We start from the raw sequence: 144,179 nt of genomic DNA, 5'->3' as shown, positions 1-144,179 counted from the left end.
CATTGCATGCTTTTAGCCCAAAAGGGGCACTTTAGTCAGATATGCTATCATCTTTCTGAAATCTGTCAAAATTCACATACACACACACACACACACACACACACACACACACACACACACACACACAAATCTAATTTACCTGAAATAAACATGAAAGTTAGAGGTATTCAGTTTGGCATGAATCATCAGACCTGTAGAAGTTAAGGGCAATCTATTACTCATCAAACTTGACTTTAAAATTATGTGATGGAAAATGTTATTTATGGGGGGAAAAAACCCTTCATTTTAGAAATTAGTGCAAGCTGCTGTGTATGAAGCAGTGGTTATCCAGCTGTAATAACCTGGGAGCTGGAGGGGAGTTGAAGTCAACATCTGTTTGCTCCACCCCCTGATACAGAAAAGGAAAAAAAAAACCCAAGGAGATTAGATGGCTGGCTTAATGTGATAAGGAAATGAAGCCACATCAACACTTGCAGTCGCCAATCTGCAGGAGCCGATGTTATTGAGCATTTCAATAGGGAGTGAGAAGCACTTTGCCAAGCGTTTTACCTGCCTCATAAGATCTTCACAATGAGATAGTGAGGTAGGTGGGGTTATCATCCTGGTTTTTTCAAATGAGGGAACAGCCAGCTCCAAGGACAGAGCCCAGCCATCCTGTTGAACCCATGCCCTTTCCGAACCCTAAGCCTGTGTATGTGAAATTGCTTCTATTCTGTGGGTCCTCTTGGCCCCATTCTTACCCTCCAGGCAGAATCCCATGACTCTCCTACCCACTCTAGCCTTCCCCAGGTCCCAGCCTCCCCTTTTCTCTTCTATCCACACAGCTGTTGGCTCCTTGAAGACTGTCTTAGTCCTTCCTGTTTTCCTTACATTTTTTGAACCTAACACATATATAGGACATAGAAGATGTCTAGCAAATGTTAGTTGGATGGTCACAAGGACACTTCCAGTCAACTATGTGTTTTAGAGACCTGTAGCTGCTTTATTCAAATTTTAAGTATTGTTTGGATCCTAAGTATTGTTTGGATTTAGTGTATTTGAAAATCCAGATATAAATATTCTTACAGACTCCATTAAATCAAGGGCCTTCCCATAGTTACGTATCCCTGAAGTGACTCACAAATGTGAATGATAGATGTAATTAGATCATTTTTCATAATCTGACAATAAATTGGGGAAATAGCATTCTGGTAACCAGTTTGAGATCTTTTCTCTTAAAATACTTATTTTGGAGAATTGCTCAGAATAGTTTTAGAAACTGAATTCTATACAGAATAGTGTATGTAGATAATATTCAAATGCTGTTATACCACAGATTCAGTCATTAAGTGGGTCACTCTCCCTGAAGTAAATACACTTGGTATTTGATTTCAAAATCTTTCTTTTAATTGCATTGTTTTTCCAGAAACCAAAGCAGACATAATTAAAATTGTGAACATAGCAACACTATTTCAGAAATGTCTCTTGTGCTTTATGTTTTATGCTGTACTCTTTTTGCTATTTCTGTTTTTCTTTTTTTTTAATCTATTATGGGATGGCCAAAATATTTCTTTTAATGTACTGTCTTCAAAATAAAAGAATTTGTCTTGATGAAACATTGTGGTGCTCCCTCTTACTCAGTGTGTCTAAATCACTTGCCAAGAATTAGAGAAAACTAGATTTCGTCAATATTATCTACCCATAGAGTATTACACTTAAATTTCATTTTCTTCAAATTATTTTAATTATTTTTTAAAAAAAATACAACTAACTCAGACATTCCCATAAATACATACCAAACAAATATTAAATTCTTAATGAATTTAATACATCTGAGATTTTGCATTATTATTAATGTTGTTATTTCAGAGACAAATACCTTGTTTCCTTTATTTGTGAAGATTATGTCAACTCCCAAGTTATATTAATATTTGAATGTGATAATTATAAAGAAGTAATTAGAGATATAAAAAACATTAAGAAGATAGTTCAAAAGCTTTTGTTGATAACAAAACTGGGGAGAACATTTTCAAATAAGACACTAGATATGCAGTATTTTAGAAAATTTAAAAAAATTTAAAAAATGCTTCAGGGATGTAGTACTTGGTTATAAGACTAATTAGTGTTGATGATAATATTTCCTAAGTAACATCTTCATATTTTTTGGTGTCTTCAGTTATCTGTAGCCATTGTCAGGACTCTCTCTTTGTTACCAGGAGAATGGAAATTTAGTACTCTGAGGTTCCCATAACATTGAGAGTAGAGCAGTCCACCCTCCACCCACTATTACTGGTTTTCGAATGAAAGCAAAGCATGAAGGGAAATTGAAACTACAACTATTCTGTAACATTGTGCTTCTCAGGAGGGACCTGGACTAAAAGGAATGCCCAACTACAAAACTCACTTAAGGTACAAGTAATATGAGTCTGACAGACAGTGTTTGTATGATTCCAAAACATTTATAAGCTAAATTGAACTGGGATGATTTGTAAGTAATGTTCTGACTTCTTGCATGTCCACATTTCACTTAGAGGTCTTTTTAAGTGGATGGTGCCACTTTCATTTTGTGATATCCCAAGCCCCTTCTGTACCAAACTGTGAGTAATTACACATCTTTATTCAAAAGGCAGAATGAATAAAGAGAGGTTAGAGGTAGATGAAGACGAAAGATGATAAAACACCCAGGTTAACAGGGAGTTACTTGAATACTAACACTCAAACACTCATTTCCTAGAGAGACAATAATAGAACAGGTATTGATAAAAGTTACAGTGTCAAAAGCCACACAGCAAACTCTTTTGACTGTCCTCAGGAAGGGCTACCCAAGTCTTTAACAACTGCCATGAAAATCATAAAGTTAAAATGGTGCCTTAGCATCTAAATGTATAAATGCGATGTAATCTATTTGCACAAGGAGATACGCAGAGCAAACAGTCATACACTTTGCAAAGTTGTGACTTATCTAGCTGGATTTAAAGAAGCTGCATGATGTCCATATTTTTTAAAAGAAAAAGCAAAAAAGTTAAATAACTTTTTGAAAACTTTTTAATGATTGGTTTAAATTAAAATTTTCACATAGTAAATATCAGTCTTGGGATTTCCAACTGAATCTGGATATCATATTTCTACCAGCATTCCCAAAGGCGAGAAATTTTTCTTTTTCAGTAAAAAAAGCTTAGCCTTTATTTAAAGATGTATGTGGTCAAATACCAATTTAAAACAGATATTAGTGTTAAAAAAATTTCTCCGAATTTCCAGAATACAGTTTAATGGAGATAGCATTTTGAAAATTAGGCAATTGTATTAGAATCTTTATATGTAAATTATGGATCTTAAGCATCATATCTCTGAATAATATGTTGCTATGGGACTATTAGCTTGATCACCATTAATGAAGATGTCTTCTTACAAATATTTCAGTGTTCACACTTGACAAAATCACAAGACATTTCTCCAAGTTAACTATTATTTCGCATCCAATAGTGTTATATTTCACATTCAGTATTATTACAATATCTCAGCATACGAGTGGAATACATTTTAGGATCACTTGTGTTTTTATGATGTATTCCTAGGAATACAGTGTACAAGTATCATTTTATAGTAAGAGTAATTATTACCATGAGATTAATTAGTAGGAATCTATGCCAGATTCATGCTAGTTGTAAAACCAAACTCATATTTTTTTTCTTAACTTTCTGGACTATAGAATTAGAAAATTTCTAATATTAAAACTTTCTTTAAATTCTATATAACTGTTTATTGAATACTTTCATGCTTGGCTAAATCATTGCTTTATTATTTTTCATTTTGTTGCTGCACAATGGTCTTATTTTGTTGAATGATGTTACTAAAGACATGAGCTACCAGGGAGTAAAATTTGTATAACCCTCTGTGTCAATCTTAGAGTAATTTTTTTTTTTTGTATTTTAAATATCACTTTCTTATACACAGATTAAAGTACTGCACCTCATTAATGTGTTGATGGCAGAGGCAACATTCACTAAATGACTAGGCCACTTTCTGAGTGTTCATTTCTACTTCTTAATCCCCAGTGTCACAATTCTCCTAGACCCATATATTCAGTTTTATCAAAAATTGACTTATTCTATTTCTAGACAAAGTCTTACTTAGAATTCTGATTTCAAGAATATTACTAATTGAATTCAACTGGCAAAATAATTGCATATGTGTCCTTACCCATCCTCAAATCACTTAATAAAAAATAAACATATAGACATACATGTATACACACATGCATACATGTACATGTATAAGACATAAATATGCATTTTATGATGCATGCTTAACAATAATGAAAGAAGGATGGGAGGACCATTGTCAGATCAGAGACTTTGAAACATTCCTAAAAGAAATAAGATGAATGGAAACCATAGTCCAAACACGGAGGACATTATTTTATAGGTGGGAGCAATTCTTGAGATTCTACAAACTCATGATTACAAGAAACAGAAGATAGGATATGTTTCTGGGACAATCTTTTGGTGAGATATAAGAACCATGTTTTTGAACAGCTGAGTTGTAAATACATTCCGTTTTCCTTTATAATAATAGTCTGTGGGAAGCTGCCATGCCAAAGTACTGGATATGGCTAGGAAGACACGGTATGAGCTTAAAGTCTAAAGTATAAACAGGTAAGCCGCAAACACCTAAAATTAGCTACCTGTACATGTTACTCCCAGTGTGCCACACTCTGCACCCCACAGTCACCCATCTGCAGATGGGGAAACAAAGATTCTCTGAATTCAGGTGAGTAGACAACCAATCTCATGAAGAGCCAACACTTGAGGAAACAAGACAGAAAACTTCAAAATAAGATGATGATTCCCTCAGAGTTTATATAAGGTATAAAATATCCCACTCATAAAATAAGAAAGACTTATGAAAGGTAATAATTAAACAGTAGAAATAAAAAATATATATTTTAAGGAAAATATAGCTTATTTATTTGTTGTTCAGGCACTTGTAAATTTATAAATAATGTCAGGTTTCAATGCACATGAAATCATTAATCAAGGCAATAAAAGAAGGGATCATTTCTATATCAAACTCAACATCTATATTGATTTTTTTTTTGTACCAGAGATTGAACACAGTGGTGTTTAGCCACTGACCACATCTCCAGCTTTTTCTATTTTTTATTTTGAGACAGGGTTTTGGTAAGTTACTTTGGGCCTCATGAAGTTGCTGAGGCTGGCTTTGAACTTGCAATCCTCATGCTTCAGACTCCTAAGCCACTGGGATTACAGGTGTGTGAATTCATGCCTGGCTGATTGTTTATTTTTACATAAGTAAAAATATAGCGGTGAACACAGCAGAATTTCTCTCAAAATCTATCTGAGTGCTTGTGGCTTTGAGTGTCTCAAAGGCTGTGGTTCAGTTATTTGTTGAAAGAAGCTGTCATCTCAAGACTCAGCTGGAGGCAAATCCACCTCTAAACGGATCACATGGACATGGCCAACAGATCTCTGAAACGCCCTGGTTGTTGGCTGGAGACATCATTTCCTTATCACATGGGCTCCGGCAAAAAATGGCATAGTGAGGAATGAGAGAGAGACCAGACAGAAGCTACAGTCTCTTACGACCTGATCTCAGAAATAACATTTTGTTGTTTTTTGCCAAGTTAGTTGGTAAATCCTATCTCTACTCAGGATATGTACTCTGTGTGAGTACCCAGAGGCAGGGATCATTGGGCCAACTCAAAGTGCCCAGAAGACTCCTTCCTTTAATCAGTTCAAAGCCTAGAATTTTCTCAGATTTATTTACAATAACATAAAAATTGTACATATTAATGGGGTATGTGTGATGTTCTCACGTGTGCATATTGAGTAGTGTTAGATTGAACATGACTGTCTCCTCATTTATCATTTCTCCATTTTTCCAGGTGTTTGAGATGCACAGAACATTATTCTTATTTAGAGTCCTCCTGTATACAACCACACACCAGAACTTCTTGTTCTGCCTAACTGTAACTCCCATATCTCTTGATCAACCTTCTACCTCCATACATTTCCCAGCCTGTAGTAAACACTATTTTACTCTCTATTTTATGAAACCCACATTATTTTTGGATTCCACCCATGAGTGAGATGAGGCAGAAATTGTGTTTTATAAAACGCACATAATGACTGTCATATTGTCTCCAATCATAGAAGTTCATCTTCTGTGCCTGAGCAGTGTTCGGCTGTGTATATATACCACATTTTTAAAATTCCTCAGTTGATGGACACTTGGATTGTTTCCATTTCTTGGCTGTTAGGACTAATACTGCAGAGAACATGCAGTGCAGATGCCTCCTTGACAGACTGACTTCATCTCTTGTGGTAACGCACTTAGTAGGGAAATTGCTGGATCACATGGTAATTCTGTTTTTATTTTTTTAAGGAACCTCAGTGCTGTTTCCCACAATAGCTCTACTAATTACATTTCCACCAAGGGTGTGCGAGGATTCCCCTTTCTCCACACCCTGCCAACACACAGTATATTCAGCCTTTGTGATACTAGCCATTTTTACTGGGGTGAGGGGGTAGCTCATTGCAGTTTTGATGTGCACTGCGCTGATGATTTGTGATGTTGAGCAGTGATTCTTGTGTGTATGTGCACACATTTGTATGCATTCTTTTGAGAATGATTTATTTAAGACTGTTGCCTATTATTTGATGAAGTTATTTTTGTTTTGCCATTTAGTTTTTAGAGTTCTCAATATATTCTAATTATCAGCCCCTTGTCATATGTTCGTAGGTATTTTCTCCCATTCTGTAGGTTATCTCTTTCCTCTGTTGACTGTCCCATTTGCTATGCAGAAGCTTGTTAGGTTTGAATAATAATTCCTGTTATCTACTTTTGGTTTTGTTTCCCTGTGCCTTGGGGGTCTTGTCCTGAAAATCCTTGCCTACTCTAAAGTACTGGAGCTTTCGCCCTATGTTTTCTTCTAATAGTTTCAGGTTTTACAGTTAAGTTTTTAATCCATTTTGAGTTGACTTATTTTTATTTTTATTTTTTGTAACTGATGAGAGAGAGAGAGAGAGAGAGAGCCCCAGTTTCATTCTTTAGAAAGTGGATATAAAGCCTAGAATATTGTTCTTTAAATCAGATGGGGAAGAGGCTTCTTGGGTTTTGTTCTTTAATTTGATTTATAGAGTACTTTCTATCTTCATCTGTAGACTGAAGAGACAAGTTAACTGCCTGCTACATATTGACCATAAAGTGAGCATTTCTTATCAAGAATGGAAAAGTTAAAAAAAAAATCACTGGTCAGTAGAAATTCTGGATGTAACTGAGCAAATGCTGGAAGTTCTTGGTGGGGTCTCTAGGTCCGGGAATGATTCTCTGAGTGCTTCAGTTTGGCCTGTCACCATTCCTTCCTTTTGAAAGGTACCCTGTGTTTCAGCTGACTGGTATGTGGGCTTGTGCTTCTAAGCAATCAGAAGGGCCCTGCATGGTGCCTTTAACCCCTGCTATTCAGGAGACTAAGGAGGGAGGATCACAAGTTTAAGGTCAGCCTGGGCAACTTGGTGAGACCCTGTTTCAAAAATTAAAAAGGGTTAGGATGTAGTTCAGTGGTAGAGCTCCTCAGAGTGCAATCTCCAGTATTGCAAAAGAAAAGAAAGACTTAGAGGAGATACAGATGTGTAGCTAGAGCTCACATGTGAAAGTTAAGCATTATTCCTAAATTATGGAGTGTTTTCCATCATTGTCTGTTTTCTAAATTTTCTCAAGTAAACATTTTTAGTTTTTGTAACACATAGTCCCCCCACATACAAAACTTTTTTTAAGAATGGAGCGAAATGCATTTAATCCAAATCCCAGATGGTGAAGTAGTGAATTTATACTTCCAGATCATAGGACAGAAAATAGTGCAAATCACACTGCCAATTTACTAATACATATTAAGAAATATTACTGCTAGCATGCCTTCCCTGTATGAATAATTATGGGAACATTAAGTCATCATGGGAATATTGCTGGGTGAACACTGATTTAAAGTGAGAGATTAAAAAAATACTAGTGTTCTCCTACTCTAACTTGAAAAATGTTTCCATTGTGGAAAGATGAGTGCTGAGACACCTTGACAAGCCAGACATTCACTTGAGCTGGGCTGGTCTTGCATTCCAAATCTATTCTTTATGTGTAAAAAGGCCATCTCTCTTCAGCTATCACACTTTTCCTCACAAGATACAATTTAATAGTTTAGATTTCAGTGTTTATTTTTTTTAATACAATTGCATTAAGAACCAAAAGATGATAACGTATTCTGGAAGGCAGTTGAGGCTTCCTTCGGGGTGGCCCTGAGTATGTTATCCACCACAGGGACTATGGCATCATTTCTTCCTCCAGAAATTTTTACAGATAGGAAAACAGGGCACATAATTTCTCTTGAGCATAACAAGTGTGCAGGCTAGTTTATAAGGTGAGAAATGAAATCAGCGACTGCTGGTTTTCTGTTTTCCCCAAGTGACACAATAGTAATTTTGCTCATGCTTGAAATTAACTTTCAGATAGCCTGTGAGCTATAGAATATATTTTTAAAACCATTGTATCCAAATTTATCATTAGTTCTCAAAATCAGTTCACATTGAATACAGCAAATCATGGCATTGTGTCATCTTTTATGTTTATTATTTCTTTTCCTCCTCCTTTTCTCCTCCTCCTCCTCCTCTTCTTCTCCATCTCCTTCTCTCCTCTTCTTCCTTCTCCTCCTTCTCCTCTTTATTCTTATCCTCTTTCCTCCTCTAGTCATAGTCTACTGTTAGAAAAAAAAATAAACCAGAATAGATTATTTATCCTGCAAGGGACTGATTTTCTCAGACACACACGGACAAAAATGCATCCCAAGAACTGTGCTCAATTATCCAGTGATAAAAGAGCCAAGGGTAAAAGGACAGCCTGCCTCTTCTACCTGAAGTTTCCTATGAGAATCCCTTTATGTAAAGTCATTTGAACCTGCAGGTTAGCACATTATGCTCATGCTTGCAGAGTGGGTACATGTGCATTATTTTTCAAAGCTCAATCTCTTGGGCACTTACTAGATTTTGTTTAGGAAAAAAAAAATATAAGAGTAATACTTTAAATGTGCTTATGAAAATACAAGATAATATTTTCTAATGCCATTCATAAGGACAGGGAGAACCAGACATTCTGTGAGTGGTTTTTCATTCAATTAATCTTATACTACTTATAAAAATAGTCCTCTGATATCGAATGTAAACTGATAGTTTCTGATCAGCAGCTGACTGTGATCATAACACTGCTTCCCTCATTCTTCTGCAAGCCCTTATTTCAATGTGGACTGGTAATAAACATTTTCCAGAGCAGAACTGTGAGAAGCACCGAACTAGACTAGCAAGTGAAATCAGGTCTCTGCACTGCACTCGCCTGTTGTAGCTCAGGGACTAATGTTCACTGTGCGTCTCATCTGCCATAGGATACTGATGGAATTATCTTAAGTGCTTTGTATTTTGATCTCCTTCTCTGTATAAAGAGGATGTGGCACCTGATAATCACCAAGGTCCTTTCCAGAGCTATAATTCAAATTTATGCCATGATTGAGTGTAGATATAGCCATGGCCAGCAACAGAGAAAAAGATAAGTGAACTACGGCAGTTAGGTATTATGTTATTAAAGTGATGACTGTGAATATTGTTTAAGATAGAAGCATAATTATGATAAATGAAACAAATAATATTCCATGTACTATGTGCACAAATACCCTATTATAAAGAGTATCCATACAAAAAAGCCTGAACATAAGTTAAAAACATATTTTAAAAGAATTGTGAAACAACGGTATCTGAAAACTTACTTTGTTTCTTTTAGTATTAGATAAATCTACTATCTCAATTTTTGTAACATGATTATATTATACACAAATATAAACGAAGAAATAGCTTATGAACACATTCAATGAAACAACAAATCTCAGTTGTTTTGCACATACATTAATGGATGGAGTGGATTGCTTTTCATCATTTGGAATTTCCCATGGCATCTGTCAGTTTCTTGTTGGTACACCAGGTAAGGCTCTTCCAGAGTAAATATTTGTATATTTCTGGAGTCATCAAATCATTTCACTGGATAGTACTTAGGAAACCTAATAGGCTGAAGAGGCACAGCTCCTCGTAGGCAAGGCAGTCTCTCCTCCTGTCCTTTGGATTGTATTCCAGTCTTCTCAGGAACCTTCAGTCCCCTTCCCTCCTGAAAAATAAAAATTCCTTCCCTGCCCCTTCAGCCTTAGCAGCTGTTCTCCATCATTCCTTGCAAGAGAGTTGCTGAGCTGGCTGTTTCCTCACACCTTTGTTTCTCACCCCCAATCAGACTGCCATCCTGTGACCATATTAAAACAGCCCAGTCTGTCCTTTGGTGTCACTGACCCCTCTGTAGTTGAATCTAATATATTTTATCATCTCCATGTCAGCTTTAGAGTCCATTCTAGAAGAAAACAGAGGTACAGTTGTTAAAGGATGTTAGGTTGCTCCTGGATCTCTGAGGGGGCCAGGCAGATAGACAGGAGCAAGGGCCAGCTGCAGGCACTGCAGAGAGGACCCTGTGGCTACTCCCTGCTTGGCTTTCATTAAGGCTAGCTATAAAAGCCCTGTTCCTCTCATCTTTGGGTAACCAAACTCTTCCGCCACCCTGCATTCCAGATGATCAGTCCTCCTCATGTGGCCACCGCTTCTGTCTGATAAATAAAGGAATTAATCAAATTCCAGCCAGTTATTCATCACAACATCCTGACAAACCAAGCTCACATCTTGGTATTCTATACCAGTACTTTCAACATTGTTATTTCATGATAATGAGGTTCACAATTTTTTCAATAATTGTGCATATTTTAATAGGTGGATGTATGCGTGTATCTTTAAAAATAAACCCTTTATCTGGAAAGCTTTCAATATGCCAAAACTAGCATTGTCTGTTTAAGATAAGAATACTATTTTGTAGTTCGGGCACATTTAGTTTGTCATTTTAGACTTCCCTTTGTTAAAATAACGGGATTTAAATTTAATGCTTGCTGTAGTGGCTCTTGCATTTTAATTCCAAGGTTTCAGTAGTATTTACTGTTTCTTTTCTTGTTTGTTTCTTTCTCTCTTCTCCCATATCAATATTGTCCAAAAGTTAATGAATCGTGTCCATCAAAATTAGTGCTAATGACCTTATTTTCATAAAACAGACTCACTACTCTGCCAGCTTTTCCTTCTGCAGGCTAGCCCATAGGAAATGATCCATTAGTTAAAAAATAAAAAAGGAATTAGAAAATGTTTGTCTTCCATAAATCTGGCTATGGCATGCACCTTATTCCATTTTAGCATTTACCCAAAAGAGGGGGAAAAACCCGCAAATTTATGGTGACAATATTGTTTAATCTCTTTCTAAAACTAACGAAGGAAATTTTCTTAATCTCATGACAGAGTATTTGTAAACAAGACACAAATGTTTTCTCACCATTGGGATTCAGATAAACATTTAGAGATACAGTCTTGAAGGAGATGGAGACAGGAATTAGTGGGAGAGAGAGACACAGTATCTTTGTAGATTAAAAATCTGATTAAGGTCATTTTGAATTTTTACTGAATACTAGGCTACAAAGGGATAAGGGAAAACTCTATACCCAAGATACATCACCTAAAGATTAAATGGATTAAAAACATACTGTCGAATCAGTAGTCGTAAGAAGCCTTTAGAATCATTATGACTTCAAAATTAAGATTATATCCAGGGAAGAAAGAGGGAGATTCCCTGAATAAGACTTCACAATGATAAATAGCTTCAAGATACCCAAAGCAGAAACAGAAAAAACTAACAGGAAAAAAAAACACCTCAAAATGACAATAAACACTGGAGATTGTTAATGTTCTTTTCTGAACAATTAGACAAAAATCAGAGAGAATAAAAAACTTTGGATAACACCATCAACCAATTTAAACTAACTGAAATTCATAAATGTTGCACCCAAACATAGGAGAACGTACTTTCTTTTTTTAGTATCATGTAATATTTATTGAGTTAGAATATATGTTCAATCACAAATCAATTATTAAATGAAAAACTTAATTTAACTTATTCTAAGTCCAAAACTGAATTAAATTAGAAGGAAAGATATCTGAAAAGTACACAATTACTCAGTAATCAAACAAATACTCTATTAAATAAACCATGGGTCAAGTTTAAAAAAGAATTTAGAAAATGTTTTGAACTAAGATGAAACACAACTTTTATAATGCACTTAAAGCAGTGCTTAAGGAAAATTTTATAGCATTCAAGAAAGATCTGTACTCAACAAAAATTCCAGAATAATATACTAAAAGAAACATAAATTTTGACTCAAAATTAATAGGAAGGAGGAAATAATAAAGATAGCAGGAATCATGAAAATAGAAAACAGGCAAAAAGTAGAATTTATAAAAATAGAATTTAAATTCTATTGCAAAAGCAATAGAATTGAGAGAGGGGGGAGAGAGAGAAAGAGAAGGAAAAAAGCAGGAATTATTAGAAATGGAAAGAGAGAGGTTTCACTAGATATTAAGAATATGGAAGGGATAGTGGATGCTATTAACATTTTTATGGCAGCATTGAGTAGCTTACATAAAATGGGCAAATTCCTTCAAAGAAACAGAACAATAAAGAGAAAGACAAATTTAACATAATTTTATTATGCAACTCTAAATTCATAATCTTAAAATTTCCTATAAGATCCAAATATCTGATTAAATCTCTCAAATATTTAAAGAAATAATACAGTCTTTCAGGAAACAAACATGTCAACTCCTGTTGTAAAACCATTACTGCCCTTATTTTTTTTAAGAAAAACTAAATCAACAAAAGTAAACTACAGATCAATATTCTCTATATAACTATAAAAAATTCTTTAGAATATGTTAGTATTCAAATTCAGCAATGTATAAAAAGGGTAATATATCCTGATAAAGTGGGTCTTATTCCAGGAATACAATCTTGATTTGATATTTGAAATTCAATGAATGCAACTTAACCATATTAATGGACTAAAATGAAAAATTATACGATCACACTAGTATCTGTGAAACAGCAGCAACAACAAAATTCATCGCCCATTTGCCCATTTGTGATTGAAAATAAATTAGAAAAATAGGAATAGAAGGGAATTCCTTGAATTTGATGGATAATGTCTGTGACGGATCAACACTTGATATCATGATGCATGGTGTCATCTGAATGCTTTCCTTTTATGCATAGGAACAAATGAATGAATGTCTGTTGTTGCTTCTTTGCAACATTGTATGAGATGCCCCAGCTGGTGCAATATGACATGAAAAAGAAATACAAATTTGAAAGGAATAAAAATATCTGTCTTTATATTTAGAAGAAATAGCTTTTGTAGAATATCCTAAGGAATTTGCCAAAAAACAAGCAACAACAAACAAACAAAAACCCAAAACCTACTAGAACTAAGATGAAAATTTAGCAAGTTAAAATGCAAAATTAATATGCAAGAACTGTTGTATTTCTATGTGCTGGCAGTGAACAATTAGAAAATGAAATATTGAAAATAAATTATTACCATTTATAACAATTGTTTAAAATCTACATATAAATTTATCTTTTTAAAAATATGCAAGACTGGAATCCTGCAAAACTACTTAACAGCACTGAGAAGTTTAAGAAGATATAAATATATGAAGATATGCCATGTTAATGAAACATTAGAGTTAGTATTTTTTGGTTGTAAATTTTTCCCATGTTTAAAAATTTTAATCTCAATCAAATTCCAAAGAGACTTTTTGTCGAAATTGACAAAGTGATTCTAAAAATAAATACAGAACTGCAAAGCATCTAGAGTGATCAAATCAATTTCAAAATAGAAGTACAAAGTAGAGGAGTAACATCAGCTGATTATAGACTTCCTTTAAAGACATGGGAAATCATTTGTATTCATTAGAGACTTCAAATTAAACCCACAGAAATAGGAATACAATGGTTATAGGATAGAAGTTGACACAATGTTGAAACAGTGGATACTTATATTGAAAACAATGAATCTTGACTTTTACCTCTGCTTTTGTCAGCTTTGGGGTTGCTGTGACAAAAATACCCAATAAGAACAACATAGAGGGAGGAAGTATTATTTGGAGCTCATGGTTTCAAAGGTCTCAGTCCATTGATAATAGACTCCATTGCTGTGTGCCCAAGGTGAGGCTGGACATCATGGGGGAAGGGCACAGCTAAGGAAAGCTGCTCAATTCTTTGTGGGATCAGGAAGTAGAGAGAGAGGACAGGGGAAGGGGCAGCAGGAAGAACAATCATCGCAGGGCATAGCCCCAGAGACCAACAACCTCCAGCCATATCCTACAGTTACAACCCTGTCATTGAAACTAGGATGGACTGATTAAGTACAGCTTTCAGAATTCAATGATGTTACTTTGAATATTTTTTTTTTCAGAAACACTGGAACTTTGGAGGAACACCTCATATCCAAACCATAACAACCTTATTCTATGCATTAACTCAAAATGTATCATAGACTTACATGAAAAATTTTAAATAATAAAACTCACAGAAAAAAATTACCTGATATCATAGGCAAAGATTTCTTAGAATACAAAAATACAAATATGGGTATATTCAGCTTCATCACAATTAAATGTTTTACTCTTTGAAAGAAACCATTAAGTGAAATGAAGAGGTAAATCACAGACTGAAAGAAAATGAAGTACATGTATTGGCAAAGGAATTGTTTTTAGAATATATAAAGTGTTCTTTCAGTGTCATAGGAAGACAACCCAATTTAAGAAATGGGCCCGTGGGGCTCGAGTGTGGCTCTGTGGTAGAGTGCTAGACTAGCATGTGCAAGGCACTAGCATGTGCAAGGCACTAGCATGTGCAAGGCACTAGCATGTGCAAGGCACTAGGTTCAATTCTGAGCACTGCATATAAATAAATGAAAGTAAAAGGTCTTTTGACAACTAAAAAAAATAAAAGAAAAAAAAGAAAGAAATAGGCCCAATATTTGAATGGAGTTTTTACAAAATACAAGTCTGGCAAATAAACATAGGAAAAGTTGCTTATATCATTAATATTCAAGAAAACGAAATTCATGATGTCATCCTCATTTTGCAGAGGTTAAGTATCTTACTCAAGATGATAGCAGTCTATCTCCAGTGTCCATGTCCTTAACCACTGTACTCTGTACTGTATGTACTATAATTAATACCATTTTTCAGGGTGAAATATATTTCCATGCAGTTATGTTCTTAGTGCATCCAGCAAAATCCAGGACTCCAAACAATATTTTCAACCCCAATTTACGGAGTTCTTCTTTTTCTGCAACATTCATAACAGTTCAGGTTTAAATAAGGTATTGATTGAAGAAGTGCATAAAGCTAAAAAGGTATGTACAGCTGATGAAAATGAATTATGTAAGCCTTCTAGTTTGGTTAATGGTTTAAAACAATTCATTATGCTCATATTCCTGAAATAAATCAGAAGAACACTCAATAATATCAAACATGCTAATGAGGTCCAAGTGTTCAGTTTGATCCCTATATTGATTATATGCACAAATTCATATACTATGGAGAACATGAGTTAAAGTCCCTGCCCTATTTTCCCATCTTTGGAACTTCTCTTCCCTTAGGTAAAAAACCGATGCAATCTTTGCACCGATTTATTTGGATTAGTGGACTGATTTTCATTTAAGAAGCATGTTATTTTCTATACTGAAGCCCAGGAGGCATTAAAACAAAGTGAAATTACATAACTTGAAGGCAATTTTCTTTTTCCAATTGGGAACTGATGTTCTATAGCAGGAGTAGTCAAACTTCTGTAAAGGGTCAGATAATAAATATTCTAGATATACTAGTCTCTATTACAACCACTAGTTCTGCCATTATAGTGCAAAAGCAGCTATAGAAAATACATAAATAAATAAGTTCTAATGGAACTTGATTTATAAATACACACATGAGGTCAATTTGGCCACTGGGACATAGTTGGTTAATTCCTTGACTATAGCTTATCTGTTCAAAGAGGCATAAAACAAAAACTTGTTTACCTGATTTTCTAAGTAACATATGGAATTCTAGCATCAGTCAATGTGAGGGTACAATCTGATATAAATTCTGGAAAAAAAATAATCTTGTAATTTATACAAAGACATTTCTCAAATTTCAGCTTATGTTCAAATAAAGCTCTCATTGGTTAATGTACTCTCAGTAAGTTATTGAAGGATTTAAAAGATATTTTGCTTTGATCCAATTTTAACTTGGGTATAAAAAGCATTCTCTGTAAAGAATTTTTTAAAATAAAAATCCTGCTAACATGATAGACAAGATTATCGGAGGAAACAGATGGGGAGAATTCTTAATTTGCATCTTATACATAGCTACGATATTTACCACACTTAAAATAATTTATTTTCAGAAGCAAGGACTGGGGGTGGGGGTGGGGGAGAAATCACACAGAGAATACCAATCAGAAGAGATCCACAGATTACAAAGTTTTATATACACATTACATATAAGATATTGTGAAATGCCTTTATATAATACATAAAACAAAAATTCAAAAAGGGGCAACAATTTTGGAGACTGGATTTAGGAACACAGTACCCTAAAGTTATTTGGGTAAACAATTTAACAATTTTTTAAAAGTATTTATTTTTTGTTTTAGGTGGATACAATATCTTTTTTTATGTGGTGCTGAGGATTGAACCCAGTGCCTCACACATGCTAGGCAAGTACTCTATCACTTGAGCCACAACCCAGCCCACAATTTAACAATTCTTCTACACAACAGGAACAAATTTAAAGGTTTTACTCTCTGAAAACAAGGACTATTTTTATGAATATACAAAACCCCAAAATTTTAAATTATTTCTCATTTCAATACACATAATACTAAACAAATTCACTGTCTACTTTCCAAAGTACTTTGAACTTAAAATGAAATAATTACCAACAAAACAAAAAAGTTTGTTAACTTCTCTTAATAATTTGTAAAAAATCAATCAACCAGGTTCAATAATAAAGATCAACATACCAGTATAAGAGAATATTATTAAAACTTGGTTCCTACCAAAATCACATTGTATACGGCTCAAGTCACTTAGTTTTAACTTTTTAATTGAAATATATGTGCTAGAAAGGTATAAGTCCTATGACATTGAATAAATCATCACAAAATTTAACACACCCAGGTGACCAGTACCCAGGTCAAATAAAAGACCATCAGAATTATAAAATTTCTCCATCAGAAGGATTCCTAGGAAAACTGGGCATGGAACCACCATTTGACCCAGCTATATCCCACTCTGGTTTATACCCTGCCTTTTTCAAGACTCTGATTACAGTATACTATAGAGACACAGTCACATCAATGTTTATAGTAGCACAATTCACAATTAGCTACATTGTGGAACCAAGCTAAATGCCCTTCAGTAGATGAATGGATAAAGAAAATGTGGTATATATATATACACACACACACACAATGGAATATCACTCAGCATTAAGAGAGAATAAAATCATGGCATTTTCAGGTAAATGGATGGAGTTGGAGAACATCATGCTAAGTGAAGTAAGCCAATGTCAAAAAAACAAATGCCAAATGTTTTCTTTGATATGAGGATGTTGATCCACAATAGGGAGAGGTGGGGGGAGCATGGGAGGAATGGAGGGACTTTAGATAGGGCAAGGGGAGGGGAAGGGAAGGGAGGGAGTATGGGGGTAAGAAAGGCAGAGGAATAAGATGGACATCATTACCCTAAGTACATGTATGAAGACACAAATGGTGTGACTCTACTTTGTGTACAACCAGAGACATGAAAATCCTGCTTTATATGTGTAATATGAATTAAAATGCATTCTGCTGTCATATATAACAAAATAAATAAATATATTTAAAAAAAAATTCTCCATCAACTTTAGAAAATTTTTAGCCATTAACTGTTCAAATACATATATATTTTTATTATTATTTGTTTTTGTCCCGTTGTCTGCCTCCTCCAAAACTCCAATTAAAGGTATCAGACGTTTTCACCAAGTCCCCAATACAATCTTTTTAAAAATTTTTTTAGTATTTTTAGTTTTAGGTTGGCACAATGTCTTTATTTTATACTTATGTGGTGCTGAGGATTGAACCCAGTGCCTCATATATGCTAGGCAAGCGCTCTACCACAGAGCCACAAACCCAGCCCCCAATACAATCTTTTTTGCACTCTCCACCCTTTTTGCTCTGTCCTTTAGGCTGCTTTTCTACACATTACACCAACCCTCTCTTTTGTCATACCCAATCTGCTATTAAACCCAACAATTTGAGCTCTTAGATCCCAATACTGTACTTCTCAAAAGGAAAACAGCATTTCTCCCTAAGTCTATCTTGTCTTAAGAATAAGTGTTCACCCTATTGATTTCCTAATCGAATTTTAAAGGAAGACTAACAGATAAGAATTTCTGTTAGTCATCTGTATAGGCTGAAAAGAAACTTTCTTCTTTCTCCTCTAAAACAGCAGATTAAAAACTGACCACTAAATATATAAAGGAATACTATAGGAGATGGGGGTGCAGTTTACAGCACCCGTAGTATATCTGAGTCTCTGTGCTTAATCCTGACACACAAATTTCTACAATTCAATACTCCAAAACCAAACAACCCAATTCAAAAAAGGGCAAAGGACTTGAATACTTGGAATAGACATCTCTACAAAGATGATAAATGGCCATAAAAAGATGTCCTAGCATCACAAGCCATTATTATGAGACACCATACTACTGGAACAAAATACTACTAGAATAGCTACTATCAAAATGAAAAAAAGTTAAGAGTTGGCAACAATGTAGAAAAACCGAAAACCTCATGCATTGCTGGTAGAAATGTAAAACAGACATAACTAAAATGACTACAACCCCCCAAAAATATAGAATATCAAACAATATCAAATGTTGGACAGGATGTAGAGAAGCTGAACTCTGAAACATAGATGGTGGGAATGTTAATGGTACAATCAATCACTTCAAAAAACAGCTGATGGTTTCTTAAGAAGTTAAATATTTATTTTCCTTACTCAGCAATTACACAGCTACCCAAGAAAAACAAAATTATATGTGCACTCACAGAAATACACGAATGTTCTTAGCAACATTATTCATAACAGTCAAAAAGCCAAATGTTCATCAAAAATTTAATGTATAAAAATGAAGTATTACTCAGCATTAATAAATTGCTAAAACAACATCATGGCAAAAACTCAACAACATGCTGAGTAAGAGAAGCCAGACACCCCCCACAAACAAAAAAAAAGTATAAAACTAAGATTACATTCATATGAAAATCCAGAAAAGATAAAATTAATCCATGATTTCAAAAAGCAGACCAGTGACTGCCTGAAGGCAGGAATATGTGGGTAATGGGTTGTGAAATAAAGAACTTTTGGGAGTGACAGCAATGCTTTATATCATATTATTATGAAAGTGACATGGATATATGTTAAAACATATCCAAGCATATGCTTGCAATAAGTACACTTACTATATATAAGTTAAATTTCAATCGTTGATTTTAAAAAAAAATGCAGAATTCTCCAACCAGAGTAGCAAAGGGTTTCTAAAACACAGATCCTCTCTCCTCAGTAGAATTAGAGTGTCTTCCTAGAGCCTGCAGAGGGAGCAACTTTCTCTGTATACCTTAGCATACTATTCATACAATGTCATTTTCTAAGAGTGCTATAATATAAAAAGTTAGAAAACAATAACCTCGAAATGTTTGAACATAAACCTCCAAAACTGTTCAAATAGTGAAATAAAAAATCTATACCTTAAGCACACTTAACAGTTTCGCTCTTGGTGCCTTTTCCTTCTTTAGAAAATTGTATAAGTATATATGGGCATTCGGATTTGATGGGAACTTTTCATCATAAGCATAATTAGTAAGTATCTTTCAGGCTTCATCTTGATCACCATAGAATTCCAACATCTATATAAAATAAGTTATAATATCTTAGCTGAATTTTATAAGATACAAAAGATAATACACAACTTCATTGCTGAGTACAAAATTGACAAAGAGTACCACAGAAGGAACATGCTTCCACTAGCATATATGTTACATCATCTATGAAAAAAAATCACCTTAAAATAGAGGACTATAAAGTTCATTTTTCCTTGTGCTATTTTGTTACTGAAAAAAAAAATAGTAATTTCAACATAAGAACTATTCCTATAAGAAATTCATGTCCTCAAAGTGAGAATATATATAATTTGGGGGTGGGGGGACAGGGATTGAACTCAGGGGAACTCGACCACTGAGACACATCCGCATCCCTATTTTGTATTTTATTTAGAGACAGGGTCTCACCTGTCTCTGCTTCACACCTCACTTTTGCTGAGGCTGCTTTGAACTTGTGATCCTCCTGCCTCAGCCTCCCCAGCTGCTGGAATTACAGGAGTGTAATCCCACCTCACCCAGCTTAATAGCAAAAATATTAATGACTAAAATATGATGCTTACTAACCTCAGTGCCCCATTTATAACTTCAGTCACAAAAGAGTGCATAACAATTATAGCTTCTTCCATTTTGTTTCCATCTTTTCATGTTCAGCACTTTAAGTACTCAAACTTTCAAAGAATGATTTATTTTGAAAGTTTATTCCAATTGTTCAGTATCAAAGCCCTCTGACAAATGACTTTTTTAAAAAATATATTTTTTAAAAAAGTATTTTACACAATACCATTATTTTATATATTTACTATTTTTTTTAAATATGGTGCTGAGGATCGAACCCAGTACCTCACACATGCTGAGCAAGCACTCTACCATGGAGCGATAACCACTGCCCACAAATGGCCTTTTTACAATGACTGTGAGATGATAGAGGATCTTCATAAACTTTCTAAAAGCCATTATTCTTCATCTCATATACTGTGACCTAGTTTCAGATTTTTTTGTTCACTTCTTTTTATATCCCACCAAATTATAAAAGATCTTTCAGCTTTTAAGCTCAACAAGAATAATACAGAACAGACACTTACAATTATATTGTTATTTACTTTGTAGATATTTGGCTATCTTTCAGGCTTCATCTTGATCACCATTTGGTGATCAGTCATTTGGTGAAGGCCCAGACAGTTTATCCAGTAATGAAAAAAAAAAGTAACATCAACAGCTTATTAATAAACAAAATGCCAGGTGCAGTGATGCACACCAGCAATCCCAGCAGCTTGGGAGGCTGAGGCAGGACAGAGTTCAAAGCCAGCCTCAGCAAAAGCGAGGTGTTAGCAATTCAGTGAGACCCTGTCTCTAAATACAAAAAAAAACTGGGGATGTGGCTCAGTGGTTAAGTGTCCCTGAGTTCAATCCCTGGTACCTGCCACCACCTCCTCCCCACAAAAAACCCAAATTATTTAGACCAAGAAAGAAATATGCCATACTCTTTTTCTATTTATTTAGTTAGATTTACAATTTTTCCATTAAATTTCCTCCTGATCAATAAAGAAAATTAGGCATGCAATCTCTGCATAGGCTTAAGACAAAAATAAAAACAATACAATTTTATGAAAAGTCTACTTACCTCTACATAACTCTTCACAAAAGGGTCCCAAACTCCAGGAGTTTTAATCAATCCACAAATATTTACAGATGTCTTCCAGCTGTCACTGAGCATACTTTGGGTTGCTGAACTGTATGCATAATCATTCTCATCTGCCCGAAGATAAAAAATTTTTAAAAGTCATTTGGTGAAGGCCCAGAGTTCAATCCCCAGCATCACAAAAAAACAAAAAAAAAAAAAAGAGAGAAAAGTTGTTTAGTATTGAGAACTTCTGTTAAGACAATAGTAAACTGAGCTATTGTTAAAAGAATAATACATCATGCTCAAGTGGGATCTATTCTAGGAATGCAAGGTTGGCTTAACAACTGAAAATCTATTAATGTAAATAAAGATCTACGATCTAAACCATATCAGTAGACCAAAGAACAAAAACCACATGATCATCTTGTGACCATCGACAATCTAGGAACTTTTCACAATCTGATTAAACAGTACTTATGAAAAACCCACAGTAAACATGAAATTTAATAGTGAAAGATTGGATGCTTTTTTCCCTAAAATCAAGAACAAGATGAGAATGTCCCCTCTCACTATTTCTATTCATTATACTGAAGGTTTTAGCTAGGGCTTACAGCAAATTATAGAAAAGACATCTAGACTGAAAAGGAAAACTATATTTTCTGTCTAGAAAATTCTAAAATTCCATTAAAAATTTATTAGAATTAATAAATGAATTCATCAATGTTGCCAGGTACAAGATTAATACAATAAATGAATTTACAATGAAGAAGCAAAAAATAAAATTAGGAAAACAATGCCATTTGTAAAAGCATCAAAAACTAAAAATAAAATGTGTAAGTTTTAAAAAAGAGATGAAAAGTTCCATCTGAAAAGTAATATTGTTGAAACAAATTTCAAAAGACCCAAATAAATATAAAGACACCTCAGATACATAGGTTGGAAGACTACTATTGTTAAACTAGTCTACAGAGTCCTATAATTTCTATCAAAAGCGCAGGTAATCTTTTTGTATAAATGGACAAGCTAGCTATAATTTATATGAAAATCCCAGGGACTGAGAATAGAATAAAAAATTTTTAAAAAGAACAAAGTTGGAAGATTCATACCATGACTTTACAAATCCATTACAAAGCTACAGTAAGCAAGACAGTATGATATAGGTGTAAGGACGAAAATACATAGATCAATGACAGAAAACTGAGTGTACAGGAACAACACCTTCATGTTTATGGTATCTGATTTTCAAGAAGGGTACCGAGACAATTCAGTAAGAAAATACTTGTTTTCAACAACTATGTTGGCACAACTGGACATTCACATGCATAATAATTTAGTTAGATTGTTTCCTAACTCATGTCACACACAAGAATTAACTCAAAATAGATTAAAGACCTAAATGCTAGAGTTAAAATTATAAAACTCTTATAAGTGAAAATCTCTGTGTCCTTTAAGTGGGCAATGGTTTCTTGGATATGCCAACAAAACCACAAGCAACAAAAGCAAAAACACATAATTGGACTTCATCAAAAAAAAAAAAAATTGTGTTTCAAAGGACATCAGCAAGAAAGTAAAAAGACAACCTACAGAATAGGACAAAATATCTCCTATTAAGAGATTTCTATTAAGTCTATCTATTAAGAGACTTCTGTCTAGAATATATAAAGAACTCATGACCCAATAACTAAAAATTAATGGTTTAATCAAAGCATATGCAAAAGATATAAATATAAATTTCTACAAAGGCATACAAATGGCTCACAGGCACATGAAAAGAGCTCAACATAATTAGTCCCTATAGAAATGCAAATCAAAACCACAGATACCATGGACTTTAGTACCCTTCCTTTGATAATGGTGGTAATTTAAAATAGTGCAGCGAATTTTCAAGAAAGGGGTACTGCTGGTCGGCATGTTTTCGGTTGGTGCCCAGCACCTGAGGCTGCGCAGAGCGTGGGTGGCACTCCTCCAGCCCCAGGGCTGCACCTGGCGAGGCCTCGCACCAGGGAGGGGCCGGCAGGCCGAGCAGCCCCCGAGCGCGGGCGGCAAGGGTACCCTTGCACTCCCCAGGGTGCTACCTCCAAGCACCACCAACGTGAGCCAAGGGGCGACACGGGAAACCGCAGGACCCGCCCACCCCGGGAGGGCCCGGCCTCGCTGTCATGTTCCTGGCAGGAAGACGTCCCCGCCCCCGCGGGGGGGGGGGGGGGAGGTTGGCTCCAGGCACACAAATGGGAATGTTTGCCTCCCGGTCCTGGCATAAACAGGCTGTCTACCCGCAGGACCCGTGGCCCTCCAGCTCCTGACCCTCCGACCCAAAAGCGCTGGGTCAGTGCCCCAAGTGGGGAGGCCGCGGGCCAGTCGGAGACGCGCTGCCCAGCACGCGGCCCCAGGGTCTGGGGCACTCACCAGCCTCGGGCACCTTCCCAGGCGGGTGCCTGGGACCCAGACCCCTAAGCGACCCAAAACCCGGTGGCACCGCGGTCACGCGCGGCATCTTGGGAGGGCCCCCGCCAGAAGCCATCGCGGCCCCACCAGCCGCAGCGGAAGCGGGCGCGCGGTGTCCCGCCGCACTTTCGTCATGTTGCTGTGCACCTCCGGAGAACAGGAAAACAATGTGGGTCTCCTGAGCACTGCAGCTCCCATGGCGGCAGCGCGTCGGAAAGTGAAAAGGAAGGCCTACCTATTTTCAAGCGGCTGAAACGGTTCCTGGCCCTGGCGAATCTGCTACTACCCTCGCCAGAAATGCGGCCCTCCTGCCGGAAGTCGAGCTTCCTCCATTTTGTGGCCCGCCATGACGGCGGTGTTAAAGTTGTGGCCAGGATGCGGTGCCTTTGACTGAGGGGGTAAGCCAGGCAAGCCATCAGGAACGTCGCGGGGAGCAGCAGAGGACCGGCCAGGACACCGGGGACCTGTCATGTATGGCGTGGGCAGGGGCCGATCCAAGCCCGAAAGGAAAGGCGGCACGAAGGAGGAGGCTGGGCCAGGTGGCGCCAGCGGCGGGGGCAGTCGACTGGAGCTGACTGGAGCTGCTGGTGTTCGGCTATGCCTGCAAGCTGTTCTGGGACGGCAAGCGGGCCCTGGCCCAGGAGCAATGACAACACCTCATCCCCTGGATGGGGGACCACAAGCTCCTGATCGACAGGTCGGTAGCACCCCCCACCTGCCGCCCCTGCGGCCCTCCCCTCCCCCGCGGCTGGTCCGCCTGGCGTTGACGTGGGGTCCTGGCCTCCGGGGGGCCGGTATCGAGTCGCCCACCCCAGGGGTCCGGCTTCAGCCGGTGTCACAGCCGTCGCCGAAGGGATCCTCTCTGCCGCGCCGCGCGCCCCGGGCAGCCGCCGGCCAGGACGCGCGGTGGAGCCGTGGGGTCGGCGGCACTCGGCTCCATGCGGCGGCCACCTGGAGCGCGCTTTGTTCGCGATGCCGCCTCGGACCCTCGGACCCCCGCGAGTTAGCCTGCGGCCTCCCTGGCCAGCAGGACCCGGGCGCCATGAGCCCTCCCAGGCGTTGGCCAAGCTCCCGCGCCGCTGACACCCTGCCGCAGCGGCGTCCCTGGGGCTGGGCCGCCGCGGGTTCTCTTCCAGTGTCGCCGCCTGGGCCGGCAGAGGGCCGGCTGGCGGCTGGGTGTGTGGTTGGAAAGGGCGACGTACATGCTGTAGGGTGTTTGCTCCCCGCTCGCTTCCCTCTCCCCGGGGTGCTGGGATGTCCCTGCTGCTCGGGCAACACTACTTCTGGGGCCCAAACTGAAAGGCTAACCATGGAATAGTCTCTCCGAGTGAAGGAAGCCATGTTTGAGATGATTAGAACTGCATTCTGCAAAGCCCTGGAACCTGACTGTAGGGATGACCTCTGAGCTGCCCAGAATGGACACAGTAATGATCAAATAGGCCTTTTTCCGTCCCTGACATTTCCATTTGGAGGTAGAGCTAGGAAACAAGGACTCCGAGAAGGGAGGGTTGCAGATCAGATTGGCTCTAGATCTAATGCTCCACGCTCTGCTCAGACGTGCTGTGCCTTTGAACTGCCATTTCTATGGACCGATGTTGCCTGAGCTCTAGGGCTTGCTTTCCAAAGTGTGACTTGTAATGTGCATTATTAAAGTTCGGTGAGCGCTGGTGTCTCAACTTTTCATGCAGTTTCCATGTCATTCTGTACATGATTTGACTTAGATCTCTCAAGACTGGTGGAGAGCAAACACTACACATGTAAATGTGTAATATTTTTAAATAATAATTTACATTTGTAAGTTAAGGAGGTTTATATTAAAATAAATCTAATTTTAAATATTAATAAAATGCAAATAAATAAATAAAAGAGTGCAGCTATTTTGGAAAACAATCTAGTGCTCCTTCCAAAGGTTAAACATAGTTATATAATCCAGAAATCTCACTCTTAAGAACATATTCAAGAAAAATAAAACTGAACATAAATATTCACAGCAATATTATTCAAAAAGTAGAAACCACCCAAATGTCGATAAATTGATAAACATGGAATGGTTAAATGTGGTATCTCTATACAATGGCATGTTATTCAAAAACAAAAAGGAATGAAATACAGTACTTGCAACCTTAAAATCATTATGCTAAGTGAGCACATATTGTATAGATGGTTCCACTTGCATGAGATTCCCAGAATACATAAATCTCTAAAGACAGAGAGTAGATTAGTGGTTGCCTAGAAGCTTATGAAGAAATGGAGAGTTCAGTGTTTCTTTCTGGGGTGATGAAAATGTTCCAAATTTAATGGTGGTGATGATTACTGGGCAACTCTATGAATATATTAAAAACTATATGCTTTAAGTGGGTATATTTATGTGGCATATAAACTATATTCTCAATTTTCAATAAAGCTATTATTTTCTTAAAAAGTATGAGACCACTATACCCAATAAACTAGCAGATATAAAAAAAATTCTGAAATTAACAAATGTTAAGGAACATACTGACAAAAGAAAACCCTAATCAGATTACCAGTGGAATATAAATTGGTACTACTTTGGAAAGAGTTTAGCATATTATATAGTGCCATGGTTTTTGTTGCCCAAAGACACACTATGATTACTGGCTTGGGCCTCAGTGTGGTGCTATGGGAGATGAAAACAGTGGGGGATGGAGGTCTTCCAAATGGATTTCAGGACTGTTTTTTCTATTTCTGGAAAAATGACACTTATTATCATTATTATTATTATTTTAAATATATATATGACAACAGAATACATTACAATTCATATTACATATATAGAGCAGTTTTTCATATCTCTGGTTGTATACAAAGTATGTTCACACCAATTTGTGGGTATTTTGATGGGAATTACATCAAATCTGTATGTTGCTCATAAAACCAATTTCAAACATATACAATCATATTAGTAGTGATTTTAGTGTCCCAAAAGAGATCTACTAAACAATAATTACTGGGCTGGTTTGGTGACTTGTAGTCCTAACTACTCAGAAGGCCAAGCCAGGAGGATTGCTTGAGTCCAGGAGTTGGAGATCAGGTTAGGCAACATAGCAAAACCCCCATCTTAAAAATAATAATAATTACTGATGTCAAAACACATCTCAATCATTATGATAGTCACTAACTCTTCAGTGTTTTCCTTGAAACTCTAATATACAATTAGTGAATGTCAATTTAGGACTAATTGTGCTGTTTTATAGAGGAGAAAGTTGATTATAATGGTAAATGAAATCAGCTATCATGAACTGATTTGTGTTTATTTAATTACAATTATCATGCTGATGACTCTACATATTAAGTCTCCACCTATAGTCCCCTAGGTGCTAATTTTAAAAACATGAGTTTTCATTAAAAATAAGAAAATAAACCCCTCCATATGCATTTCAATAATTCAAATTGTATCATAATTTGACTATTAAGACAAAGGAAAATCAATGCAACTAATTCAGATCTAAATTTAAGATTACACAGTGCAAAAGAGGGAATAGTCTTGGAAAGGGAAGTAGAAAAGTGTAAGATCCCTCTTAGATGTCAGAAAAAGTAAATTCAAAAATGTGATTTTTTTAAAGGTAGTGTTAACTTGAAGTGGAAAACAAAAAGCAAAAAAACCTTTGAAGCAAAGTCAGTTGTGTTTACAAGGGCCTTTGGGTTTCTTTGATGTTTTAGTGCTTCTGGTTTTTAAAATGTTGATTTGTGGAGGATGGGCACAGGGGATTGAATCTAGGTGCTTAACCACTCATCCACATCACCAGCCCTTTTTTACATTTTTTTTTATTTTGAGATAGGGAATCCATAATTACTAAAGGCCTTGCTAAATTGCTGAGGGTGAATTTGAACTCAAGATCCTCCTGCCTCAGCCTCCAGAGCCACTGGGATTACAGTGTGCATCATAAAGCCCGGCCTTAAATGTTGATTTTATAATCCTTTCTTTTTAGCTGATAAGAGAAATTACAAAATACAGAATACTTGCAAACTACAAAATATAGGATACTTACAACTAAAGGTGCTTTGTTAAATGATCAGAGTTTAACTTAAGTTTCAAGCAGTGACTCTCAAACTGGGAGAGTGATACTATCTTATCAAGAGAAGTTTAGAAATGCCTGGGGGCATTTTGTTGTTGTTTCACCATGACTGAGGAAACTACTAACATTTTTTGGCCAGGCCCATAGATAGTATATAACCTTCAGCTAGAAGGAAGAGTCCAAACCAAAGTACCAATAAAGTTCTATCAAGAAACCCTGGTGCAAAGAAGTAATCTACCAAGGTCTCTTACTTAACTGCAAGGAAAACACAGTTGCAGTTAAGTAAGAGAACAGAGCAGGTGCCGGGTGCAGTGCTGCATGCCTGTAATCCCAGTGGCTCTGGAGGCTGAGGCAGGAGGATCCTGAGTTCAAAGCCAGCCTCAGCAAAAGTAAGGCCCTAAACAATTTAGTGAGACCCTATCTCTAAATGAAATACAAAATAGGGCTGGAGATGTGGCTCAGTGGTCTAGAGCCCTTGAGTTCAATCCCTGTTACCAAAGAAAAATAGACCACCCAGGTGACTTGTTTGTACCAGTAGGTCTACCTAAAACGAAAAGGAACTTTATGCAGTCAAATTGTTTTATTATCCATTTAAATATAATTCTTTATTTCTTTATGTTTGTCAAGAAGTAAATATATTTAAGATAAAAAATGAAAAGTAATAAAAGAATGACAAGTGTAGGAACCTAATGATGACTTACACTTTTTGATTACAGACTTGAGATTCATCTGAAATGACAATGCAATCCCTAGCTATTGCAACAGAAATCTTAACCTCTGAGTGAAAAAAAAGAGGGATGTTGAGATACCTTCAATCATCTTTTCTCACTTCTGCGTAAGTACCAAGAGAGGTTGGCCAAAAATATTTTAAAACCTAAAACATACTTTTAAACTTGGCTTTTCTTTAAAATAAGTGCAAATATATGATATGGCCTAGTGTTAATTTACAATCCCTACTTTCTTATGCTGCGACTGTCTTTAAATGTGCCCAGTTTGAACTGAGATGTGCCATAAGTCAGATATCAAAGACTTATTGTGAAGAGTGTAAAATAACAGTTATATTTTTATTTTGATTACAAGTTAAAAGGATGACATTTTGAATATATTGGATTATGTAAAATGTATTATTAAATGAAGCTCATCTGTCTTACTTTTTAAAATATGACTTCTAGAAAATTTAATTTACATGTAAATTGAATTTACATTACTCTAATTAACATGTAGAGTTAATATTATATTTCTATTGGTGGTTCTAAGGGATCAGTGAGAAATAAGAGAAAGATCATGTTCAGATTCTCTATTTCATCATTTGGGTTTGATGTCATTCACTGATCCTCTTATGTATTCCAAACCATTTCAAATTTCATGTGGATTTGGGTAAGACTGAGCTTTCATACTAATCACAGAGAACTTACTTTCCCATATATGTTTGATCAGTGTCCCCCACTAAGTATAGTCTTCATAATAGTGTTTATGATCCTGTTTCTAATTTTATACTGCATGCATCAGTTAAAATGCTGAAGATTCAGGAGGGCTTGCTTTGCTTCAATGTATGCTCTGGTAGACTATATGTTATCCCAAAGAACATATTTTCTCCTCCACTCTCCCTGTCTCCTCCAAGAGGTGCTTGTGATCTTCCAAGCACACTTTGGGAGGATGTTATCAGCCTTACTTTGTTTCAGTGAGAAGAGAACAGTTTCCAGAGTAGGCACTATCTAAAAATGGCTCCTTAGTGATGAAAGCATTTATTTCCAAGACTTTTGTTGCTTTGTCAATTGTCTATATTGGCTGTAACAGCCAGGATTTTGCTGTTTAATTATTTAAACCACATAAATGGGCAATCTTTCATATATTATCTCATTTTCTTCTTAAAAAATGAACTATACAATTTTAACTTTGACCCATATTTGTATAGATGAAATATCTGAGACTCAGAAAAGTTAATGAGTTGCCTATAGTCACACAATTAACTTCTGACTCTTACTACAATCCTTTTGGCTATATTCCTTACTTCTGCTGTTGTTCTGGTAAGGAAGTAATTTATATTTCTGAAAACTAAATGGATCAGTGCAGGGCTGGGGATGTGGCTCAAGTGATAGCGTGCTCGCCTGGCATGCATGCGGCCCGGGTTCGATCCTCAGCATCACATACAAACAAAGATGTTGTGTCTGCTGAAAACTAAAAAATAAATATTAAAAAAGCCAAAGAGTGCACTGTGGAAATTGAGATGTATAGGCCACATGTCCCCAATATCTGTTCTGCGTTTATTTCAACACACCAAATATTTGACCTCCATGAAAAGAATGCCAAGGTAAATTAGGCAGAACCAGAAACAGGAACTCATATACATGCCATATATTAGTGACAATTTCAGATGTTTGAGTTTCTTTCTTTGTACAGTTGAAAGTGGAATAATATTTGTCAAGGCTAGACAAACAGTAGATGCTGGCAGAAGACCTTGCCTTGTATATGACTCACTCCCATTAGTTCAGTACACTTCGACATGACTTTTTAATTGTGGGGAATGCCTCAGCCCTACTGGTCATGCCCAGCCTAAACCTCCATCTTCCCTGGATTTAAGGACAAGATACTTGTTTAAATTCCACTTAAGTTATATTATCCCTTTACTTAAAGTTTAATATTTTCTGCATTTTTATTAAGTCTAAATCCTTATGCTTGATTTTCAAGGAATTTCATAATCTTACCTAAGCACACAAATATGTCATCCTTTATAGAATCCTTTCCTCTTAGCAAAATGAGGTGTCCTTACTGTCCTTTAAACATATTTCTTTCTGCTGAGTCTTTCTTATGCTGTTTAATTCACTTGCCTTTTATTCTCTTTTTAGAATCTGAATCCTATGTACTTATCCAGGTCTAACTCAAATCCCAAGACTCATATCTTACTTTTAACTCTTTAGTGTTTACAATTTGTACCAAAATACATTTTAGCATTTATTTTGTGGCAGGGTAGGGCCCTTGCCACCCTCCCACTACACTAACTCTTACCAAAGAGGAAACTGGTGTTACCAAGAAAGACCTGTTTATTTTTTAGGAGTTCCCACTCTCGAGATTATAATGAGGATCTAGAGTCACCTCCACCCTTGGAGATAGATCCAAGATTGGGGTCCTTAGGCACAGGTGTAAAGGTTGATCCATTGCCTAAACCTCTTACACTGGCACAGAAGATGATGTACACACACACACACACACACACACACACACACACACACACACCAAAACTCAGAAAGGAAGGAAAGAAGGAAGGAAAGGAGGGAGGGAGGGAGGGAGGGCCCGGAAAGAAGGAAGGAGACCCTTTGAAATCCATTGAGAAATGATATTGTTCTGGTCAACCTGAGAGAAAATGGATATTTGTTGTCATTTTCTGACTTTCCATATTGTGACCAAGCATAGTGCTCTTATTTTTATTAATTTTTTACTAAGACCTTTACTTGGATTCACCTGGTTTATAACTTTCTACCTTTAAATATAACTGAATCTGCTGAGAGGTGGTGGCAGAGTCTGTAATCCCAGATATTTAGGAGGCTGAGGCTGGAGGATCGCAAGTTTGAGGTAAACTTGGGGAACTGAGCCAGATTCTGTTTCAAAATAAAAACTAAACTGGGCATGGTGGCACACACCTGTAATCCCAGCGGCTCAGAATGGTGAAACAGGAGAATTGGGAGTTCAAAGCCAACCTTAGCAACTTAACGAGGCCCTGAGTAACTCAGTGGGACCTATCTCTAAATAAAATACAAAAGAGGGCTAGGGATGTGGCTCAGTGGTTGAGTTCCCAAGAGTTCCATCTCTGATAGCAAATAATAATAATAATAATAATAATAATAATAATAATAATAATAATAATAAATGAATAAATAAAAAGGGCTGGGGATGTAGCTCAGCATTAGAGCACCCTTGGATATTTGTACTAGGGAGTACAAAAAAAAAGAATTTTTCAATGCATATTACTTTTTGTCTAGTTTATTTCATTCAGAATCTCCCTGTTTTTGCTATTATCAATAGTTTTTTATTCTTGCTAAGTATGTTTCCAAAATTTATTATCTGTTTTCCTATTGATATACATTGGGTATTTTTTTAAGGAAACCAGGTTATATTTATACAGTGGAAAATTATTAAGCAATGAAAATAAGAAGTACATTCACATTCAACAACTTGGATAAATCTTATAAAAATACATATGGAGCTAAAAAAGCCACACACCAAAAAACACATGTGTATGATTACACTGAATAAAGTAACAAAACAGGCAAAACTAATCCTTGTTATTAGAAGTTAAAATGGTGCCTAACTCTGGGGGAGTGGAGGGAATAATTAGGGGAGCAATGAGAGAGGGCTCATGAAGGTGCATTTGATGTCCAATTTCTTGACCTGGGTTAGGGTTTAGTGGATATGTTTACTTTGTGATAATTCATTGTGCTATACATGATTTTCTTTTGTCTGTTATATTTAATAAAAGAGAAGTTCTATTAACAGTAAAAAAAATCAATCTCTACATTCATGGAATAGTTAGTAATCAAATGCCTACTATATGGTTAATATGAGTATAAGGGTTCTGAGGCATGACATGTTCCCACAGTCCAACATTGGGGATTTTTTGACTATTACAAATAAAACCACCATGAATAGTTGTGCACAAGTCTCAGTGTGGATGTATGCTTTTATTTCTCTGGAGTAAATATCTCGACAGATGTGATTTAATTTTTAAAGCAACTGCCAAACAGTTTTCTAACAGTTTGTGCCATTCTTTGTACTACATGTTACAGTCTGCAGTTCTAAGAGAGATACCATAGTCTTCATCTTTGTCAACATTTGTTATGATCAGTCTTAAATTTTGTCCATCCTACTGTATGTGTAATAACACTGCAGTTTTGATTTACATTTCAAATTATGTTGGATACCCTTTCATGTGCACATTCACCATATTTGTATCTACTTTGGTGAAGAAAAAAATCTTCTGCCCATTCTTTCAAATTGGGTCATTTTTCTTATTAATAAGTTACAAGAATCATTTGTATATCCTAGATATCATTCTCTTGAGAGATATATGTTTTGCCAATACTTTGTCCTAGTCAGTCAGCTTACCTTTCCATTTCCATAACAATGAATATAGAATAGACGAAGTTTGTTGTTATTGTTTTTAGTACTGGGGATTGAACTCAGGGGCATACCACCACTGAGCCACATCCGCAGTCCTATTTTGTATTTTATTTAGAGACAGGGTCTCACTGAGTTGCTTAATGCCTCACTTTTGCTGAGGCTGGCTTTGAATTTGCAATCCCCCTGCCTCAGCCTCTTGAGTCACTGGTATTACAGGTATGTACCACCACGCCCAGCATGAGACAAAGTTTTTAAGTCTGATTTATTTCTGAGAGGAGAGAGAGAAAAAAGAGAGCATGAGGCAGAGAGAGTCTCTGCCAAGCAGCTTTTTATATTTTCTTCCAGAAGTTGTATAGGTTTAGCTGCTACATTTAGGTCTGTAGTCTATCCCTACCAGTAGTGTGTGAGGGCTCCCATTGATCCACATCCTTGCCAACTTATTATTACCTTTTTGATTATAACCATCTTAATAGATGTGAAGTAGTATCTCACTGAGTTTGTACATTTCCCTAATGGTGCTGGGTATCCTTTCATTTGCTTATTCGCTTTTGCTTATTCTCTTTGGAGAAATGTCTATTCTAATTTCTTGCCATTTGTCTTTTCATATTGAACAGTAAGAATTGCTTATATATTCTAGGCAGTTATATTCTAACTACATGAATTGTAAATATTTTCTTCTATGAATGTATTTTCACTTTCTTCGATGGTAGCCTTTAAAAGTTTTAAATTTGATGAAGTTTATTACTTTATTATTTTTTCTTTTGGTGCTTGGGCCTTTGGTGTCTTAACTACATTGTCTACTCCAAGATTTACTTATGCTTTCTTACATTTGGTTTTGGTTCTTACACATATATGTGTTGTCCATTTTGAGTTCTTACATTTATGTCTGTGGTCCATTTTGAGGTAATTTTTATGTGGGGTAGGGTTTAACTTAATTCTTTTGCATTAAAGACTACATCTTTTTGAAATATATTTTCATTTGGAATGCAATTCTAGGATGTCAGTGTTTTTTTCTTTCAGAACTTGAAAATATTGATGTACTGTTTTCTGGTTTGCATGGTTCTTGAATGAATTTTGAGATTTTACTCTCACTCCTTTGTACATTATGGTATCTGTTTTCTGTAGATGCTTTACAATTTTTTTCTTAGCACTGGTTTTAAGCATTTAGTGTATTTTTGTGTCATCTTTATCATTTTTCTTGTTCATTGAGCTTTTTGAATCTGAGTGTTCATCAGATATGGAACATTTTTATTTATTATTTCTTCAAATGTGTTTTTCTCATCTCTTTTAGGAACTACCATAACACATATATTGGACTGGTTGAAGCTGTGCATACTGATGCTCTGTTCAGTTCAGTCTCTTTCTCCGTGTTTCATTTTGGAGAGTCTCTATCACTGCATATTCAGTTTGCTGATATTGACTTCTTCAATGTAGAATTTGCTGTTAATCTCATTCAGTGTAATTTTCACCTTAGCCATTGTTTTATCTGAGTTTGAATTAGATCACTTTTATATCTTCTTTTTTCTCCTTTACATGCTTATGCTTTTCCATAGCATCTTGAACATATGGTATACAACTGTATTAATGTCCTTGTATAATAACTCTATCACAGTGTAATTAATGATCATTTCTATTAATTTTCTTTTCAACATGGGTTATATTTTCCTACCTCTTTGCATGCCTCATACATTTTTATTGGATTCCGAACATTGTGAATTTACCTTGTTGAGTATTGGATATTTTGTATTCTTTTAAATATTCTTGAGCTGTGTACAGCTTTTTGCTGAACTATCTTGGAAACATATTTTGTATTCTTTTAAATATTCTTGAGCTGTGTACAGCTTTTTTCTGAACTATCTTGGAAACATTTTTATCTTTTTAAGATTCTGCTAGACAGGAGTTACCTTCAATTTTGGGCTAATTTTTGCCTTTTACTGACTATGTTACTTGATGCCCTTTTATTATAGATTTTCCATTCCAGCTGGTGATTACAAAAATTGATCTCCATGCCAACAATCACCACCACCTTCCATCCTGTTCCTTTCTGAAGATTCTTTCTCTGGCCTTACATGTGTGCCCATTGTTACTTAACCACAGACTTCAGGGGAACTCTCCATAGATTTCTAGAGAGCTAGTACATGTACACACTCTCTCTCCCTCTGCAGTTCTCTACTCTCTCCTTTACTCTGATCTGTAACTTCTAACTGCATCCGTCTCTTCAGAGTTTAAAATCCATCTCTTCAACTCAGGAGATTTTCTATTTGAGTTTCCCTTCTTTGAATGTGGCCTGAAAAATTCTTTCCAGGGAATAAATTGGGATAATCCTAGCACTCATCTCTCATGCTTAACTTTATCTTAGAGGTCACTCTTATGCTGCTTATTATCTAATATCTGAGAACTGTTGTTGTTTGTGTTTTGTCCACTTTTTTCCAATGTTTCATATGTGAGGGTAAATCTCTTGCCCCTCTTGGAGAGATTTAGTCCTCCATAATGTTTAACACTATTCTCTGGCACATCATTTACAATAGATGAGGTTCTTCCTGGTAACGGCAGCGTTAGGCCTTCTGAATGCTCCTAGGCAAGTGCCTTCACAAGTTTCCAATGGTATATGTTATTATGCTGCCAATTATTTGTTGCAGATATGTTTTTCTTGTCTCATTTAGATTGTACTCTGACATTAGAAACCCTTCATACTTAGAATTTTATGTCCCCTCCACCCAAACTGGATACATTTACCTTTAACAATTACTCAACCCTTACCCCATAAGAATTCCCTTTGAGGTATTAAATAATGCACTTGAGATTATTTATCTCCATGCCAACAATCACCACCATATTCTATCCTGTTACTTTTCTGAAGGTTTTTAACATAACCTTATATTAAACATCAATGCCACATATTTAAATGCTATGAGTAAAAGTGAATGCTGATTCATCCACTAATTGTATGTATCCTGGTAGAAAGAACTACCACTACCTTATTGTGGCCAGTTGATAAATTTTCTTCTCATTATCCACCAGACTAGTTAATATGTCTTTAAGGCAATAAGTTTAAAAAATGATACTGATAAATCAAAATATTGAAAACTCTACAAACTAAGCAGCTAGTTCTTCAGTAACTGGAAGCACTAACTATGCATATAAAATTATATCTGATTATGAGTCAAAGTAAATATCAAGAAGATAATATGCAATTAGATCATTTTGCTATTCTGATTTTTCCACCAATAAATTATCATTAATCTCTATTCTATAATAAGAAAAATTCTACAACATACCATATTATATAATAAGAAAAATAAGGAAAAATTAAAACTAGTTTTTAAAGATCTGCTTAAATATTCCAGTATCATGTAACCAAACAACTACTCTCCACAACAACTATGTTTTTATTCAACACAAACATTCAGGGATACATTCCTGGAGTTGAGGATGCATGCTGCTGAGAGGTGAACCTTAAATGCCTTGTTCCCATAGCTTATTTCCTCTCAGTACTATTTATATATGGGGCTTAATAGTTAATATATGTGTTTAGGTTAATAGTGTAGTATATTTATAATATCATTGGAACCATGAGTTTATCCAACAAATCATTTGTTAACTCTCTCATACATTCTAGGCATTTCCCTAGTCACTGATGTAACAGTAGCAAACAAAACAACTAATTTCCTGCTCGTGTTGGAAATTGTGTTTGAGGTTGGGTTGGAGCAGTCAAGTAGATAAACAAATGTAAGGCAAGTAGTAAGAGAAGTCTAAAGTGGTAAGGCAAGTCTGAAGAGAAAGAAAGGCAGGGTGCTGGGCTTGGTAGTCATGGCAAGAGGCTCTATTTGGTGTAGGGTGGCCAGGGAAGGCCTTTATCACATGAAATGCCACTGTTACAAAGACATGATAAAGTGAGGAGGTAGTTAGCTAGTCAGATGATTTGGGGAGTTAAGGTTGAGGCAAAGTTGCAAGTGTAAATGCTCTGAAGCAGGGGTGGGCTTGGTGTATTTAAATGGAACTAACAGAGCAAGAGAAGAATGTTAGGAAATGGGGAGAAAAGGATGAGGGGAGTCACATTGATTAAGAGCAGTCCATAATAAGGCAGGGCAGTCCATTATAAAGTCGTACCTTTTTTTTTCCTGATACCAGAGATTGAACCCCCAGGGGCACTTAAACACTGAGCAACACCCACAGTCCTTTTTAAAATATTTTATTTAGAGATAAGGTCTCACTGAGTTGCTTAGGGACTCACTACATTTCTGAGGCTTGCATTGAACTCAGGATCCTCCTGACAGCCTCCTGAGCTTCTGGGATTACATATGAGTACGACCAGGCCTGGCTAAAGTCATTGCCTTTTATTTGGAAATGGGAAGCTATAGGAAGATTTTGAACAGAGAGACGCAATCAAATTTATATTTAAAAATATCAGTCTAGTTGCCATCAGGACAATAGATATTGGGGAAAATGAGGGCAGAAGCAAGGACAGAAGAAGGCTATGGAAATCATTCAGGTGACTTATGATGTGGGTTTGGCCTGTATATTGGCTTAGCAGATGCAGAGGAGTGGTCAGATTCTGGGCATGTTTCAAATTCTTACTTGGAAAGAAGGAAGTCAGAAAAATAAATAAATAAAATGCTGTATAATTTATATCAAATTCTAGAAAATGCAAAACAATCTATAATGACAGGAGATGTTTGGAGACAGCCAGAAAAGGTGAGGGGAGGGATTACAAAGAAGGATGAAAGACTCTTTTGATTTTGGTGATAGTCTCATGGGTATATTCATGTCAAAACTTATCAAATTGTACACCTTAAACATTTGCAATTTATTGTAGGTCAACTATATCTCAATAAAATTATAAAAATAAAGACATAATATTGTCTAATGGACTGGAGTTGGAATGTGAGAGAAAAGAGATCAAAGATGGTTTGTAAGTTTTGGGCTTTGAGCACCTGGATAATGGGAATTAAATTGTCATTCTTATTTCTGAGATAGGGAAGACTGAAAGGAGCAGATTTTGAGAGAAAAATGAGTTCAGTTTTCAACATGTTGTTAGAGATGCCTACTAGATACATTTTATAACATAATAAATACATGGTAGAAAAGAAATGAAGAATGACTCAGTTTCTCTCTATGATCCACTGGTTCTCCAGAAAGCACAGAAGTACACTGGACCAATGGGGACCTCTCATGACCCCTGTAGACAAATGTTTGTACACACCTTTTTTTCATTGTTTTCTTTATTTAACATTATGAACATGGTGGACTACATTCTTTTCTCTAAGTTTTAAAGATTCAGTTAATTTGGGGAAACAATTGATGGGTTCATTGTTGGAGGTTGATGAATAACTTTAGCAGAGACTATAGTAACAAGCCCTTGGTAACAGACAAGTGAGAATGGCTCCACCAAGGATGGGAGCATTGCAGACACTCTTCCTTGGGCTGGCTAGCTTGTGCCTTTCCCCCCCTTAACTGTACATATCAGTAATTCAGCTATATTATGATTTAAATCAGATTTTGCTCCTCTTGTCAGAAAGTACAACATTTGCTTGTTAGTTGATGGGTTGTGATGAAAAGGCGTCTACTCCTTGGGTTTGAAACTTAGCTCCATTACTCACTGGATGTGTGACTGCTTCAATTTACTCTAAAATAAGGATTGGAATAGGACCTACTACTACTGTAAGGTACTATTGTTATGAAGATTAAATGAATTGATATGTATAAAACCTTCAGAATAACAACTGGACATAAAGAAAGTGTTCAAAAAATGTTAGCTAATAGCTTTCTTCTCTGACAATCGGTTTTGACAGTTGGTTCCCACTATGTTGTGGACTTTTTCGGACCAGGACCAGATATCTTGTCTTATGATTTTCATCCACTCCCACACCATGCTAGGGCTTTGTCCAGCGTCTGGCATGAATGGTAGCACAAAATGAAAGTTAAAAATATGCTGTTGAATTAAATGATTTTTTTCCCTTATGGATAAAGATAAGAATCTCAAGATCTTAGCCCGAAGACTACTGCCCATCTCTCTGCCCTCACTTGTCCCCACCTTAAAAAGAGCAGGCCATAGTCTCCAGCTTACACCCTCACTCACAGTTCCATTCACTTTCCCACTTTCCCCTTTCCTAATCAGAGGGATCTTGGGGTGGGGCTTCAAGGAACCTCTAGGAGTTTGAAGGGGAGGGAGCTTGAAACCATAGACTAGCTGTCACAAGTCATGGGTGGGATTTGGTAGTTCAGAAAAGGAGGTACCAGACCAGGAATGGGGGATGGTAATGATGGTGAAGTGGAGTAGGCTAGTTCAGGATGGACCAGAAATGAGAGGTTGAGGAAAGCCAGAAAGGACCAGTTGGTGGAGTGGCGGGGGATGGGTGGGTGATGAATGGAATCATGCGGAGGGTGGCTTGTGAGGGTACAGAAGCAAAGGCAGGTGATTGGACGAGAAAGAGTCCTAGTTGCCACGGCAGCGACTAGAGGAGAAGGTCTTCAGTTGAGGAGAAGGTCTCCACTAGAGAAGGACGGGGAGCTCCGGCTCCGTGTGTTCCCCAGTAGAGCCAGTGCATCGACCCCCATATATCCCTGCTGACGTGTCAACCGGGAAAGGCTGAAGCCTTCCCGGGCGCCACCCCTCCGCGCCTCGCTACCCACCGCCCCCTGAGCCCTGCAGCCTACTCCACCGCGTCACAGGCTCCCTGAGGTGACCACAACATGGCTGCGGTGCCAGGGCTGCTCTTCTGGCTGTTCGTGCTCTGTCCGACCTGGCGAGTGCTGGGCCAACCGGACCCGAGCACCGGCCGGCGCTTCTGGAAGCACAAACTCTGTGCAGACCACGTATGCAGCAGTGAGTGCGCAGGCGGGCGGGCATCCTCGGGTCTCCGCAGTGGCTCTTCGGGGCTGCATGGGGCTCCGATCCCCCCCAGTCCCCAGCCCCGTGGGCTGGGCTAGGGGGTCGCAGGATGACGGGTGGGGCGCAGGAGTGACAAGAGCCTCGGGACCCTGCGTGTCCCCTCCAGCTCTGCCGGCGCCCCGGACAGCCCGCTTGGGTTGCCGGGGGCTTCGACTCCCACTTGTTGCCAGTGTTTTATTTTTCTCTACTGACTGAGGCGGGGGTTGGGAAACAGGATTCCCCAGGGACAGCTCTCAGTTTATTCCCTTCCAGGATTTGACTAGGATCTCAGTGGGTGATGGGGTTGCGCCCTGCGCGCCTGGGGCTCCCCACACTGTAGCAGAGCACTTTTCTGCCCCCGCCACAGGGACCTGGGCCGGTGCGGTATCAGGGCAGATGCCCTCCAGGGCCCGGTGGCCCTAATCCCAGCGGCAGGTTGATGGTGGGGCTACTTGGGAAAGGCTCACTGGCCCCTTTGTCCTTTTGCTGCACTGGGGATTGGGCTGGTTTTGCCTTTTAACAGGGACTAGAGTTTAGGCTTGGAAAGAGCACCGAGTCCAGGCACACAATGTGTTCCGAGGTCTCGGCCCTGACTCTGCTTCAATCCTGTCATTTCTGTGCATAGAAGCCTCCCTTCATATTTGAGGTTGGGTAGCAGGTGGGCCAGTAATCTTTTGCTTTTGAAAGAGGCCAAGGATCTGCACCGGCCACCTGGGAACTGCAGCCTCTTCTGTGCGCAGGAAGCAGACAGAATTGCTTCCCAGTCCTGGATTGGAGGTGGGCGGTGGGGAGGATGTAGCCATTCAGATTGAGATGAAGAGGTTTGTTGCAATAACAATAATAAATACTCCAAGATTTTTATAAGCCAATTCAGTTTTAGACTCAGTCGCTAGTGTTGTTGGAACCTCTTTCCTCTATATATTTACTGGCCCAGAATACTTCTTATGGCCTCCCGCTTGGTTTCTAGTAACCTTGTAACTTGATGACCGTGTTGTCCATAAATTGTAAGCAGTACATATTTTAAAATATTCATGATAAAAAGGCCAAGAAGTTTACCATTGAGCTCTTTATGCCTAAATTGGTGTTACCAAAAACAAATTTTATAATTTGAATTGTTTGTTCCACTCCAATAAAGAAAAAAGATGTCTCCAATATATGTTAAGCAGTTCCTAGAGGTAACCCTAAGGCTGGAGTAAATAAACACTCAGAAAAGCAAAGCAGCTGCCATGATATTTCCTTTCAGTTTTGGGTGAACAAAATCAGGCTTCCAGCATGGTAGAATGTTTGCTATTCTTTGCTATCACGCGCTATCCTACGTGGGCTACCTGGACAATCTCATCACTGATGCTTCCTCAGTACTAAGACATGGTGTTGGTAAGGTTCAGTGGGGTAACATAACTTGAGAAATGGCCTGTGTCCAAACAGATGTGACCAAACACAACAGGTGGGTCTGTGTTGTGTTGTAGGAAGTAGTGAGGTGTGTATGTCAGGTGTCCTTGTGTGCCTTCCAAATAAGTGCTCCAAAAAAAATAAATAAATAAGAACTAAATAGGTGCTCCATAGTATGCATTATGTTGTCACCTAATATATTACTGATTTGTAAACCCTCTATGACCTAAGGGGGAACAAGAGAAACATTGCCATTTCCACTTGTGATGAGAATTCCCCACCTTAAAGTGTCTCTCACCTTCAACTTGGCCTCTTAATTATATATGAATTAGGATGCTGACAGTTTTGAAAATAGTCCTATTTTAGCTTCAAAATAACAAGTTACCCTCTCCAAATCTGTGTTTGTTCCTCAGACATATATTTTTATAAAACACACATTCTTGTGTATTTTACTGCTAATTGGCTTTTAGAAAAAGTGTTATTTCCATTTCTTCTTTGTGCTTTTTACATACATCTATTGTGCATTTCATCTTAAATCAGAAACTGTATTTGGTCAACCAAAAGAAAAATGTTGCTTCTACCAGTTTCTAGATCAATTGTGATTCTAGTCCTGCATTTTAAGCATGAAGGTATTGCCTGACCTTTTCTCATGGTTAAACTTGTTCCTTGTCAGATAGGATACCCACTTTTGATTTTGTTTATTAAAAAAAAATACAAATGAGGATGTTTTGAAACAATCTTAATGTTGGATATAGTCAACAATATTTGCTCAGAGAAAATATATTTCCTGGTAATTTACCCAGATCCTGAACACAGAGACAGCAACTCTGCTGCAAATGAAATTGACAGTATTTACGGCTGCATGGTAGCACTTGCAGCCACTTAAAGGTAATGTCTTTTAGCGGTTAGTTCAAGTTAATTAACCCCTTGGGGGTTCCTGGATATTCTTCCCTCTTCTCTCCCTATTACCTCTGCATGAAGCCATACTTAAACCTGTCCGTGTCTACACTTGGATTTACATATTTGCAAAATGAAGCTTTTTATGATTATGAAACAAAAAAATTGAGGCCTGCAAGAACCAAGAGTTTCACTGAAACCAGCCATGGTTGGTGGTAGCCACATTGCTTTTTATTTCTCAGCACAGAGAAAAATAGAGAAGCTTCCTTTTCCCTTGTCTAATTGCAGGGAATATTGTATTTTATAGCAATAAAATCTCTAAGAATTTTAGATACTTTGAGCAGGTGAATTAAAAGTGATTCCAGTACTGGAAAAACTTGATTTTTGTTCATAGTGGGATTCGTATTTCTTGATGGGTCAATGTGGATTGTGAAAAATCAAGTCCTAATGTTTGCTTTTCTTTTTTCAATGTTCATATACAGTGTTAATGTACCGAGGTGAAGCTCTTGAAGATTTCAGAGGCTCAGATTGTCGTTTTGTGAATTTTAAAAAAGGTGACCCTGTATATGTCTACTATAAACTGGCAGAGGTATCACCAGAACTTTGGGCCGGAAGTGTAAGTAAAAGTTTGACAGGTGTTATATTCTTACTTTTGATGCGTTTTTCAGCAGTGTAGATTTAAATGACTGATTTCTTGGGGTCTTTGTAGAGTTAACCTGACCTCTCTGCCAGGCCCTGTGCGCCTAACACGCCTTAGGCCTGGCACAGCATAGAAATTCAGTAGACTTTCTGAAACAGAACTGAACTGGTTGTGGTTGCTACCCCTCACATCAAGTTCCAGAAGGCTCTACACATTATAAAGGTTGTCATGGTGAAAACCTGACAATTCTTAGCTTTGCTGCTTCAAAAGGGAAGGATTCATGGACATTAGAGTTAATCCTGTAAATTAAGTCTGATATAGTAACTCAGGCATGCATATTTAAAGTTGATTTTTTGTGTATTTTACCTAATCATTTGTGCTGATTTTACTCTAAAAAAGCAGAATATTATGTTCATTATGTGCTTTTTTTTTTCTTTTTTGCAACTTCTGGGTCATCCATTTCCTGCTTTTCCTATAATCTATGCCTGAAGGTTCCCCCAGGGGTTCTACTTAGCCAGTTGTATGGATCTTCTGATGAAAGACATGACATTGTTTATATCATGCTTTGATATTTTAAATGGGGAGATTCACTAGGAGTGACCTCATTGAGAGATTTATGAGTATTGTCCTTTTCATTTAAAAAAATGTGATATGTGGATTGTTTACTTAAAATGGTAGCAAGGGTCTTTGATGACTGTAGGAATGTTCCATTTTAGAGACATTCCGGGTTGCATCCCTGAAAGTTCTCACCCTAAATAAAATACCACACAGCAGAAAATAAGAGTAATCCCTATGGGAAAACTAGTTTCATTTTGTTGCCATTTCTGATTCAAAATTAGGTATAAATTAGCAAAATTAGGTATAAAAATTATTTCCAGTCATGAGCCTCCATAATTCTGCATCATTTTTTTTTCATATCACAAGAAATAGGATACCACCCAGTGTGTGGTGCCTTTACGTACAAACTTTATATTTAGACAGAGTCCCAGTTGCAGTACTCCATATAAAGAACCATCTATTGTTTCTTTCAAGTATACCAAATAGGATTCGTAATCTTTAAACTTGGAACTGTTTTTCCATGTACCTAAGTGGCATTTTTCATACAGTAGTCATCTTTCTCCCCTTCTTTGAGCTTTTGGATAAATGGGCTTGATTTACATTTTCTCCTGTCACATTGTAGCCTGTTAACTATGTTCATCTCTAGGACTCTTGCCATTCTGGGTGGCAGCACTCATCCTGTCTTCCTGAGGAGCCCTGCTTTCAGCACCTGACCAGAAAGGATCTTTGCCGACTGATGAGTGTTTGGGTGGCACTTTGTTTGCATTGCTCCTGTGGCATTCATTTGTCTTCTTTGCCTTCAGTCAGGTTGTGTTTTATCTTAGCTCCCTATAAAGTGAAAAACTCAATTAGGAAAGGACCCCTGTCTAATCCATCTTCCTTTTGAATATTTCCTTTCAGGGCAGTGGCACTTAAGTACATTTGTTCTGATAGTAGCTTATGCAGAATTTGTTCTCTTGTGGCAGTTCTTTGCTCCCCACCCACAAATCAAATCAGCAGCACCTTGGCAGGGATGATGTATGGAAGCAAAATTAGGTATAAAAATTATTTCCAGTCATGAGCCTCCATAATTCTGCATCATTTTTTTTTTCATATCACAAGAAATAGGATACCACCCAGTGTGTGATTATGGAGCTTTATATAATCTATGGTCTCAGTTGACACAGATTAAGAAGAGATAAATGTGTTTCCTTTCTCCATACATCTCTGTTTTTTTTTTCCTTTTCCAAAGTTAACCTTAATAGAATTTTCATCAGAAGGGAAAAGTGTGTTTCCCCTCAGACTCGCCTCTCGTGTCATGAATGTTATACTTAGGAAATTAAAAACTCTTTAGTTTTCAAAATGATTCTTCTTTTGAGTTTTTAGTTTTCATTCTGCAATGTTGTTGGTTTTCTAGAGTCTCAGACTTTATCTGCCAGTGATGAAGCTTTTAATTGCTCCGTCTTATCTAATCTTCATGGCAGTATTCTACCACTAATACTGGATCTCAGATGGTTTCTATTTATAACAAGAACATTCATGAATGGGGATACTTTAGAGTTAGTGATAAGATGCCTTTTTTAATTTTCTTTTTTGGGCATTTGATTTGCCTATCAGTTTCCTTTAATTATTGGCAAGAATCTTCTGTTCCTTTTAGTCAGTAGTTAGTAATAAGAGTGTCTTTCTCAAGGGGAACTTTATATACCTTTTGTACGCTTTATGTAACTTCATATAATTTAGCTGTTGGTGCTGAAAATAAATGGGGTTCTTTTCTGCAGAGGATTTATTTTGGGTGAAACTGAAACTTGATATGTGGTTTAGTATCCATTATATTGTAATTTTATTTTCTCCCAAGTACTTGTAAAAGTAGATTTGGAAAAAGTTAGGAAAGCATATACTATCAATACATTTGCTATAGTGGTAATACATTTTAGAGATTTTGTATTATTTTTACTTATTAATTTTCATGACTGTTGTGTATTGGGTAAGAAAGACATAAATATTGGTTTATGAGCAATGCTACAAAATGTACAGGTAAATTCTTGCTAGAGGTTATTTGGAATTGCATTTATAACCAGCTTTGATTTATATAGTTTTAACCATATAATATACAATAATCTCCTATGCAGATCTTTTATTTACTTCAGAAGTCTTAACTTTATATGCTCTGTGTTGAGAATTAAGCTAAATGTAAAAAAGAAAACTTCAGTGGTTGGAAATGTTGTTTTAACAGTTCTGTACTTAATTTTTATTTGGAATAATAATCTCAGTGTAATTGTTATAGCAACTTTCTTTCTTGGTTATCCCATATACCTATCTATTATGTGTATATTTTCTGCCACTTCTATTGATATTTGTCTCTTTTGCACTATAGGTTGACCATATTTTTGGACATTTTCCAAAAGATTTCATCAAGGTAGTTCGTGAATATACTAAAGAAGAGCTACAAATTTCAACAGATGTAAGTTATAGATTTCTTTTTTGTTCTCAATTGTAAACTGGCTTATAAATCCATCCGTTATATTCAGTTAACTGCTTCTGAAAGTTTTATAATGTGTTTATAACATTTGTGTATCAGATTTTCATTTGAAATCAGACAAACTTTGAAAGGCATTCAAGGGTGATCATATTATAATCTGAGAGTTTTCTAATATATTAAAACAGATATTCTTGTAGAAGGCTGTTTACTCAACTATAGGGCTTTTCTCTTCTGTTTTATATGTGAAAAATAAATAATTTAATATATTTGTACTTGGCTATTAAATTTAAGAGGTAAATAATTTCATTTTACAGGCAAAAGGAGGTATTCCAACTTGAAAACTACTCATTGGATAGTTATTAGACATTTTAAGTATATTTAGGTTAAATTAATAAACTCTAACTTTTATACTAGGCTAGAAATATGTACTTACAAAGGTTTTCTTATTCTTAGTCATATATGGGATCATAGTCATGTTATAGATTTGGAAAAGGGGACCTGACCGTTTCAGGTGATGTTCAGTCTCAGATCTTTTAAGGCCCCAACTGCTTCCTTTATACAGCATTCCTGTATTGTGCTCTGACTTAAATTGATTTTGTGACTGAAAGGATTTCGTGTTCTAGAATTCTCACTTCAGCTGATTATTTTTTAGAGTTTTAAATTATGTAGTAATTGATGCCCACCAACATTAAAACATCTTTGGGCAGCTCTTTGTAGTGGCTGTAGAATATGCAAGCTGCTAGGCTAGGATAGTTCTTAGATTAGATGGGGTGAATGGATAAAGTCATCCTGTTTGTTGTTGCTGTTCCTAAAATTTCTTCATAATCTCAGGGGCCATAAAATCACTTCTGTTGCTTGTTGGACTTCATTGTTGGTAAAGAGAGTTAGTTCTTGGGATTTAAGCTGTGACAGCCGTTCACTGATTACAGAGAACTCATTTGTTTTGAACTCTGCCTTCTCATTATGTTTCCCATTACATGCATCCCTCATGGCTTAGAAATGCATGTGATGGGGAGAGGAAATCACTCATCCCTACTACATTGAACTGCCTTCCCCACCCCCAGAACCCCCGCAGAATATTATGAAGATTTAATTAGGAGATGGAAATTTTTTTAAAAATTTCCATTCACACTATGGCTTCTTTTATATGTCAATTTGCTTACTAGTGGCAAGAAGGAAGACTAGATAAATACATAGATAGTCCTGAGAGAGATCTTAGTGACTGTGTAACCCTGATGAAGAGGAAGGTGTATAACTTGTTGAATCTTATTTTCAGTTTGTTCTTGTGGTAATAATGTGAGGAGCCTCCTTAATGTCATTCTTTATTCCATCAAATGTACTTGTATCTCAGTAAGATACTTTAAAACTGATTCATCTTTCTCAATGCTGCAGGATCTTCCAGCTTCTCCTGAGCAAATGATTAAGAATTAAATTTCTGAAACATAGGTGTAGATATTAAGAGCTGGAGGATCCTATAAGTGATACCTTGCCTTTTCCTACTTATGCTCAGAGCAAATTGAGAGAGACCCAAGAGTCAGGCTGTTGGAGACCAAATTGTCACCATTTTTACTCATTATGCTTTTTAAAGAACATGACACATGTTTAAAAAAGAAAGAAAGAAAGAAAGAAAGAAAGAAAGAAAGAAAGAAAGAAAGAAAGAATAGACTTTCTAACACTGTAGTCTAGAAAAAGACAGATTTACTCAGCCATAGAAGGAGTTAGCCAATGGGGGTTGGAGGAGGGTAATCTGGTTGACCCCAAAGATTCTTTAGAACCAATCCTGAATTTGGGAGCGTGGATGAGTTTGCTTTTGTGACACTTTGTTATTGACACACTAATGTTTTCCTTTTCCTTACAGGAGACAGATTTTGTCTGTTTTGATGGTGGAAGAGATGATTTTGATAATTATAATGTAGAAGAACTTCTAGGATTTTTGGAATTGTATGATTCTGCAAATGAAGATTCTGAGAAAGCTATAGAAAAAGTGGAACAATTTCCTGAACAATTTCCAGGACGTTGAACCTGAACCTAAACCAGTAGTAGCAAACTCACAGCAAATTGAAAGTGCATTCTCAGAAAACACTATGGATCTTGAGGAACAATTTTTGGCTCAGAAGAACCATCCTCATGCAGATAGTCAAACAGATAATGCTCAGCGTGAACAAACTTCATTTGAACGCTTTGAAGAAATGCTACAAGATGAATTGAAAGTGCCAGAAAGTGAAAACAACAAAACCAGCAACAGTTCTCAGGTCTCAAATGAACAGAAGACTGATGCTTATACACTTTTGAAAAAAGAAATGACATTAGACTTGAAAACCAAATTTGGCTCTACTGCTGATGCACTTGTGTCTGATGATGAGACGACCAGACTGGTGACTTCATTAGAAGATGATTTTGATGATGAGGAATTGGATGCTGATTATTATGCATTTGATAAGGAAGAAGAGGAGAATGAGGAAAGCTTTGGGGAGCTCCCATTACTAACCTTTATAAGTGAAGAAGGCATGAAATTCCCAGTGGAGTTTGGAGTGGAGAAATATTCAATAGGTGAAGAGCAGAATTCAAATGAAGAAGATACGGTTGAGGTAACTCTGCCCCCAGGCATCAAGGATAATGATAAAAATATACTGACAATCTTGGAGGATACTTTATTTATTGGCACAGGTGGTGACGAGAAAACAGATATGATGGATTTGGGGAATTCTTATTCAGAAGAAGAAAAAGAAGATGAGGAAGCTTTAGTTCCAGATAGAAAACAGAAGAAACCACAAGCAGCAACAGATTATATTTATCCTGAAAGTGCAGAATATGGTCTTTTTGTGGAAACCTCTAAGACAGATAATGATGAAGAGCCAAAAATGGACATCGAACTTCATATTAAAGGAAAAGAGACAGCTGTTCAGGAGCCTAAGAAGCACCTGATGCAAGATGTTTCAGAATTAGAGGATGAGAAGACAGAAGGGATGATTGCATATACTTCTCCCCAAAGCAATAAGCTCAGCTCATTGCCAGCTGTTGAAAAGGGCAAGGACACATTAAAATCAGCCTTTGAAAACAAAGAGAATGACCTAAAAGAAGCAGTTATCCATATCTCAAAAGACTCAAAAGAAGTGAATGAAGAACTCTCTTCACCTGGAGAGAAGATTTTGGAAGATAGCTTAGAGAATAAATCTCTACATAAAGCTGTAGGGAGTCTGATGACCCAAGAACAGAGTAAACCACCAGAATCCTTGGGTATTGCAATATTCCTGGGAGATAATCAAAATTATGCATCCAAAGATGGAATGGAGGAGCCAGGTTCAGTAAGTACACCAACCCTGCACATAGACTCAGTGGAGCATCAACTTCAGGTAATTAAAGAGGGACTAGATCTGAAAACTGAAAATCAATCTGGATTCTCCTCTCCAGATGGAATTGGTTTGTTAAGAGAACCGGAAGAAGAGGTGCCCAGTCCCAGAAAAAATCTTTCTTGGCAACAAGAAAGAGATGAGATTGTTACAGTTAGTCATGTAAATGAGAAGATAGGGCTTTCCAAGGACGAGGGTAAAGAGCAGTCCTCGGCTGAAGAATTGACTCAGCATAAGGCAACACAGGGGACACAGGAAATTAAAGAAACAGAGCAAACTGATGAGGTAGAAGTACCGGGTCTCCATACCGAAAGGCCAGCAGCAGTAGAGGAGGATCATTATTCCCCTGAAGAGCTACTGGAGGATGAAAATGCTGTAAGTGCAAAACAGTCAAAAGAAAAACATTCTGGGATTCAGAATGTTAACCAGCATGTTCTTGAGAAAGCAATTTTAGAGACTATCAATCCTGATCTAGAAACCAAAGAAAACAAACAAGAAATGAGTATAATTTGGGAGATTTTTAAGAAAAGTGAAACCACAGCCAAAAGGCTAGACATGATGGACAAGGAACGAGGTGATATGGAAATGGGAAAGGAGGAAAGTCCTCTGGCAGATGAGGAAGCCCAGGGACTCTTTGACGGAAGTGATGAGGAAAACACTCAGACTTCAGGGATAAGTGAAGTATTTCAGGATAAAAATTCTGACGATCTTGAAAAAGACAACCCTAAGGAACATCTGAACACTTCAGGGTCTACAGAAAAGGCTACTGGAAAAGAAATCTCAAAAGAGGACCTTGAGGACATAGGGCATATCACGGACGCAGAAAGCCAGGGTCCTGCTTCTGCAGATCTTGAAGATGATATACTCCCACAGAGTCCACATATAGCCCTAAAGCCAGAGCTTAGCGATCAGGAGGAAGACTTGCCCATAATCTGCAGCTTCTTTACAGAAAAAAAGTCCTTGCAACGCTTCCTGAAGTACTTTGATGTCCAAGAACTGGAAGCCATGTTGCAGGAAATGTCATTAAAGCTGAAGTTGGCACAGCAGGAGAGCCTGCCCTATAACGTGGAAAAAGTTCTAGATAAGGTCTTCCGTGCCTCTGAGTCACACATTTTGAGCGTAGCAGAGCAAATGCTTGATAATCATGTGAATGATATTAGAGACATAGGAATAAAGGAAAGTAACATATTTGAAGAGGCTGCAGTGCTTGATGATATCCAATACTTGATCTATTTTGTGAGGTACAAGCACTCCGCAGTGGAAGAGACTGCTCCATTGATAACAGCGCCTCCTCTAGAGGAAATCTGGGCTAAAGCTGAAGGTAAATACCTGCCTGCGGCTTGAGCTGGAGAAAAGGAGTTGTTCCATCTAGGTGTTTTTGTGTATTATTGTAAAGTTCTGTTCAGTTTCCATGTGCCTAAAGGAGAAAGAAGGCTGACTCGGGAGCCCCATATGTTCCTTTATTCATTTTTTGGGCTAGAGCATGAAAGGACATTCCTTATTCTTTTTTTCCTTTAGAACAGTTGGGATTTGTTAGCATGTTCAAAGAGAAATTTTATAAAAAGCTAAAGAGAAAGATATAAATGAGAAACTAATGCACAAAAGTAGACCTGTTAACAGTACAGAATTTATGTTAAAATTATAAAAGGGCTTTATTAAACATAATTTCTTAATCATAAAATATCTGTACTAGATCATGTGGGTGTGGAGTGACTAGCATAACTTTTTTTTTTTTTTAAGAATTTAATCTCTTTTTATGTGGTGCTGAAGATCGAACCCAGTGCCTCACCTGCACTAGGCAAGTGCTCTGTCACTCAAGCCTAGCCCTAGAATAACTTTTAATGAATAGCTTGCCTGAATTCCCCTCCCCAGCATTTATCTTTTGTGGATACCATGCTATTTCCAGTCTCTTGGGGGAGAGGTCACTTATTCTGGTTTTACTCCTCTGGGTTCTAAGGTCCTTGCATTCATATTAATCAAGGATGGAACCAGGATGACAAGCCTTATAATGTAGTGCTTGACACATAGAAGCCTTTCAATTAAATATTCGTCAAACTGACAATGAGCCAATATCCTGATAAAAGCTTTCTGTTTCCTTGTTTCATATTTGATTATCTCTATCCATTGTTTTTCAAACTGAAATATTTCAACTGAGAGTATATGATAAGAATTCCAGAAGGACATAAAGCCATTGGAAAAATTTACTTCCCAAGAATGCTAATTTTACCTGATAATTTGGGGAAGAAAACAGTTGTACATTTAATCAAAGCAGATATATTTTGGATAAGAATGCAAAGTACAAGTGAATGTTCAGGGTAGAATATGAAGCTGTAAAGAGATAATCTTTGCTCTGGATCCTATTGGTCTATGTCCTGAGCTCAGGAAGGAGATAGGTTCACCATTTGGCTCCTAGGTTACTTTGAACATATTTGAAAGGCACATTAGCAAGCTAGACTTACGGAATTCCCTTCTCTATACTGGCTCGGTGAGACCAGCACACTTGTAGATGAAAGAGTTCCTGTTATTTCTGAGCAGAATAGACATTTCACATTTTTGTTCTGGACCAGAATTCTCTTCTGCACATTTATTCATGTGGGTGTATGTTTATTTGCCAAGGGAAGGTAAGTTATTGAAGCCTCTATCATAAATGTATTTGTTTATGAAATACTTTGGATTAAAGGCTTCTTTATATATTTGACTGTATAGTTCAGTCATCCTTTAAATAGGATGAAAAAAATTAACCCTCCCGTATCCTTGCCCAGTTGTTCTCATGGGCGCATGACAGGACATGGAGGGCAGTGTTGAGGTATCTGGAGCTGTGTGCTGAGGGGGAGTGCTGATCATTGGGCTTAAGTGGGGGTAGATACTGTAATCCAGCTGGCTCAATGCACTCTTCTCCCCTGTAGAGATGCAGCCACCCCATGAAGATGATTTTCCTAAAGAGAACACAAATCATCTTAATAGAAATCTTCATGAAGAGCCTCGCCTCCTGAGTCATCATTTAAATATGAACCATCCTGAAGAGCCCAGCCTCTTGAGTCAACCTGTGACTGAGGACATGGGTGTCTTAGAAGTGTCTCAGATCCCAAATACTGAGAAAGTAGACCCAGGTAAAGCTTGCCAATTTTTCTCTACAAAGTAGAGGCATTATCATAATGAAGGCTTTTAAGGATGTTTGTTGCCAAAGGTACAAAATAGAGCAGAGAGTGATATAGGTACATGTGAGTTCAAAAAAAAATCTCTTAAGTGAGAGAAAATCAAGAATAAAGATGACTAGAAATCAAAAATAGGCCAGAGACTATAACTCACCTAAAAGCAAATGTTTTGCTATGACTAGCTTGTGTAAACCATTTACAACTAAAATATTATTCTTCAAAGGCCTTATGCTCTAAAACTGTAATTTTCCACCAGACCAACAGCACCAGAAACTCTGGGGGTGGGACCCACAATCTGTGTTTAGCAGGCCTTCCAGGAAAGTCTGGCCTGGTACAAGTTAGCTTGAGAATCACTGTTCATAGTCTCATAAATTCTGTGTTTTTTCCCTTTTATTCTAAATGGAATGTAATATAGCTCAAGTCCTGTTTTGACTTGCTTCCTGGACATGGTAATTAAACTTTTTCAAATGCAGTCAATGGTCCAGATCTTTATACTATATACTTACAGGAAACAGTACAGAACTGTAATCCATTTTAGACTGACACTTATGAATACTTCATCATAGTGCACAGTATCCAGTGGGAGATGAGAAACAATTTTTCAAAAAAATCCCCAATAATGGCATCAACAGCATTCTACTTTTGTGTTGCTCACTCTCATTTTATCAGTAAATTAGATGATGACTAATTGTTTTATTTTATCCATCCAGTATGGTGCTATGAAGCCATAATTACTGTATTTTGTGTTTTTAAAGGTTCTGGTCTGTAAGCATAGCTATAGCATTATCCTGCACCAGTGCAGGGCTTAGCAGCACTGATCCTGACCCCGCCCCCATCTGCACACACAGAGTGTAGGAGAACTCATAGCAGGGGGGATTCAGTTAATTTGAGAAGGAATAACATATCAGTTCTCCCATTTTCCAGAAGACATTGCATCCATATATGAACACTACTGACTTCTGAACTGTGTTTAACTCCGTAAGGTTCTGAAAATGAATCACGCACCATTAAGATTTGTTATTTTCATGCTCCAAAACTTTCAAGATTAGGGAAAACTTGGCTTACAAAATTAAGCATGAATTATTTCCCTGGCCTTTTAGGTTCCACCACAAAATGATGTCAATCACCTTTATAGGTAAAATCTTCCCAAATGTCATTTAATGTGTCTCAGGTGCTGAGATGCTGAGCCAATGGGCAGACTTCACCAGCAGTCAAATTCATAGACCAATAGTGAATGGAGGGCCTGGGGTTTTAGCTCAGTGGTAGAGTGCTTGTCTAACATGTGAGGCACTGGGTTTGATTCTCTGCACTGCATACAAATAAATAAAATAAAGGTCCATCAAAAACTAAAAAAAAAAATTTAAAAATTAGGCAAAAGCTTAAAAAATAGTAGTGAATGGAATCCCAGGGTTGAGAAAGAACTTAGAGGCAACTGGTCCAACTTCCTTTTTTTTTTAGAGAGAGAGAGATAGGGAGAGAGAGAGAGAGTTAGTTTTAATATTTATTTTTTAGTTATCGGCAGACACAACATCTTTTTTTTTATTATGTGGTGCTGAAGATCGAACCCTGGCCACACGGCCAGACGAGCGCACTACTGCTTGAGCCACATCCCCAGCCCAACTGGTCCAACTTTTTAATAACTGCATGTTGGACTCCTAGCTGTTTAATCAAACGTACCCCAGGCTCATGTAACTCATATTGAAATTCCACCCCTACAAGCTCTCAGGTCTAACTGGAATTCTACCTCATTCATAGAGCCTCAATGCAGGTCTGTACCCAATTCCCTTTAGTCTCTCTTGGTATTACTGTGTTCTTTTTAAATAGCTGTCATCTGTCCACTCAATAAATAGTTGTTGAGTATCTCTGCCAGGTGCCAGATGCTGTGTTAAGCCTTGGCTCATTCCACCTGTAAATCTGCAAACCAAGACTCCCTCTCTTTCAGCTTTCCTAAAATTTTTACCACAGAGTTTCACCAGCACTAAATCCATGTTTGTTGAATGTGACCCTGTCTATATATCTCTGGTTTTAAAAATTTTCCATTAGTAAATATTGTTCTGATAGCAGTTGTATGGCCATGGAAGTAGTGGAGAGTAGACTGGAGTTTGTTCATTTTATAATTGAAGTGTCTGACAGCTCTAATTAGGATTTTGAAGTTTTCTTCTCTGTGTTAATTGTCTTTAGGAGAGCCACATATTCCAGGCACTGTGACTCATATATTTAGTGAAACACTCGATGAATATTGAAACTGAAAAGAGACAATTTTTATTCTGTAGCATAAAATAAAATAGCCATTTCCCCTTTCAATTTTAGAGCTACTTATAACAGAAGGTACTCCTTTTGATGATGCTGATATAGAAAACCAAATAAAGGAGACAAAGGTGGAAGAGCCAGCAGATGCCACCCTTTTGGACAATGTGCTTTCCTTGTTATATTCATTCTTGCTTTATTTCACTAAGATGGTAAGTTTGACATAGTTTCTTCAATTAGAATGTTGATTGTTTATTAGTTTTTAAGTGGCTTCTGGTGATGAAGTGAAGAACTTAAAATGTCTTTATGAAAATGACTCCTGACCCTTTGAGTAGATAGCTCCTAAAACAAAAGCCATAGGGGTGTGGCTTAATGGCTACTTAGTTTAGCATATGAGGAAGATTTGCTGTCTACCAAGGCTGGACATTTGTACACCTGTAAAATCTTGGTTCTTCCCCTCAGAACCTTTCATTCTGGCAGGGAGATAATATCATTCACTTGAAACACAGTAAGATAATGGCAGAAAGAGAGGTATTTATTTGATGGTAGAACATTATTGTCCATAAATGCATTTATTATGGTTGAAAGGGTGATCAATAAGGTCAGAAAGTAGTTGAGATGTGTTTGAAGCACAGGCAAAGGGCAAACAGGAGTGTGACATGTGGTTTGTTGTTGATTAGACAGGCTGGGGTGGAGGATGGTGGGGGAACCTGGCAGTCAGAAGAAATGTGTTCAGAGAAATGGAAACATGAAGAAAAGGATATTTGGGGAGGCCAGGAGAAGGTGAATAGTTGGTGTTGTATAAAGTGTGAAGTTGGAGGGGGATGGTCTGTTGGAGAGGCCAGCAAATCTTAAAGGAAGTCATTTGCCAAAGTAGCATTAGACCATTAATAGTGGGGATCCTTAGAAAGTTTTAAGAATGAAAGGAATTAGGTTAGATCTGTTTCTTAGAAAGAGTCACTTAAGGCTGACCTTTCTAAAGAAAATCATGATCCAAACAAGACATTTAATCCATCTAGAAGCTTATCTAAGCATTTTAGGACTTACCTCCCCCTCATGGTATTTGTTGATATTGGACTTTTAGAGTTTAATTATAGGAATGAGAAAGCTTTTAGAGCTTGGAGGATAAGATGGTCCTAGGGCCATTGTGACAGTAATCCTTCTCAACTGAAGTTGTTTCCTGTAGGTTGTGTTATTTCAAGACTTGTGTAAGAAAAGTGATGTTGTTGTTTTCATTGTAAAATGTATAGATTTTGAAGCCAGGTAGATCTGGTTTCAAATACCAGGGTTATCAGTTAGAAGTTTGGGCAAATACCTAAACTTTTGAATATCAGATTCCCCATCTGAAAAATGTAGATAATGCTTACTCCAATCATAAGAATTAAATGATTTGACAAGGTAAAGTGTCTGGTGAGGTGTCTGGCATTTTGTAGGGTTTTTACCCCCACGCACCCCCTAATTCTCATGTAGGCAGTCAGAGGTGGTATAAAGACAATGAATACCTGGGGAGGAAAGACCACCAGGGTGGAAAAGATGTGATGGGGAGAAATGAATCATTTTTCAGTTGGCTCCATGTTTGTTCATGGTGGTGGCAGCCACCTGGGTAAGGAGTATGTACAAGCCAGGCAGTTAGAATAATGATATTTCCAGTGATTAAAGCAGTCTTCCACAGTCATAATTTGATTATCAGAATGAATCAACATCACTTGGAAAGTTTACAGCCTCACGATATGGGAAGGATTTCTTTATTCATATTTTTAGGTATGCACAGAGCCCTCCTCTAGGTCTAGGTCGGGGTACACGAATGTGGTGCAGGTATGGTCAGTGATTTTGCGGTGATATGTAAGACATTGACGTGAGTGGCAAAGAAGAGGCACAATGTTACGAGACTGATTTGAAAGGAGCCTTCAAAAAGGCATTTTGAATGCCCAGTATGTACAGGACATTGTGCGAGGACTAAAAGAGTCTAACAGGTGTAAGGCATGATTGTGATTTTTGAAAGCCTTAAGAAAAGGACTTAACAAATATATGCAAAAATTATGAACAAGTCAATGTAAAATCTTAAACAAGTAGTATGATATCTGATAGGACTGGAGAGTAATAGGCTCTGATGTGTTTGGGAGATGTGCACCAATCAGATTCATTGATCAATGGAATCTTAGTAGAATCTTAGTGTTAAAAGAAACCTTGGAAGGCTGTTAGTCTAGTTTCTCACTCATTGCTGTAATTTTCTTTACTGTGGCCCTGATGAGTAGTTATGAGGCCTGTACACCAGTATTTCCTAGCATGAGTCACTCTCTTACAAGGCTATATGTTCCTCTGTTGTCTAGTTCATCCTTGTATTGACTCCAAATTTTCCTCCACATGATTTCCTCTATAAAATTGAATTCTTTTCTACATAGAAATCCTTTAAATATTTGAAGTTATATCTTAATTTAAAAATTATTTTTAGTATTTTTATCATGGAAACTTTCAAATAAGAGCAGAGAGAATAGTAGGGGACTATAGGTAACCATAACATACTGTACATTTCAGAATACTAGAAGAAAAGATTGTGAAAGTTTTACCATAAATGATGTTTGAGGAGGTAGATATATTTAACCTGATTTAAACGTTACATAGTGTATACATGCATCAAAATGTCATGTTACCTACTTCAATAATTATAATGTTTATTTCTATGTACTAATTAAAAAATAAATGTAATTAGAAAAGCTTTAGAGAATAGTATAATGAACCCACGGGCCATCACCCAACTTAACAGTAATTCCTTGATAGCCAATATCAGTGAGTTTTTTTTTTTTTTAATTTGTTCTAATTGGTTATACATGATAGCAGAATGCATTTCGATTCATTGTACATAAATGGAACAAAACTTTTCCTAGTTGTACACAACACATGTAGTAGTCCTACATGTACCTCGGATAATGAGGTTCATCTCATTCCACCATCTTTCCTATCCCTATGCCCTCTCGCCTGTCCTACCTCCCCTTTGCCCAATCAAAGTTCCTCCATTCTTTCCATGCCCCTTGCCACCCACCTCACCCCCATTATGGGTCAGCATCCACTTTCAGAGAGAACATACAGCTTTTGGTTTTTGGGATTGGCTTTCTTCCCTTAGCCTGATATTCCCATTCACCCGCAGATTCCATATTTTTTTTCTCTTTTAATGCTATAAGTAACATTTCATTTTGTATATGTACCACAGTCTCTTTATCCATTCATCTGTTGAAGGGTTGTTTCCACAAAACTATGGAATGCTTCACAAATGTGGGTGTCATCCTTGCTCAGGGACCATGCTAATTTTTTCTGTATTGTCCCAATTTTAGTATATGTGCTGCCAAAGCAATCACACTCTGAGTTTTAACAAATGTAGATACCCATGTAAAAACTACCATAATCAAGATATAGAACAGTTTTTTTCACCAGAAAAGGGGTTTTCTTGGGATCCTTCCCAGTGAGTTTCTTCACCACCTGTTCCAGGCAACCACTGATAACTTTTTTTTTTAAACTATAGATTCATTTTTCCTACAGTACTATTTCATATATATGCCCCTATAAGTGGACTCATATCTAGGAGTGCAATTGCCTCCTATGTTTAACGTATGTTTTTATCTTATGTGATACTGTCAAACCATGCTAATAAATGACCACAATCATTTTATACTTCCACCAGCAATTTAGGAGACTTCCACTTGACTTCATCTTCACTAGCACTTGGGCCATTATAGTGGGTATGTCTTTGTGAGTTTATTTCCTGATAATTAATGATATTGAGTGAACTTTTTTTTTTGAGATAGGGTCTTACTAACTTGCTTAGGCTCTTTATAAGTTGCCAGCCTCAAACTTGGGATCCTCCTACCTCAACCTTCTGAGCTGCTGGGATTACAGACATGTGCTATCATGCCTGGATCAAATACTTTTTCATGAGCTTGTTGACCATACTGTTTTTGTATGTCAACTCTCTGGTTAGCTGGAATCCAGACTTCTCCCAGCTCAGTGCCAACTGTGGGTTTGGTTAGCTTATAGTTGTTCTTGGCCCTCGCAGGTACTGCTTAGAATGTAGCCCCAAACTGAAGACCACCTCCATGCAGATTTCTGGAACTCTTTTTCTTTGTGGCTCCCATCTTTCTGATAGTTTTCTCTACATGTTTTTGGCTGCTTAATCTCCTGGAACTCTGGTCTCTTTCTCCTCAGTGAGACTGTTAGGCCCCATTTGGGTTCCCCTTCCCAAACTGAGGTCTAGAGGGTGCCTCAAGGTAGAATGCTCACCTATTTGTTCTCCTTCTCTTAGGGGTGACAGTTGCATGTCCCTTGTGGCTTTCTATCTGAAAAATAGCTCTTTAAAAATATATTTTGACTGTGCATGGTGGCACATGCCTTAATATCCTAGTGGCTCAGGAAGCTGAGAGAGAATCATGAGTTCAAAGCCAGCCTTAGCAAAAGTGAGGTTCTAAGTAACTCAGTGAGACCCTGTCTCTAAATAAAATACAAAATGGGGCTGAGACTGGGGATGTGGCTCAGTGATCAAGTGCTCCTGAGTTCAATCCCTGGTACAAAAAAAATATATATATATATATATATAATATATTCCAACTTTCTGGTTGCTTTCAGTGGGAGAACAAGTCTCATATAAGTTAATTGATTTCTCCTTTTGTTGTAACTTTTTGCAATAATTGAAAAAAATATGTTTGTGGGACTTCTAGGATATATTGTAGTTTTGGTGAATAAATGACATCCCCCTGGTACAACAATTTAACCTGTTTTCTCTATTGCCTTTTTTTTTTTTTTTTTTTTGGTGGTGCTGGGATTGAACCTCGGGCTCCATGCATTCTAGGCAAGTGCTGAGCTAACAACCTCAGCTTCTCTCTGTTGCTTTATATTTCTTGGAAATTCATAGTCAGGTTTAGGTTCAATTCTTTTTCTTATGAAAACTTAATAGGAAATATTGCATTGACATATGCATATCCTCTCCTTTGATGTTGACTACTAGTCAACAGTGACGTTGGTGAGATTTGCTAATATATTATAGGCTGCAAAATAGCAATGGTCTGAGTAGCTGGATTTTTCTTTCTTCATTTAAAGGATGGGATGCCTACACAAATAAAAATTTGATTATTCTTTTTTTGGGGGGGGGTATTGGGAATTAAACTCAGGGGCATTTGGCTAGTGAGCCATATCCCCAGCCCTATTTTGTATTTTATTTATATACAGTGTTTCACTGAGTTGCTTAGCAATTCCCTTTTGCTGAGGCTGACTTTGAACTTGCTATCCTCCCTCCTCAGCCTCCCTACCTACTGGGATTACAAGTGTGTGCCACGGCGCCTGGCTATGATTGATTATTCTTTACACAGTTATTTGGTTTGTATAGTTAAGGCAGGAGATAAATATTTGATTCCTTTTCTTTATTTAAACACTTTTCAGAATAGTAAGGTATTCTTCTAGCTTATCAAATGATACCCAAAGGGGCTTGAAATCTTTTTATTGTTTCATTGTTTTTATTTGTTGGCATAAAATTAATTAGTTCTTTCATATATTTAAGTTTTTGTCTTAAATGAATTTTTTAAATTATAAAAACCAGGTTATCTAAGAGAAAAGAATGATCCAGAGGGATTCTAGCCAGGTGTTAGACAATGTGATGATATAGGGCCTGTTACAAACTGGAAAATTTAAAGTATGCTCAATTTAAAGTATTTAGATTCAGGCTGGGGTTGTGGTTCAGTGGTAGAGCGCTTTCCTAGCATGCATGAGGCACAGGGTTAGGGTTAGGGTTAGAGTTAGGGTTAGATGGTTAGGGTTAGGGGTTCGATCCTTAGCACCATATAAAAACAAAATAATGTGTCCACCTGAAACTAAAGATACATAAATAAATTTTTAAAAAAAGTATTTAGATTCATTATACTTGAAAACACTGCAAGTGAACAAAAAATATGAGACTGTCAGTATCCTTTCTCTTGAAGAAACTATTGGAAAATATTGAGGAGGTGGATTTCTGACGAGGAGGTTGATTTAGAATTGCCATGATTCTTTGTGACGGTTTTGTTATAAATTTAAGGTTTCCCATTTCTTCTAATTTGTCTGTTTCAGCTGTTTACTACATTGCCTGATGAGTATCAACCTGGGCCTGATTTTTATGGACTACCATGGGAGCCTGTAGTTTTCACTGTTTTCTTTGGATTGGTATCCTTTGTCATTTTCTTTTGGAGAACTGTTCTTGTTGTGAGTAAATTAACTTATTTATACCTTAGCACATAAGCACAAGGATTATTTTATATAGTCACTGCCCCCCCACTTTTTTTCCTTTTCAGTTGCTAAAACACAAATTAGTGGTTTAAGTCAAACTAACCTTATAAAATAATATAGTGTGGGTGCAGTTGGTAGAACTGGTAATTCTTACAGCCATCCTGACCAGTAGTCTCATACATATCAGAAGTCTTAAAAGTGGGATAAAAGATGGGATAGGTTAGATAAATATCCTTTTATGTAGCATATATGTCTAGTAATCTATATTAAAGAAATAACTATGCTTTGAAGATTTTGGTAATGTTTTTCAGTGCAACAGTGTTTAGATTGAAGACTTAGCACAACATAATTCATTTAGGGGATATTGTATGTTCGCTTAATGGAATAGTAGGCAGATTTATCTATTTCAAAGCTTTTAGGTACAGAAAATGCTCACAATTAAATGTGAAGTGGAAAAAAAAGCAGAAACTAAGATTTAAATGTTGATGAACTGTATGTTAATATAAACACATATAAACAGGGGGAAATGCTACAAACAAATACAGTAATATGAGAAAAAGGAGATAAGATAATTTTTTCCAGTCTTTTATATATATTTTTCCCAGATTTTATGATTTGATCATATGTTCAGAAAATACCTTTTTATTTGGAAGTATAGATTATGTGTTGTCCAAAAATCCATTAAATGTTTTGTTCATTAAGTCTTTTTTTTCTGAGCAGAATTAGTCTATCTCTGTGTATGTGTGTACATATATGTATAAGCATATATATATATAAGCTTATACATACATATGTTTGTACTGTAGGTCATTCTGTTTCATAGTTATTTAACATAATTGGAAGAAAATTATTTTAGGTAAATGGACTTTGCATATGAAAAGCCTAACAGTTAAAGAGGCCAAAAGCATTGGATACAAATCTTTTCAAATCTGAGTGTTCTTTTTCTGATTTCTTAATTATATCAGACATATCATTGTTAAGATAAGTTTCCTCTCCTTGTACAATTGAGTGTAAGATCTCTTAAAAAGCATTCCCTTCTTAAATAGAAGAATCGTTTGCCTGGATTCCTGTGAGAAATTTTCACAGTTCAATCTCATTGAACTTTTTCTCAGCTAAAAGGAAAAAGGAAATAGAAGGATAAAGAGAAGGGAAAAACATGAAAACACTTTATATTTCTCTCTTGTTTCTTTCATTTCAAGAAAGAAACAATACCTGTTTCTCTTTTCACTAGGTTATGTGGGATCTGGTTCCTAGCTGTTGCTCCTCAGTTTCAGCATTTGACTTTGGAGCTTTAGTCTCTTCCTTAGATGACTGCTTTTATGCTACTTCCCATTTTCTTCTGTTGTCATTTTGAGTAAAAGGTTAGCAAGGCTATGACATTAAAGAAATGCCATTTCTTTCTGTGTTGGAGTTTTCTGAATGCAATTTCCTATTACGAAGATCCCATGGATGATCCATGGACACATCTGAGTATTCCATCACCATTTATAACATTTGAAAGGACAAGTATATGCTAAGTTACAAAGAAATTTAGTGATGTTTTTAAAAAAATTTCTGCTTAGGTTTTATTATCAGGCAGTTTATTGCTGTCTTTAGGAAATGATTGTTTTTGTCCTTTCCAAAATATGTTAATTGTCATTTCTCTTGTTGCTTGTGCATTTTCTTCTAGCAGTCTTCCCTTTCAGATTTCTTGCTATATATTTAGTGGTTTGTAGAAATAAGATGATGTAGCCTATTAGTTTCTAAATTCAGCCAATAGCCAAATTTAAATTGGAGTTCTAAGATGTTTTCTGGTGAGTGAAAGTGGCATATCTTAGTACAAAGATTATGCCTTTAATATTGTTTCCTCAAATTCCTTTTGAATAGTCATTGTTTCTAGACTTTATCCTGGTTATTTAGAATTCTCAAGTAAATGATTTTGACTACACACACACACACACACATACACACACACATCTTTACTGTGAAATAAGGTACATATCTTAGTGTTTTTATGTCAGAGCCTATTTATGAAATATAACTACCAATTAAATTTAAAATGCTTGTTAACCTTTACTTATTTTTAATCCTATAAATTTATTATTCTGAACCAGAATGTTATTAAATTCTCACTTGGTTATGATTCTGACTGTTGTTTTAGGAATGCTGTTTCTATTGAGCAGATGTTTGACATCAAATTTAATCTTTTTTCTCTCTTCTAGGTAAAAGATAGAGTATATCAAGGTAAATTTTTAGGTTTCTTAAACTTGTATTGGTGTTTGATGTGTGTTTTATGTATGTTAGAAATAGATACAGTGACTTTTAATGTCTATTACTTTTTTTACCTCCTGAAAATTTTACTATTCCTAGGTTGCTAGCATGGATAACTGAGTAGATGATGATGGTTCCAACTCTGAGATAGGAAATAAAGAGGAGGAACAAATTGTGGATAGGGAGATGATAAGTTTTAATTTGGGGCAGATTAACTTTGAATATTGATGTAATGCAGATGCATTACATTTGAAGAGTATTTCTATGCTAATGATTTAATCATGCATTAAGTAATTGAGTAGATAATTTAAAGAATGGTAATGTGAATCAGTATGCTTTCAATTCTGTTTTTCTTTGCAAAGAATTAAATGATTCCATTTTCTGAAAAGAAAGTGTTTTGAGAAGGGAGGAATATCAAGCTACAACACTTTACTGTATTTCCCATCTGTGAAATAAGCTTAAATTGAAATATCATTTTGGATGGGAAGGGTACCTGGGATTGAACTCTGGGGCACTCTACTGAGCCACATCCCAAACCCCCTATATTTAGAGACCAAGTCTCACTTAGTTGCTTAGTGTCTCGCTCTTGCTGAGGCTGGCTTTGAACTTGGGATCCTTCTAGCTCAGCCTCCTGAGCCACTGGGATTACAGGTGTGCACCACCGCGCCCAGCAAAATATCATTGTTCTTATATTTTTCTTAAATTTTAATAATTTTACACTCTAATTGCTAATAATCATAGATCGCTTTTTAAAAGCATAATAGTTATGCTAAGAAGTATTTCCTCATAGTACCATACAACATGTCTTTGCTTTTAGTAGATTCAGTAATTGGATTTCATTTAGTGATTGTAATAATCTTGTGTATTTCCCCCTTTTAGTCACTGAACAGCAAATTGCCCAAAAGATAATCAATTTCATGAAAGAAGATGAAGAACTGATACAGAAATTTTCAAAGTATGAACAGAAGGTATAATTATTTTTTTGTTTCTTTCTCCCTTGGTTCTAGCTTGAATCATTTCTACCTGTTTTAATTTAAAAATCATATTTTAAAGTTTTTATTTCATTATTTCCTACAAATCATCCAAATTCTAAGCAGTCATATGTATTAAGTACTGCTTTCTTCTGGAAAGGGTCACTTGTCTGGAAGTAACTTGTATAGTAGCACTATAATTTGTGGATCTTAATTCTGAATGCTTTATTTACATAGATAAAGGAATCAGAGAAACAGATCCAAGAAACCATGAAACAAAATATGATTCTTTCTGATGAAGCAACTAAATATAAGGTAAAAATCCCTTCTTTGGGGGGAATTACATTCTAAACTCAAAAGTAAATGTAATGAGTGAGTAATCTTGACACCTTTTTTCCCAGGATAAAATAAAGCTTCTTGAAAAAGCTAAAGAATTTCTGGATGAGAGAGCTAAAAGTCTTCATGTTATGTTAGAATCTGAAAGAGAACAGAATGCTAAGAATCACGACTTGGTAAGAGTTTTGCTGCTAAGTGTTGCTTTAATTTGGCTTTTGAAATATTTTGTAAAATTGGTTAAGTTGAACTTAGTCCAGCTGTTAACTAAAGTAAGATTAGGAGTCAAGGAATTTAAACCCACATCTGTGCCCATTTTGTGGAACTTTTAAGTACTGATACAACAAATTATTTTTATGGGCCTAGGAAATATTTTTATTCTCAACCTTGGATAATTTTCATATTGCTTTGCTCTGCCCTTGGAAACATGCAGATCAACTAAAAAACTATTGTCCAATTGAACAGTATTTGTTTACTTTTTACTTGAAAGAGTAATGAATTAATCAATTTTCTGTACTTAAAAAAATTTTACTTACATATTTCATTTCCAATTTCTATAAGTTTCTGTAATTACATAAAAGTTGCAAAAGATAGTAGAGAGTGTGTTCTGAAATATCCTACCCCCAAGTAAGCTTGATCACCTAGCTGAGGTAGTATTTATCAGATTTCGTCACTGTAAAAATTCTTTCCAATCCTTTTCATATTATATTCTTTGGACGTTACCATGCACAGCCCACAGTTAAAGTATGAAGAGTTACGAGCTCAGGATGCAGCTCATGGTAGAGCACTTGCCTAGCATGCATGAGGCCCAGGATTCAATCCCAGGCATTGCAAACAAAGATTGCAGAGTTATGTCCACTTCCTTAAGGAGCAAATATATTTATAAATTTTTTGGAATTCTTCTGTATGTGAGATTAGTCTATTCTCCCTTAAATTTTATCATTTTTTTACTTCAGATAAGAAAATTTTAAAAATTATCTTGGGAAATTTTTTTCTCTATCACTAGAAAAAAATTAGTAATTTGAACTGGTTTATTTGAAACAGTAATTAATTAATTTTCTATGCTTTAAAACATTTTATTATTGCATTATGATTTTCTATACTTCGACCTTTTTTTCTGGTTATCTCATAAACAGTAAGGTTGTGGATGCCATGAAATATTTATGACTTCATTTTCCCTCATCTCTTTCAGTTCTTGATTTTTTGCTTAGTCCATAGCTGGATCCCCTGCATTTACCTGAAATGTAATGGGATGGCTTGACAAATATTTTGTTGTGTTTATCTTTTTTAGTATATATATGTGTGTACACACACACACACACACACACACACACACACACACACACATATCACTATTTCTACTGAAATCCTAATGCATATTTTGTGTTCTGTTTTCACCTGGCAGATAATGGAAAATAAGAAATCTATAGAGAAGCTTAAAGATGTCATTTCAGTGAATACTTCTGAACTTTCAGAGGTAAAGCTGCCAACTCTTGCTAACGGGATATTAATACTACATCTTAGTTTTGTTGCGGACCAAAAATTTGAAGTGTGCTAAAATGTGCAAAAAATGAGAACTATATGATGTCTGGTTTGGGAAAGTATAACTTTGTTTTTTCTTTGGAATTAATTCACTAACTGTAGTGTTTTGCATTAGCTTCAAATTGTCTTTAATGAAGCTAAGCTTCGTGAAGAGAAGGTGAAGTTGGAATGCTGTCAGCTTCAGAAAGAAAATACCATGCTTAAGAAGACGAAAGAGCAGGTAAAGAAAATTTGATGTCATACATAATGTAAACTAGAGAAGTGAATATCATTATCTTGTATCTTTCTTGGATCTGTTTCTGAGGTAAGGAATATTCATGTTGGACCTTTTCTAGATATGCAAAGTTTAAACATGCTCCCTAAATTGAGTGCATATATATGTTCTCCATCTGTTTTGGATTTTTGGATTATTGCTTTTCTTATCAAATGTCAATCAGTTATTAACTTGCATAGCCTCAAAGAAACTTTTAAACCAGAAAATTAAGTATTTTATGATCCTCTTTTGAGTAGTTACTGATTCACCGGCCAAGGGAAGATTACATGATAAGGAGTCTAAATTTAGGAGACAGTCATATGTGCGCAGCCATTCCTGCTGGAGGTAAATTATTTGAATTGGCAGCAATTTTCTGGGGAATGCAATAAACAGGGTCAAGTTCCTGAGAGCTCTGATGTTCTTACTGCAGCTGTGAGTGTTGGGGCCACTCTGCCCTCTTCCTTAACCAAGGTCTCAACCCCCTCTATTGAGGCAGGCCACCGAGGAGTATGGTTCTCTATTTCTTTGTCTAAGTCTTGTAGTCCTGATGTATCCAGTGCAGAAACTCCTCCCTAACCCATAGGAATTCATGTGTTTTGACTTTTCAGTTGCAGCAGGAAGTCAAAGACTGGAGTACATCACACGCTGAGCTCAGTGAACAAATCAAATCATTTGAGAAGACCCAGAAAGATCTACTTGTAGCTCTTAATCACAAAGATGATACTATTAATGTCAATTTATACTCCAAATACATGTTTCATCTCATGAATTCTCCTGAAATCTTCTGAATTAAAATCGAGAGTCTTCCAACCTTTTGCTTCTTTTCTAGGCTTTGACTAATTATATCACACAGTTGAATCAGTTACAATGTGAATCTGAATCTGAGGATCAAAATAGAGAAGATGAGTCAGATGAATTAACCAATGGAGAGGTAGCAGGTAAGATCAGTCTCAGGGAGGTTGAATCCTTTTTTTGCTTTCGTGTCTTTAATTAAGTATTTATACAGATGCCACTTTTCAGCTGGCTGATTTTCTTATTAAGCTTCAGGGTTGTAGACACATATCACTGGATCTATAGATATGTCTATTGCATTGGCAGAGGTGGGTTGCTTGGGTATAATGTAGCAATAGGCATGTGAAGAACACTGACTTTTTCTATCCCATTGAAAACTAGTAAGTACACTGCAGCTACAATAGTCACATCCTATACCTCTAAGTATTGAACATTGTACAGTAAGAGAAATTTGTTTCTTAACTTATGCAGATGATAGTTGATTTTGATACTCATCATCTCTATGGCTTTGTGGTTTTAAGGTCCACAGTCAGTCTTAAAAGTCCGGAGGTAGTTGGAACCATAAACTAAGGCTGTGAGAACAGAGGCTAGAGACTATCAGAAAGCTAGAGAGAGGGAGTGTAACAGTGTTTACTGATGAGGAAAATATTTCCAGATGTTTTCTCCCAAGTTGGATATTGCTTACATAGCAAGTATTTCAAACCACACCTGGTAGTAGATTCAGGGAGAAGACAGAGGATTGAATCTTTCTAAATAAGACACTTACTTACCCAGGTGAAGATAGATCTGAGAGAGAAGAAAAGCTTTTATCTTACAAGAATAGCATAGATAATATTTTAGATGTGCAAACTAGAAATTCACCTTTTTTTGTTTTGTTTTTAAGACAGACACAGTACTTTTATTTATTTTTATGCTGAGGATCAAACTCAGTGCCTCACACATACTAGGTGAGCACTCTACCACTGAGCCACAACCCCAGCCTGAAATTCACCTCTCTCTTTTTTTTTTTAAATCTAAGCTTGCAATTTTCTTAAAAGTCATTAGTCTAATCAGTTTAGTTATTTAATTGATTTTTTTTTCTTCTGGTGTTTGAACACAATCATTATTTAGTTTGGGGAAGTTAGGAGAATATAGAGTTAAAAGTAAGGAAAGAAAAAGCTAAAGTCTTTTGTTTTTTAGGTGATCGAAATGAGAAGATCAATGATCAAATTAAGCAGATGATGGATGTCTCTCGGGTATAGTTCTTTGTAAGAGTCCCATAGTGCCTGTGAATTCTTCCTGTGCCTCACTTTTAAGAATACCTCTCTTTTCTGCAAATTTTAGACACAAACTACAATATCAGTAGTTGAAGAGGATCTAAAACTTTTACAACCTAAGCTAAGAGCCTCGATGTCCACAAAATGTAATCTAGAAGGTGGGTTGTTCTTGAGAAGAAATTGCCATGTTGGAAAGACTTAAAATTTTATTGGAAAGATAAAGAATGGCTTCTTGCTTTCATGCTTCTTACTTTTCTTGACAGGACTCCCTCAAACAAGTTCTTAAGTCCTTGTACACATATAGAGATAAGCTGTTTTATCCTTTACAGACCAAATAAAGAAATTAGAAGGTGACTGCAATTCACTACAGTCTTCTAAAGTTGGACTGGAAGAGGAATGCAAAACTCTAAGGCAGAAAGTGGAGATTTTAAATGAACTCTACCAGAAAGATGAGATGGCACTACAAAAGTAAGATTTTCATTGTTTGTTATTGTTATCACTGTGTGAACTAATAGATAATTTTATCTTAAGATTATTTAAAATTTCTTCTAGTTGTAATAAGTAGAGATTTGTCTTTTTTCCTTTGTGTTTTGTTTCCTATAAGTTGCATTTTTCTTTCCATCGTCAGTCTTAAGAGTCCTGAGGTAGTTGGAACCATAAACTAAGGCTGTGAGGACATCTTAATCAATTGTCAAATTCATATGAAGGCAGGAAGTGGTAAAATGGTATTAACAGTCACTGATGTGGAAATACCTCTCAAAGTTCTAGACCCTTTCTATGATCCCCCTATTTATTTTAATTACCTTTCATTGTGATCAGTCATGTAATTCTAATGTTTTGAACTTGTATCTCTAACTCTGGACCTTTAAAAATACTGAGTGATTTGGAATGACATGTTTTAGCAGAATAAAAACTTCAAAAAGGAATAATATTTACTTATTGATGGTACAAGTTTTGGACTTGAATATCTCAGATGTTCACACAAAATGGAACTGTGGCAAGGACCTTAGGAGTTATGATTACAGAAGTACTTGTTTGTAGTATATATTTATATATTAATGTTCTTAGTGTGGAGCTAGTTATTTTTTGAAAGTTCATTTGAAGTTTTTAATCCACAAAAATACTTGAATTCTCTAAAAATAGGTTGTGTCAGATTTTATTTGTTTGCACCTGATTTTACTCTTCGGTATATATATATATCTTGTAAAGCAAAGACAGACCTTCTTACAGACCTATTTTTAGGTATTTTGACTTCTGTTGCCTAATTAATGCATTAAATATTGAAACCTTTCCATTAACTTTTCTAAAATTCTGTGATCTCCAAGCAACCTTTTTAGAATCTCAAATTTTTGTTCAGGCCAGTTCTAAATTCCTGGCCTGTTTCAAAGAAACATTTCTCATTTTATCACTTTTTTTTTAAAAGAACACTTGTTTTCTCTGTCCCTACTAGTAATCTGAATGACCTAAATGGCAATTAATTTTCTTTGTAATGCAATTAAATTGTAGTACTATTTTTTTCAACTCCTCCAAAATTCATTCAGTCATCATCTGTGGTTTGTATTCTTTTTACTCATCCCTAGGTACTATGTTAGTTCATGCCTGTGTCATCTTTTCTGTTTCTAACCTAGATCATCTGTCTTCATTCTCCATTTTTTATATTTGTATATAACTTATTTCAAATTCTTAGTAGTTTTCTCTATAGCCGCTTGAAGTGGACTTTCTAAAATATAAGTCTGTCCATGTGAATATGTGCCTGTGGTTTATGAAGAATTTGCTTTCTATTTGATGACCTGTTCTTTTTTTCTTCCTTGTATCTTTTTAATAGTTTAAATATTTTTAATTATTTTCCTTATCCCCTGTATAAGCTTGTTGTAATCATAAATTATAATGGAATTATAATTATATAATTATAATTTTATTCATCTTCTCATAATTTAAAGGCCATGGTATATATTCTGGATTTAATAAAAACCTGACATAGATTAATAGGTTTATTATTTTTTTTTATGGGCTTTAAGTAGCTCCTGAATCAGATAACTGTTGTGGCATTGTATGTTAGTATTTCATATTCTGTGAACTCCACAAGACATTCATTCAATTTATACACATATTTAAAGTTTCTGTAGTTCTGCATTCTACACTGTTGGTTTCTTATTTGAAATTATTTTCATTCTCTTTGAACATTGTCCTTTAATGATAGATTTGATTAGTGTATCAAAGGTAGTACAAGGATAAACAGAGAATAGTATTTTATCCACTAAATATTGCTACCTTTATTATCTGTATTAGGTTGACATGAACTTCATGATTAGAGTTAAAACCAGTTTCCATTATTAAAGGATCTTTCTTTTGGCTACTGAATTTTGACTGTTACTTAGTTTTAGCAATTTAAAAATATCCAATTAATTACCATCTGTTTTAAATTTTTTCTTTAAGGAGTCCATTATCATTGTTGTTTGGTCTTATCCCTCCCATAGTTTCTGTAGTCCTTTCTCTGTTTTTATAACAGTTGTATTGGGAAGTGCCTAGGTGTAGTTTTCCCCACCCCACCCACTTTTCCTCTTGCAGTTATGTTGCCTGGGACCATTAAACACTTCTTGAATTTTCGAGTCTTTTTCTAAATGTTGATTTTACCTCATTCTCTCTTCTGATTATAATAATGCATATTCGAATTTGATTTCCCCTGCCTCCTACATTCTGGATTTACTTCTTCTGAATATTTTCTTCTGACCTGTCTTAAAAGCGCTAGGATTTATTTTACTTCCCAAATCTGCTGCTAAAATCATTCATTGAGTTTAGGATTTTAAAAAATTCAGGGTTTAAAATATTATTTTAGTTGTAGATGGACACCATATTTTATTTTTTATAGGATTTTTTTAAGAGAGAGAGAAAGAGAATTTAAAATTTATTTTTTTATTTTTTGGCAGACACCATATCTTTGTTTGCATGGGGTGCTGAGGATTGAACCCGGGCCGCACGCATGCCAGGCGAGCACGCTACTGCTTGAGCCACATCCCCAGCCCGACACAATATTTTATTTATTTTATGTGGTGTTGAGGACTGATCCCAGTGCCCCACACATCTGGGGCTCGTGCTTCACCACTGAGCCACAACCCCAGTCCTATTTCAGTACTACACCTCAAACCCAGGACCTTGAGCCATGTGCTCTACTATTGAGCTACCTCCCCAGACTCCTTGCTCTTTCTCATAAGGGACTAGGGTCTTAGTGCTTTCCAAGCTATCTTTAATCTCATAATTCTGCCTCTGCCTCCTGAGTATCTTCAACTGTAGGTAGGTCACCACACCCAACTATTTCTTGGTTTTATAGTTTCTAATCCTTTGAAAAAATTCGTAATCTTTTTTTTTCCTCTTTTGTGGTGCTGGTGTTTGAACCCAGAGCCTTGTGCATGCAAGGCAGCACTTTAAGAACTAAACTATATTCCCAGCCCTAAAATTCATAATCTTGACTTTACTTTTTTGACTATACAAAGCACAGTGATTTTAAAACATGTGCGGATAACCCCATTTGTTGGTTTCCTTTTCTGTGGGATTTTTTCTCACAGAATTTTGTCTTATGGAGTGCCTGATCAGTTTTGATTGGCCAACATTGTTGTGATAATTATAGATGAAATTTGAGGACTAAGACGAAGTTATCTTCTTATAGAAAAGTGTTGAGGTTACTTGAGTAAGATTGTCACTTTAAACTTAGTCAGCAATTAAGTAATTCAAAAATGACTTGTCTTTTCAATGTTTCAGTATTGTTCCTTTTAGATTTTTTGCCTGTTCATCACTTAAGTGTGCAGTACTTTCTAATCTAAACTCAAAGGCTAGGGCTTTTATTAAGGGTTCCTTTATTGGTAGCCTCTTTTTTCCTCTAAGCCCAGGAATTTAATGAAGGCTTGGTTCAGACTCATATCTTTGTGTTATCTTCAATAGGAGAAAATTACCTTAAAGCACCAGCCTTACTTGTAATTCTGAGATTCCTTTTTCTAATGGATCTTGGCCACATACATATATCTTCACTGACTTTTTAGCTTGGATCCCTTCAAACACAATTTTATATTCTTATAAAGATGTTTTGATTGTTCTTAGTGCTCTCAGACTAACTCTTTGATAATTGGAAACAAAATTCTCTCTTTTCTTCAAGATTCAGTTTTCTCCATATTCCTTCTTAAGCCAGTGGGGAAAATTATTATATTCCTTTAGGCATCATTTATACCTGAAACAGTGAGCTCTTTTATTCTTTAGCATCTTACAAGGTAACTAGTATATTATAGCCACTCACAAAATACTTGCTGAAGAATTAAATTAGAAGCTATATAAGAATATATAGTCCCCTTTTTCTATTTGGTATCAGTAATCCTTTTTTTACTGCAGTTCTTCTGATTTATGGAAAATTAAGTTTCAAGTTAATTATCTTTTGAATTGGAACTATGGCTAAAGTAGTACAAGGATAGCAGAAAATAGTATTTTTTAAATCATTAAATGTGGCTACCTTTGTGTCAGTAGATGAACATCTTGAGTTTTATGATCAGAGTTAAAACTTCTCAGTAGATAATACTCTGATAGTGGGTCAGTTTGGCTTCTTTTTCTGGTTGATAGACATTATCAAAACTCAGATTTGTCTTTTTGCTTAATTTACAATTCTTTTGAAATAGATATCTAAAGTGTGAAAAATATTCTGTGGTTAATTGCATAGCTAAAAGACATATTCTAGAAGATTTTTTCTTTGACTGACTATATCTTTATTATGGTACCAGTCTTGGATTGAGAAAAGAGTTCCTCCATGACAAAGATATACTTAGTGTCCTACCCATGGCAGAAACGAGAAAAGAATTATCCCCTGCTTTATCCTAATATGTTTAATTATGTTAGGTTGATCAGTCCTGATCTTCCACATTGAAGTAAAGTGAGTTTTTATTATCTTACACACAGGAGACTTGCCCTTGGGGCACATGTTGTTTTCACATTTATTTTATTTACTGGTAAGTAGAGAATTAAGAGGAGAAGTTAGAAAATGTAAGTGATTTGCCAGAGTTTGATTTATGAAATTGCAGGTTTGAATTCCTATTTTATGTGCTTAAGCATTTTATAGAATTGTGGGAAGTGATATTCACAAAGAGAAACTTTTGATTTGATAACTGGCTTTATTTTAGGAAACTGAGTCAAGAAGAATGTGAGAGACTAGAAAAAGAGCAGCAGCTGTCAGCTGCAGATGAAAAGGTGGTTTCCGCTGTTCAGGAAGTTAAAAATTACAAGTGAGTTCAGTTTCTAAAGGAGGGTGTCAATGTCTAATGAATTAGTGTTAGCTTTCTTTTTAATCTTTTTTTTACATTATGTAGATAGAAGAAAATAGCACGGAAGTATAAATAACGAGAGAATATGAACACATTTAATTCACACAGGAGAAAAAATAAATTTCAACTTAACAAATGAAAAATGTTAACAAAAATTTACTTATACCCAATGGGCAAGACCATAGGGAACTTGGTCAATGCAAACAGTTCTGGGGGTTTTGTATGTTGTAGTAATTCTTTAAGAAATCAGTTTGCTGTGTGTTATATCAAGACCCGCAAAAGTGTGGCATTTGATAGACCTTGGAAATCTTCTATGGATATAATTTGAAAAAAAAGAAAAAAAGTTTTAAGGAGGAAGATATTTCTAGCAGAATTACTTGAGAACACACTGATGAACAGTTAAGGAAATTATAATTTATCAATTCAGAATCTCTAGCAATTAAATGATAAAAAAGTTATTAGTATTAGGTTTTTATTTTATTTATTTATTTATTTATTTTTGGTGCTTTACTACTAAGCTACATCCTTAGACCTTTTTTTTACTTTGAGACAGGGTCTCAGTTGCATAGGTTCCCACTTAATTGCTGAGACTGACCTCGAACTTGTGATCCTGCTGTCTCAGCTTCCCAATCATTGGGATTAATGGCATGTGGCATTGCACCTGGCCTGTAGTATTAGTTTTGATCACACTGGATTCATATAACTATAGAAATGTTTTTTTATGTATGATAAAAGTCTTTAAAAGTATAGCTGATGGAATAAAGGGAAAATGGTCAGAATGTTTCAAATTTTATTCAATTGTTGTAATTCTTAGGCGGAGAATTGAAGAGATGGAAGAAGAATTACAGAAAACCAAGCGCTCATTTAAAAACCAGGTAGTAATTAATACTGTCCTGTAGTTGCAGAATTCTTTGAAATCTAATACAGACAATTATAGGCTATTATAATGAGTCCCTAAAAACATTTTTTAATGTGTTGTCTTTTTCAGATTGCTATGCATGAGAAGAAAGCTCATGATAATTGGGTAAGATTTTTTCCCCCTTTTCTTTATTTTTTGCATAGCCTACCGCAACTGAATTTGAATATTTTCTCTTTAATAGCTCAAAGCTCGTTCTGCAGAAAGAGCTATAGCTGAAGAGAAAAGGGAAGCTGCTAATTTGAGACAGAAGTATGTGATTTTTATATCTTACTATATGTTTTATAGTGTTTTAAGGTTATGCTAGATATTATCTATGATTGCTGTTTCATAATTCAGCCCATTCTTTCTCAATATTCAAGACTACTGGAAATAACCCAAAAGATGGCAATGCGGCAATATGAACCTGTGATTGTAAAACCAATGCCGGGGAGACCAAATTTACAAAATCCTCCTGAGAGAGGTAGGGGGCACTTTGTAAAAGGAGCTATTTTATTTCTTGGGTGCAGAATGTATGTAAATTACTTTTTATTTCTGTGTGTAATGGTTATGAAATAATCTGAATGATTTGCTAAAGCGGGAGGTGTGGGGGTTGGTGTCAGGGAGAAGGCTGCCTTAAAGTAGTAACATGGCATTGTTATCTTTAGGTCCACTGAGCCATAATGGCTCTTTTGGTCCATCCCCCGTGAGTGGTGGAGAATGTTCCCCTCCACTGACAGCAGAGCCAGCTGGGAGACCTCCTTCTGCTACTCTTAATCAAAGAGATATGCCTAGAAATGGATTTGGTGAGCATTCACATGTTGCTTTATAGTAAACTGCTTCAAGGTTTTGGTTTTTTTTCCCTTTTGAATATTCTAATGAAAACATAGAATTTGGGCCTGTACAATATATAGAAGATGATTTCTTACTTTATCTTAGTGAATGTTTTCTGTAAAATCTGTTCTAGAATAGAAAACATTTTTTTTTCCTGGAGGTCCCTGTATTGTTTTTTTCTTTTAAATTTTACACTGTGAAGTGTAAACCTTTATCTTTAAATTAAATCTCTATGGTGTTCCTTTCCCAAATATTATAAAAGTAGCCTTAAACTTTATGTGGCATACATATTTCCAATATGAAATACTGAGTCTTATTTCCAATTCTAAATAGGACTGTAGTCTTGGTAAGATTGGAAGTCAGGTTATACAGACTAAAGAAAAGCCAACCTACACATACTTCAAGTCTATAGCTTAAAGTTTAGGACCAGTACGTATTAATTTGCTGTTCTATCAACCCAAGGCAGTTCTTTATTTTACTTAAGTCTCTTCATAAATTGTGATTTACGTATTGGGCAACCCATTTTTTTAAATAAATATTTTTAATTGTAGATGGTGTGGTGCTGAGAATCAAACCCAGTGCCTCACACATGCTAGGCAAACACTCTACAACTGAGCTACGACCCCAACCCCTGGCCAACCCATTTTTAATGTTGCTTTCTAGTTATTGTTGAACCCTGACCTGTCCACCAGTGGTTTATTTCTTCTGAAAAATACATACAAGCGCTCTGATGTTTCTTTACCAAGGGTCAATGGATGGATCTTTACCTCGTACTCAATGGTCTTCTGAGGCATCTGGGAAACCCGTTGCCTCTGGTAAAGAGACCAAGTAATTTCAAAGAATCTGTAATTGTGGATGCAGGATTTTTATTCTTTTCATGTTAGAATAAGTCTGAATCCATTCTTTGATCTCTAACAGACCCAGGATGTGGTCCAGCTCACATGAACAGCAGCTCCAGAAGTTCTTCTCCAGCTAAGGTGACGGATGAGGGCAAGGTAAGTTCTGTAGTTACTGTGAATCACGTGGTCGTGCAGGAACATGTAGCTTTCCTACAGTACTTGCTCTTTGCTTTATCCTTCTTTGTGTTCTATTTGTACTATCCCATTTGTTTTTTAAAAAGCAAACTCTTCCCCAAGAACCTGAGACCCTCTCAGTTTCTACCATTACTTCTTTGACTGAGCATCCAGTTGGAGTAAGTACTTAGAGGTTGAGAACTGAATTGGGTTTTATTCTGTGCATTTCTGGGAAGGATATTCAGAGCATGACACTGATCTTGTTTGCTTTAAATGGCATGCAATATTGAGCTTACTTTTCTCCTTAACTTGGAAATGTGGCTTAAGTGTGTACAACTATAATGAACTACAGAATGTGAAAAGTTATCACTCTAACTTTATATGGTGTTTTGTGTTGAATGATCTAAGGCAAAGTAAATTCATCATAAATTATATAATTCATCATTTTTACTTTTGTTTGGAAGAATGCTATTTAAGAATTCCTCCATTTGTGCAAACCCTATTTTGAGTGATTTGAATTAGATTGGTATCAGATTTTCTGAAAGTGAAATACTGTTTCAGTGCAACAATGATAATCTGAAATGACCTCTTGAGCCAGTCCCAAGCAATGGTCTCATTTGTTCACATAAGTGCATTCTCTTGTACCTGTGTTGCTATTATATCTGGTAGGTCTTCTGCAGCTCTATAATAAAACAAATTTTAATTGTTTAGTTTCAAACCCACTACTCATAGGAAATGATAAATCAATATCTCAAATGGTGTACAGTAAATGAAAGTAAATTATTAAAGCCTTGTCTTCCTAATTTGTGTATATAGCATTGTGTTGGAAAATACTTCTCAAGTTCCAGTGTATACATATTCCAGGAATATACATCTCTGGAGCAATCTAAGGGCAGCTTAGATAAGACCCCCAAACCCCTTTGTAGTAGAAGACTTAAAAGAGAGCAAAGACCCGTTGTTAGAGATGAGTAGAGGTGGGAAAAGCATGGCTTGGAGGCAAACCTGGGATTGAGACCCTTTAATATGCAGTGTGGCCTTCAACAAATTATGATAATCCATTTGCTTTTGTTCCCTCTTATTTAAAACAAGACAGTCTACTTAAAGATCTCAGAGGTTGAATAATATATGAAAGACTTACTGAAGATACTCTAGTAGCTATTATTACATGGGTAGAGAATGGATTTTTCATTTTATTCTGTTCATTCTTAATATGGAAGTAATGAGCTATTGTGATGAAAAGGAAGTGATGGGGAGGGGGAGGACTCCCTTTGAAATAGGTTGTAGTGAATACAGCATGACATACTGGTCAGAAATCATCTGTGTTAATAACCTCTGCCAGTCCTCTTGCCTTTCCCTTTCCTGTGCAGATATAATCAGTTACAAACTGCTCCCTCTTGTGGAATCCTTCTAACTTCTGTAAGCTGTCAGTGGGAATACACAGGAGAGGTGGGTAGAGTTTTGTTGCACTGATGGTGTTCTCTGGACAGGTGCCTGTTTTGGGTTTTAGTTTTTATCGGTGTTGGTACTTTGTCTTAATACATAGGAATTTAAAAACTTTTAACTGCTTTAAAATCTTAAATTGCAGGTTAATATGGCTATGAAAGGGCCCCCTCCTTTCTCAGGGGTACCCTTCATGGGCCCCCCTATGGGACCCCCGATGGGACGGCCTCCACCACCTCCCTTTTGGTATGGACCGCCATTCCAGCTCAGTGGGCCTTTTGGGCCTCGGCCAATTCCTCCACCATTTGGTATGATGATCTGAACAGTAGTGATTGACTTATAAATCACATTCATCTTTCATTTCTATTGCTTGCTAAAACAGTTGGTTGCTATCTCAGGTCTTAACAATGAAAGGATACAGCTGAGTACATTTTAACTTTTCCTCCAGTTTTCTGGGACATATGGGACACTACATAATCTTATACTGAGATAGGCAATAGCTATCTCATACACAAGGATAAGGGGCTATATAGAGAAAAGCCAGAAATATTACTTCTGCAGATGTTTGTTGAAAATATGTTGATATGCACTGCAATAGATGGAAAGGTGGATGAGACACATGACATAACTTAAAATTTTGTCACAGATATGAAAATCCTATAGCATAAAGTTTGTAATCACCCATAATGGAAGCATAAGCAGTAGGTTATAGAATATAGAAAAGGAAAAGTCAAACCCTCCTTACCTTGAGAAAAGTCAGAGGGAAGTGTTAAAGAGGAGGATTTAACAGTGACCTAATAAATGTTGCTGATTTAATTAGGTGGCTGTGGAAGGCCTTTTCCAGGAGGGCATGCACCTTGATTCTGATGGCATGTGTAAAGTCCATGCTGAAATACTTTATGAATTTTTAATGGATACAGTAATAAATAGTAAGATTTCCTTTTATCAAAATTTCTTTGATGTAGTAAAGTTCTTATTTCATAGTCTATCATCTTGTCATGGTAATATAGTACTTCCAAATATAAATGGAGCTCTTGTGAGATAGAAATAATTCTGCAATTATATAGTAGGGAAAGAAAAAAGATAAGCCTGGAGCTAGGTAGAGCCATGTTTAAATCCTTAATATGTTGCTTCATGGCTGGTTGGCCAGGCTATAACCTAAACTTGTTCTATTTCAGTTTGCCTCATCTGGCAAGTCAGGATGTTCACCAGTTGATGTTCTAGGCTTGGGAGAAATTAAAGTCTATTTTAACATACTTGAAATCACCCAAGTTCAGAAATTTCTGGGTATTTACGTAACTTCCTTTTTATTTTCCAGGTCCTGGTATGCGTCCACCAATAGGCTTCAGAGAATATGCACCAGGTGTTCCACCTGGACAACGGGATTTGCCTTTTCACCCTCGTGATTTTTTTCCAGGACCTGCACCATTTAGACCTTTAGGCTCATTTGGCCCAAGAGAGTACTTCATTCCTGGTGCCCCATTACCACCTCCAACTCATGGTCCCCAAGACTATGGGCCACCACCTGCTGCAAAAGACTTAATGTCTTCAGGCTTTAAAGATGAACCTCCACCTACACCCGATTCTCAGAGTAGTGAGGGCTGTTCACAGGCCTTAAAACAGGGCCCATAAAATTAACCTCTGACACTTAGTCAGAAAGTGGACTATGAACTATTCATTGTGTTGAAAGATTATTGGCTTCAAAATATAAAAGTTTATTTTAAATGGTTTATGTTTTTAGAATGAAGCTGCCTTGGCGCAGTATACATTTGGAGCCAAAATATTTTCCCCCTAAATATCCCCCACTTAAACTAGAGTATCCTTCCAACTTTAAAATGTGCAATAAGGAATACCTTTGTTTTAGTTAATGTAGCATATACAATTGCTAAATGGTTTAGAATGTCATAATTATGGACATTTCCTGTGGAAATGCTTTAAGAACATGTATTTCCATTATCCTATTTTTAGTGTATTCCAGTTGATAACAGAGAAATGGTGTTTTATAACCTTAATTTTTCTCTTTAAATATCTGGTCGCAGAGACTGTTACACTAAAAATGTTTACTCAAGGATCATAAACTTCATTTTCCTTCTTGCTGAAGTTCTTTGTTGTAATAGTTCATAAAAACTTGTTTATTAATATTTCCCAAGTGTCTGTTGATTCATTGGATCGTCATGAGACTTTGTGCCTTTGGGGAAGCATGTAAACTCACTCTCAGAACTGAAGATGGTGACTTGGCAGCATATTTCCTGTTGCTCACTGTTAAGGAGGCTGGCCCTTGGTCAACTGTGGACTTATACAGAGGAATTTCTTTTATTTGTGAGAAGTCTTATGGCTCTATTTTTGTAGCACATTCATGTACTTTTTTCTAACCACTGTCCATGTGAGAATGGTTTTCTGAGAATGAGTTTACATTAGTAGCAAGAGTTGTTTGACCTGAAGTTCTACTGCTTTTGCCATTATTGCATTATAACGGTAAAATATAGGGTGGTATGTTGTGTCTATAAAAAATAAGGAAATTTCTTTTAAAAAATGTACACACACACTCTTCTCTTTCCCATACCTTGCCACTGATTTTCAAGAAATATGATAAAAAAAATTAGAAAACTATAATCCTCTGAGAAAGAATGAATGAAACTCTAAGGCTTATAATGTCTTTAATCAGCAACTATGGGCTGAATTAAATTCTTTTTCATACAGATACTCAAATATATTTTATTTAGAAATCAATTAAAGCAAGTCCTGAATCTGTAACTACTGTCTTTAAAACAATGTTTCTAAGAACTAGCTCTCCAGAGCTGTAATTTTAATTACAACAATTTTAACAGTGCATTTTAAGAGGTTTAAGATTTAAATAAAATTATAAAAGCCTGGTACTTATGTTTACTGCTAGACCATATTCTTCTATTCTTTAAAGTTCTAGAAAGTAATAGGATTGTTGAAACCTAGAACATATCATTGTTCTTTTTATGTCCCCTAAGTATTCTCAAAATAGGGGCAAAAGCTTCAGTGTGAAACAAAATCTCTGTGAAACAAAATCTCTAAACTTCTGAAGATGACTCAGAATCAAAAAGAATGAGTCCGTTAGGAAGAATTCAATCTACATAGCCTCCATTTAATATCAGAAGCAGCAGCTGTGTGTAAGAGGAAAATCATATAATAGCTTATGCCATTTTTAACCATGTAAAATAAAATTTAAGTCACAAACACCAATTTTGAATGTATCTTTCAACCTCTACAGGACACAAGGCAATGCTGAAGTTACTATAACTTCTAATTTTAAAATAGCATTTAAATAAAGGTGATGTCAGCTAGGAAGATAGATTTTCAAGGAAAGGCAGATTTATTTTTTTATTCAAAGAAACAGTAGTTTTCCCTCTAAAGCCTTTTTTGTATTTATTCTATTAGTAAGCTATAATGCATTCTACGTAGTTTATCTGAGCAGTTCTGAACCCACCCATAGTTGCCTCTCCTTACATCCATCTGATTGTACCACTTCTGTAGCAAAGCCCAAGGTAGCTGCCCTTATACCGGTTGTGAGAGAATACTGTCCCTTGATTCAATTATACTTTTGTATCTCAAAAGTTTTAGAAGTCCTCTCCAGCAAATTGTTTTTGAGTTTCTAATAATCAGGGCTGTGGTTGTGGCTCAGTGGTAGAGTGCTCGCCTAGCATGCACAAGGCACTGGGTTCGATCCGCAGCACCACATAAATGTAAAATAAAGATATTGTGTTTATCTAAAACTTAAGAATAAATATTTTAAAATAAATAAATAAATACTAATAATCAGAATAAAGGAGACTAAATTAAAATAATCATGTTTTCAAAAATTAGGCAACAGATTGGGAGGAAACATTGTAAAAATAAAGAACTTTTATCTATAGTACATGAAGAACACCTACAACTCAATAGGTAAGAGATAATTCAATTTAAAAATAGGTAAAAGATTTGAACAGACATTTCACAAACAAGATTTACAGAGGGAAAAATAAGCATATGAAAAGACCTTCAACATTATTAGTCATTAGAAAAATGTAAATTAAACCTATAGTTAAGTATACTGATAATGGCTACAATCAAAAAGACAATAAATGCTGCTATACAGAGAAACAGAAAACACCTTCATACTGCTGGTAGAGATATAAAATGGTACACCCAATTTGCAAAATCTGACAGCTACTGTAAAAAGTTACCTACTTAACATATGACTCAGCAATTCTACTTATAGGTATCTATTCAAGAGAAATGAAGAATATGTCCACATAAAATATCACACATGATTGTTCAGTGCAGTTTTATTAATAATAACCAAAATTCAAATGTCAACCAACTAATGAGTGAATAGGCACATAAAACATGAGACAGCCATACAATGTAATACTGTAAATTCACCAATAAAAAGGAATAAAATCATAATACATGCTATGACAAGGAAATATGCTAACTGAAAGAAACTATATGCACAAGATCCTTCCTTAGAATTATGAGTAAAAATAGAAAGCATTACTGTAGACATATAATAAGAGCAAAATTCAAGTGTAAATGGGACTGACCCTGGTCACCTCCCTTATATTTTTGAATGACATCTACTCACTTCCTATTTTAATTCAAGATTTTTCCTTAAAGTTGGTCAAATTAAATATGTCATCAAAATATGACACGTCTATGATTTCCTAGAACACCTTCTAAAATACACATTTGCCACTAAGGAGTGTGTGTGTGTGTGTGTGTGTGTGTGTGTGTGTGTAAAATAAATCAGAAAATTTCCAGACCAAAATCTTCAAATTGTGTGAAATCAGGAAAAGAAAGTAATACACTAACACCTATTATTATAATCTTTCCCTGGTTTCACTAGTATCAATCTAATCACAATTCTCCTCAATCACATTACAACCTGTTTAATCTGACCCCACCTATGACCACACCTGTCTTCCTTAAGGTACAGTCATTTCAAGTTAGTTTGCTTCAGAGTTGAAAGTCAATATTTTTTACAAGCTGATTACTCTGCCTGGAAGTCATTTTAAGGATAAAGTCACTATGATCAAAGGTATATTATCAAAACTATTAGGAGAACAGAAATACCAAGAAAGCCCCCTCATGTTTTCTAGGATTTTATGAGGAAGGTGATTTCTTTATCTCTAAGAGAAGCGACATAACTTCATTTCCAGAATTGCATGACACTCTTTTCCATGACACATCTACCCATTAGCACTATTTTAAAGAATAAACAACAAGGCAAAATACATATAAGGAACATTGGTGTTTGGAAGACAGCAGAAAATAATAAAGAGAAAAAAAAAATGCTTGCTGTTGTTTGAGACAGGCACCTCAGTACCCAGAGCAATCCTGGGAAGAGAAGATACCTGAACACCAATTGGAGATTGTATTTCTGGATATTGAAGGATGAGAAATCCATTTGGGGGTGGATTTTTCCTTACTTTCCATAATTATTTTCCTGATTCTTTTCCCAGTTATCTCTTTCTGTCTTCTACTTGTACCCTCTCCTAGGTATTGAATATAAGAAAAGTGTTGACCAAGTTCCACTGTTGTGTGGCTTTGTCCTCCTTATGTTCCCTTAAACATCAGCCATGACTTGGGGCAAGGAAGAGGAACTACTTATGACTGGGAAAACTACAAATCCCAATTATCACATGCTATCTCAGGGAACCTAGTAGCTAGAATATCAGAATTGGATTGGCTGGGGACATGCCATAACTTTGTGACACTTGTTTTTGGTTCCTCTCATTTCTTAGTTCTTTATTCATTAAACCATAATACCTATACTTAAATTTTTAAGGATTAAATCTAGAAAGTTCTTAGCATAATATCTGATTAAATCTAGAAAGTTCTTAGCATAATATCTGATAAATAAAAAATGAGCAAAATATATTATGTTATTCCTGTTATCAAATTTGCAAATTAAGTAGCAATATCAATGCTCAAATATTCTGAAAGATATCTAGTAGGATGGTTTCCAGTCATAGTACTCCTTTTCTGAATATTTTAAGCTTATGTCCTAGCTCTGGTCAAGTATGTGACAGTGTAATGTTAAGAATGTTTGGAGAAGTTCACAACTGTGGGAAGATGATTTGGCACATCTATCACTCCTCTAATATTCTCCAAAGTTGCTAGTCATACACAACTTTTGTTACACTGTTAAAATCCATGCTTCTATGGTGATAATTAATACTAAGACTCACAGAGGGGGTTCAATATTAAAATAAAATTACAAAGAAAACCCTCCTATGTTTTTATTGAATACACAATCCCTCCTTGAATTTAGGAAAGAATTTGCTTGTACTTAACTAGTGAGCCTCCTTTGAACTTTTTATATTAAACTAATTAGATAGATCATCTTTGTTAAAGATACATGACACTAAAGGTGTGCATCTATGAAATGTGTGTCACCATCACATGTTTTTCCTCTTTAATATAATACTTAAATTTTAAACGTTTGTAGTATTTGTGATTTGGTGTGACCAATATTTAATATTAATGAACTCAGGAGGTAACACCTGAGGTGATGGTTAAGAGTGAGAATCCAAAATCATCTTCCCAGGCACATCTTTTTCTACTTTATTCTTTCTTCTTTTCTCAATTGTGTATTAGGTAAACTTTGGAAATAAAGTTTGGAAACTTAGGATTTTTTTCGACATCTATATGCTTATAAAATGCATAAAAGAGAATCTCTCTCTCTGAATTAGATTTAAATGATGGATTTTTATACTATGACATACTACTTTAAGCTGAAAGTATCTTTTTTCAAATTTTGACAGCCATTCTAGTTATTAGGTTACTGCCCTTCAAGATTTAAAGAAACGTGACCAGAAAAACAGGACAGTGCTCTGTTAAGCCATAAAATTTAGCAGTTAATCATTACTAATTAAAATAATGAATGTCATAAAAAACTTGATTGCTTCCCTTCCTTCCTTTCTTTTCCTTTTCTTTTCTTCCTTTTTCTTTCATTTATTTATGACTCTCAACTGCCTATAGATTCCTATGCATATGTTAGAAACAAAAGAGATGTTGTAATTTCTATCTTCCTACAGATATAATGTCCTCTTAAACTATAGTAAAATATAAACACCAGGAAATTGACATTGATATAGTCCGGGTACAAAAATATTTCTATCACCCAAAATTAAAAAAAAAAAAATCTCACGTGGCCTGTCACCATCCACCCATCATTCCCTTGATGCTCCTACTCCAGTTTTGATCCCTGAAAACCGTTCTTTTGTTATTCATTCCTATAACTCTGTCTTTTCAAAAATAGTATATGGGTTGTATCAGATTGTATGTAAGCCTTTGGAAGTGGCATTTGTCAACCATCAAAATTCCTTGGAGATTGATCAAAATTGTTGCATATATCCATATTTCATTCCTCTATACTGACACATTCTGTGTTCTTGCCAGTCTGTTTACTCATTCACTATTGTAGATTCTCTCAGTTCTTGGTTATTGTAAATACGTCCTCTATGAACAAATATGTACGAGTTTATGAGTAAACTTAAGTTTTTATTTCTCTGTAATATGCCCAGGATCACAACTGGGCCATTTCTGGGTTATATAATAGCTCATAATTCCATGTGTACTTTATTAAAAGAACTGATAGGCTATTTTCCAAAATAATTATAGTGTTTCACATTCAATGTGCAAGTGATCAATTTCTCTGTCTTTTCCAGTATTTGAGGTTATCATTGTGTTTTATTTCATCAATTCTGATATGAGTACAGTGATATCACATTGTGATTTTTAGTTGAGTTTCTTAGATACATAATGATGTTGAGCATTTTCCTTGCATTTATTTACAATCTATCCTCATGGGTAAATTGTCAGTTCATGTCTTTTACCCATTTTCCCATTGAAAAGTCTGTTTATTACTCTTATTTTTTTCCTTTTTAAAAACCACTTTATGGAACTATGATTGACATATAAAAACTCTAGTTATTTAATGTATACAACTTTGGCATCAGATAGGCACCTGTGAATCATATACAGATATCACTCACCTCCAACATTTTTCTACCTCTATTAACATTGAGTTTTGAGAATTTTTTTATATACTCTAGATACTAGTCCTTTATTGGATGTGTGATTTGCAAATATTAATCCCTTCCTGTAGCTTGAATTGTTCTTAGCAGAAGCATTTGTTGCAGACCAAAAGTTTCAGATTTTGATCAGATTCAATGTATCAGTTCTTTATTTTTGGTGCCACATCTAAGAAATTCTGCGTCAACAAATGCAGTTAATATCGAATATAATAAAAATATAGTCATATACAATACACTGTTCTGTTCATTTTAAGGATACTGAAGAAAATTCTATGTACTCTGTTGTATACTACGATCTCTGGGAATCCATGTAAACACATTCTTTTAATCTCAATTACAGGTAATAGCATACTTTCCTGAATGGATGAATATTCTCAAATTACGTAGCCATTGTGAATTATATAATTTCAACATATTCTCTGTGTGTGTGTGCATATATGCTGCAAACTAATAGTTAGTGCCGATTTTTGGCCAACCACTAACAACCCTCCTAATTTAATCTTTTATGTTTTATACCATACTTCCACATGTTTATACACATTATTCTGTTGCCCTCATTTAATCATGATTATTGTTTTTCTTGATAAGGCAGGCATATTTTTCTATGTGTTTCTTTCTAAATTCTATATGCACAAGGTGCATATATACATACATTAATATGTCTTTTGAGATATCTTAAATTATAAAAGTAGAACTAAAGAAAATGTTGTGGCTGAAACAGTTACAATATCCAAAGAAACTAATTTGAGAACAAGACTTTTATTCCATATCAGCATCTGTCCAATATCCTTGTTTAAAGTGAATTAAATTCTGACTCATTCATGAGACAAATGAATGGAAGTATGGATTCAGGCTTTCACTGCCCTTATACCTCACCTGATCTCAAGATTTTTAAAAAGTCTTCACAAAATATTCTATTAAGAGATTTTCATTTTTTTCATTTTTTGTTCATATATATATATATATATATATATATATATATATATATAGTCAAAGCATTTTTAGTTTTACGTAATACTTTATGCTTCACTCTCTCTACTGCTTTAAATGTATATATCTAGTTGTAGTCAGAGTTAATATATTACAAAATAATGTTGCAGGCTTATAATAAATGCTAAGACTATTGAATCATTACCTATTCACTGAGATTAAGTATGACCTAAATTAAAATAATCATGCATTCTATTATGACTAATTATCTATGAATATTGGTTACCAGAATTCCTGACCCATGGCTAAGAAGGCAGTCTAAACATGCTTCTTGTCAAAATGAGAACCATTACCAATGTCTTCAATGTATCAGATTTTTAAATTAAGATATTTCAAAAAGTTAAGCCTTGATATTGTAAGTGAATCATCATATATGTTTATTCAGTTAGCATTATTAAAACACACTATCCATGATCTGTGACCTGAAGAATTTATATAAATGTGAAAGTTAAAATTGAATAATTTTTTTTTGCTTTTCTCTATTTTCTACAGTCTATAGTGCTATAAAAATAGTTTTCTTTTGAATATTAAACTGCAATATTAAATGTTGTCTAGAGGGACATAGTATATGGAAAAAACTTAGGTTTCTTAAACCCCAAAGCAATTTTAACATATAATGAATGCACCTTCTAGAAGGATTCTCACTGTATGGCCAGAGGTTGAAAGCAGGTCATAAAAGTTTTATCATAGGGAATATTGCCAGGCCTAATTGTGTGTGTGAGTTTGTGTGCATATGTATAAAAATGACTTTTCTTTCTTATAGAAATTGGATTTACAAAGACTGTTTCAAAGTTTTTTATTGCTCTAAATCATTAATATAGAATGTCTTTAAAATAAAAATCTTGCTTTAAAATATCAGTCATTCTGAGTAGCGTCAAGACCAAAACTCCAATTAAAAGCTCAACAAGCTTCTCATTGTCAACAGGATCAGTGCACATTTAATCTCAGACCTTTTCTTAGCTGACTATATAAAAGCTAATGTAGAGTATTTTAGGATTGACACTTAGATTTAAAGGTCAGCTCAAATGCAGCCAACCTGACAAATTATCAAACCACACATTTAAAACTTGAGTCTGACTTTAGACAATTGACTTTGCAGGATACCAAGCAGCCTGACAGACCCAACCCTCGGAGCCTCCACTTTGCTCACATGTCCAAGACTTGCTTACAGATGCACTGAGGCTCCAAAACTATATTTATATCTTTGCACTGTATATTTAGATGACTTGAACAGATTTCGCTTCTTTCAGAAAAATATACAATAAGCTAAGCCAGAATCTTGATAATGAGGTGACTTTTAGAATAAATCTTATAAAATTGTCTGAATATTTATAGCAAATTTTCTGTCTTTTTAAAAAATACTTATTTTTTAGTTGTAGTTGGACACAATACCTTTATTTATTTATATTTATGTGGTTCTGAGGATTGATCCTAGGGTCTTGCACATGCTAGGCGAGCACTCTGCCACTGAGCACAACCCCAGCCCCAATTATCTGTCTTTCCACACAGGTTTCATAGTTCCTTCATGAGTTTAAGAAAACATGCCCTTCTGATGAAGCATCAGCAACAACCTGTTGGTTCTATGACTTCCTACCATATTATTTCTTTCATGTTCTCTCCTCAGATAATATACCTTCATATCAAAATCAGTTAATGTATTGTAGAAAAATAGCTGGCAACTTATGCTTTTAAACTATTCAAAACAGGTTTCTTTGCAGGGTCTAATTTCTTACAGTTTTGTGGGAAAAAGTCAATTCCAATATTTGGTCACAAACCGGTGGTCAAAGGCAGCATGCATATAAAGCACAAAACATTTCTAACATTCATCTTCCATAAGCATGTTCATGACCTAGAAGTGTTGAAGTCCTAGCTTTTCTGGTATTCAATGGACATGCCATTTAGAAAAGGGAAATCTGAATAGAAAAAGAAAGGCACCATCTGTTTTGAATTGCAAAGCAGCTGCTCCCTCATTGTGATCTGCTTCACTGGAACCAGAGTTATTAAACTTGCAATTCCAAATATATTTCCTCTTAATTAAACTATGTGTGGTGACTTCTATGAAAGTTGTCTCATTACTCTGTGAAAAGTAAGGTGGGGAATGACAAATTGATGCATGAAGTAGGTATACTACCGAATCCAAAATAAATTTGTCCTTCTTTAGCCTTGAAATGTGATGCTCCTTTTTCTCCTTCCTAAAGAAACATACCCTAAAGACTTTTAGCTTAGCCTTCCTTTATTACTCTGTTATCATCAAACATAATTACATTGTTGTTCTTAAAAGGTTACATACAGATGAGATACATATTCATTCATATTCAACTACAGAAACACAAAGCTAGGGGATCGAAAACATCCTGTCAACTGTCAACATTGCTCCACTTCCTTCTAGAGCTAACCAGAGTGTAGACAGAGCTGCCACTGCCACCCTCTTGACTCCACTACAACCCTGAAAACCTTAGTAAGGTAATTCCTATAATCTCCAAGTTGGATATCAGTTTAATGACAGAATTCCAGCCATCTGGGAGAAGAATATATTGAATAATATAATAGAACTTCAGAAAATATTAGATGTGTAGTAAAAGACAAGTCTTGATTAGATATTTGTTGGCTATTCTTTATTCTTTATCATAGTAGAATAAAAGCTCTATTTTCTTTTACCTCTATAACACCTTAAATGTATGTTTCCAAGCCATAATCTACTTTTGGAAATATATTAAATATTTTACAAAAAAATCTCTTTCTGGTTTTTATGTTCTTAGAATACAGGATCCATATCCAATTCATCTATGAACCTGAATCACGGATTAACAAATCATGTCTCATTCTGTCAGCCAAAAAAGCAATTTTAATAACATTTTGTTGCCACAAACATTTAAGTAGGAGAAAGTAGTGTACCCTACAGATTCTTAGGAGAAATAGGGAGCAAAGAGGCAATTTATAAAATGGTGCCTACTAAATCATGGCTACTGCCCTGAAAATTCAAAATTTGCTATTACCAAGAATAAAGTTCATTTCAGATTGTCAATTCAAGGTTTCTCAAGTGCATTTCAGTACCAATCTGGGTTTTTATTCCTTTTATACATATATGAATACCTTCAATTTAATTTTTCTATAAATCCTTATTTTAATAATTTCTCTTTCTTCACATTTATCCACAAAGCTTTAAAAATCCGGTGTCCCAAGTTTGCAACTGTGTTCTTCAGGGGTTAGATAGTATGCTCTTTTGTGTGGGATTTATAACAGTGCCACCATGACAAATGGTATCTTCTTCAGAAACCTGAAGGTAAAATGCAATTGTGTTAATTATTAAGGCTTAGCTTATGAGATGGCTACTTTTATGTGTCATCTTCACTGAGCTAAGGATGCCCAGACAGCTGGTAAAATATCATTTCTGGATGTGTCTGTGAATATGTATGTAGAAGAGACTAGCATTTAATTTGGTGAACTGAGTAAAGCAATTGCCCCTCTCCAGTGCGGGCAGATACCAGCCAATATTCTGAGGTATCAAACCACAAAAAGTGGAAAGACAATTCACTCTCTGCTTGAAATCATATTCCTGTGCCCTTGGATGGCAGTACTGCTGGTTCTCAGGCTTTTGGACTCAGAATAAGTGCATCACTGCATATATCAGAATAAGATATATGCAGCTGGCCCCACAATTCTCTGGCTTTCAGAATTATCTCGAATGATAAAATAAGCTTCCCTGGTTCTCCAGCTTCCAGATGGCACACCATGGAACTTATTGGCTTTCATGACCATACGAGGATTCCTTAAGTAAATTTTTTTCCTCTCAAATGCGTGCACATGTACACACACACAAACACACACACTTATCTTGTATTACTTGTTTTTCCCTGGAGAACTTTGAGGGACATAGATATAAGCCATTATCCCTAATTTTATCAAAGCCTGAATGAGTATATGGTTGATATATTAAGAGTTTTGTTTGGAATACAAAGTGCCAAATTTTGAAGGAAGAAGTCCTTACTGGGAAGCAGCCTCTACTACTTAAAACAAGTTTAGGAGTATTACTTCAGTGGAGTGCAGGTTGACAAAAATCTACTCTGAGAGTGCCTTTATTACATGAAGTAGAGATTGTAGATTCTGAAAGAATACATATACACTTCTAAAGGCAAACTAGAATTTTCTCAAACTAGACCAGGACAAGCTCCTTTGAAGCACAACTACTTTAGTATACTCAGTAGACAGTCCTCATTTAAAATAAGACTTCCAAGATTATCTGGGGAAACCACTCTCAGCAAGATTTGGGTCCAAAAGATGATTTAATGGTTCTGATGATGAAAGGCATCCTGAATTAACTACAAAGAAGATGATAATTTTATAGTCAGAAGAAGAGGCAACAGGGCTCCTTCAGAAGCAGCCTGGTGAAGTCTATGCATGATGAAGACACACCATCTTGAGCTACATGGACATGTGTGGATGAGAGGGTGGGGTTCACACAGCACTTCTTCAAGGTGACTAAAAAAGAGTAGTAAGACACATAGAAACACACGACTATAACTAAGCAAGTAAATGAATGAATCATTCTGTCTAAAGGTGAGGGAAAAGAAAATAAAAAGAATAGTTTTCACTGGCCAAATAAAAGATATAGTTTCAGTGGACAAAGAGAGAAAGGTAATCAGTTACTACTTATATGTCTTCCACATAAATGAATGAATGTCTAAGCTATTCTTCAGAACTGCCAACTGTCCTACTTCCAATTAAAGTTCATATGTACTTGGGTAAGATCCTTTTAATCTGTCTACTGATAGACAAATGTGTGTGTAAATCTCCTCTTTATGTCTTTGATCAGCTGCAAGGCTTATGCAAATTCTTTACCTCCCCAAGCATCATTTTCCTCATCTCTATAATGACAGTGATTTAAAATTAAAAAAAAATCAATTGTGCTCTGAAGTTTCTTAAGAGGAATAAAATGTATGAAGTATTTACTATAGTGATGAGACCAATGAAGTTTTGGTTATTATCATTAATATAATGATTGACAATAACAATAATTATTGTCATTATTACTATGATCTGATAAAGATTTCATTATCCATGGTTATTTCCCCACAGGGAAGTAAGAAAGTGACTATAAAACCTTAGTATCTACCACCATTGTATTTTGTTTCTCCTTTTCAATGGCGATACTGAAACTTTAGCTTATGGTGCAACTTCTTTTAGGTTTAAGTAATATGACCTATCTTCTCAGGTGATCTGGCTTATTTTGCTGTATTCAGATTGCTGGACAATTCCATAGACCACCTCAGACTGACTTAGTTCTCTCCCTTTTTTGCTCATAGTTCTCAAGAGTAACTGAAGAATGTTCTCTAAACATAATATTCTGAGACAGAGAGGAACCAGCTGAAACATTCCTGGCCTTGTTCTTGTCCTTCCTATGGAATGCGACATCTTGAGTGAGGAAAGAACTGTGTAGGATAACACATGCTTTATTCCCCTCTTCACTAGAAATAAGACATCTTCCAGAGTGTTGCCCAGTATTTCACCCGGGCCCTGAAGTATAACCTGATGGTCTGAATCCGTAGTCCCTCAGCTGTCCTGTGAAGTAAGGAATATGCAATCAATATTCCTATTATCTTGGACAGCTTTCTTTCTTTCTTTCATTATAACATTAGCATTTTTATTTCCCAAGTGAAATTTATCTAATGTATCTCTTTCAGACATAGTACTTTCCCAGTTTAAGAAAGAAATAGTAACAACCACAACAAAAAGATTTCATCAGGACAATGTCTGAAACAGGTTCAGAAGAATCCCAAGTTTGTTTTATGACAGATTATTTGATTTGCTATATATGATATTTTTTTAAAGCAACAGTAATTTATGCTGTCTCAAACTAACCAAGAATTTGAGTGAAAATTCCTACCATTAATATAATTTCTTTTTTTCTGAAATTCATTTTATAAGTTTTTTTTAGTTATGAATAATATTATGATTCATTTTGACATAATTATGAAAACATGTGATATAATTTGTTCTAATTCAGCCCCAATAATATCCCTTTGCTTCCCATACTCTCTCCCCACTTCCCTTCCCTCTTGGTCTACTGATCTTTCAACCATTCACTTAGTGTTTGTTTGTTTGTTGTTTTTGTTTTAATTAGTGCATTGTGGTTATACCTAAATGTAAGATTCACTGTGGCATATTAATATATGTTCATAGAAAAGTTAGGTCAGATTAATTCCATTCTTATTTTTTTCCCATTTTTCTGTCCGCCCACCAAATCAATCCCCTTCCTCTACTGCACTATATTAATGGACTTCACCCCTAGCCCCTTTCTTTTCTTTCCTTTTTTTTTTTTTAGGTACTATGGATTGAACCCAGGAGCACTTAACCACTGGGCTACAGCTTAGGGTTTTGCTAAGTTGCTGAAGCGAACTTTGTACTTGCAATCATCCTGACTCAGTCTCCTAAGCTGCTGTAATTAAAGGTGTGCACCACTACACTGGGCATTATTTCCCCCTTATTTCAGACTAGCTTCTGCATATCAGCAAAAACATTTGATCTTTGAATTTCTAGGTCTGGTTTATTTCACTTAGCATCATTGTCTCTAGTTCCACTCATTTACCTACAAATGCCATAATTTCATTGCTCTTTAAGTCTGAATAATATTCCATTGTGTAGTATACCACATTTTTATTATCAGTTCTTTGGTTGAGGCACCTGGGCTGGTTCCATAGCTTGACCATTGTGAATCAGGCTCCTTTAAACATTGATATGGCTACATTTCTTTACCATACTGATTTTAGAATTTTTGGATGTATACTGACAATTGAGATAACGGGGTCATATGGTGATTCCATTCCTAGGTTTTTGAATAATCTCCATATTGCTTTCCAGAGTGGTTGCACTGATTTGCAGTCCCAACATATGTTGAATAATTAAACTAGATCTCTATTTATCTGTATTTCTCACCCCATACAAAAGTCAACTCAAAATGTAGCAAATACCTGGGAATTAGACCAGAAACCCTGCACCTACTAAAAGAAAATTTGGCTCAATACTCCAACATGTTGGCACAGGGACAAACTTCTTTAACAAGACTCCTAAAGCATAAGAAATAAAAATAAAAATTAACAAGTTGGATGGCATTAAGTTAAAAAAACTTCTGCATTGCAAAGGAAATAAGAACATTAAGACAGAGCCTACAGAATGGGAGAAGACCTTTGCCACCTGCTCTTCAGATAGAGCATTGATATCTAGATTATATAAAGAATAAAAAATGAAAACACACACACAAATAATTTAATCAATAAATGGACAAAAGTATTAAGCAGACACTTCTCAAAAGAAGAAATGTAAATAGCCAATACATATATAAAAAAATGTTCCACATCTCTAGCAATCAAGGAAATGTCAATTTAAACTGTACTGAGATTTCTTCTCATTTGTATTAAAATGACAATGATCAAGAATACAAATACTAATAAATGGTTGTGGAAATGTGGGGTAAAAGGGACGTGAATTACAATTGATCCAAGATTTCTTTTCTCCCTTGCTACCTACTTATCCATAATAAACCCATTTCACATAGCTTGTTGCATGTTGTCCCACCACATTCAGACGAATATATTCCAAGTTCATAGTGGAATTAACAACATACCAGGATGTATGGACTCTTGTTTTTGGTGTTTGCCATAGCAATGTTTTTTTGCAATTTTATGTGCAGAGAGAATTTACTCTTTGAACTGCTAATTAGTGAACCTGCTTTCTGCCTACCAAAATTAAGTATCTGATGTGGGTATAAGCGCATAGAATACTGCATACATGGCATATTTTAAGGACATTTGAGTGGCAAACCACTCCCCCATGGTAGGTGTGTGAGCAGCAAACCGCTTACCCTTACCCTGTAGGCACAGCTCTGGGCGTGAGGCCATGTGTTGCACTCCCTGCACTTGCACCATGGCCCATGCTTCCATTGGTCTCTGCAAGGACAGTTAGCAGAAATTGTATTGGTGGCTGCTTGTAATCTGCTTAGCTACTACCTGAGTATATACACATGGTAACTGCATAGTAAAATCAGACCTACTTCCTGCTTGATCTCTGGAGGTCTTGATTAGCTACTCCATAGCCACATTCTCCTCTACCCTGTTCTGTGGACTTCCTTGCTAGTTGAGAGAGAGTCTATGATCTGGTGCTTCACTGGTATGTCTGCTATGTATTGAATTGTAGTATCAAGGTTTCCTACACCTAATCAAGGCCACATATCAGTTCTCATATGAGTAGAATTCATTCTGGACTATGCTTCTTTATACTCCGTCCCCTCCCCAAACAAATGATTAACACATTATTATGGTATGTGGGTGAGAGACAAGTCCAACTATTTCAATTCCCATAGCTATCTTGAGCTATGATATGTGAATTTGTGAATAAGAATGTGGGATATACTTAACTCTTCTTCAAAGTGAATTAAAGATAATAGGCAAGCATTCTATTAACTCTTACTCAGCAGTTTAACATTTTTTTTGATGTTGTTACAGAGATTGAACTACTCGGGGCACTAAACCACATTCCAGCCCTATTTTGTATTTTATTTAGCCACAGGGTCAGAGCTGCTTATTGTTGCTGAGGCTGGCGCTGAGGCTGGCTTTGAATTTTCCATCCTCCTGCCTCAGCCTCTGGAGTCCCTGGGATAAAGGGTGTGCACCACTGCACCCAGCCTTATCAGCACTTTATAGAAATTTTAAGTTTGCAGACACTCTTCTGTGCAAGTATAACAATTGTATCAACTTGTACTAGATGTGTATTTTCTTTGGAGAGAAACTCGAAAATTACACCTGATTTCTATTGTAGAGAATACTTCAAAATCAAGTACAAATGCATTCATGTGCATCAAATTCCTTTTATTCATCTTTCTATTATGGCTTTCATTTCCAAACCCTTCCTTTAGGTCATAGACACTGAGCCCACAATCCTCCTCCTCCAATTCTCCAAAATTAAAAATTGCTGATATTAGGGATTTTACCAAATAACTATATAGTTTCTGAAATCAGATAATAAGCTAAGAAAGCCAATGAAACTAAAGCATTCAGATAGTGAAAGTAAAGCCTTTGTGATGGTACATGACACTAATAGTAGCTGTTGTTGTTATATTGTGTCAGCAGAGTGGAGTGAAGATAGTTCCAGTCCTTTGTTAATTAATACATGTTTATAAATTGTCTGAACTGAAACATTTCTAATAATTAGATACACTCAAAAATTAAAAGATAAGCCAGAAAATGTTTTGAAAAAAAAATGAAGTGCTTTTTTTTCTTCCGTATGTATTTTAGAAAGTGCATTGTGACTAGAATTTATTCACTTTGAGAAGGCAGGGTTCTGCTAAAAGCTGAGGGATAGCCTTCACGTAACAGAAAATAAATAAATGACCTTTCCAAGGAAATCAAGATGTGAGAAGAGAGAACATTTTAGGACATGTGCAGAACTGCCTCATTCTCTCTGAAATGAATGTAAAAACTTCTTCCCAGATACTTTTCACAGAAACATTTTTAGAGGTAGAAATAGTGTGTGTATTCTAATATGTTCACTATCCAATCACAATTATGGAAAATTCATACTTCTTTTGTCATTTTTCTTCAAGGAATTGAGCACAAAACATTATGAATATATAAAACAATCAAACTTCAAAGAAAAAATTTTTTATTGAAAATCTTGTCTTTTTCCCTAAACTGATATCTAAGTTCCTGGATCTTCCTAAATGACAGACTCTATTTTTCAAAGTGCAAGACTCTATCAAACTCAAAACTCGTTCAAATTAATTATGTTTGAGGAGTGTTTGAGAAGTAATCTGAACAAGTTTTGTGTCAGTCACTTCTGTGACAAAAAGTGACAGAAAAAAATGATTTAAAAGGAGAAAATATCTATTTTGGTTCATGTTTTCAGAAGTTTCAGTTCAATTGCCCCCATCACTTTGAGCATGTGCCAAAGTAGAACATCATGTTGGGGTGTGGGTGGTAGAGCAAAACTTCTTCCCTCATTGTGTCTAGTAGCAGGATAGAAAGGGCAAAACTGCTCGCCTCATTGCGTCTAGTAGCAGAGACAGAAAGGGCATCTCCCCACAACACTATTAGCTGAGGATCAACATATGTGCTTCCAAGGATATTTAAGATACAGACCATAAACAGTCTTTAAATATGATCTTAATGGTGTGATAAACAACTATAGTTAATATATGAAGGAAGACTTCAGAAATGAGAACAGTCTGGAAGAAAAAATTAATTTATGAAAACATTCTCTATTAAATACTTTTTTTATTGGTTATTCAAAACATTACAAAGATTGCAGAATCACATCGGTTACTTACACATCCACATTTTTACATAATACCATAATAGTAACTGTTGTATTCTGCTACCTTTCCTATCCTCTACTATCCCCCCTCCCCTCCCCTCCCATCTTCTCTCTCTACCCCATCTACTGTAATTCATTTCTCTCCTTGTTTATTTTCCCGTTCCCCTCACAACCTCTTATATGTAATTTTGTATAACAATGAGGGTCTCCTTCCATTTCCATGCAATTTCCCTTTTCTCTCCCTTTTCCTCCCACTTCATGACTCTGTTTAATGTTAAACTTTTCCTCCTGCTCTTCCTCTATTAAATACTTGTACACTGGAAACAAAAAAATATAAAGACCAAGGAGAAGATGACCCTAATAAATGTGCATAAAACCCACATTAATATTCCAGTGTTTCAGTCATCAACATCAACAAATAAGCATTATCATTAATAACTCTAAGCAGTTTCTTTTACATTTTTTTCAAAGGGAATGGAAACATTTCTCAGTGAATACGTATAGAAGGATATCTTTAGATATCTACTTATTTTGTGCTAACCCAAACTGTAATTATACAATGTTACAAGGAGAAAACAAGCATAACAGATTTTTCTTCTGAATAATTCAGAGTTTTATACAAGTATAGCTGTAGTGATAAAAAGTCATGCTATAGTTTTATACAGCTCTGCACTTAAATTCTGTTTCTATCATTAACTAGTTGACTAGGAGAAACGATTTTCTTAACTCATATAAGCTTCATACCAAGTTAAATTACCTAACTCACTAATTAAATGAAGTAATATCTAACACATAAGTAATGTCTAATTTTTCTCTACCTTAATTTAATAAAAACTATTTTATTTATTTATGAATAAAGTGTAAAAGGAAAAGGTTCACTCCCTTCATCTCAAAGAATCATTTTCTCTACAACATTTGCATTTTATTTCCCAAGTCAGTAGAGCTTTAATGGATACAAAGTGTTCAGGGAGCATGCAAGCATCTCACATTTGGAAACAATTCCTGGAATGTGTCATTTCAGAAATCAAATGACAAGGAAATTGTTATTTTACAGGAGGAAAGTTATTTTCTCAGTGATACAAATGCAGAACTTCTACATCATTAAAAAGAGACTCTTATATACATACACATTGGACACATAAAGAATTTTTTTTTTCTTTCTCCAGACACAATAAGAAAATGACACTGGGTGGCAACAGAGATATTCTACATTATGTTGAGACAAAATTCTCATTTAGTTACTTAAGCCTTTTGATAAATTCAACATTCTTAAATGGATTTCCAAGAAAATAAATTATGGATATCATATCAAAAAAATTAAAACCAAAACAAGTAATGTGCTTTATGATCTCTTGAAGTTGTTCATATTTTTGGAGTCATTGTTTAGACAACTAAAATTATATAAAATTGAAAAAAATGGTGAAGATTTTATCTGAAAGATAATATTCATGTATAGTATTCTTAAACTTTAGTAAAAACTTCTTAAGTAACTGCTGTTTTCAAAATAAGATTCCATGTTACATTTCAACATAAAACAAAATATATTATAATGAAAAAATACTATTTTGTATCAAGAATAATTAACAGAGTAAAGTGATATATAAGGTAACAAGAAATCTCAAATCTGAAAAATAAATGTCAACAGAGGGTATTGGAATATATATTTTATCAAATAATGTTTTCTACATTTAATGGTCACATAATTTGTATATGCTAAACATGTTTGCATTTTATTTTCATGTAAGACCTGTCCCATAGATTTTATTTTTTTGCATTTAACATCATGTTGGTCATTTAATGGTAAATGATAGTAGCATATACCAAGTAAGTATAAGTTTCCACCTTTATAAACATATTTTCTATTAATCTTCACCTCATTATTTTCACAAATCAGCTAGAGGAAAATCTCACATAAGTAATTTTCCACAGTCCTTCCAAATCACATAATTAGTGATGTGAAACATTGGGATTCAAAGCTGGGTGAACTAGTCTCTGCCTCAGGTCTGTCTTCTAAGGTGAAAGTTTCCTTTGGAAATTTGATATACAGGAGATGAATGAGCACTTTCTAAAGAACGTGAGAGAATGACATGTGAGGACAAAGAAGTTGAAAAAGGAAGTGATCCCTGTCAGAAACCAGCTTCACCTAGTCCCCAGGTAACTCAGGAGCACCAAATGCATCCCAGATGTGAGTCCACCCCAAACCCACCCTGAGAAGGAGTCGGTTGTTTTTTACCTACATATCAGCCAGACACTATTATTATTTTATTTTACTGCTTTTACACATTGCTATTCTCTTGCTGGAATTTATTTTCACAAGCAAAAACAAACAAACAAACAAACAAACAACAACAACAACAAACAATAACTAAAAACCTTTTAAGTTCTGAATCCATAAAAAAACTTCAGGTACTTCTGTGATACCACACTGTACTCTCTCCTTGAACACAGGACCTTGCATATGATAGGAAAGTGCTCTACTACTGAATCACATCTCCAGCAAGAGAATTCTTATAAAAGGAGTAAGTTGTACTTTTCCCCTTCTCTCTGGCTTCCTGGTTTGTGATGTGATCTTTCTCTTTTATTGAGTATGGTCCTGACCAATCTTAAACTTCCAGCTTCCAAAACTATGAACTAAATACTTTTTTTTTTTTTTTACTTTAGGAAGTCACCTAGTGTCAGGCATTTTGTTATAATAATGCAAAACAAATAAATATATTATTCTTCTCACTCTATTATTAGTTTCACCTTGGACAGGGAATTAAGAACTCTTTCATATTCTCTCTCTCTTTCTCTCTCTCTCTCTCTCTCTCTCTCTCTCTCTCTCTCTCTTTCTCTCTCTCTCTCTCTTCCAATTTGTCTTATATGTCATTTTGTTGCTTAGAAATGAAAAAAAAGTCACTCAACACTCAGTGGAGGATTTCTCTGCTGCCAATTCAGATCGCTGTTCAGTAACAGTGACATAAAACATATGTTTATTGATGGTCACTGTGCTCACCACTCATGTTTAAATCATTTTGTTTTCCATAGGTCTGCTTTCGTTCCCTAGCTAGATGAGATTGTTGTAAAACATAGCCAGGGAATCCTGTATACATTGCTAACATCAAAACACTAGATCAGTTCTGGTCTCACTGGCTCCTCCACTTAGCATTCGGTTTGGCAACTCCTATTTTTTCCATCCTATCATCTTTTTCATCGCTTCTTTTACATAAACATTGTCTGCCCCAGTCTCTGAAAGGTCATAGGGAGACAAAGGCTGGTGATTTCCTAAAAGAGCAATTCACTTATTTCTGCCAGAACTTAACCTTTGCTTGGTACTAATAGAATGAGTTGACTGCTCTTCCATTGTATATTCTAGGCTTTAGAATCAGTCTAGGACCCAAGTTCTGACCTTAAAACAGTATGGCTACAAGGAATGAGGGGCAGAAATGAGTCACAGGCAAAATGATATGGGTCCTGAATTAATCCTGAGCATACTAAAATAAATAATCTTTACCCTTTATTACTTAGGAGACAAAGCAGCAATATAATTTCAAAGTGGCTATTGATAAATTTATATTGTCCCAATATCTGATAATCCTTTGGGATATAGGTCTTGTCTTATTAAAAAAAAATCTCATTTCTTTGTTGTTTTTAATTGTTGCACTGATAAAAAATAAAGTAAAACTTTACCAATGATTACTAAAGAATGAAGACTAACCATCTATGACTACTAAATTTTTTTCTATGTAAAGATTTTTTAATGATGTCAAAATTTTTTTGTGAATCTCAAGGTAGATGAAAATTGCTTAATTTTTGATGATTGGCATGTCAAAAATTTTTTTTTAACTTTAAAAGAAGTTAATTGTAAGTAGGTCTCCATTAACTGAGAGAAAATCATGTTAATAGCTCAGATGGCAACAATAATCATCATACTTTATTTACCTTAAAAATGATAATAATAAGAAGAAAAGAAAAAAATAGAACAAAAGTAAAGTTATGTCATATGGGAGAAAACATAACCAAAAACGTCACATTTGGGTAAGTGATGCTATATTTTTATATGTAAATAAATAAGAACTCTGAGTAAAGTATTATCACCACATAATAGCACAAAATTATTCTAATTTTGAACATTCTTACTATTTGGAAAAGAACAATTTAGACATTTGAAATGAAAACTACCATCATGAGCTATTCATAGTTTTTCCAGGAAGTTTCACATTGATTAGGGAAGCTCAAGATTTTAAGGAGTGTTTCTCAGTTTTTATGAAAGATTGTGGCTGGATCAGCAACAAAATGTGTAATGTGAGTATTGTTCTATTTTCCCCCTTGTCTTGGTTGTACTCTAAGGCAATTAGATCACTTCTGGTAATCTGGCAGCCTATGACATAAGAACCTCCTTATATTAATTCATAAATTGGAGTAGAAATTAAAGACCCAACAATACATGAAATGATAGAATTCTGAGAATGTTCTTAAGATTTATACTACCAATACTCCACCACCATCAATATGTACTTTTCTCAGCTGTGACCAAATGCATATCCTTCAGTAACCCAGTAGAAACATCCAGCCCCTGAGCTTTTTTTTAGTTTGCAACACAATACATTTAGGAGCTCTCACAAACATTTTCCTCTATAATTAGCATCAAAAATTAACTCTTAGGTTGAATTATGTATGCAATATTAATGTACTAAGCTGTATATCAACAATCATTAAACATAATTCACACACACACACACAGTGTACACACATACACAAATACTCCTTGACTACCAATAAGGTTACGTCCTGATATATCATTCTAAGTTGAAAATATCCTAGGTCAAAAATGCACTTAATACATTCACCTAATGAACATGATAGCTCAGCCTGTGATCTTAACACTTTAGATCAGAACATTTCCATTAGCCTATGACAGGGCAAAATCACCTATGCAAGACTGGTTTATAATAAAATGCAAAGAGTATCTATAAGAATACTGTATTGAAACTGAGAAACAGATTAATTGTACAAGTGGTCACCATAAATGAGCATATGTGTATTAAAGAACAGTTTATACTGAATGTATATCATTTGACACCTTTATGAAGCTGAAAAGTCTTAATTAAGCCTTCTTACCAGGACAACCTTCCTGTCCATATACATGTCTATATATACACTTGATTGGAGAAGTTATATTGTATTCAAGATGGTAAAACTGTCTTTGTACCATAGAAGTTATAATGTAGTTTCTTGTGTAAAAGTATTTGTGGGGGGAAATGCCTACATTATGAAATTTTCATGTTTGATTTCTCTTTGGGAAGGCCATCATATAAGAAACATTGTAATAATTCACAGAATTCAGTTAGTGATAAGTAGTGTGTTGCTAAACAAAACATATTGTCAATAACAAGTTCTCAGAAAACTGGGAAATATCTATATGTATGAATATTATATATACTGTGCACACATATATACCTGTACTGCAATAATTTTGATGTGAGATCAACCTTTCCTTTTAAATAATTTTTGGAATGAGCATGTTCTATAAGTAGATTAACTAGAATAGATATGACTGTAGTACTTCACAGTGCCATCTTCTGATTATTAGTGGAAGTGCAGTTCCAATAAAACAGCACTAAAATTTCCTAAGAGATATCTGGCTGCTATTTATTATTGTTATTTTGTATTCAAGACAGACTATGTTCAGATGAAGCATCTGTTGCTTTTCACATCTGTAAAAAAAAAAGGTGATACTCTTCCCACATGGGATGCCTTGAGAGTCAGCTTGCAAACAGGAAGCTTATGCTACTGCATTCTGAGCTCCAACTCAGCTCATGCATCCATGAGTATCTATGACTCAAGTCCTCTTCCCTGCCAATTTTCATGTGGTTTCCAACAGGTCCTTTACTTCCTGAATTACTTCCCAAATCCCTTGACATCACAAACTTTTATGGTAACCTTTATGGACTCAGATTTCTGACCTTCAGGCTAATGCCTATTAAATCATGGGTTCAAATTCCATCTCTATTCTTTATTATTATTATGACCTTAGGTTGATTAACTTCTCTAATTCTTAGCATCTTAATCTATAAGGTACATTCATGAGGTTCTGAAAAGCATTAAGTTTAATAAAACTTAGAGAAATTCATTGTAGAATCATTACACACAAAAAAATAACCTATAGCTACTGTTAAAATTTTATTTTCAAAATTAAAGTTTAAGCTACTTCAATTAGGTTGAACAAAGATCAGCCTGATTCCTACACACTTGTTCCTAAGCCCCACAGTTTACACTTGTAGGACATCTGAAGCCAGGCAATAGAACGATGCAATTCATGGCATATTTTAAAACACCTTACACACAGAAAGACAATTCTTTATGGGACTAGGATTACTTTCTTTCACAATAAAACAAAATAAGCAATTTACATCTTTAACGAAAGGATCTTCTGTCATCTTTAGTTGAGATATTAGAGGGCATCTGAGAAGATGCTGCATTTTGCTTTTGTTCTTTCACTGCATGTAACATTTTCAGCTACCCATTTCTTTAAGAAGAATATTCACATTAAACCAGAAATCCACCCCCCTGCAAAAGAAATCAATACAAATTCATTTCAGTACTTGACTTTACACACTAGGAGGTGCTGTAGAGTATTGATTCCAAGCAAGAGCCCAAGCGCTGTTTGTGGTCTGAATTTAGACTGGCTCTTCCATTTATCAGTTTATAACTTTGGGCAAATAATCTCACTCCAGTGAAAGTGGAAGTATCAGTAAACATCTCCCAAATTTAAAACATCTCCCAAATTTCCAAGTTCCTTCCTTCCTTCCTTCCTTCCTTCCTTCCTTCCTTCCTTCCTTCCTTCCTTCCTTCCTTCCTCTCCCCCTTCCCTTTCCTTCCCTTCCCTTCCCTTTTTAATTCCAAGAGACATAACTGATTCTACAGAGAAGAACAGTAAGAAAATATGGGTACCATAGATGCACTTTATACTTAACACAGAAAATGAATCATTCCCAATTTTTTTCCACATCATGAACAACTGATCACCACTAGGTCGTAGGGAGTTGATCAAACCTTTATTTTCACCATACTAAATATTACTTACACTTTGTCTGAATATTCAGACCTTCTGCCTCTATTAGAAGACAATAAGCATTTCTATGGCATCATGGGTAAGGCCTGGTTTTACTGCCTACCTTTTATGTAAACTAAAGTGATGAAAGCCTGGAAGTGGCACAATCAAGTATCCATTCTTCTAGGTACACCTCAGAGATTCCCCTTTACTCTCATATACTTTTTAAATGGAATATATTCAAAGGTGAATCCATGCACACCGTTATATACCACTTAAATTATTTGAATATTTGCTATCATTCAATTTGTTTGACTATTTTCTCAGTCCTCTGCAGAAATGTCTATAAGGCAGAGAATAATTTTCATGTAACTTGGCTCACAAATACAACCTGGTGGAAGACTTATTAAATATATTTATACATTGTCAAAACATCACCAAATTCCTGTCCTTTGGACTTCAGAGGCAATTTTTCTGTTGAGTACATGCCAAAGAGGTGTTCAAACTCCACAGTTCTCAAATATTAGAGCAGTGGTTTCCAAGCTATTAGATGTACCCTAGTTCCACATTAAGATAAAAATTAACTGCCTTCTTTCTCAGAGAATCAAATCTAATCCACCTAGCAAATGAAACTGGAAACTGCCTTTATAAGAAGCACTCCAGGAGATTCTCATTGAGGTACACTGAGGAGTATATTTTGAGAAACACTCACCTGTGGACATATATGTTTTCTATACAGGAATAATTAAATTAGCTGGCAAACTTTTGTATTTATATTAAAAGCTTCAACTTGGCTGCTGTTCAAACTAATGAATTACTTTGGCTGATTTATTTTAAGAATAATTTTAATGTAGCATATACCATCTCATGGCAAGTTGTTATTTGCCAACACCATTTGGAGTCAGCATCCTTATATGTAGTTTTTATTTTCTGTGTGCTTTAATGAATAGATTAAATTGTATAGGCAACACTATCATTTAATTCACAAAGCAATTCCCAAAATGATGGCCTGATATCTGTTCACTTTCTAGCTGAAGGAATATGGGCTAGTCATTTAATGTGTTCACAACTCAGCTCTCCCTATTTTATAAAACATGTATAAATATAATGTAAAGCTAAGACACAGGGCTTAACAGAAGGTAAACAGCTAGCACATATCCAGGGATACGTAAGTTACAGTTCTATAAAATGACCAACTGAAATAAAGATGCATATGGAATATGCAAAAATGATTCAATATATTTCAGCATCATTCTTAATGGTAGTTTTCAGGAAAAGAATGATTTACCCCATTTTAGGGGTGAACTTCTTATTTGTTAAATGAGCTAATATCTGAAGGGAAAACCTACATGTTCTCAATAATATGGAGTTTCTTCAACCACTTCTGCTTCTTGCCAATATGTCACTTTAATTTTTCATGCTTTTTTTTGGGTTCTTTTTGTAATTCAGATATTCTTCCTATTTTGCTGTCCAGTACTAAAGGCTTAGTTTACTGTGAAGATCAGCAATGAATGCCTACAAGCATTAAAGGAAAAAGGAAATTATAAAAGAACAAAAAGCAGGCAGGCAGCTGATGGGAATTTTCCTCTTCACTCTTACCATCTCTTGCTATGCATATGTCAGTCAAAGAGCTCCAGATTGCTACATTTCCCTTTTCTTCCTTCCATTCCAGCCCCTCTTTTGGACCCCTCTGTAGTGGTCATTACCAAACTTACTCCATTTTGGGACCACTTAATTTTAAGAGTCCAGGACCCTTAATCTGTCAGATTTCTCAGTTTTTATGCTTTCCTAGTTTAAGACGGATCCCTTTGTTTTTGACATATTTTGCAACCTAGAGTAATAAACCTTTTTTTGGAGGCATTAAAGACATATTATGAGGAGACAATTTTAATAACTATTTTTATTTTTTAAATCATATTGTCAAAACAATTTGGAGTTTTCAGAACCCTTGAAAATGCTCATGTTTACTTTTTATTTTTTATTAAGGATATTATAGATTTTTTTTATTAATGTTCTTAACTGGGATTGGTTTGAATGTTAGTGAATTGCTTTCCATATTGGTTTCAAATTGCCTGCATGAACTTGAAGGAAAGCATTATTATTATTATTATTTTAGTTTGTGTTTTCTTTCTTTCATCTATAATGAGGAAGGATAAGAATAAGCCCCAAAATCTCGTCTGGAAAAATTCTAACTTGCTTATGGTGTGTGAGAGGATATGTCATTAGGATCACTTTTTCTAAAGTGCAAGTTTACTCTAGGAGGCTAAAACATGTCTAGTCCCTTTAATCACATAAAATAAGAATGGCAATATATTGAATTACAGTTCCCCAACCTGGACATTATTCTCTATATACATTAGCTTAATTAATCCTCTTAACAAATTTATGACCGAGGCACTGTTATCACCTTTTCACTGAGGAGGAAAATGTGGTAAAGAGATGTTAATTGACTATTCTAAATTCATGTAATTCTAAGTCTCTGATTTCATAATATTAGGATGTAACCCAATGAGACAGGGCAAATATCTCTGGAGATATTCAACCTCCTTTTCTACCTTCTAAACCACTAAACATATACTTAAGAGTAAGTGTGTCTAGATGATAGGAGCAGGTTTTGAATCAAAGGTTGAAAGGTAAAAAATTTTGAAACTCTCTTAATCTCTTGAGGCTAGGAATAAGTCAAGGAAAGTCATATCCTCCGTAGCAGACATGAAACAAACCTGCATTAACCTTTACTAATGTCTTAGTTCAGCTGCAAGGACTAGTTTGGAAGGGCAGAAATTTATACCACACTTTAATCCCAGTGTTTCCTAAGAAAGAAAGGGAAAAATGAAAAAGGAGACTGAAGATGAGAGGTCAATGCCTATAACCTTTACTTACTTATTTATAAACAAGCATTAGAATTTAGGGCACTGCATTTTCTTTTTAAGAACTCTCTAAAATGTGTTTTGCCATATCGTGAAACACATTCACTGCTCCCCACTCAAGAAGAATACTAATAGAAATAAACCTCAGTTTTATAATTTGGTATATAATAGTCTAGAATGTTGAAAATAACTAAAGCAATGTATTTTTCTTGATTTTTTAAACAAATTATTAAATTGCATGTGGATTGCTTGCGGTATCCTATAGAAAACCAACATTCTAAATTGTAACCTATGTATAATGATAGGTAAAGTGACTTAAGATTTACTGAGTGGTTTCAAGCTACAGAAATGTGCCACATGGAAAATACATATTTTTTTCAATCCTACTCATCCTAAATGATACATATTATTGGTTTCCATTTGCTAGAAGAAAAAAATTAAGTATTATGAAGTTTAAGTAACCTATCTAAAGGAAAAAAAAATTGTGGTATGAGCTGGGTGGAGGACATTTTCAGAGACTTGACCCTAAAGTTGTTATAGTTATGGAAGAAACTATATAGAAGAAATACGAACTAAACAAATGTACCATCATCTTACATTAATGCTAACTATGAACATATTTAGGAAGTCATCTTTTCAAGAAAGTAAGTAACTGCCCATTGAACAACATGTAGAGTTATAGGATATATCTAACATCTGAGAAAAATATGAGCAAGTACCTTGGAACTACACTTACAGGAAAGAGTTTCATTGATTCCATCTCAAAGACATTAAAAATATCACCCCACAACAGACCTGAAGGGTCAATACGAACCATTTTAGTGTGTCCTTTGAGAGGTAAATTGTGTGCAATGGTGAGAACTCATTAATGAGTCTGCATTGAGTTTTGAAAATGACCTATATATATTTTTTTAGTCCAGCTCACTCTTCAAAAATCACCTGAACACAGGGTGATAAATGGTGTTTGCTTTTTCATTCTCTCATGCCCTTTGTTGATAGTGTGTTGTTCTATCATGATGTCATGCAGTCAGGGAATTTGTTTTAAGACTGCTTTTTATTTCACAATAACTAGAATAGTTGTAGATACACTGGAGATATTAAAATTCACATGTTGTTTAATAAGAGAAGATATAGATTCTAAAGAGCAGTCACATAATAGAACATAAAAGAACCTGTGAAAAGTTCTGGGTTTTAGTTTTGCCTTACCTCTGTGGCCCCAGATAAGTCCCAACCACTCTCAGCCTCAGTTTTCTCATTTCCAAAATGGAAGTCTTTGGACTAGAACACAACCTTGTATTCACAGCATGTTTCACAATAAGTAGAACTCTTTAAAGTACACTTGAGGAGATTAAAGCACTCAAAAGCAACACCAAAGAAGTCAGACATAATTGCAAAGCAATCACCACCTATGGTATAATGGCATCTCCTGGTATTCTTGATGGCATTTCAAAAGTATACTGATCACTCTGTTGACCTTCAGCTTGTGTCTGAGAAGAATGGTCAATTTTCAATATTTCTTTGCCTTCCATAATCCTGGCGACAAGTTCTTGGAAGTTTTGATAAACATGTGCATTTCTTTGGATGCAGAATGAACATGATCTGAACCTTTTATTTCCCTTTAGCCACAAATGATACCTTGTTTTATGGTCTATTCAGCTGATATTTGTCATTGTCAATACACATCCACAAACATATATATATATATATATATATATATATATATATATATATATATGAAATAATATGTATTTTTCATGGAATGATCAGCATTGCATGACTTAACTTTGAAGAGGTTATTATATATGCAAACTAATTGAATTAGAATATCACTAAAGCCATTTGCCAAATTGTCTTAGTATATGGTCCCTTTCAGATGATGATTGTTTAGACATGTAACATTTTGTCTTTTCCTCTATCAGTGATTCTTAAATTGTTTTCCATAGAAGAAAAAAATGTCCTGAAGTCAGATATTCTTTCTATATATTTTTTTTTAAGTTTTGTAAATATTAGAGAATGCTAATAGATGGTGAAACCTATGAACAAGTAGAAAATGTAGTGAAAAAAATATATTCATTCTGCCAATGTGATAAGGAAACACCATTTTTCAATTGTTCATCCACACCTCTGCTTATGGCTTGGATTTCATATTATAATTCATAGAGTGTCAATGCAATTGTATTTTAAAATAGGAACAGGAGTAGCTAAACATACACTTTTGTGATAAATCATAGTCTAATTAACTAATTAACTATCTTTAATTTTCACAATGTTCACCAAAGGGTGCAACTATTCAGGCACAATGCCACTAAAACACTACTGAGAAGGACTAGCAGAGCTACCAAATGATCTTATTAGACCTTCTACAGCTTTTATTCTCTTTCTTTATTTTAGATCATGACAGTGATTCTTTTCAATTTTGTGTCACTCAATTGATTTACAGTCAAGTTTTTCTTTGTTTTTCTTTGACCAGATTCATCAGAGATTGGAAGAATTCCTGAAAATAATAGTAATAGTATGGTGAAACCTGAACAGACTAACACTGTTGAATACTTACTGTGTTCCACCTGTGTTCCAGGGAATATGGCTAAATTCTTTTCAAAAGTTTTTTTTTTAATTTTTTTTTTCTGTAGTGCTGCGGAACAAATGTAGGACCTCACACATGTGAGGTTAGTGCTCTGAATGCTGCTTCACCTCCATCCTTCATTCAGTCTTTAAAGCAACATAATAGGTAAATTCCATGAGGTGTACTGTTTTCTACATGGGTACCGTGATTATAGATGATAAGCAATTTCCATAATATCATACAACTAGCAATTGTTGCATGATACTAACATTAATTACAAAATATTATTCACCTCATCATCCTTAGAAAGTAGAAGTTGCTATTGATTCTCCTTAATTGGCATTATTCACTCTTTTCTCCACATACACTTAGAACATTGCATAAAATTTTGATATTGTCTTTCATCCATTTTTTTTCCTATAGATATCTTTTTGTGTATATAACTAGTTCTAGGGATATATATTTGTTATTAATCTACTGTTTCATTGTCCTTACGCCTCATGCAATAACTAACTGATTGTAAGCACACTCATTATATGGTAATGAAAACATAACAGACAACTCTGAAGGGATAAAGATAAGTTCAGGTAGTTTCATTTTTAATTCCTCAGAGAAGAAAACATAATCTTGAACAGTGTCTGTTTAATCAGGTTTCTTAAATGGTTTATTCCCATTTGTTCAAGTAATCATAACAAATCCTCTAGAAGTCACTCAGAAATACACACACACACACACACACACACACACACAGTGTCTCAAAATGCATGTGAGAAAATTTCATTTCACAAACTCCTCAGTGGTTCCATTGATGTTTACTTCCTGGTTGGAAGGTCAAGTTCTCTTCAACCACTTACTTAGTTTGGGTCAATTGCACAGCCAACAAATAAATGTTTTGGGTGTCCCTACCATTTAGTCATAGAAAGAATTTAATCCCCAAAGATAATCTCCAAATAAATTGTTTCAACAATAGACAATTCAGGGATAGAATTGAAACCTCATATGTTGTAATATATTTTCTTTCCAAATCTCTTGTGAAAATTATTTCTCTAACTTATTTACATAGGATATTCCAATACTTTTCACAAAGAATTTCACCCTGGAAGACTAGGTGGTTTCACGTAAAGGGTCATGTGTAGCTCACGCTGTGTAAAATTAGGGGAAAAAACAAATTACCTCACACTATTCCAGGGGAATTAGAGTGAGACTGCCTCCCACATCAAATATAAAATATTTGTGAGTGAATTCACATGCAGCATAGCATACCTGTGAGCACAGCTAATTGGGAAGCTAAGCTGCAGTATCATGAGTTCAAGGCTGGGCCTGGGAGCCATAGCAAGATGCTGTCTCAAAAAATAATTGTGTGTAAGTGTGTGTACTGATTTTGTGTTTACTGTTATCTTTATCTTTGTCCTTTTCTAAACTTTATCCTGAGGTTAGAGTAAGTCACAGAACAAACAGAGGCTTGGGGCATTTTCAATATATAATATCATCTAAACATAGACTCCAAGGAAACATGTGGTGTGAGTGCTGATCAGAAGGCCCAGGAGAGATCTCTAAGGTGACTCCTATTGGGAAGACTATAACCGACCATCTGCTCAGAGTTCTTCCTTAATGGAAAATCACCAGAAGTATGTGGACCTTCACTCCTCCCTGCTACATCTCTGCCCATTAAATCATTTAAAAACTTAACAATCCAGAGGCATAAAGAATATAGACACAGCCTAAATGAACAGAGATTCAGGAGACTAAAGAACAAACCTTCTCCAGTGCCCCATGAGTCCCTTTTCACCAAGAACTTCTAAAGAATTTTTCACCCTACCATTCATTTTAATACTTACACTTCTTTCTGAAGTGAATTACTGGCTGCCTTGGAATATCAATTTAATACCTCTACAGAATGAGGCTATTTAAAAAGTACAGTCATTCTACTCTGAAGCTATTAAACCAACACATATGTTTGTTTTCTTTGACCACATTTATTTGTGCATAGGTTAAATGGGTCTCTGTATTAGCTACATTATTCATATTATTAACTTGATGTTTTGAATTTATGTGTACTTTCCAAACAAGAAAGACAATATACCACTAAATTAAACAGCTCTTTTTGACTCTATGGAATTTACCAGAAAAACAGAGAAAAATTCTTGGCTACTGTTGAAGGTGACATTTATCTTTCTCATAGCAAAAAGGAACTCTAAATGGAGGATAATTACATTTTTTTCCAATGAAATTTGGGGATTTTAGTGCTTCAGAGTCTAGAGTTGCTACAGCACATGAGAGGAAGAGGAGGAGCAAACAGAAACAACTCTGTTCAAAATTTTCTATTTAAAATTCAGAATTGTGTTAGAGTTTCTATTCCTATAGCACAAATACTATCAAATAGTGACTTTTCTGAACTGCAGTATTTCTTTCAGTAACTTTTTGCTTTAATTTACAATAGAAACCAACTTTAGACTTATTGGGGAAAATACTAAAGTATGGAGGAGCTATATTCAGAGTAAGAGATAAAACAAATACTTTTTTTATTCAAAAGGGTCTCAGTGCATATTCCCCACACTTTACAAGGAAGTTGACATTAAAAGACAAGTGACATTACCCAAAGGTTATAGGGAAAAAAAAACAGTAATTACCACCCTCTGATAAGGCATTCTACACAGCCTAAGAACGTGAAATGCCATTTGCTTCACATATAGGACCACTCACTAAGAAACAAAGTTAACAGTAGTCTTTGGCTTGAAAATTCACTGTCACAGGTGGCCATGACTGAGCTGCACAGTTTTTCACAGCAGGACAGTAAGTTAAACCTTACTAATGCAACTGTTCCCACAAAGCTGTTCAGTTTGGGTTCTAACCTGCACATTATCCATATGCCTTTAAGAACTGTCAAATATTGCAATGAGAATGGCCTTCTGTTAGACTTCTTTAAAACATATTCTCTTTTTGCAAAGTTATATCCTGATAGTACCACGTTAATTTGGAAATGTGTTCACCATCATAAGGTAAACTGGATATCCAGTAAAATAAATTCCTACAGTGTATTCACATTAACAATATGTGGTATTGATTATGAAATTTTTGTCTTTTCAAGCTTAGTATTCTCTTTTTGAAAAATTTAAGGACCTATCACAATTTTATACATACCAACATTGCAGAAGTTTTATATCTAAAGAGATCAAGGAATGACTTTCAATTTTTTGTTGTAAATGTGTTGACTTTTATTAAAGAAATTTGTTTCTATAGAAATTAATACTTTAATATCAGAGAAAGAATATGGTTATTTGTGGTTATATTATTAACCCCTAAAACTTTGGAGATGAGAATTTACAGCTTTCTCAGTTATTTAAATTATAACATCTTTAAAATACAAATATACTTCTGGAAGTTTGAAAATTCCTATTCCCTTTAAAATCACTGTACACTGGGTTTCCAGCACTTAAATGTTTACTATTTTAAGCATATGTTGACTGGCGTCTACTTAAGTGCATAAACTCTGTAAATTTTCTTTCTCTAGAAGACTACACAAGTAATTATTAAACTAGAACATAAGAGTAAATGGCAAAAATTCAAAGAATCACTGTGATATATAATAATCTGTTTAGAGCTAAACACAAATATTGAAATTGTCTCTGCATTTGGAGCAAGTTATGATAATACTCAGAGGCAAAGTGGTATTCTTTAAAACCATGTGCATCTTATGAACCAAAGTGACAAGCAAACCTTAAGGAAAATAAAATATAAATTGTGTTTTAGTCTGAGAAATTCAACTGGGCTTTGTGTGCAAAGAAAGACTAAATCCATCCACTTAATGGGGCTGAATGAAACAGCTCCAACACACATACATACACACACACAACCAAAATAACAAACAAAGTTTTGAGAAGGAGAAGGTTTATGAATTAGGAATGGGATTAAAATTTTTTATCATTTTCATTTTAAAGTGGTAATGAGTTTTCTTTATCTTTTTCCACTTCAGAATTATAAGCAATTCTATGTTCTTTTCTTATTTTCTATCAAATGCACCATCAGACAATGTTTCTATTCATGTAGATTTGAAAGAAGCCTCATCCTCTGTGTGTTAGTTTATTTCATAGTAGCCAAGGCAGAGTGGTTTCTGCCAATATAAAGCTGAGGGCATGCAGAATAAAGACTCAGTCCTGGGCAATGAAACAGTCCACCCTTGTGTTATGCTTGTGGAAGAAGAAAGCAAGCCCCTCACCAACTTTGGACTTGATCAACACTAGTAAGTCACAAAACTCTTCTCAATCGCTGCATTTTAAATCTCCACTAAAAATAGCTCCTCTGTACTAAGCCTTAAAGTCTCATCTATGCCCAGTGATGGAGTACAGTGCTTAATTGTTTCTGACTTGGGTCTCTGCATCGGCACTCTGAGAATGTTTTCTAACTTTTAATTGCCTTCTGTGCTCTTTGATTAGACCTATGCACAAGACAGCCCAAACAAAACACCTATCACTAAGCCTGCCCAAGAAGTCAAACAGACCATTTCACTAGTCCAAGAACTTTTGCATGAGTCTTCAAATCTAGCACGTTCTGTTTGCCCTGGTTTCCTATATCTTAAAATCAGGCACACTGAAGCAGGATGGTGAGTTCTTTAACTATTACAACAGCTCCAGCAGTGAAGACACTGCCTTGTGACAATCCCCTTCTTGTTTCTCGATTTCCTTTCTTAATTTTGTTCTATTACCGCATGTTTTCTGTTCACTGCTACTAGAGCTATAGAGGAAAAAAAAAAGCTTTTGGTCTCTGCTGGAAGCAATCCTGAGACTTTCTCCAAGGGACTAGGTTAATTAGAAAGGGTATCTGTTCTCCCTGAAGGATGTCTGAGCCCAAATCTTACAGCAGTTCTCTAAGGCGGGAGATGCGAACTGTTAAAGTGCCTTTGACCCTCTCTGGTGACACGCAGTAGGACCTACAACGCACCGGCAGCGCCCCTCGGCACAGGTCACTCTGGCTCCTGGACTCACCTGGTGCTGAGTACCAGCGCTGGCAGGAGAGGCAGCAAGCAGTGCGCAGGGCTGAATTTCATGTTGTCGCCTGCCGGGGGTCCTCCTTCCCTTGCTGCCTTGCCTCCTCCGGGTCCTGTCGCTCCTCAGTGCCCGGCTCCGTCCCCAGGAAGCGATAAGCACTCTCCAGTGGTTGACTGATGGAGACGGACAAACGGACGGATGCCAGCTAAGGCAGGAACTAAGAGCTGGGAGTATCTTCGAGAGTGATGTCACCGGTGAGGCTAGCCTTGCCTGGGATTGTTCAGCTCCAGGGCTCCGGAGCCCAGAGGGCGCCTTGTCACTCCAGCTGGAGGCGGCGCGGGAAGAGGGAGGGGTGTCCAGCGATCGCCCGCGCGCGGCTGCGGTCACCCGGCTGTACTCTGGTCACTCGGGTGAGCACCAGTCGGGAGCTGATCATTTATTCCCTTTTCTCCTGAGGACTAGGGGGTGGGGGGTGGGTGCAAAGAAAAATCCAATCTGCCAATAATTGAACTGACGTGCTTGGTAAGGGGTGAGAGTGGATTCAATAAGATCAGACTCTTGGAGTCCTAGGCAAGGTGTCTCTCGCCTGATTAAACCTACCTGGAAGAACGGAGCTCTGAAGAGTGTTTAAAAATATTGTTCTAATTAGAAATGCATAATGACTTCCCTGATGCGGATGGAAAGAGAGCAGGAGTAAGCAGCCTCCAGAAATGCACCCTGAGCCTATAATGCCATCTCAAGCTTCTTAAGCAGACTGTGTCAACTACAAAGAGGTTTTGGGACCCTTGAAAAGTCGGCTGCTCCTGGGTTTTGAAGATTTCTGATATTCCTCTGATTCCAATTTGTCTGTTCTTATCAGCTACCAGCAATGGGTATGGAGCTGGTGGTCCATGTTCAAGCACCTGAAGGAGTCCATTTCCTTAGGTGAGACCTGTCAGGGAGGCAACTGAAAAATTCATCAAAATTGCTAACAGTACTTAACTCCAATTGATGGTATTGGAGAGAGAGGATTTTATGTGTCATTTGTTTTCTCTATTTTCCAATTGTTTTATAAGAAGCAGCCAATATTTAATAAGCTTTATTTAGAAAATTAAACTAGAAAACAACAGCACAAACCAAATACTAGATTCCTTTTGCAAAATCAATTCTAGAAAATGGAACTCATCATCTAGAGATACACTGTGTTCTAAGATTTTTACTAAATGGTGTGTGCTGTACTGTGTATGTGTTGTATGTGTGTATTATAATAGCATATCCTGGTGAAATAAATGTATAAAGCACTTTTCTTTACTTTAAAAAGAGACATCTTAACAAAATAGAAATTCACATTATCATTGACTTACATGTAAAGAAAGTGAGGACCTTAGATATCTAAGTTCAGTTTTATTTTTTTAATAAATATCTAGTTCTCCAAAGTACTAAGGAAAACTGACTATTGTCCTGAATGTCACACCTAGATCATCTAATCCAGGGATTTAACCTATATTGGTATTTAGCAAAGACTATGTATGTATGTTTGTGTGTATATATGTATGTGTGTGGATATATATGTATTAATTTTATATATATACACATATATAAACTTATTATATATGTGTATATAAAACACATATATAATACATTATATATATATATATATATATATATATATATATATATATATATATATATATATATATATATAATTTGGTTCAGGGATAAGACATTTACAGTAAAGTTTAGATGAAGCATCCACTTTAAGTTCATTTTCATATTATTTTAGGAACAATGAATGTGTTGTAATGATTAATTATGGATGATGAAAATGCAAAGAGTTAATCATATAATTTACTACTGTGCTTCATTTCTGGTTTTAATGAGGTTGAAGTTTAAGATATTCATACAGATAGATTTTCTTTAAAAATCTCAGGCTACCAGAATAGACAAGTAATAACTGTTGCAGTGAATATCAATTCCTTGAATGATAGTAAGATACTCAAAAGATACAACTCGGCATATACAAATCACCTCACTGTGAATTGCTTACCATTTTCAGAGAAAAATGGCACCATACTTGGCTAACAGAACTCTGACTCCACGAAATGATAGGTACTCTGGTTGATTGCCATCAGAGTTTTCTAAAGGTTGATTTATTGCTCACTTTTAAAGATAATGACTGAAGTTGCATACTCAAATAAAACATGAAGCTAAGTGAAAATTAAAAAAAAATGTTTGTAATCGCAAATAACACTAATTTCTAGAATCCATTTCTGTTTATACAATCTTTGAATTATTATTTTTATGTCCTAAGTATTGGAACCAAAAGTGATCTTCAATTCTATCATGTTTCTCTCTTGCAGTAAAATTGACAGAGTGGTCAAGTAACTTGTTCAAGGTCACTTAGTAATTAGATAGTGCAGCTGGCATCCAAATTTTTACAGAAGAATTCCAAACATGTATTATTGAAGAAAAAAATACACATAACTTTGCAAGAAAAGACTTTCTTCAACCTAAATTTATTTATTTTTACTAGACATACAATGTAAAACAACAGTTAAGTAACATAAGATTGTCAACTAAGAAAGGAAAGTAACAGAGTGAACTTTCTTTAGACAGTGTCTCAAAATTCTGTTGTGCCTCCTGTATTGGATGCCTATAAAGAAACAAAAGGTTTGTTGGCTTTTTTGAACTTTCTGCAAGCAAGGAAAAAATTAATCTAACTTTAAAGGGCATGAGAGAATTAAAGAAGCACATCTTCGAAGGAAAGCCTACATGAGATTTTGGAACTCCTGAAGATTTAGAGGATTGAAGTATTATTCTAAACTCAAATACAGAGGTATGTCTTAGCAGAAGATTTATCTTCTTGGGCAATTGTGGCATCATGAGTCACCATCACCCATGACATTCTGTCCACATGATTGTAAGAAAGCTCAAATCCAAAATTGATTTCATGGTTTCACAGAGTTGGTATGTGAATTTTAATGATGCAGTAGTGCAGACAGCAGATTCACCCAGCTGTAATCTCTTGTCCTATGTTGAGTTCCAATACTAGAATCAGCAAATGTTGTTGAAGTAACTATACAAAGTCTGACAAAGAAGATCAAGGGAGACCACATAGCTACACTGAATCTCTATAAAGTGATGGGATGGGGAAACACAAAAGGTAATTCTTTGAACAACTTTACTGAAACCCTAATTCAGGTACTAGAAATTTCAACATTTTACAGTGTATAATTCAGCATTTAAAAACAACATATTCACAAGGTTACAAAACCACCACCATCTTTACATGTGATTAGTGGCCACTTATACATATTTTTGTAGATATTTTTATTCAGATTCTTTGCCTACTAAAATTGTTTCATTCAAATTTTATTTTTTATTTGTAGGAGTTCTTTATATATTTTGGATACAATTTTCTTTTAAATATATGATTTGCAAATGTTCCCAAGCAACTGTTTATATTTTCAGTTTTCTGATGGTATGCTTTGCAACACAAAAGTTTTTAATTTGGGTGGAGTCTAATTTACTTAATTTTTCATCATTTATGTAACTCTGGGATATTTTTATCATTCCCACCAGAAACCCTATATCCATTGGGATCCACTTGTCACTCCTCTCCTTACACATTCTCCCAATATTTTGGAAAACAGTAGTCAAATTTCTGTCTGTAATGAATTCTCCCAGTATTTGACATTTCATCTATATTATTTATTACTACATGTGATCTTATTTTTTTTACATTTATGTCTCAAGATTCATCCATATTATATCATATATCAGTGCGTCATTTCTTTGTATTGCCAAATAATACTTCATTGTATGCATATACTATGTTTTGTTTATTTATTCACTATTTAAAATACAGTAGGATTTTCCCCTTGGTTTAGCTATTATGAATAGTGCTACTATGAATATCCTTATAAAACTGACTGTGTAAATATTTTTTTCTTCAGTTATCTTGGATATATGTTTAGGTTCATATAATTCTATGCTTAATATTTTGAGAAAATGCAAAAGTGTTTTCCAAAATAGCTGCACCATTGGGCTTTCCTATAATTAATTCACCAAGGGTTCAATTTCTCTACATCATTGGCACTGATTATTATTTTCAGTTTTTAAATTTGTTGTCATTATAAATATCCTAGCTGGTGTGAAGTGGTTGCATGGTGGTTTTAATCTGTACTACCTTATCATATTGAGCCTCTTTACATGTGATTAGTGGCCACTTTTATATATTTTTGTAGATATTTTTATTCAGGTTCTTTGCTTATTAAAATTGTTTCATTCAAGCTTTATTTTTTTACTTGTAAGAGTTCTTTACATATTTTGGATACTATTTCCTTTTAAATATATAATTTGCAAATGTTCCCAAGCAACAGTTTATATTTTCAGTTTTCTGATATTATGCTTTTGCAACACAAATGTTTTTAATTTTGGTGAAGTCTAATTGACCTATTTTTTTCATCATTTATGCTCTTGATATTCTAAGAAGTCTTTACTTCATCCAACACAAAGTAAATTTATGCCTTTTTTTCTGAAAGTTTTATGAATTTTACCTTCTAAATAAAAATCTATGATCCATTTAGAGCCAAGTTTAAAATATTTATGAGGAAGGCGGTCTAACTTTATTTTATTGCATGTGGATTCAAGTTGTCCTAGCATCATTTGTTGAAAATTGTATTGTTTCTCAATTAAATTGCCCTGCTATTTCTTCTCACAGTAATATCTTTTTTCTCTTTCCTAGTTTTCATTTTCTATCCTTATGTTCTAAATTCTGATATTCCTTGAGTTTCATCCTTGATCATTCTCTTTCAAAATTCTTTACTTTTATTCCTAAATTCAGCTTACCATTTCTACAGTTTTGCTAACCACAGTGTGGTTATGAATCTCAAAATTTATGCTCAAATTATACATCATCACTGAGCCTTTAGCAATAGTTTCTGTGCACACCTCAAAATCAAATTCAGTCACAACCAAACTTCTTCATCCTCCCTCTGTTCTATCCTCTCTCTATATATTTTTTATCTTTCCATAAGTTAGTCTCCCAAGTTATGAGTACAGGATTTTCCCCTTCTCTTTACCATAAGTTCTCCTACATGAAAGCAATTACCTTTTCTTATAGCCTTTATTCCCTAAGTATTCATAGCATTATAGCATCACTCACCCCTACAACTCCTACACATGATATTTTGTTTGTTTGTTTGTTTGTTTTTTAATCAGGGTTTGATCCCAAGGACAATTAACCACTGAACTCAGCCCTTTTTATATTTTTATTTTAAGTCAGTCTTGCTAATTTGCTGAAATTGGCTTTGAACTTTTGATCCTCCTGCCTCAGCCTTCCAAGCTGCTAGGATTATGGGTGTGTGCCACAGTACCTGGCACCTGGGCTTTATCTAGGGTTCTTCCTCTATTGATTCCCAAGTAAGCTGCTTAATTTCAGATGGATTTTTCTCAAGTTCATTCTCTTCCTACAATATCTAAACTGCAAGTATCTCTATGATTTTGCAGCTCTCAGGAAATTGTTTCAAATATGATGTTTAATAGATGCTTTTTCTCCATTCTTTCTTTACACTCCGTGCTGTACTTTAAACATGGTAGGGGGAGTTTCCTTTTGATGTGTCAATTTGTCAAGACAGTCCTTCTTCAAATGTTATTGCCCTCACCTCAACTGAGTAACTGCTTTCTCATAACCCATCTCATCAAGGTCACCACTTCTTCCTAGAATACTCCCCTTGTCCATCTGCCATCACAAACTTGAGATCCTCCTTTTTTATCTTATGACATGGTAGATTACCTTGATATTGCACTTGTTATATTACAGTTACATTCTTCTGTTCCTCTTCACACTACAAATATGTAAAAACTAGAAAAAGAACATTTTTCATTTTTCTAAATACTAAGGAAAGTGATGATAATGTATAAAGCTATGCCATTATTATTTATGTGTTCTCTAAGCAAAATTCTATTTTTCTACTGATTTTTGTAAATCTGCATGCTAAAGAAAGAAAAGATAAAGATGATTTACATGATTTATTGAAAAACAATTTTTCTGTTTTATTCGTGTTGCTTTATCTCTGCTAATCAGAAACATTTACAAGGACTTTTTTTTTCCATTAAGGCTAATATCCATTTTTGAGTAAGGCCAGCTTTCTCCTGAAAGAGTAAAGAGAAATATAAGGCCAATATAGATGACTGTTCATTGTATAAAGCAAAACCACAGCCAAAAAATAAAAATAAAAATAAACCAATAAAAATAGGGGGAAAAAAAGTACAGCACCAGATGCCTTCAAGTTCTTTTGAGTTAAACTCTTTCACTGAATGGCTTTGACCTATTTAATTTCTTACCTCTTATATGTCACCCTCCCAATTCACAGGAATGATGAGAAGTCTGTAACAGCCTTGGAATAAGAGCCCTAAGGAAAAAGGGTGAGAGAACCTTGTTCACCCTGCACATATTCCTGGAAACAATCCTGTTTCATCCTCCTTGTCAGCAGCACCATGTGTGCATTATCCTGGGACTGGGTCACTTGATGAAAGAAATCCACAAACATAGATAATGTCTTTATAGATCTACCTAATTTCTGACAGTTCTCATAAAATGCTCTCTTCTCTTTATTCCAATGCAGTGGATACATTATAAATCTGCTTTTGGCTAACAACCATATTGGGAATCCACCAAGGTACTAAATCCTCAACGAATATTTTGGTAAATCGAATACCATCGTTGAAATGAGCACAGAAACACCTTAATTTCTAAATGCATTTTTAATCCTTTCTGATTTTTCTTTCAGTATATTCACATATTTTAATATACTTACAAAGGAATTTGGTCTGTTGAACTGATACACTTGCTAAATCAATTAAATTTCACTTATTGTTTTTTGGGTTTTTTTCCTTGTATGGTACTAGAGATCAGGGTATGAACCCAGAGGTACTTTACCACTGAGCTGCACTCCCAGGCCTTTTCAGTTTTTTATTTTGTGACAGGGTCTCACTAAGTTGCTAACGATGGCCTCAAACTAGTGATCCTTTTGCCTCAGCCTCAGAAGTCACTGAAAGTACAGGTGTGTGCACTCTTGTCTGGCTCTACCTACCATTTTGAATTCATAATCTCTTATTTTGTAGGATTAAGTGTGTGTTTTCTTTCTCCACAAGTATTTGTTTGCTTTTTAGTAAATTTCTCAGCACAGAAATTTAAAACTCTACTTACTTTATGTCTAACTCACGTTACAGTGCTGCTGCTCAAAAGTATTTAGGCCTAAACCCTCCTTGCTCACTGTATCTAGCACTGGGCAAATGACTTTTCAAAGAAAGCCTCTTACCACTATTATATTTAATGTAAAGGATAAACAATGATGATATTTGTGCTTCTGGGCATAAAAACACAATTGATACCATATTTTCGCTCCTGTACAAAAAAAATAAAATTTGAAAAACTATGATGTGACTGTTTTAAACATCAGAGAATAGAAATGATATCATAGAAAGAAAATTCATGCAAATACACGATTTATAAAGAGAATCATCATAGTTATTATGGTATAGGAAGGTAGAGTACAAGAGAACAATTTCTTTTGAGCTGGGGAGATAGAGGTCAGAATTTTGATCTGATAAATTGCATAGAACTTGTGGAAAATGATACCGGAGAAGAAAGAACTTTGCAAAAAATCCCCCAAATCCTGACTAGAGTTCGCTATGGGCCCTTAGCCAAACGCAGTGCTATATAAGCAAAGAGTGGGACTCTGATAGACCAAATTCTGCTACCCTGCAGTTACCCTGAGGCTGAAAGAAGAATATAAGTGACAGAGTTCTCATGGTATTATGAAATATTGCAGCCACAGAGAAGAAGCCCAAGGAAGCTTTGTGAACACTTCAAAAGCTTTTGTTTGGGACTCCAGAAAGGCCAACTTTTTAGAGTAAAAATCTTGTCATAGTATAAAAGATGAGCCTTACAACTAAGGAAACAACTGGTACAAACCTCATTATAAAAAGTATTTTTTTTTAAGTCTGACAAAAACAGTAAGGTCCTGGTTCACATAGAAAAATGGAATATTCATTAAAGAAAGGTGCCATAATACAGTATCTCTACAGTGTATCCAGTCAATGTGAAGAATATAATTCAACTATCAGACACATGAAGAAGCATAAAATGTACTAATAATAAAAAAGTCAATCAACCTTAACAAAATTCAAAGCAACATAGATTTTTTTACATGAGCAGACAAGGATTATAGAAAAAAATAAACTATAAAAAGAATCAAATTTCAAAACTAGAAAACATGATAACTAATTTAAAATGCAGAATTAATATTGAAGAATGATCATTAGTGGGTTTGAGGAATCATTAATAAAAATAGTTTTATCTAAGAAAAAGGGCAAAATAAGTGATTATATGGACAGGTATGTATGGAGCTAGAGTATCATATCAAGTTGTCTACTGAACACTTATTTGAAGTTACAGAGGGCTAAAATAAATATTAGTACACACATGTAATATTAAAAAAACATTGATCAAAATACTCAATGTACAAAAAAAGTTGCTCTATGTTTATAAGAAATTCCATCAATCTTAAGCATGCTAAACAAAAAGATAGCCACACAGATATATCACAGTAAAACTGCTGCAAAGATAATATGAAAATCATAAATGGAGACATTCAATAGAATACCCCGACTATTCATAATTGGATTCTCTACAAAAATATCAGAATGCAGAAGACGATAGAACAACATTTTCACAATGGCATAAAACTTTTAATCCAGAATTATATAGTAAGCAAAAATACATTTTAAAAATGAGTATAAAATAAGGACATCGATAAAATCTGAAAGAATTTATTAGGAACAAATCTGCTTCAACATATATGATAGCTAATAATTTTTAGGTTGAAGGAAAATCACAGAATTTGAAAACAAGAACTTATAGAATTGAATGAGGGGTTCCAAAGAAAACATTTGTATTTGACATAATGTATATATGATATGTATATTATTCATGTTTGTATGTATATTTGTATATTTGTATGTATGTATATTATGTGTATATATGTATATTTGAAATAATATATGTATATTCCAGTTATGTTACATAAATATATATACATATATTATTTCAAATATAGACTTATATTATTTTAAATACAATAAATCAAAACGTTATACATTATATAATACATGCAAACATTAGGATAGGTATCATAAATGAAGTATACTGTTGAAAACTCATTTACATAAATTTCGAAAACATTAAGCTTAGAGAAATTATGAGGTAGATGAATATATAATATGGTCACCAGAGAAAATAAAATGATAAACAAAAAGATAAGTGCAAGTGCAATTTGCACTTGAGAAATATTTCAAAGAAGGGAAAACAAAAATAAGGAGAACAATTCAAAAGAAGAGAATATACTAAAAACTGAGGAACAACAAATAAGATAGAAAAAAATAAAAATCAAATAATGAAATACTGGACATAAATCATGTAACAAATGGACATTAACAACATTTAATTAAAAATGAGAGGTTGTTAGATTATATAAGTATACAATGAAGGCTGTCTATAAGACTTTTTAAAATATAAAGACATAATAACTGCATAGAAAACTGTAAGTGGCTAAATTAATAATGAAAAGAAAATTTATTAACATAGAATAGTACTAGACATAAAGAAATATATTTTATAATAAGAAAAGATTAAATTATCAGAAATAAAGAACAATATGTTTAATATAAATTTTATAGTTAAAATAAAAGAAATTAAAAGTCTGGTAAGAGACATTGCAGGGAAAATGTCATTATAGATGGAGGTTTCAGCATATAATTTTCATACCTGAATAAAAAGTAACAAACATAAGTTAGGATCTAGAATATTTGAAAAATATCATTAACTAATCTTATTTAAATTAGCATTCATAGAATACCTCAATTAAATATCAGAAAACACATTTTTGAAGTATATATGAGGCATGAACCATGGCAGATATAATACTGGGATATAATATAATATCATAATATTATATTGTTTCATAATATTATTTCATAATATTGCAACATTCAGAAGATGTAATCTGACTGTAACAAATTAAATTAAAAATTCAATGTCACATTTCCAAGTGTGTTAAATAACTGATATATTAAGGAAGAAATGACAGAAAAATTGAAAATATTTTTGTCAGATAAATAATGAAAGTATAACATCACTATAGATGTATGATATAAATAGAAAATTTTTTAATAGATGAATGCTCATATAATTTTTAAAAGAAACATTTATAAAGAGTTAGAGATCAGAGGAAGGGGATTTATAGGGAGGGAATGGGGACAGAAAAAGAAAGGAATGGTGGAATGAAAGTGACCAAATTATCCTATGTACATATATGAATATACCAAAGTGAATTTCATCTTTACATATGTCCATAATGCACTGATGAAAAAACTATTAATAGAATAAAGACCAGTAGAGTGGACTAGAAGGAACAGAGGGAGCAAAAAAAAAAAAAAGAAGAATGGGGTAATTACTTCAAGCTGAATTGAAGCAAGTTATATCCATTGCTTATATGATTATGTAAAAATGAACCCAAAAATTATATGTATTTATAATTTACTTATTTGTTTTATTTTTAAATTTGTTTTAATAAATTATTATTTTGTTTTAATTATTTATTTGTTTTAATTATACACAACAGTAGACTGCATTTCTGCACTTTGATATATCATACATAGATGGGACAAAATTCCTCATTTTTCTGAGTGTACATGTTGTGGAATTACTTTGGACATGTACTCACATATACACATAAAACAATAATGTCTGTCTTATTTTAATATCCTTTCTAACCCCACATACCCTCTCCCTCCCCTTACTTCCCTTCACCTAAAGTAACTCTCTTCTTCTCTTGTGTCCCCCTGCCCTTATTGTGAATTAATACCCACATATTAGAGAAAACATTTGATCTTTGGTTTTTGGTAATTGGTTTATTTCACTTGCCATGATATTCTCCAACTCCAACCATTTACTGGCAATGACATAATCTCTTCCTTTTTTAAAGATCAGTGATGTTCATTGAATATATATATATATATATATATATATATATATATATATATATATATATATATATATCACCACATTTTCTTTATCCATTTGCCTAAATTAGTTCCATAGTTTAAATATTGTGAATTGAGCTGCTATAAACATTGACATGTCTGCATCACTGTAGTATGTTGATTTTAAGTTCTTTGGGTATAAACCAAGGAGTGGGATAGCCGGGTCGGATTGAAATTTGGTTTCATTCCAAGTTTTTGAGGAATCTCCATACTGCTTTCCATAATGGATGTAAAAATTTGTAGTCCCACTGGCAATATATGAGTATATGTTTTTCCCCACATCCTTGCCAACTTTTATTGTTGACTGTATTCTTGATAATTGTGTTTTGAGGGTCTTGTTAAGGAAGTCAGGACCTAGTCCAATGTGGTAAAGATTTGGGCTTACTTTTTCTTCTATTAGGTGCAAGGTCTGTGTTCTAGTGCCTAAGTCTTTGATATACTTTGATTTGATTTTTGTGCAGGATAAGAGATAGAGGTTTAATTCCATTTTGCTGCGTATGAATTTCTAGTTTTGCCAGCACTATTTGTTGTATAGCTATCTTCAGTGAATATTTTTGCCACCATTGTTTCATATGAAATAATTGAATTTATGTGGGTTTGTCCCTATGTCCTCTATTGTGTACCATTCTTCTACAAGTCTATTTTGGTGCCAATACCATGCTGTTTTTGTTACTATAGCTCTATAGTGTAGTTTAAGGTATGGTATTGTGATGCCTCCTCCTGCTTCACTTTTCTTGCTAAGTATTGCTTTGGCTATTCTGCAGCTCTTATTTTTCCAAATAAATGTCATGATTGTTTTTCTGTTTCTATGAAGAATGTCATTGGGATCTTAACAGGAATTTCATTAAATCTGTATAATGTTTTTGGTAGTTTGGCCATATTGACAATATTAATTCTGCTGATCCAGGACCATGGGAGGTCTTTTAATCTTCTGAGGTTTTCTACAATTTTGTTCTTTCCTAGTTTTTATTGTAGAAGTCTTTCACCTCTTGTTAGAGTGACTCCCAGGAATTTTATTTATTTATTTATTTATTTACTTATTGAGGCTACTGTGAATGCGGTAGTTTTCCTAATTTCTCTTTCATTGGATTCATAACCGATATATAGAAATGTATTTGGTTTATGTGTGTTTATTTTATATTCTGCTACTTTGCTAAATCCATTTATTAGTTCTACAAGTTTTCTGGTAGGATTTTTTGGATCTTCTAGATATAAAATCATGCTATCAGCAAATAGTGATTGTGTGAGTTCTTCTTTATTTATTTGTATTCCTTTAATTTCTTTCTTCTGTATTGTTGCTCTAGCTAGAGTTTCGAGGATGATAACACCAATACTCCTCAAAGTATTCTATAAAACAGAAAAGGAAGGAAGCTTTCCAAACTCATTGTATGAGGCTAATATCACTCTTATAGCAAAATCATACAAAGACACATCAAGGAAATAAAACTTCAGACCAATATCTCTGATGAACACAGATGCAAAAATTCTCAATGAAATTCTGACAAATCGCATACAAAAACATATTAAAAATCTAGTGCCCCACAATCAAGTGCGGTTTATCCCAAAGATGCAGGTTTGCTTCAACATACAGGAATTAATAAACATAATTCATCATATTAATAGACTTAAAAACAAGAATTATATGATCATCTCAATAGATACAGTAAAAGCATTTGACAAAATACAGCACACCTTCATGTTCAAAACACTAGAAAAATTAGGGATAGTAGGAACATACCTCAACATTGCAAAAGCTACATATGCTAAACCCAAGGCCAACATCATTCTAAATAGACAAAAATTGAAAGCATTCCCGCTAAAAACTGGAAGAAGACAAGGATATCCTCTTTCACCACTTCTAATTATAAAAATTTTAAAGGAATTAATTTCAACATAAAATGATCAAAAAGGCAGAGCAAATTAAATTCAAAGTAATTACATGAAAAGAGATAAAAAGGATAACAGAAACCAATAATATAGACAATATCTACAAGAAAGAAATTATGTATAGCCAACAATTGATTCCTTGGAAAACTTAACAACACTGATAAAACCCTTAGCAATTTTAAGAATAAAAGAAAGTTAGGTAGTATCAATTCTCTGAATAAAAGAGGGATCAGTAATATGAATCCTACAAATAGTAAGTTGGAAAACAAGAGCCAATTACACTAATATGTTTGACAACTTAGATTAGGTGCATCAGTTTATGAAAAAGAACTTACTGAACATCATCCAAGGAAAGTCAGAAAATATACATTGTCATACTCCACTGAACCACTAAATAATTTAAAGCATTTCCTAAAAGAAATATTTCAGACAATTTTATTCATGAATTCCATCAAATGTTGAAAGTTGTCAGTATACTTCATGAAAGTATATGAAATATATTAATTGCTCTAAATATTTTATGTTAAAAGAGTAATCTTATACAAATTATTTCAGAAAATAAAGGAAGATTTATTCATTATTTCTACATTTTTAATCATCTCATGATTATTGTTATCCTAGTAAGAAAGTTCTGCACAATCATTAGATATAAGAAAAAATGATAGTATAATTTCTCTAATTAGCATAAAAATCCTTAAGAAATAAAGCAAATTGTAACCTAGCAGTATTTAAGAAAGAAAAGACATTATTACAAAAAGAGATAGTTTTCTGTTTCAAAATTAATAAATATATTCTTCCCTATTAGATTAGAATACAGGGAGGAATTTTATTATCACTTCAATCAGCAAAGAAAAATCTTTTAATAAAATTTAATAATCATTCAAAATAAGTTTTATAACACTTAGAATAAATGGAAAATATTCATTATGACACAGAGCATTTACAAAAGTCCTACATGATATCCAGTGATGAATGACTGTGCAATTATTTTTAATATTGAGTATTAATCAAGGATATACTTATGCCACTTTAAACATAAAAGCAGAATACATAAGCCAATAAATGTTTTTAACTTAGGTTTGGCAAATATTTCTTAGGGAAAAAACATACAAACCACAAGAAAAAATATATTAAGAACATTTTTTTCTATTATGGTATTATGTAAAAATGTGGATGTGTAACCGATGTGATTCTGCAATCTTTGTAATGTTTTGAATAACCAATAAAAAAATTTAAAAAAAGAACATTTTTTTCAAAAAACAAAATAATTACCTTTGAAAAAACCACTAAGAGAATGAAAATCTAAAGTAAATATTGGAAGAAAATATTTTAAATAGTTTTGAAAAAGAAACTATGCCAAGAATATGTAATGGATATTTCAAATCAATAATGAAAAGACAACATAATAAATATAATGAAAAGCTCAATAAGACTTCACAAGGCATTTCACAAAAGATAGCATTAGAATATTAAGGAAAGCATGTAAGTGAGGTACTTAAATTTATGAGTCACTAGAGAAATTTAAAAAAATCAGCAGCCAGAACTACATATAGAAATAAAAAATATATCTATATCTATAGATACCTATAGAAATAAAAAATACTCTACAAGATTGACTAAAGGTTCATAGTCTAGTAACACAAAATATTGGCCAGGACATCGTACAATCTGTACTCTTACACTTTCTGTTTAGATTATAAAAATGACACATCTTTTGGAGAACTGGCTTCTTGTAATATGTATATTCTATGACTCAACTATCTGAATCTAATTATTTACTCAAAGGATTCCATAGCAGGTGTCCACAAAAAGATTCATTGGATATATTTATAGCAGCTCTATTTATATGAGCCCCAAATAGCTCTCCATCCAAATGTGTCTCAAGAGGAGGAGGAGTGGAAAATTTGAAATTTATTTATAAAGTTTTTAAAAAGTGAATCACTGTTACCCCCAAAAATGTTTATAACTCAAAAGTGAGTATAAAATTGAAGAAACATGACATAAAAGTATGTACTAATTCACTCATTTTACCTGAATTTCAATTCCCAAAACTATCCTGTGATAATAAGAATCAGAACAGTAATTTACCAATGGGGGTTGTTTATTGAATAGAATTCAGTAGAAAGAGATTTTTCTTGATTAATGAAAATTATCCATTAATCTTAGGATGTTGGTTGTTTACCACTGTGTCAAACTTTGGCAAACTCATAAAATTGTAAAAATTTAATTTAAGAATTTTATCATTTTATTATGGCATGAAACATGAAAATTTACACTTAAGATCTATAATTGGTTTACCTAAATTTTACTTGTAAAATAGGATTATGATAATCACTTTTTTTATCTCATAAAACACTGTCTAGGAAATCATTCACTCACCCATCATTCAGTTGAGCTATCCATATACATTTCATCAATGTTTATTGAAATTGACCTAGTTAATTGTGCTTATATACCACTGGTTAATGTAAACATGAACATTTAAACTAATTGTGTAAGTAAAATATATTACTTAGATTTTGAATTGGAGGGATCTGCTCACAGAAATTAACACACTTATAAATCATGAAGTACAGAAAGATATTTACTAGGCAAATTAGATGGTCAATGTTAGTGTCCTGATTCAATTAGTGTCCTGATCTAGAGTTAAACTACTGCTGTTCAAATACCACACTGCATGTGAATAGTTCTAAGAAACTGGATGGTAATCTGGTTCTCTGGAAAATCTTTGGTAGTATTTCATAGGATTAATGAGAGAATTAAATGTTGGAGAAATTTGATGACTTCTCTCAGATTCAGATTTACCAGAAGTTATAGAACAAAGCAATGGATTACATATTCATGCCCAAGATTTATTACAGCAAAGAATACAAAATACTAGCAGTAGGAAAATATTAATTGTGTGAAGTCCAGAGATGTCAGTTGAAGGTTTATGATTTATTCCTTCATCAGAGTATCATAGGAACCACTTTCTTCAGTGAACTACAGAGACACATGTGAGATATCTCTGCCTTTGCAAGCCTACTGCATTTCAAGATTTTTCTGGAGAACTGGTCATATAAACACATACCCGTTTTGCAACCAGAAATATAACTGAAATTCAGGATTCTAGTCCCTATTTTAATACTGGCTTTTACTCATTTAAGCAATTAAATAATTAACAAACATATAAATTGAATAAGAATCAGAAAGCAAATTTGAAGACAAGTTATAAAAGGTTTTTGTTGTCTTTTTATTGTTGTTGCTATTTTTTTTTAATCTAATAGGAAAGTGGCACCACATTTGGCTTCATGGCTCAGTGGTTCTGAATATACAAATACCCTAAGAGACTTTCACTCATTCTGTTCTAGCCAATTCTGCTCTGTTAAAAGCCACTGAAGTAGTATCCATTGGTATTAGAGTTGAAGCCAAATTGTTTCTTTTAGTTGTGACCTTTGCAAAAGAAAAGCTTTGTGCTAGTGGAAATGAAGGGGGAAAAGGATTATTCTAATATCCACTTATTAAAATAACAAAATGTCATTCCAGTGTAGGAGGTCATTTCAGTGTTGCTTTCTTGCTTGTTTATGGTAATATGATTTTATTTGCTGAGTAATGATGGGTGCAATTAACCAATTAGAGTATTAAGTATTTGTCCCCTAAATTAAGCCTGCAAACATCCCTGGAAATTTGGCATTTGAAAACAATTGCAAAAAAGAAAAATGTTCCCATAAAGAGATAATTCCTTGCCCCATTTTTTTTTTTGAATCTTAGCTTTTCATATTAAACCAAATGAGTGAATTTCTGTTACTGATATAACAACATTTTTTTCTTCATTTAAAATTTCCACACTATGAAAATATTCATTAGTGTTCTCTGGCATGGCTATAGAATTAACTCACAGTTTACCCACATATTACCTCCACTGCAGTGTGTTTGCTTTTTATATCTTACTGAATGCACATTGCTTAGGAAAACTAATTTCAGCATCAAAAAGTAAATTATGACACATCACATTAAATACAAATCTGTAACTATTAACTTTCCACAAATATCATGTCATTCACTGGAATAGGTTTTGAGAAGTAAAGGAATTCAAATATAAAGCTTAATCATATCTCTTGTGTTCTTACTATTCTTTTGGTTGGTCTTGGTGTACAGAGGCAATAAATATGATAGAACTTTAAGAAAGAGAAAGAATTTTCCCAGTGGATATTTGCTGATAAATACTACTAAAGTCAATAATGGTATATTTTGAAAAATACTGGCTATCTTATGAATGAATTATAGTCTTTGATTAAATGGCTGTTTTGTAAGCCTCTGAGTCTCACTTTCTATCTGTAAAAATGGAACCACACAATTTAAAAAAAAAAAATAATTGACACCCTTCTGACATTACACTACTTCTAAATAGATGTCAGTAGTACAAGTATTGGCATTTAAAAAATATTAGGAAAAAATGCTTTTGTTTCAATTTGTGAAAAATATGGTATGATGTTACTTTTTTATTGTGTAAAACATCTTGTGAACTCTATGAAATTTTACTGGGTTAAGTTATTATAATGTCAATGCACCTCCAGTGAAGAGAAGGCCCACTTATTAAAATAGGGACCAAGGAATTACAGAAGGATAGTATTAGTCTTTCTTGCTGTCTCTCATCTGCAATAAGTGGCAGACTTATGAGCAAAATTGAGGGCTTAAGCTTCAGAACAAAATTGGGTGAAGATAATGATGAGCACACTCCACAGGGGATGCAGATTTTTTTCTTGAGCCCACAGCCTTTCCCAAGGATGCTTCCTGGATCTTGCTGGCTTCATTCTACCACCTACCTGCATAAGAAATAGATAAAATGGGGTAGGAGTGTACAGATGTCAAGATGGTCCAGGCAGGGTACAAGAAAAATTCCAGCTGGAGTACATGATAGGGAGATGAGTCATTATGTCCCTGTTTAGGCTAAGTCCTATTACCATGGCAACTCCCACCACCTAGGGCTTAATACCAAATCAACTTCTGCCAGAAGTTCCATGTTCTAATTAGATAAAATACACTAACAAATGGGAGCAAATAGGGCTATGTATTCAATCAGGTTTTCAGGGAGGGGAATGAGGCACAGATCAGCATAGAAGATGAGACATACCTAGACATCAGGAGCCTTGGGCCACTCTCTCTCCATCAGCCCGCTGGGCTCTATTTTATGAAGGAATATTACTTTCACTTTCAATAAATCTGTGTTCTGATGCTTTTGTGTGTCTCAATCAGTTTCAATTATTTTTTTAGGATGCTAAGAACCCGGACCTCCAACTGATACTCAATCAATATAAGAAAGACCAAAAAATAAATATTGAAGTTTATGCACTTTGGTTATTTTTCCATCTTTTGTCTATTTCATATATGGCAGGAAGCTGAACCCAGCCAGTCAAGATCCAGCGGGTCCCTGGGAGAGCTTTCAGTAACAGAATAAAAAAGCTTAATGACCAAAGCTAGCTAGGGAAGGATCATAAGTCTAACCACATTGAATTAGAAAATGCTTATTTTTGACATCCTGGATTTTCATTGTTGTTGTTTTTTAAATTTTCTAAAATATTTTTGACAGAGACAAACTACCTCAGTTGTGTCATTTATCTCTGAAACACTGTTAAATTGATTGCATACAAAATATATCAAAGAGAACTGCAAGAAAAATATACTACTATTTTAAAGTTTGTTGCACTTGTAGATGTTCAATGCTAACATTTTTGTGGAATATTGAGGAATTAGGGAGTTTTTTGAGAGAATTATAATGTATTAATATTTGGACAAGTCATTTTAAATTGAAGCACAATTTTTTTGTAAATAAAATAAATGAACTCTTCAAGTAATTCTAAACTTTTGCTATTAACATCATTAAATCTTTCTTAAATAAAAACCATCTGTAAATTCTAGAATACAAAATAGATACAAATCATTAATGAGATCTACAAATCCTAATTTGTTTACTAAAGAAACAAGGCACAAAAATTTGAGACTCCAGTTATACCATACATTCAAGAAACAGATGATTTTTATTAGGTATTCAGAAAAAGGTAAAAAGAGAAAAGTTCTAAATACACTTTATAAAATTTGTACAATATTGATATAAAATCATAAAAGAGGAATAATAAATTAGGAAAAATATTTGAAATATAACTATAAACATTTTAAATAAAATATCACAAAATAATATATTAAGTATATGCACATGTGTTTTGTATATATGAATACATAAACAGATGAATATGCATACACATATGAATAAACTTTTTTTAAATTTTTTTTATCATTAGTTGTTCAAAATATTACAAAGCTCTTCTTGATAAATGTTTTTTAGTGACCTTGAGTGTGAGGGAAACTGGTTTGCATAAATAGTGTTGGTGGGAGTACAAATTCTCCTAAATTCCATAGAAGACAAATAATATCATTCTAAATGCATGATCATTTGAATCAGTAATTTTCTCTTTTCCTATATATCCTTGTATACATATTAATTATATATGGATAATCAGGTTAATTGCAGCATTATTTGAGATAACAAAAGATTGAAATAAATTCAATATCCTGCAGCAAAAAAAATTGTCAAGTACCTCATAATATAGTAGTCTAATGGGCTTCTGTATCTGCTTAATTTAATAAAAGAAAATTTAGATGTACCAATATGAAAATTTGTCCTATATATTGTTAAATGAAAGAAAATACATTAGAGTAAATTTTTCTTTGTGGAAAAAATGCAATTAATTTTGAAATACATAAAATACTTCTAATATGAAATTCTTAGCACTGTTTGCTTCTTGAGTCCTATGGGTTAGAAAAAAAGAGATGAAATATTAATTGTGCATTTTTATTTAATATATATTTGTATATATGTATATATACATACATTTTTATTTACTATATATAGTAAATAATATATATATTGTTTTGACATCTAGGACCTTGCAGGCTCTGGAAAGACTGCCTCTTCCAAGGCTGGCCAATTCCTAAAAATAGCAAATGACTTGTCTATGAGCATATTTCTCATATGTCAACCAAACAACAACAATCAAACAACCAAACAACCAAACAACACGGAGCCAATTAACAAACCACTCTCTTTATTAGATTATTTTACTCAGTGCCAATGTTTTCCTTCCCTAATCACTGCAAGTTCAAGTACCAGAGAACATGGGACAAAACCCAATTCCACGAACCCCCTGAAGTTTTTCAATCAGCCAATTCAAATATTGCTTATCCTGCCTCCTTTTCTTGGAAACCACAGTAAAAGCTCTTTCCATATTTTATCTGCACTAACTGCTCTAGTTGATATCTTAATTGTCTTCCAAAGAACCTTGGGTTAAAGTTTTCATTCCCAACTTGGAACTACTGGTAGGTAGTCACATTTTAAGATGTGGGGCCATGTGGGAGGTTTTGGAATATTGGAGGAATGCCTTTCAAGATGGTAATGGGACTCTAAACACTTTCCATCTCTTTTTGCTTCTAACCATGACATGGATGGCTTTATTTTGCCATATAGTCTTCATATCGATGTGCTGTTTAGCCACAAGCCTGAAATCAACAGGGCCAATGATCATGCACTGGAACTTCCAAAGCTCTGGGCCAAAAAAACCCCTTTCTCTTTATAAGTTGAATGTCTCAGGTATGTGTTACAGTAATGGAAAGCTGAAAAGCAAACTCTTATCCTTGGGCAGGTATTTCCCTCTGTGTCCCTGTGTGTCACATTATACCTCCAACTCTTGAGAACTGTGGCAAACCAATGATAATTTCAATGTCAGTTGTCTCCTTTTCTGTTGACCTCATCACCCTGAATAATAACAAAAACTTAACTTTGTAAACCAATTACGAGAAAATATTTTATGCTGCATAACATTTTCATTGATGCTTTCCCAGTTGTAAAAGCTTTTTTAAAATAAAAACTGTATAAAAGGAGAAAATGTCATTATATAAACTCAAATGCTTATTAATAGCGGCCAAAATTACAAAATAAATTACTGTTACTAAAAAGTGAATATATGTCCTTGAACAATCTAGAAAAAAATATTAAATTATGTACCATGCTATATTATCCAGAAACAAATATATCCTTGTGACCAAAAATTTAAAAATATGTCCTTAAGGAGGAAAATTAGAAAATATGAATAGAGGAAACAAATGTTCTAAATAAGTGCAAATATATGTAGAATTTATATGTGTAGTTACTTGTCATACAAAGAAAACATTTACCCCTAAACTCACCAATAATCCAATGTGAAGCTGAATAAAATTTCTACTCAATTCCTTGTAATGTTCATAGGAAAGTTTAAAAGGAAAAAAATAGACAAGAGTGTTTTAAAGAAGATAAAAAGCACTTGGCATTAGGAAAGGCAGCAGAATACAACAGACACTAGTAATGACAATATGTAAATCAGTGGATGTGTAACCGATGTGATTCTGCAATCTGTATACAGGGTAAAAATGGGAGTTCATAACCCACATGAATCAAAGTGTGAAATATGATATATCAAGAACTATGTAATGTTTGAACAACCAACAATTAAAATAAAAAAAAATTTCAAAAAAAAGAATTATTACAAAGACAGAATAGATAAAATTATGTGGAGAGGCCTATAGATAGAGTAATTAAATTATAAAACTGAAGAGAAAGCTCAGAAAAAGATCTATGTGTATATGGAAATTAGGAAGTTATATTATTACAAATCAGCAGGAGAGAATGCACTCTAGTCAAGTGTTTATCAATAGAGGAAATTGTATCTCTAACATGCACCATTCACAAATAAATTTTAGTATTTATCTAAGCCAAATATGTTAGTGTAACTTTTAAACTTGTAGATGTAAATGTTTATGAGGTTTTTGAAAATATTTGAGTGACATAAATCATAAAACAAAAGAAAAAAATATTCTGGCTTTACTAGTTCCACACTCCATTCATCTCTTAGAATTTTTTTTTTTTTTTAGGAATTTCAGGACTCAAAAGAGCAGTGTTCTAGACAATCTTAATTTAGTGCAAAGATGCCCCTGATTTATACAAATCCTCCATTAGAGAAGAAAACAGAGCACATTTCTCTCATTTTTAAGGCTAACTAACTGAGATACAGAAAGGAGATAAGCCATTTCACCATCTGTATATATCCCATAGCATCATGCTGTGATCCTCAAACATGCACAAAACATTTTTTTTAAAGGAGATTACTATTTGATCAAGGCCAGGCATAACTAAAAATGAGTGAAAAAAAGAATTCAATAAATGTCTTAGGAATGCACTTTATATTAAAATACACAAAAATTTCAACCTTCATACATTCTGGTATCATATAACACTACAATTATTATCAACTCCTCTGCAACTTATTTCATGCTATTTTTAAATATGTACTGATTTTTTTTAAATGTGACATTTTCTTTCTTTAAACAGTATCATGTAGATTTTGAATGAACTGGGAATGCTTCAACTTCATTGAACAAGAAACAATTTCAATTTATTTTAGAGTCAGGAGAATATGCTCCACAGTAACATTGGAAAGAGATGCCCCATCACACAGAAAATCTTCAAAGCACAATCTGCTCTAATAACTTATTATAATGTAAGTCAAAGCTGGATTGTGCCTGTATGCATTGGAGTTACCAACTGTCTTCTATGTGTCAGTAGTTTTCCTCTTTTTAATAAAAAATGCAGTCAAAGTTACCACATATAATCCTCACTGAAGAATAAGATTGGTGAAGCTTTTACATCTGTAATAATATCACACTGGCTTTCCTATGCTGATTTTCCCTGTAGGTTCCAAAGAGGGTTATGAGTACAGGAGTGATCCATTTGCAAATGTCTTTCAATCAACACGTTAGTACAGAGAAAAACAATTTCATGCCAATTAGTTAAATTAGAATCTATATTCCTTAAGCCAATACTTCTATTGTAATGAATTAGAATATCTGTGTTATGAATTCAGCTGAGTTTCTTGGGGAAGGAGCTTTACTTTTATTACTCTTCAAACCTCCCATAACAGTATATAGCGTTGATGTACAATAGAAGTGCAAAAAGCACAAAATTTCTGTGAACTGAGGGAAAGTAAATTTGAGTATAGATTTTGCAATGTGTTCTCTCTATTTGTTTACTACAAAAATTCTATTTTGTATAAGAATATTCTATTGCTTATGTTTTTTTTAATCTAAGATTAAAACTTTTAACAGCCATTTGTATAACCACCTGTTGTGTTCAAAAAACTGAATTAGGAGAGTATTTGTGTAGGTTATATAGGTTTCCTGACAACCTTATGATATATGTATTACTATTTTTCATTTTCCAGTGAGGAAGCAGAATTGTAGGTAGATTATTAAATATCCCTAATTCACATAGCTATTAAATGATAGTGAGTATGTGTTCAAGAAGGTATACATATACATTCATGGTGAAACTGCCAATTGGTTCTACTGCTCTGGAAAGCAGTATGGAGATTCCTCAAAATCTAGGAATGGAACAATCATATGACACAGCTATCCCACTCCTCAGTATAGTATCCAAAAGATTTAAAAGCAAGATTCTACAATAATGCAGCCACATCAGTGTTCATAGCAGCACAATTTACAATGGCCAAGCAATGGAACCAACCTAGGTGCTCTTCAATAGATGAATGGATAAAGGAAATGTAATATATATACACAATGGAGTATTACTCATCCAACAAGAAGAATGACTTCATGACGTTTGCTGATAAATGGATGGAACTTGAGGCTATCATGCAAAGTGAAATAAGCCAGTTCAAAAAGCCAAAAGTCAAATATTTTCTTTGATATATGGATGTTGATCCACAAATAAGGAAAAATAGAAAAAATATCAGTGGAGTAGACAAAGGGGAATGACAAAGAGGTGGAGGGATGTGATAGAGAAAGACAGTGGAGTGAATCTGACCTAACTTTCCTATACCATTTACATGAAAACGCATGTTTTATTTTAATAGACCTCTAACAATATCTTTTTCCCCAAACAACATATTTTCACATTTTTCTAAATGTGGAGCTAGAATTCTGTTTTTAATAATTCATGAAAACACACGAGAAATGAGAGATGTGTCTTTAAGCCCTTAGCTCTGAAAACAGTTTGATGGCAGAGAAATTGCTAGAATTCTCTAAGCTTTAGTTACGTATCTCTGAAAAGAGAAGTGTGGACTAATAGAGCTCATTCATCTGTAAACTTGTATGAAATGTGCTGGAAAAGGCCGTCGTTGCACACTCAGTCTTTCACTGTCTCCTCATTCGTACATGATGTTCTAAGAAATATTTATCAAAGTTGATTCTCACTTCCCAAAAGGAGCTGAGTATCTATCACTCCATAGAGTCTGAGAACACAATGTTCTCCAATACCACCTCATATTGACACAAATGCCTTCTTAAGTCTGTTAGGTATAGAAGTGGAGTGGTCATATAAAGTCAGGTACACAACTCATATATGTGTTTCCCCTCTTTTTCAGTCTGGTGTTTTTCATAGCATTTTTATAAATTTATTAGTTATTCTTAAACTAAGCTTTGTATTCCAAACACACAGTACTTTGCCTTTTGTATAATGAAAAAACAACTTTAAGCAAGTGTAAGTCATCATTATAGTTTTTTCTAACATTAAAATTTTATAATATAGAATTGCATATCATCATTTACCAGAAGGGGTGTGTGTGTGTGTGTGTGTGTGTGTGTGTGAACAGCAAGGATGCAGGTGGTGGGAAATACACAATATTGATTCCCATTGCATTTGCAATTTATAAACTCAAGTGAAAGATGTGAAGAAGGCAAAATATAACAGTGTCATAAAACCATAAAGTGATGAGCTATTCTTTTGTGTTTTTCTAAGTTCCAAGTCTAATGCATGATTACCATTGTATCTTTACAACAACCCTAAAAACCAACTGATGTAATTACCAGTAAAAATAGATTAGAGCTCCAAACTGTAAGAATTTTTCTTAAGGTCACAATTGTAGAGACAGTGGATCATTGAACTCAAGTCTGAATCAAAAGTATCAGCTTTCTGATTGATCCTAGGAATTGACTTTGGTTTAATTTACTGGGCAAGGGCTACCTGTGTGGTCTCTGGATATTTAAAAAGTGATGTAAATGCATACTTAGTACAACAATTTCCATTGATTAGATCCTTGAAGTTCCTATTTCCTTTATTGTTAATATGCATGTGCTATACTTCCAACATGTTGCCAATTACTGATAGGAAAATTTCATAATCTTCCTTTTTTTGTGCTAGGAATTATCCATGAAAAAGTACAGCCCTCATATTCACCAACTTCTCAGGCAAGGATGATTTAATCCAGCTTTAATAAATGTAAGTACGAAGATTGAAGCTAATAATAAAAAGAAGGTTTAACTAGTTTGACATAAGCATTCACTGCTTTCTTCATTAGCTTATAAGACCCTTAGGTTAGACTTTAAGTCTTTTTCTCTTTTTTGGTCCCAATGCTTGGAATATTGCTTGCATGTATGAGATGTTCAGTAGAATTGCAAGTGACCCACTAAATACTCCTTGAAATGTGTGTGTGTGTGTGTGTGTGTGTGTGTGTGTGCGCGCATATCAACTGCTGCTGTAGTCTGGCTGTGCACAAAATCACGAGCCACTCACAGCCTTGTAGATTCAAACAGCAATTCTTTATTCCCGAACTCACACCGACACTCTACAATCACGTTCTTGGGAAATCCACGTTCTGGGCCCAAATACTCTCTGAATCCCGTGAGAACTCAATGGGAACTCCAGGAGTGGGCACGCCTGAGGCAGCAGGGTACACCTTAAACCTGGAACCGCCCTAAACCCAAGGAGAGCCCTAAACCCTGATCCTCCCTGGTCCTTGAGCAAGGTCATCTTACATGCAATGTCACTGCAAATGACCTGGGTCCAATATGGAGAGTCCTTCCTCTAAGCAACAATGGGTAGGCTGACAAAGAAATTGCCATGTGTCATTCCTACTTGGCAATGACTCTCAGCAAACTGCTCATTTGTTGTTACATTACTATAATGATGAGGATTGCCATTGTGAAGTTCTACAATATTAAGACTTAAAGTCAAGGAATATGACAATTTTATTTCTCTGAGTTTGCATTCTTCAACTATTCTGTGCAGCTCTTCCCAACTGTCATTTCCTTGATATGAAGATTACCTTTATATGTCTATTCAACTAGGTCACAGTACTCATAGTATCCAAAATAGGTCAAACACCAATCTAGATGTTGCTCTGAGGATATTTTCCAGGTATCATCCATGATGAAATCACTGCATCTTAAGAGAAATACATTACCCTTTGTTTTAGTCAGCCTCTTCACTGCTCTGACTTGAAAACTGACCAGACCAGAACAACTGTAGAGAAAAAAAAGGTTTATTTAGGGGCTCATGGTTCCAGAGGTCTCAGTCCAAAAGTAGCTGGCTCCATACCTCAGGGCTCAAGTTGAGGCAGGGGGAACTAGCTCACATGATGATCAAGCAGCAGAGAGAGAGACTCTTCTTTTCAGATACAAAATATATAAACCAAAGCAAAGGCCTCAATTCCCCCCTCCTCCAGCCACACCATACTACTTCAGTTACCACTTAGTTAATACCTATCAGGGTATTAATTTACTGATTTGGTTAAGACTCTTATAACCCAATTATTTCTCCTCTGAACCTTCTTGCATTGTCTCATATGTGAGCTTTTGGGGGTCACCTCACATTGAAACCATAACACTCTCCATTGTGTACTGTGACTCATCTAATAAGTCTAAGGCCTTCAGGGATAGAGACTGAGCTCCCAGAGGATAAAGAAATTCTACCTCCAGGCTCTCTTCAGACTGGAGTATTAAAATCGACTTGTCATGGCTCTTTAGCCTGCCTGTCTGCTTTACAGGGTTTGTATTTGTCAGGCCCAACACTTGAATCCAATTCCTTAAAATTTCTCTTCTCCTCTGTGTCTCTCTAGATAGATATTTAGATGTAGACATCCCATTGATTCTGTTTATTTCTCTGGAGAGTCCTAACACCCCTATACTTGAAGCAATGTTTGGGCAGCCTTATGCCCAGGGCTTGCTTTACTCTTCATTTGAGACACAAGTTGTAATTCTTTCTTTGTACGCCCTCTCTCTTTCCCCCTTCATATGCCTGAAACCCAGAGAAAAGGTCATTTTTTTCTGCTATTGTCTGAAAGTATGTGTATTGTGGGATACACTATTTTCTCTAAAGTACTGTATTAGAAGTAAATAGGCCAGGACTTGAAGACCAGTTCCACCTCTCATTAGCTGCATAGCCCTGGGTAAAATAAGCCTCAGTTTACTTATTTTTAGATGGGGTTTTTTATAATCATTAAAGAAATGCATGGGTTAGCACAAGGTTAAAAAAAGAAATAATCAATATTTTTATTAGCTATTTTACCCAGTCAGGAGAATAAAATATCAATAAAAGATTTCCTTGTGTTTTATTAGTACTGCTTCAGTTTTACTCCCTGAAAATCAATTGCAACTAACATTGCTGGGTCATTATGCATTGATATTTTTCAAATGCACATATTAAAGATAAATAAGTTTGATGACTTGAGTTCAAGATTATTTTCAAGAGCAGATGATATGATGAAATAGTCAAAGATCGCAAAGAAGTAGGTACTATGTGGGACTTGTTTCTACCATACCCAGCACAGGTAATTAATTACCAACTATGTTAAGGACATGGGTTTTATCTTAATACTTCTACTGGATATATTTTAGCTTAGATGTCTGTCTTAAAGCATTCTCTTTTAGCAGATATCTCCACAAAGCAGAAGGGTTTTGTTTGTTTATTTTTTGTTTTTGTTTAAATGATACAGACAGAATAGTTTTCAGTTGAACCCCCTTTCTTCTTTTTCAATATTAATCATTTATCACATAGGTTTTCAGGGAACAGTGTCCCGTACAAAGCAGGGTTTATATATGCCTTTGGCTCATCTGTCACAATGGGCAGTTCTTATCCATTCCTGCCATGATCTTAGAACCTATGAAATTGCTCTGGTATGATTCGTCTCTGGCACATAGTTATATTGGGTATGGTGCTGCTGCTCTCATCCTGCTTTATATTATGGTTTGTATATGATGAAACAAAATAGGAGCCAAGACATTCATTTATGTATACTAAAGGAATTCACCCTCAGGGATAGATTGAATTCTATAAATTATGTCATTAATCACAGGGATTTAAACTGTTTTCCAAAATTTAAAGTAAGTTCCAAAACTTCTGATTATAGAGCTGTAACTTTTTGAAAAGCTTCTCTTTACCTTGATGGAAGAAGTCATGCTACCCACCCAAAAGATATGCTTTACTTCATGCTAAAGTAATGCAGATTTTATTTGAATGCTCAGGTGTCAGTTCCAGGGTATTTGATAGTGATTTTTCTGGAAGAGGTGAACACACAGTATAAGGGAGAGGAAAATTAGGAGATTTTTGAGATTTGCCCTTCCTGTTAAAAAGAGAAGCCCGTTGAATTCATGTCTTCTTCCTGTGGGGTGCTGATTGATAATAACTGGAGATTCAACTGGAATATTCAGACCATGAGGAGAGATATTACCAGCCTTTTTAATATCCAGAAGATATTGCCAGTCTTCTGTTGATAGATGTGATACATCTGGGTTATTCCTGATATTGTTAAGTGATTGTACCATTTCTGGAACTGTCTATGTAAAGATTTCTAATTCAGTGATACAGTGTCTATTTTTTAGACCTGTTGCAGTAGAAGATTGTGTTTCTTGCAGCAAAATGCTTTGCTGATAATTATGGAATGTAGCCTCTTTCTTGTCCCTTTGAGAGAAATGGGACATTGGCAGGTGGACTGATATACTAAGAAGTAGCCTAGGGAGACAGAGTTGGGTGAAAGAAAGTGAACACATGAAGTACAAAAGAAAAAAAAAATCCTGGAAGGCAAGTGTCGTTTTAAGTCATAATGAATCTCAGAGTTTTAAGTAAAAGGAAAACAATATCTTTAATAAAGTCCGAGGAGGACACTTGATTCTAAGAATAAGAGGGGAAGAGAAAATATCAGAGAACCTCCAGATAGAGAAATAAAATAGTTAAATTCCATGAAAACACTAGAGCTCAAAATGCATGCTTTTGAAGTGAAACTGCCACAAAAGCACAAAATAAGATGAATGTGAACTCTAATTTTTTTCATTAAAAAAATCCCAATATCCTTTCAAATTCTTTTAGCCAAGGTCTCATATAAAACACATTGTCTCCTATTTGTAAATGACTCATAATCACCTGATAGCTCCAAATAGATGATTTCATATTCCTTTTCTTCCTTCCTTCATTCCTTCCCTCCTTTCTTTCTTCCTTTCTCTCTCTCTCTCTCTCTCTCTCTCTCTCTCTCTCTTTCTTTCTTTCTTTCCCAGAATACCAGCAAAATCATCACTCTTGTACAGCAAGTGACATGCGAAGAATATATGTGGGATGCTTGCAGATGCTGTGTGATATGATGTGAATTCTTCTGTCCCTTTACAATTCATAGTGAAACCTAATTCTCATTGTGATGACATTAAGAGGTGGAACATTTGGCAGGTAGTTAGCTCATTAGGGCAGATGAAGTCACAAATGGGATCACTGTTTGTTTTAGTCAGCTTTTCTACTGCTGTG

General features: G+C 34.9%; 1 non-coding gene and 1 pseudogene across 1 annotated transcript; one reads left to right on the top strand and one right to left on the bottom strand.

Annotated features, from left to right (window-relative positions):
• The first annotated feature begins 39,828 nt into the window (after positions 1-39,828).
• Positions 39,829-79,480, top strand: LOC143640221 (transport and Golgi organization protein 1 homolog; annotated as a pseudogene).
• Positions 57,947-58,053, bottom strand: LOC143640224 (U6 spliceosomal RNA). Its single transcript, XR_013154898.1, has one exon. It is a non-coding gene; the product is annotated as a U6 spliceosomal RNA (small nuclear RNA).
• Positions 79,481-144,179: the final 64,699 nt, after the last annotated feature.

Source organism: Callospermophilus lateralis, unplaced genomic scaffold (genome assembly GCF_048772815.1).
Source record: "Callospermophilus lateralis isolate mCalLat2 unplaced genomic scaffold, mCalLat2.hap1 Scaffold_138, whole genome shotgun sequence".
In the NCBI taxonomy this organism is placed as follows: Eukaryota; Metazoa; Chordata; class Mammalia; order Rodentia; family Sciuridae; genus Callospermophilus; species Callospermophilus lateralis.
The sequence above is the reverse complement of the archived record's forward strand: the minus strand, read 5'-3'. Positions and strand labels throughout refer to the sequence as shown.